Source organism: Spermophilus citellus (assembly GCF_964194105.1).
Source record: "Spermophilus citellus genome assembly, chromosome: 13".
Taxonomy (NCBI): domain Eukaryota; kingdom Metazoa; phylum Chordata; class Mammalia; order Rodentia; family Sciuridae; genus Spermophilus; species Spermophilus citellus.
The window spans coordinates 35,542,752-35,686,930 of record NC_138193.1 but is presented as its reverse complement, the minus strand read 5'-3'; positions in this window follow the sequence as shown (position 1 = coordinate 35,686,930).

Here is a 144,179-nt window from a genome sequence, read left to right as displayed (position 1 = left end):
TACTTTTTCACCCAAACTGGATGATACTTTCAGGTAATGATCAGTACACTAAGGCGACTTGGTTCCCAAAATTTCGTTCTTCTATGTTGAAGCATTCGTTTCCAGTAACAGTTTGAATTTTTAGGTTTCACTCTGTTTTCTCCTATATTGATAGATGTATTTGGAACTCTAAATCCAACACGGTTTGTGCTAGCTTCTTGAAACTTGACACAATAAAGTAGTTTCACGTTCTATATCTATGTTTTGTTTCCTCTTGATGTAGCCCTAAGCTGTGACTGGCGAGAAACACTTTCATGGAAAGGGGTTGCCAAGCTTCCAAAAATTACGAATCTCCAGAAATCTCAGCAAATATTTTTTCAACCAAACTGGATGATACTTTCAGGTAATGATCAGTACACTAAGGCGACTTGGTTCCCCAAATTTAGTTCTTCTATGTTGAAGCATTCGTTTCCAGTAACAGTTTGAATTTTTAGGTTTCACTCTGTTTTCTCCTATATTGATAGATGTATTTGGAACTCTAATTCCAACACAGTTTCTGCTAGCTTCTTGAAACTTGACAAAATAAAGTAGTTTTACATTCTGTCTCTATGTTTTGTTTCCTCTTGATGTAGCCCTAAGCAGTGACTGGCGAGAAACACTTTCATGGAAAGGGGTTGCCAAGCTTCCAAAAATTACGAATCTCCAGAAATCTCAGCAAATACTTTTTCACCCAAACTGGATGATACTTTCAGGTAATGATCAGTACACTAAGGCGACTTGGTTCCCCAAATTTAGTTCTTCTATGTTGAAGCGTTCGTTTCCAGTAACAGTTTGAATTTTTAGGTTTCACTCTGTTTTCTCCTATATTGATAGATGTATTTGGAACTCTAATTCCAACACGGTTTCTGCTAGCTTCTTGAAACTTGACAAAATAAAGTAGTTTTACATTCTGTCTCTATGTTTTGTTTCCTCTTGATGTAGCCCTAAGCAGTGACTGGCGAGAAACACTTTCATGGAAAGGGGTTGCCAAGCTTCCAAAAATTACGAATCTCCAGAAATCTCAGCAAATACTTTTTCACCCAAACTGGATGATATTTTCAGGTAATGATCAGTACACTAAGGCGACTTGGTTTCCCAAATTTCGTTCTTCTATGTTGAAGCGTTCGTTTCCAGTAACAGTTTGAATTTTTAAGTTTCACTCTGTTTACTCCTATATTGATAGATGTATTTGGAACTCTAAATCCAACACGGTTTGTGCTAGCTTCTTGAAACTTGACATAGTACAGTAGTTTCACGTTCTATCTCTACGTATTGTTTCCTCTTGATGTAGCCCTAAGCAGTGACTGGCGAGAAACACTTTCATGGAAAGGGGTTGCCAGGCTTCCAAAAATTATGAATCTCCAGAAATCTCAGCAAATACTTTTTCACCCAAACTGGATGATACTTTCAGGTAATGATCAGTACACTAAGGCGACTTGGTTCCCAAAATTTCGTTCTTCTATGTTGAAGCATTCGTTTCCAGTAACAGTTTGAATTTTTAGGTTTCACTCTGTTTTCTCCTATATTGATAGATGTATTTGGAACTCTAAATCCAACACGGTTTGTGCTAGCTTCTTGAAACTTGACACAATAAAGTAGTTTCACGTTCTATCTCTATGTTTTGTTTCCTCTTGATGTAGCCCTAAGCAGTGACTGGCGAGAAACACTTTCATGGAAAGGGGTTGCCAAGCTTCCAAAAATTACGAATCTCCAGAAATCTCAGCAAATATTTTTTCACCCAAACTGGATGATACTTTCAGGTAATGATCAGTACACTAAGGCGACTTGGTTCCCCAAATTTCATTCTTCTACGTTGAAGCGTTCGTTTCCAGTAACAGTTTGAATTTTTAGGTTTCACTCTGTTTTCTCCTATATTGATAGATGTATTTGGAACTCTAAATCCAACACGGTTTGTGCTAGCTTCTTGAAACTTGACACAATAAAGTAGTTTCACGTTCTATCTCTATGTTTTGTTTCCTCTTGATGTAGCCCTAAGCAGTGACTGGCGAGAAACACTTTCATGGAAAGGGGTTGCCAAGCTTCCAAAAATTACGAATCTCCAGAAATCTCAGCAAATATTTTTTCACCCAAACTGGATGATACTTTCAGGTAATGATCAGTACACTAAGCCCACTTGCTTCAGCAAATTTCGTTCTTCTATGTTGAAGCGTTCGTTTCCAGTAACAGTTTGAAATTTTAGGTTTCTCGCTGTTTACTCCTATATTGATAGATGTATTTGGAACTCTAAATCCAACACTGTTTATGCTAGCTTCTTGAAACTTGACACAGTACAGTAGTTTCACGTTCTATCTCTATGTATTGTTTCCTCTTGATGTAGCCCTAAGCAGTGACTGGCGAGAAACACTTTCATAAAAAGGGGTTGCCAAGCTTATAAAAATTACGAATCTCCAGAAATCTCAGCAAATACTTTTTCACCCAAACTGGATGATACTTTCAGGTAATGATCAGTACAATAAGGCGACTTGGTTTCCCAAATTTCGTTCTTCTATGTTGAAGCGTTCGTTTCCAGTAACAGTTTGAATTTTTAGGTTTCACTCTGTTTACTCCTATATTGATAGATGTATTTGGAACTCTAAATCCAACACGGTTTGTGCTAGCTTCTTGAAACTTGACACAATAAAGTAGTTTCACGTTCTATCTCTATGTTTTGTTTCCTCTTGCTGTAGCCCTAAGCAGTGACTGGTGAGAAAGACTTTCATGGAAAGGGGTTGCCAAGCTTCCAAAAATTACGAATCTCCAGAAATCTCAGCAAATACTTTTTCACCCAAACTGGATGATACTTTCAGGTAATGATCAGTACACTAAGGCGACTTGGTTTCCCAAATTTCGTTCTTCTATATTGAAGCGTTCGTTTCCAGTAACAGTTTGAATTTTTAAGTTTCACTCTGTTTACTCCTATATTGATAGATGTATTTGGAACTCTAAATCCAACACGGTTTGTGCTAGCTTCTTGAAACTTGACACAGTACAGTAGTTTCACGTTCTATCTCTATGTATTGTTTCCTCTTGATGTAGCCCTAAGCAGTGACTGGCGAGAAACACTTTCATGGAAAGGGGTTGCCAAGCTTCCAAAAATTAAGAATCTCCAGAAATCTCAGCAAATACTTTTTCACCCAAACTGGATGATACTTTCAGGTAATGATCAGTACACTAAGGCGACTTGGTTTCCCAAATTTCGTTCTTCTATGTTGAAGCGTTCGTTTCCAGTAACAGTTTGAATTTTTAAGTTTCACTCTGTTTACTCCTATATTGATAGATGTATTTGGAACTCTAAATCCAACACGGTTTGTGCTAGCTTCTTGAAACTTGACATAGTACAGTAGTTTCACGTTCTATCTCTATGTATTGTTTCCTCTTGATGTAGCCCTAAGCAGTGACTGGCGAGAAACACTTTCATGGAAAGGGGTTGCCAAGCTTCCAAAAATTACGAATCTCCAGAAATCTCAGCAAATACTTTTTCACCCAAACTGGATGATACTTTCAGGTAATGATCAGTACACTAAGGCGACTTGGTTCCCAAAATTTCGTTCTTCTATGTTGAAGCATTCGTTTCCAGTAACAGTTTGAATTTTTAGGTTTCACTCTGTTTTCTCCTATATTGATAGATGTATTTGGAACTCTAAATCCAACACGGTTTGTGCTAGCTTCTTGAAACTTGACACAATAAAGTAGTTTCACGTTCTATCTCTATGTTTTGTTTCCTCTTGATGTAGCCCTAAGCTGTGACTGGCGAGAAACACTTTCATGGAAAGGGGTTGCCAAGCTTCCAAAAATTACGAATCTCCAGAAATCTCAGCAAATATTTTTTCAACCAAACTGGATGATACTTTAAGGTAATGATCAGTACACTAAGGCGACTTGGTTCCCCAAATTTCGTTCTTCTATGTTGAAGCATTCGTTTCCAGTAACAGTTTGAATTTTTAGGTTTCACTCTGTTTTCTCCTATATTGATAGATGTATTTGGAACTCTAATTCCAACACAGTTTCTGCTAGCTTCTTGAAACTTGACAAAATAAAGTAGTTTTACATTCTGTCTCTATGTTTTGTTTCCTCTTGATGTAGCCCTAAGCAGTGACTGGCGAGAAACACTTTCATGGAAAGGGGTTGCCAAGCTTCCAAAAATTACGAATCTCCAGAAATCTCAGCAAATACTTTTTCACCCAAACTGGATGATACTTTCAGGTAATGATCAGTACACTAAGGCGACTTGGTTCCCAAAATTTCGTTCTTCTATGTTGAAGCATTCGTTTCCAGTAACAGTTTGAATTTTTAGGTTTCACTCTGTTTTCTCCTATATTGATAGATGTATTTGGAACTCTAAATCCAACACGGTTTGTGCTAGCTTCTTGAAACTTGACACAATAAAGTAGTTTCACGTTCTATCTCTATGTTTTGTTTCCTCTTGCTGTAGCCCTAAGAAGTGACTGGCGAGAAACACTTTCATGGAAAGGCGTTGCCAAGCTTCCAAAAATTACGAATCTCCAGAAATCTCAGCAAATATTTTTTCACCCAAACTGGATGATACTTTCAGGTAATGATCAGTACACTAAGGCGACTTGGTTCCCCACATTTCGTTCTTCTACGTTAAAGCGTTCATTTCCAGTAACAGTTTGAATTTTTAGGTTTCACTCTGTTTTCTCCTATATTGATAGATGTATTTGGAACTCTAAAACCAACACGGTTTGTGCTAGCTTCTTGAAACTTGACACAATAAAGTAGTTTCACGTTCTATCTCTATGTTTTGTTTCCTCTTGATGTAGCCCTAAGCTGTGACTGGCGAGAAACACTTTCATGGAAAGGGGTTGCCAAGCTTCCAAAAATTACGAATCTCCAGAAATCTCAGCAAATATTTTTTCAACCAAACTGGATGATACTTTAAGGTAATGATCAGTACACTAAGGCGACTTGGTTCCCCAAATTTCGTTCTTCTATGTTGAAGCATTCGTTTCCAGTAACAGTTTGAATTTTTAGGTTTCACTCTGTTTTCTCCTATATTGATAGATGTATTTGGAACTCTAATTCCAACACAGTTTCTGCTAGCTTCTTGAAACTTGACAAAATAAAGTAGTTTTACATTCTGTCTCTATGTTTTGTTTCCTCTTGATGTAGCCCTAAGCAGTGACTGGCGAGAAACACTTTCATGGAAAGGGGTTGCCAAGCTTCCAAAAATTACGAATCTCCAGAAATCTCAGCAAATACTTTTTCACCCAAACTGGATGATACTTTCAGGTAATGATCAGTACACTAAGGCGACTTGGTTCCCAAAATTTCGTTCTTCTATGTTGAAGCATTCGTTTCCAGTAACAGTTTGAATTTTTAGGTTTCACTCTGTTTTCTCCTATATTGATAGATGTATTTGGAACTCTAAATCCAACACGGTTTGTGCTAGCTTCTTGAAACTTGACACAATAAAGTAGTTTCACGTTCTATCTCTATGTTTTGTTTCCTCTTGCTGTAGCCCTAAGCAGTGACTGGCGAGAAACACTTTCATGGAAAGGGGTTGCCAAGCTTCCAAAAATTACGAATCACCAGAAATCTCAGCAAATATTTTTTCACCCAAACTGGATGATACTTTCAGGTAATGATCAGTACACTAAGGCGACTTGGTTCCCCACATTTCGTTCTTCTACGTTAAAGCGTTCGTTTCCAGTAACAGTTTGAATTTTTAGGTTTCACTCTGTTTTCTCCTATATTGATAGATGTATTTGGAACTCTAAATCCAACACGGTTTGTGCTAGCTTCTTGAAACTTGACACAATAAAGTAGTTTCACATTCTATCACTATGTTTTGTTTCCTCTTGATGTAGCCCTAAGCAGTGACTGGCGAGAAACACTTTCATGGAAAGGGGTTGCCAAGCTTCCAAAAATTACGAATCTCCAGAAATCTAAGCAAATACTTTTTCACCCAAACTGGATGATACTTTCAGGTAATGATCAGTACACTAAGGCGACTTGGTTTCCCAAATTTCGTTCTTCTATGTTGAAGCGTTCGTTTCCAGTAACAGTTTGAATTTTTAAGTTTCACTCTGTTTACCCCTATATTGATAGATGCATTTGGAACTCTAAATCCAACACGGTTTATGCTAGCTTCTTGAAACTTGACACAGTACAGTAGTTTCACGTTCTATCTCTATGTATTGTTTCCTCTTGATGTAGCCCTAAGCAGTGACTGGCGAGAAACACTTTCATGGAAAGGGGTTGCCAAGCTTCCAAAAATTACGAATCTCCAGAAATCTCAGCAAATATTTTTCACCCAAACTGGATGATATTTTCAGGTAATGATCAGTACACTAAGGCGACTTGGTTCCCAAAATTTCGTTCTTCTATGTTGAAGTGTTCGTTTCCAGTAACAGTTTGAATTTTTAGGTTTCACTCTGTTTTCTCCTATATTGATAGATGTATTTGGAACTCTAAATCCAACACGGTTTGTGCTAGCTTCTTGAAACTTAACACAGTAAATTAGTTTCACCTTCAATCTCTATGTTTTGTTTCCTCTTGATGTAGCCCTAAGCTGTGACTGGCGAGAAACACTTTCATGGAAAGGGGTTGCCAAGCTTCCAAAAATTACGAATCTCCAGAAATCTCAGCAAATACTTTTTCACCCAAACTGGATGATACTTTCAGGTAATGATCAGTACACTAAGGCGACTTGGTTCCCAAAATTTCGTTCTTCTATGTTGAAGCATTCGTTTCCAGTAACAGTTTGAATTTTTAGGTTTTACTCTGTTTTCTCCTATATTGATAGATGTATTTGGAACTCTAATTCCAACACGGTTTCTGCTAGCTTCTTGAAACTTGACAAAATAAAGTAGTTTTACATTCTGTCTCTATGTTTTGTTTCCTCTTGATGTAGCCCTAAGCAGTGACTGGCGAGAAACACTTTCATGGAAAGGGGTTGCCAAGCTTCCAAAAATTACGAATCTCCAGAAATCTCAGCAAATACTTTTTCACCCAAACTGGATGATACTTTCAGGTAATGATCAGTACACTAAGGCGACTTGGTTCCCAAAATTTCGTTCTTCTATGTTGAAGCATTCGTTTCCAGTAACAGTTTGAATTTTTAGGTTTCACTCGGTTTTCTCCTATATTGATAGATGTATTTGGAACTCTAAATCCAACACGGTTTGTGCTAGCTTCTTGAAACTTGACACAATAATGTAGTTTCACGTTCTATCTCTATGTTTTGTTTCCTCTTGCTGTAGCACTAAGCAGTGACTGGCGAGAAACACTTTCATGGAAAGGGGTTGCCAAGCTTCCAAAAATTACGAATCTCCAGAAATCTCAGCAAATATTTTTTCACCCAAACTGGATGATACTTTCAGGTAATGATCAGTACACTAAGGCGACTTGGTTCCCCACATTTCGTTCTTCTACGTTAAAGCGTTCGTTTCCAGTAACAGTTTGAATTTTTAGGTTTCACTCTGTTTTCTCCTATATTGATAGATGTATTTGGAACTCTAAATCCAAAACGGTTTGTGCTAGCTTCTTGAAACTTGACACAATAAAGGAGTTTCACGTTCTATCACTATGTTTTGTTTCCTCTTGATGTAGCCCTAAGCAGTGACTGGCGAGAAACACTTTCATGGAAAGGGGTTGCCAAGCTTCCAAAAATTACGAATCTCCAGAAATCTCAGCAAATATTTTTTCACCCAAACTGGATGATACTTTCAGGTAATGATCAGTACACTAAGGCGACTTGGTTCCCCACATTTCGTTCTTCTACGTTGAAGCGTTCGTTTCCAGTAACAGTTTGAAATTTTAGGTTTCACTCTGTTTTCTCCTATATTGATAGATGTATTTGGAACTCTAAATCCAACACGGTTTGTGCTAGCTTCTTGAAACTTGACACAATAAAGTAGTTTCACGTTCTATCTCTATGTTTTGTTTCCTCTTGCTGTAGCCCTAAGCAGTGACTGGCGAGAAACACTTTCATGGAAAGGGGTTGCCAAGCTTCCAAAAATTACGAATCTCCAGAAATCTCAGCAAATATTTTTTCACCCAAACTGGATGATATTTTCAGGTAATGATCAGTACACTAAGGCGACTTGGTTCCCCACATGTCTTTCTTCTACGTTGAAGCGTTCGTTTCCAGTAACAGTTTGAATTTTTAGGTTTCACTCTGTTTTCTCCTATATTGATAGATGTATTTGGAACTCTAAATCCAACACGGTTTGTGCTAGCTTCTTGAAACTTGACACAATAAAGTAGTTTCACGTTCTATCTCTATGTTTTGTTTCCTCTTGATGTAGCCCTAAGCAGTGACTGGCGAGAAACACTTTCATGGAAAGGGGTTGCCAAGCTTCCAAAAATTACGAATCTCCAGAAATCTCAGCAAATACTTTTTCACCCAAACTGGATGATATTTTCAGGTAATAATCAGTACACTAAGGCGACTTGGTTCCCAAAATTTCGTTCTTCTATGTTGAAGCATTCGTTTCCAGTAACAGTTTGAATTTTTAGGTTTCACTCTGTTTACTCCTATATTGATAGATGTATTTGGAACTCTAAATCCAACACGGTTTGTGCTAGCTTCTTGAAACTTGACACAATAAAGTAGTTTCACGTTCTATCTCTGTTTTTTTTCCTCTTGCTGTAGCCCTAAGCAGTGACTGGTGAGAAACACTTTCATGGAAAGGGGTTGCCAAGCTTCCAAAAATTACGAATCTCCAGAAGTCTCAGCAAATATTTTTTCACCCAAACTGGATGATACTTTCAGGTAATGATCAGTACACTAAGGCGACTTGGTTCCCCACATTTCGTTCTTCTACGTTGAAGCGTTCGTTTCCAGTAACAGTTTGAATTTTTAGGTTTCACTCTGTTTTCTCCTATATTGATAGATGTATTTGGAACTCTAAATCCAACACGGTTTGTGCTAGCTTCTTGAAACTTGACACAATAAAGTAGTTTCACGTTCTATCTCTATGTTTTGTTTCCTCTTGCTGTAGCCCTAAGCAGTGACTGGCGAGAAACACTTTCATGGAAAGGGGTTGCCAAGCTTCCAAAAATTACGAATCTCCAGAAATCTCAGCAAATACTTTTTCACCCAAACTGGATGATACTTTCAGGTAATGATCAGTACACTAAGGCGACTTGGTTCCCAAAATTTCGTTCTTCTATGTTGAAGCATTCGTTTCCAGTAACAGTTTGAATTTTTAGGTTTCACTCTGTTTTCTCCTATATTGATAGATGTATTTGGAAATCTAAATCCAACACGGTTTGTGCTAGCTTCTTGAAACTTGACACAATAAAGTAGTTTCATGTTCTATCTCTATGTTTTGTTTCCTCTTGCTGTAGCCCTAAGAAGTGACTGGCGAGAAACACTTTCATGGAAAGGGGTTGCCAAGCTTCCAAAAATTACGAATCTCCAGAAATCTCAGCAAATATTTTTTCACCCAAACTGGATGATACTTTCAGGTAATGATCAGTACACTAAGGCGACTTGGTTCCCCACATTTCGTTCTTCTACGTTAAAGCGTTCGTTTCCAGTAACAGTTTGAATTTTTAGGTTTCACTCTGTTTTCTCCTATATTGATAGATGTATTTGGAACTCTAAATCCAACACGGTTTGTGCTAGCTTCTTGAAACTTGACACAATAAAGTAGTTTCACGTTCTATCTCTATGTTTTGTTTCCTCTTGCTGTAGCCCTAAGCAGTGACTGGCGAGAAACTCTTTCATGGAAAGGGGTTGCCAACCTTCCAAAAATTAAGAATCTCTAGAAATCTCAGCAAATACTTTTTCACCCAAACTGGATGATACTTTCAGGTAATGATCAGTACACTAAGGCGACCTGGTTCCCAAAATTTCGTTCTTCTATGTTGAAGCATTCGTTTCCAGTAACAGTTTGAATTTTTAGGTTTCACTCTGTTTTCTCCTATATTGATAGATGTATTTGGAACTCTAAATCCAACACGGTTTGTGCTAGCTTCTTGAAACTTGACACAATAAAGTAGTTTCACATTCTATCTCTATGTTTTGTTTCCTCTTGCTGTAGCCCTAAGCAGTGACTGGCGAAAAACACTTTCATGGAAAGGTGTTGCCAAGCTTCCAAAAATTACGAATCTCCAGAAATCTCAGCAAATATTTTTTCACCCAAACTGGATGATACTTTCAGGTAATGATCAGTACACTAAGGCGACTTGGTTTCCCAAATTTCGTTCTTCTATGTTGAAGCGTTCGTTTCCAGTAACAGTTTGAATTTTTAGGTTTCACTCTGTTTACTCGTATATTGATAGATATATTTGGAACTCTAAATACAACACGGTTTCTGCTAGCTTCTTGAAACTTGACACAATAAATTAGTTTCTCGTTCTATCTCTATGTTTTGTTTCCTCTTGATGTAGCCCTAAGCAGTGACTGGCGAGAAACACTTTCATTGAAAGGGGTTGCCAAGCTTCCAAAAATTACGAATCTCCAGAAATCTCAGCAAATACTTTTTCACCCAAACTGGATGATACTTTCAGGTAATGATCAGTACACTAAGGCGACTTGGTTTCCCAAATTTCGTTCTTCTATGTTGAAGCGTTCGTTTCCAGTAACAGTTTGAATTTTTAGGTTTCACTCTGTTTACTCGTATATTGATAGATGTATTTGGAACTCTAAATCCAACACGGTTTGTGCTAGCTTCTTGAAACTTGACACAATAAATTAGTTTCTCGTTCTATCTCTATGTTTTGTTTCCTCTTGATGTAGCCCTAAGCAGTGACTGGCGAGAAACACTTTCATGGAAAGGGGTTGCCAAGCTTCCAAAAATCACGAATCTCCAGAAATCTCAGCAAATACTTTTTCACCCAAACTGGATGATACTTTCAGGTAATGATCAGTACACTAAGGCGACTTGGTTCCCCACATTTCGTTCTTCTACGTTGAAGCGTTCGTTTCCAGTAACAGTTTGAATTTTTAGGTTTCACTCTGTTTTCTCCTATATTGATAGATGTATTTGGAACTCTAAATCCAACACGGTTTGTGCTAGCTTCTTGAAACTTGACACAATAAAGTAGTTTCACGTTCTATCTCTATGTTTTGTTTCCTCTTGATGTAGCCCTAAGCAGTGACTGGCGAGAAACACTTTCATGGAAAGGGGTTGCCATGCTTCCAAAAATTACGAATCTCCAGAAATCTCAGCAAATACATTTTCACCCAAACTGGATGATACTTTCAGGTAATGATCAGTACACTAAGGCGACTTGGTTCCCCACATTTCGTTCTTCTATGTTGAAGCGTTCGTTTCCAGTAACAGTTTGAATTTTTAAGTTTCACTCTGTTTACCCCTATATTGATAGATGTATTTGGAACTCTAAATCCAACACGGTTTATGCTAGCTTCTTGAAACTTGACACAGTAGAGTAGTTTCACGTTCTATCTCTATGTATTGTTTCCTCTCGATGTAGCCCTAAGCAGTGACTGGCGAGAAACACTTTCATGGAAAGGGGTTGCCAAGCTTCCAAAAATTACGAATTTCTAGAAATCTCAGCAAATACTTTTTCACCCAAACTGGATGATACTTTCAGGTAATGATCAGTACACTAAGGCGACCTGGTTCCCAAAATTTCGTTCTTCTATGTTGAAGCATTCGTTTCCAGTAACAGTTTGAATTTTTAGGTTTCACTCTGTTTTCTCCTATATTGAAAGATGTATTTGGAACTCTAATTCCAACACGGTTTCTGCTAGCTTCTTGAAACTTGACAAAATAAAGTAGTTTTACATTCTGTCTCTACGTTTTGTTTCCTCTTGATGTAGCCCTAAGCAGTGACTGGCGAGAAACACTTTCATGGAAAGGGGTTGCCAAGCTTCCAAAAATTACGAATCTCCAGAAATCTCAGCAAATACTTTATCACCAAAACTGGATGATACTTTCAGGTAATGATCAGTACACTAAGGCGACTTGGTTCCCAAAATTTCGTTCTTCTATGTTGAAGCATTCGTTTCCAGTAACAGTTTGAATTTTTAGGTTTCACTCTGTTTTCTCCTATATTGATAGATGTATTTGGAACTCTAAATCCAACACGGTTTGTGCTAGCTTCTTGAAACTTGACACAATAAAGTAGTTTCACGTTCTATCTCTATGTTTTGTTTCCTCTTGATGTAGCCCTAAGCAGTGACTGGCGAGAAACACTTTCATGGAAAAGGGTTGCCAAGCTTCCAAAAATTACGAATCTCCAGAAATCTCAGTAAATATTTTTTCACCCAAACTGGATGATACTTTCAGGTAATGATCAGTACACTAAGGCGACTTGGTTCCCCAAATTTCATTCTTCTACGTTGAAGCGTTCGTTTCCAGTAACAGTTTGAATTTTTAGGTTTCACTCTGTTTTCTCCTATATTGATAGATGTATTTGGAACTCTAAATCCAACACGGTTTGTGCTAGCTTCTTGAAACTTGACACAATAAATTAGTTTCACGTTCTATCTCTATGTTTTGTTTCCTCTTGATGTAGCCCTAAGCAGTGACTGGCGAGAAACACTTTCATGGAAAGGGGTTGCCAAGCTTCCAAAAATTACGAATCTCCAGAAATCTCAGCAAATACTTTTTCACCCAAACTGGATGATTCTTTCAGGTAATGATCAGTAAACTAAGGCGACTTGGTTCCCAAAATTTCGTTCTTCTATGTTGAAGCATTCGTTTCCAGTAACAGTTTGAATTTTTAGGTTTCACTCTGTTTACTCCTATATTGATAGATGTATTTGGAACTCTAAATCCAACACGGTTTGTGCTAGCTTCTTGAAACTTGACACAATAAAGTAGTTTCACGTTCTATCTCTATGTTTTGTTTCCTCTTGCTGTAGCCCTAAGCAGTGACTGGCAAGAAACACTTTCATGGAAAGGGGTTGCCAAGCTTCCAAAAATTACGAATCTCCAGAAATCTCAGCAAATATTTTTTCACCCAAACTGGATGATACTTTCAGGTAATGATCAGTACACTAAGGCGACTTGGTTCCCCACATTTCGTTCTTCTACGTTGAAGCGTTCGTTTCCAGTAAGAGTTTGAATTTTTAGGTTTCACTCTGTTTTCTCCTATATTGATAGATGTATTTGGAACTCTAAATCCAACACGGTTTGTGCTAGCTTCTTGAAACTTGACACAATAAAGTAGTTTCACGTTCTATCTCTATGTTTTGTTTCCTCTTGCTGTAGCCCTAAGAAGTGACTGGCGAGAAACACTTTCATGGAAAGGCGTTGCCAAGCTTCCAAAAATTACGAATCTCCAGAAATCTCAGCAAATATTTTTTCACCCAAACTGGATGATACTTTCAGGTAATGATCAGTACACTAAGGCGACTTGGTTCCCCACATTTCGTTCTTCTACGTTAAAGCGTTCGTTTCCAGTAACAGTTTGAATTTTTAGGTTTCACTCTGTTTTCTCCTATATTGATAGATGTATTTGGAACTCTAAATCCAACACGGTTTGTGCTAGCTTCTTGAAACTTGACACAATAAAGTAGTTTCACGTTCTATCTCTATGTTTTGTTTCCTCTTGATGTAGCCCTAAGCAGTGACTGGCGAGAAACACTTTCATGGAAAGGGGTTGCCAAGCTTCCAAAAATTACGAATCTCCAGAAATCTCAGCAAATACTTTTTCACCCAAACTGGATGATACTTTCAGGTAATGATCAGTACACTAAGGCGACTTGGTTTCCCAAATTTCGTTCTTCTATGTTGAAGCGTTCGTTTCCAGTAACAGTTTGAATTTTTAAGTTTCACTCTGTTTACTCCTATATTGATAGATGTATTTGGAACTCTAAATCCAACACGGTTTATGCTAGCTTCTTGAAACTTGACACAGTACAGTAGTTTCACGTTCTCTCTCTATGTTTTGTTTCCTCTTGTTGTAGCCCTAAGCAGTGACTGGCGAGAAACACTTTCATGGAAAGGGGTTGCCAAGCTTCCAAAAATTACGAATCCCCAGAAATCTCAGCAAATACTTTTTCACCCTAACTGGATGATACTTTCTGGTAATGATCAGTACACTAAGCCGACTTGGTTCCCAAAATTTCGTTCTTCTATGTTGAAGCATTCGTTTCCAGTAACAGTTTGAATTTTTAGGTTTCACTCTGTTTTCTCCTATATTGATAGATGTATTTGGAACTCTAAATCCAACACGGTTTGTGCTAGCTTCTTGAAACTTGACACGATAAAGTAGTTTCACGTTCTATCTCTATGTTTAGCTTCCTCTTGCTGTAGCCCTAAGCAGTGACTGGCGAGAAACACTTTCATGGAAAGGGGTTGCCAAGCTTCCAAAAAGTACGAATCTCCAGAAGTCTCAGCAAATATTTTTTCACCCAAACTGGATGATACTTTCAGGTAATGATCAGTACACTAAGGCGACTTGGTTCCCCACATTTCGTTCTTCTACGTTGAAGCGTTCGTTTCCAGTAACAGTTTGAATTTTTAGGTTTCACTCTGTTTTCTCCTATATTGATAGATGTATTTGGAACTCTAAATCCAACACGGTTTGTGCTAGCTTCTTGAAACTTGACACAATAAAGTAGTTTCACGTTCTATCTCTATGTTTTGTTTCCTCTTGCTGTAGCCCTAAGCAGTGACTGGCGAGAAACACTTTCATGGAAAGGGGTTGCCAAGCTTCCAAAAATTACGAATCTCCAGAAATCTCAGCAAATACTTTTTCACCCAAACTGGATGATACTTTCAGGTAATGATCAGTACACTAAGGCGACTTGGTTCCCAAAATTTCGTTCTTCTATGTTGAAGCATTCGTTTCCAGTAACAGTTTGAATTTTTAGGTTTCACTCTGTTTTCTCCTATATTGATAGATGTATTTGGAAATCTAAATCCAACACGGTTTGTGCTAGCTTCTTGAAACTTGACACAATAAAGTAGTTTCATGTTCTATCTCTATGTTTTGTTTCCTCTTGCTGTAGCCCTAAGAAGTGACTGGCGAGAAACACTTTCATGGAAAGGGGTTGCCAAGCTTCCAAAAATTACGAATCTCCAGAAATCTCAGCAAATATTTTTTCACCCAAACTGGATGATACTTTCAGGTAATGATCAGTACACTAAGGCGACTTGGTTCCCCACATTTCGTTCTTCTACGTTAAAGCGTTCGTTTCCAGTAACAGTTTGAATTTTTAGGTTTCACTCTGTTTTCTCCTATATTGATAGATGTATTTGGAACTCTAAATCCAACACGGTTTGTGCTAGCTTCTTGAAACTTGACACAATAAAGTAGTTTCACGTTCTATCTCTATGTTTTGTTTCCTCTTGCTGTAGCCCTAAGCAGTGACTGGCGAGAAACTCTTTCATGGAAAGGGGTTGCCAACCTTCCAAAAATTAAGAATCTCTAGAAATCTCAGCAAATACTTTTTCACCCAAACTGGATGATACTTTCAGGTAATGATCAGTACACTAAGGCGACCTGGTTCCCAAAATTTCGTTCTTCTATGTTGAAGCATTCGTTTCCAGTAACAGTTTGAATTTTTAGGTTTCACTCTGTTTTCTCCTATATTGATAGATGTATTTGGAACTCTAAATCCAACACGGTTTGTGCTAGCTTCTTGAAACTTGACACAATAAAGTAGTTTCACATTCTATCTCTATGTTTTGTTTCCTCTTGCTGTAGCCCTAAGCAGTGACTGGCGAAAAACACTTTCATGGAAAGGTGTTGCCAAGCTTCCAAAAATTACGAATCTCCAGAAATCTCAGCAAATATTTTTTCACCCAAACTGGATGATACTTTCAGGTAATGATCAGTACACTAAGGCGACTTGGTTTCCCAAATTTCGTTCTTCTATGTTGAAGCGTTCGTTTCCAGTAACAGTTTGAATTTTTAGGTTTCACTCTGTTTACTCGTATATTGATAGATGTATTTGGAACTCTAAATACAACACGGTTTCTGCTAGCTTCTTGAAACTTGACACAATAAATTAGTTTCTCGTTCTATCTCTATGTTTTGTTTCCTCTTGATGTAGCCCTAAGCAGTGACTGGCGAGAAACACTTTCATTGAAAGGGGTTGCCAAGCTTCCAAAAATTACGAATCTCCAGAAATCTCAGCAAATACTTTTTCACCCAAACTGGATGATACTTTCAGGTAATGATCAGTACACTAAGGCGACTTGGTTTCCCAAATTTCGTTCTTCTATGTTGAAGCGTTCGTTTCCAGTAACAGTTTGAATTTTTAGGTTTCACTCTGTTTACTCGTATATTGATAGATGTATTTGGAACTCTAAATCCAACACGGTTTGTGCTAGCTTCTTGAAACTTGACACAATAAATTAGTTTCTCGTTCTATCTCTATGTTTTGTTTCCTCTTGATGTAGCCCTAAGCAGTGACTGGCGAGAAACACTTTCATGGAAAGGGGTTGCCAAGCTTCCAAAAATCACGAATCTCCAGAAATCTCAGCAAATACTTTTTCACCCAAACTGGATGATACTTTCAGGTAATGATCAGTACACTAAGGCGACTTGGTTCCCCACATTTCGTTCTTCTACGTTGAAGCGTTCGTTTCCAGTAACAGTTTGAATTTTTAGGTTTCACTCTGTTTTCTCCTATATTGATAGATGTATTTGGAACTCTAAATCCAACACGGTTTGTGCTAGCTTCTTGAAACTTGACACAATAAAGTAGTTTCACGTTCTATCTCTATGTTTTGTTTCCTCTTGATGTAGCCCTAAGCAGTGACTGGCGAGAAACACTTTCATGGAAAGGGGTTGCCATGCTTCCACAAATTACGAATCTCCAGAAATCTCAGCAAATACTTTTTCACCCAAACTGGATGATACTTTCAGGTAATGATCAGTACACTAAGGCGACTTGGTTTCCCAAATTTCGTTCTTCTATGTTGAAAAGTTCGTTTCCAGTAACAGTTTGAATTTTTAAGTTTCACTCTGTTTACCCCTATATTGATAGATGTATTTGGAACTCTAAATCCAACACGGTTTATGCTAGCTTCTTGAAACTTGACACAGTACAGTAGTTTCACGTTCTATCTCTATGTATTGTTTCCTCTCGATGTAGCCCTAAGCAGTGACTGGCGAGAAACACTTTCATGGAAAGGGGTTGCCAAGCTTCCAAAAATTACGAATTTCTAGAAATCTCAGCAAATACTTTTTCACCCAAACTGGATGATACTTTCAGGTAATGATCAGTACACTAAGGCGACCTGGTTCCCAAAATTTCGTTCTTCTATGTTGAAGCATTCGTTTCCAGTAACAGTTTGAATTTTTAGGTTTCACTCTGTTTTCTCCTATATTGATAGATGTATTTGGAACTCTAATTCCAACACGGTTTGTGCTAGCTTCTTGAAACTTGACACAATAAATTAGATTCTCGTTCTATCTCTATGTTTTGTTTCCTCTTGATGTAGCCCTAAGCAGTGACTGGCGAGAAACACTTTCATGGAAAGGGGTTGCCAAGCTTCCAAAAATCACGAATCTCCAGAAATCTCAGCAAATACTTTTTCACCCAAACTGGATGATACTTTCAGGTAATGATCAGTACACTAAGGCGACTTGGTTCCCCACATTTCGTTCTTCTACGTTAAAGCGTTCGTTTCCAGTAACAGTTTGAATTTTTAGGTTTCACTCTGTTTTCTCCTATATTGATAGATGTATTTGGAACTCTAAATCCAACACGGTTTGTGCTAGCTTCTTGAAACTTGACACAATAAAGTAGTTTCACGTTCAATCTCTATGTTTTGTTTCCTCTTGCTGTAGCCCTAAGCAGTGACTGGCGAGAAACACTTTCATGGAAAGGTGTTGCCAAGCTTCCAAAAATTACGAATCTCCAGAAATCTCAGCAAATATTTTTTCACCCAAACTGGATGATACTTTCAGGTAATGATCAGTACACTAAGGCGACTTGGTTTCCCAAATTTCGTTCTTCTATGTTGAAGCGTTCGTTTCCAGTAACAGTTTGAATTTTTAGGTTTCACTCTGTTTACTCGTATATTGATAGATGTATTTGGAACTCTAAATACAACACGGTTTGTGCTAGCTTCTTGAAACTTGACACAATAAATTAGTTTCTCGTTCTATCTCTATGTTTTGTTTCCTCTTGATGTAGCCCTAAGCAGTGACTGGCGAGAAACACTTTCATGGAAAGGGGTTGCCAAGCTTCCAAAAATCACGAATCTCCAGAAATCTCAGCAAATATTTTTTCACCCAAACTGGATGATACTTTCAGGTAATGATCAGTACACTAAGGCGACTTGGTTCCCCAAATTTAGTTCTATGTTGAAGCATTCGTTTCCAGTAACAGTTTGAATTTTTAGGTTTCACTCTGTTTTCTCCTATATTGATAGATGTATTTGGAACTCTAATTCCAACACGGTTTCTGCTAGCTTCTTGAAACTTGACAAAATAAAGTAGTTTTACATTCTGTCTCTACGTTTTGTTTCCTCTTGATGTAGCCCTAAGCAGTGACTGGCGAGAAACACTTTCATGGAAAAGGGTTGCCAAGCTTCCAAAAATTACGAATCTCCAGAAATCTCAGTAAATATTTTTTCACCCAAACTGGATGATACTTTCAGGTAATGATCAGTACACTAAGGCGACTTGGTTCCCCAAATTTCATTCTTCTACGTTGAAGCGTTCGTTTCCAGTAACAGTTTGAATTTTAAGTTTCACTCTGTTTTCTCCTATATTGATAGATGTATTTGGAACTCTAAATCCAACACGGTTTGTGCTAGCTTCTTGAAACTTGACACAATAAATTAGTTTCACGTTCTATCTCTATGTTTTGTTTCCTCTTGATGTAGCCCTAAGCAGTGACTGGCGAGAAACACTTTCATGGAAAGGGGTTGCCAAGCTTCCAAAAATTACGAATCTCCAGAAATCTCAGCAAATACTTTTTCACCCAAACTGGATGATTCTTTCAGGTAATGATCAGTAAACTAAGGCGACTTGGTTCCCAAAATTTCGTTCTTCTATGTTGAAGCATTCGTTTCCAGTAACAGTTTGAATTTTTAGGTTTTACTCTGTTTACTCCTATATTGATAGATGTATTTGGAACTCTAAATCCAACACGGTTTGTGCTAGCTTCTTGAAACTTGACACAATAAAGTAGTTTCACGTTCTATCTCTATGTTTTGTTTCCTCTTGCTGTAGCCCTAAGCAGTGACTGGCAAGAAACACTTTCATGGAAAGGGGTTGCCAAGCTTCCAAAAATTACGAATCTCCAGAAATCTCAGCAAATATTTTTTCACCCAAACTGGATGATACTTTCAGGTAATGATCAGTACACTAAGGCGACTTGGTTCCCCACATTTCGTTCTTCTACGTTGAAGCGTTCGTTTCCAGTAAGAGTTTGAATTTTTAGGTTTCACTCTGTTTTCTCCTATATTGATAGATGTATTTGGAACTCTAAATCCAACACGGTTTGTGCTAGCTTCTTGAAACTTGACACAATAAAGTAGTTTCACGTTCTATCTCTATGTTTTGTTTCCTCTTGCTGTAGCCCTAAGAAGTGACTGTCGAGAAACACTTTCATGGAAAGGCGTTGCCAAGCTTCCAAAAATTACGAATCTCCAGAAATCTCAGCAAATATTTTTTCACCCAAACTGGATGATACTTTCAGGTAATGATCAGTACACTAAGGCGACTTGGTTCCCCACATTTCGTTCTTCTACGTTAAAGCGTTCGTTTCCAGTAACAGTTTGAATTTTTAGGTTTCACTCTGTTTTCTCCTATATTGATAGATGTATTTGGAACTCTAAATCCAACACGGTTTGTGCTAGCTTCTTGAAACTTGACACAATAAAGTAGTTTCACGTTCTATCTCTATGTTTTGTTTCCTCTTGATGTAGCCCTAAGCAGTGACTGGCGAGAAACACTTTCATGGAAAGGGGTTGCCAAGCTTCCAAAAATTACGAATCTCCAGAAATCTCAGCAAATACTTTTTCACCCAAACTGGATGATACTTTCAGGTAATGATCAGTACACTAAGGCGACTTGGTTTCCCAAATTTCGTTCTTCTATGTTGAAGCGTTCGTTTCCAGTAACAGTTTGAATTTTTAAGTTTCACTCTGTTTACTCCTATATTGATAGATGTATTTGGAACTCTAAATCCAACACGGTTTATGCTAGCTTCTTGAAACTTGACACAGTACAGTAGTTTCACGTTCTCTCTCTATGTTTTGTTTCCTCTTGTTGTAGCCCTAAGCAGTGACTGGCGAGAAACACTTTCATGGAAAGGGGTTGCCAAGCTTCCAAAAATTACGAATCCCCAGAAATCTCAGCAAATACTTTTTCACCCTAACTGGATGATACTTTCTGGTAATGATCAGTACACTAAGCCGACTTGGTTCCCAAAATTTCGTTCTTCTATGTTGAAGCATTCGTTTCCAGTAACAGTTTGAATTTTTAGGTTTCACTCTGTTTTCTCCTATATTGATAGATGTATTTGGAACTCTAAATCCAACACGGTTTGTGCTAGCTTCTTGAAACTTGACACAATAAAGTAGTTTCACGTTCTATCTCTATGTTTAGCTTCCTCTTGCTGTAGCCCTAAGCAGTGACTGGCGAGAAACACTTTCATGGAAAGGGGTTGCCAAGCTTCCAAAAATTACGAATCTCCAGAAATCTCAGCAAATATTTTTTCACCCAAACTGGATGATACTTTCAGGTAATGATCAGTACACTAAGGCGACTTGGTTCCCCACATGTCGTTATTCTACGTTGAAGCGTTCGTTTCCAGTAACAGTTTGAATTTTTAGGTTTCACTCTGTTTTCTCCTATATTGATAGATGTATTTGGAACTCTAAATCCAACACGGTTTGTGCTAGCTTCTTGAAACTTGACACAATAAAGTAGTTTCACATTCTATCTCTATGTTTTGTTTCCTCATGATGTAGCCCTAAGCAGTGACTGGCGAGAAACACTTTCATGGAAAGGGGTTGCCAAGCTTCCAAAAATTACGAATCTCCAGAAATCTCAGCAAATACTTTTTCACCCAAACTGGATGATATCTTCAGGTAATGATCTGTACACTAAGGCGACTTGGTTCCCAAAATTTCGTTCTTCTATGTTGAAGCATTCGTTTCCAGTAACAGTTTGAATTTTTAGGTTTCACTCTGTTTACTCCTATATTGATAGATGTATTTGGAACTCTAAATCCAACACGGTTTGTGCTAGCTTCTTGAAACTTGACACAATAAAGTAGTTTCACGTTCTATCTCTATGTTTTGTTTCCTCTTGCTGTAGCCCTAAGCAGTGACTGGCGAGAAACACTTTCATGGAAAGGGGTTGCCAAGCTTCCAAAAATTACGAATCTCCAGAAATCTCAGCAAATATTTTTTCACCCAAACTGGATGATACTTTCAGGTAATGATCAGTACACTAAGGCGACTTGGTTCCCAACATTTCGTTCTTCTATGTTGAAGCGTTCCTTTCCAGTAACAGTTTGAATTTTTATGTTTCACTCTGTTTTCTCCTATATTGATAGATGTATTTGGAACTCTAAATCCAACACGGATTCTGCTAGCTTCTTGAAACTTGACACAATAAAGTAGTTTCACGTTCTATCTCTATGTTTTGTTTCCTCTTGCTGTAGCCCTAAGCAGTGACTGGCGAGAAACACTTTCATGGAAAGGGGTTGCCAAGCTTCCAAAAATCACGAATCTCCAGAAATCTCAGCAAATACTTTTTCACCCAAACTGGATGATACTTTCAGGTAATGATCAGTACACTAAGGCGACTTGGTTCCCCACATTTCGTTCTTCTACGTTAAAGCGTTCGTTTCCAGTAACAGTTTGAATTTTTAGGTTTCACTCTGTTTTCTCCTATATTGATAGATGTATTTGGAACTCTAAATCCAACATGGTTTGTGCTAGCTTCTTGAAACTTGACACAATAAAGTAGTTTCACGTTCAATCTCTATGTTTTGTTTCCTCTTGCTGTAGCCCTAAGCAGTGACTGGCGAGAAACACTTTCATGGAAAGGTGTTGCCAAGCTTCCAAAAATTACGAATCTCCAGAAATCTCAGCAAATATTTTTTCACCCAAACTGGATGATACTTTCAGGTAATGATCAGTACACTAAGGCGACTTGGTTTCCCAAATTTCGTTCTTCTATGTTGAAGCGTTCGTTTCCAGTAACAGTTTGAATTTTTAGGTTTCACTCTGTTTACTCGTATATTGATAGATGTATTTGGAACTCTAAATACAACACGGTTTGTGCTAGCTTCTTGAAACTTGACACAATAAATTAGTTTCTCGTTCTATCTCTATGTTTTGTTTCCTCTTGATGTAGCCCTAAGCAGTGACTGGCGAGAAACACTTTCATGGAAAGGGGTTGCCAAGCTTCCAAAAATCACGAATCTCCAGAAATCTCAGCAAATATTTTTTCACCCAAACTGGATGATACTTTCAGGTAATGATCAGTACACTAAGGCGACTTCGTTCCCCAAATTTAGTTCTATGTTGAAGCATTCGTTTCCAGTAACAGTTTGAATTTTTAGGTTTCACTCTGTTTTCTCCTATATTGATAGATGTATTTGGAACTCTAATTCCAACACGGTTTCTGCTAGCTTCTTGAAACTTGACAAAATAAAGTAGTTTTACATTCTGTCTCTACGTTTTGTTTCCTCTTGATGTAGCCCTAAGCAGTGACTGGCGAGAAACACTTTCATGGAAAGGGGTTGCCAAGCTTCCAAAAATTACGAATCTCCAGAAATCTCAGCAAATACTTTATCACCAAAACTGGATGATACTTTCAGGTAATGATCAGTACACTAAGGCGACTTGGTTCCCAAAATTTCGTTCTTCTATGTTGAAGCATTCGTTTCCAGTAACAGTTTGAATTTTTAGGTTTCACTCTGTTTTCTCCTATATTGATAGATGTATTTGGAACTCTAAATCCAACACGGTTTGTGCTAGCTTCTTGAAACTTGACACAATAAAGTAGTTTCACGTTCTATCTCTATGTTTTGTTTCCTCTTGATGTAGCCCTAAGCAGTGACTGGCGAGAAACACTTTCATGGAAAAGGGTTGCCAAGCTTCCAAAAATTACGAATCTCCAGAAATCTCAGTAAATATTTTTTCACCCAAACTGGATGATACTTTCAGGTAATGATCAGTACACTAAGGCGACTTGGTTCCCCAAATTTCATTCTTCTACGTTGAAGCGTTCGTTTCCAGTAACAGTTTGAATTTTTAGGTTTCACTCTGTTTTCTCCTATATTGATAGATGTATTTGGAACTCTAAATCCAACACGGTTTGTGCTAGCTTCTTGAAACTTGACACAATAAATTAGTTTCACGTTCTATCTCTATGTTTTGTTTCCTCTTGATGTAGCCCTAAGCAGTGACTGGCGAGAAACATTTTCATGGAAAGGGGTTGCCAAGCTTCCAAAAATTACGAATCTCCAGAAATCTCAGCAAATACTTTTTCACCCAAACTGGATGATTCTTTCAGGTAATGATCAGTAAACTAAGGCGACTTGGTTCCCAAAATTTCGTTCTTCTATGTTGAAGCATTCGTTTCCAGTAACAGTTTGAATTTTTAGGTTTTACTCTGTTTACTCCTATATTGATAGATGTATTTGGAACTCTAAATCCAACACGGTTTGTGCTAGCTTCTTGAAACTTGACACAATAAAGTAGTTTCACGTTCTATCTCTATGTTTTGTTTCCTCTTGCTGTAGCCCTAAGCAGTGACTGGCAAGAAACACTTTCATGGAAAGGGGTTGCCAAGCTTCCAAAAATTACGAATCTCCAGAAATCTCAGCAAATATTTTTTCACCCAAACTGGATGATACTTTCAGGTAATGATCAGTACACTAAGGCGACTTGGTTCCCCACATTTCGTTCTTCTACGTTGAAGCGTTCGTTTCCAGTAAGAGTTTGAATTTTTAGGTTTCACTCTGTTTTCTCCTATATTGATAGATGTATTTGGAACTCTAAATCCAACACGGTTTGTGCTAGCTTCTTGAAACTTGACACAATAAAGTAGTTTCACGTTCTATCTCTATGTTTTGTTTCCTCTTGCTGTAGCCCTAAGAAGTGACTGGCGAGAAACACTTTCATGGAAAGGCGTTGCCAAGCTTCCAAAAATTACGAATCTCCAGAAATCTCAGCAAATATTTTTTCACCCAAACTGGATGATACTTTCAGGTAATGATCAGTACACTAAGGCGACTTGGTTCCCCACATTTCGTTCTTCTACGTTAAAGCGTTCGTTTCCAGTAACAGTTTGAATTTTTAGGTTTCACTCTGTTTTCTCCTATATTGATAGATGTATTTGGAACTCTAAATCCAACACGGTTTGTGCTAGCTTCTTGAAACTTGACACAATAAAGTAGTTTCACGTTCTATCTCTATGTTTTGTTTCCTCTTGATGTAGCCCTAAGCAGTGACTGGCGAGAAACACTTTCATGGAAAGGGGTTGCCAAGCTTCCAAAAATTACGAATCTCCAGAAATCTCAGCAAATACTTTTTCACCCAAACTGGATGATACTTTCAGGTAATGATCAGTACACTAAGGCGACTTGGTTTCCCAAATTTCGTTCTTCTATGTTGAAGCGTTCGTTTCCAGTAACAGTTTGAATTTTTAAGTTTCACTCTGTTTACTCCTATATTGATAGATGTATTTGGAACTCTAAATCCAACACGGTTTATGCTAGCTTCTTGAAACTTGACACAGTACAGTAGTTTCACGTTCTCTCTCTATGTTTTGTTTCCTCTTGTTGTAGCCCTAAGCAGTGACTGGCGAGAAACACTTTCATGGAAAGGGGTTGCCAAGCTTCCAAAAATTACGAATCCCCAGAAATCTCAGCAAATACTTTTTCACCCTAACTGGATGATACTTTCTGGTAATGATCAGTACACTAAGCCGACTTGGTTCCCAAAATTTCGTTCTTCTATGTTGAAGCATTCGTTTCCAGTAACAGTTTGAATTTTTAGGTTTCACTCTGTTTTCTCCTATATTGATAGATGTATTTGGAACTCTAAATCCAACACGGTTTGTGCTAGCTTCTTGAAACTTGACACAATAAAGTAGTTTCACGTTCTATCTCTATGTTTAGCTTCCTCTTGCTGTAGCCCTAAGCAGTGACTGGCGAGAAACACTTTCATGGAAAGGGGTTGCCAAGCTTCCAAAAATTACGAATCTCCAGAAATCTCAGCAAATATTTTTTCACCCAAACTGGATGATACTTTCAGGTAATGATCAGTACACTAAGGCGACTTGGTTCCCCACATGTCGTTATTCTACGTTGAAGCGTTCGTTTCCAGTAACAGTTTGAATTTTTAGGTTTCACTCTGTTTTCTCCTATATTGATAGATGTATTTGGAACTCTAAATCCAACACGGTTTGTGCTAGCTTCTTGAAACTTGACACAATAAAGTAGTTTCACGTTCTATCTCTATGTTTTGTTTCCTCTTGATGTAGCCCTAAGCAGTGACTGGCGAGAAACACTTTCATGGAAAGGGGTTGCCAAGCTTCCAAAAATTACGAATCTCCAGAAATCTCAGCAAATACTTTTTCACCCAAACTGGATGATATCTTCAGGTAATGATCAGTACACTAAGGCGACTTGGTTCCCCAAATTTAGTTCTATGTTGAAGCATTCGTTTCCAGTAACAGTTTGAATTTTTAGGTTTCACTCTGTTTTCTCCTATATTGATAGATGTATTTGGAACTCTAATTCCAACACGGTTTCTGCTAGCTTCTTGAAACTTGACAAAATAAAGTAGTTTTACATTCTGTCTCTACGTTTTGTTTCCTCTTGATGTAGCCCTAAGCAGTGACTGGCGAGAAACACTTTCATGGAAAGGGGTTGCCAAGCTTCCAAAAATTACGAATCTCCAGAAATCTCAGCAAATACTTTATCACCAAAACTGGATGATACTTTCAGGTAATGATCAGTACACTAAGGCGACTTGGTTCCCAAAATTTCGTTCTTCTAAGTTGAAGCATTCGTTTCCAGTAACAGTTTGAATTTTTAGGTTTCACTCTGTTTTCTCCTATATTGATAGATGTATTTGGAACTCTAAATCCAACACGGTTTGTGCTAGCTTCTTGAAACTTGACACAATAAAGTAGTTTCACGTTCTATCTCTATGTTTTGTTTCCTCTTGATGTAGCCCTAAGCAGTGACTGGCGAGAAACACTTTCATGGAAAAGGGTTGCCAAGCTTCCAAAAATTACGAATCTCCAGAAATCTCAGTAAATATTTTTTCACCCAAACTGGATGATACTTTCAGGTAATGATCAGTACACTAAGGCGACTTGGTTCCCCAAATTTCATTCTTCTACGTTGAAGCGTTCGTTTCCAGTAACAGTTTGAATTTTTAGGTTTCACTCTGTTTTCTCCTATATTGATAGATGTATTTGGAACTCTAAATCCAACACGGTTTGTGCTAGCTTCTTGAAACTTGACACAATAAATTAGTTTCACGTTCTATCTCTATGTTTTGTTTCCTCTTGATGTAGCCCTAAGCAGTGACTGGCGAGAAACATTTTCATGGAAAGGGGTTGCCAAGCTTCCAAAAATTACGAATCTCCAGAAATCTCAGCAAATACTTTTTCACCCAAACTGGATGATTCTTTCAGGTAATGATCAGTAAACTAAGGCGACTTGGTTCCCAAAATTTCGTTCTTCTATGTTGAAGCATTCGTTTCCAGTAACAGTTTGAATTTTTAGGTTTTACTCTGTTTACTCCTATATTGATAGATGTATTTGGAACTCTAAATCCAACACGGTTTGTGCTAGCTTCTTGAAACTTGACACAATAAAGTAGTTTCACGTTCTATCTCTATGTTTTGTTTCCTCTTGCTGTAGCCCTAAGCAGTGACTGGCAAGAAACACTTTCATGGAAAGGGGTTGCCAAGCTTCCAAAAATTACGAATCTCCAGAAATCTCAGCAAATATTTTTTCACCCAAACTGGATGATACTTTCAGGTAATGATCAGTACACTAAGGCGACTTGGTTCCCCACATTTCGTTCTTCTACGTTGAAGCGTTCGTTTCCAGTAAGAGTTTGAATTTTTAGGTTTCACTCTGTTTTCTCCTATATTGATAGATGTATTTGGAACTCTAAATCCAACACGGTTTGTGCTAGCTTCTTGAAACTTGACACAATAAAGTAGTTTCACGTTCTATCTCTATGTTTTGTTTCCTCTTGCTGTAGCCCTAAGAAGTGACTGGCGAGAAACACTTTCATGGAAAGGCGTTGCCAAGCTTCCAAAAATTACGAATCTCCAGAAATCTCAGCAAATATTTTTTCACCCAAACTGGATGATACTTTCAGGTAATGATCAGTACACTAAGGCGACTTGGTTCCCCACATTTCGTTCTTCTACGTTAAAGCGTTCGTTTCCAGTAACAGTTTGAATTTTTAGGTTTCACTCTGTTTTCTCCTATATTGATAGATGTATTTGGAACTCTAAATCCAACACGGTTTGTGCTAGCTTCTTGAAACTTGACACAATAAAGTAGTTTCACGTTCTATCTCTATGTTTTGTTTCCTCTTGATGTAGCCCTAAGCAGTGACTGGCGAGAAACACTTTCATGGAAAGGGGTTGCCAAGCTTCCAAAAATTACGAATCTCCAGAAATCTCAGCAAATACTTTTTCACCCAAACTGGATGATACTTTCAGGTAATGATCAGTACACTAAGGCGACTTGGTTTCCCAAATTTCGTTCTTCTATGTTGAAGCGTTCGTTTCCAGTAACAGTTTGAATTTTTAAGTTTCACTCTGTTTACTCCTATATTGATAGATGTATTTGGAACTCTAAATCCAACACGGTTTATGCTAGCTTCTTGAAACTTGACACAGTACAGTAGTTTCACGTTCTCTCTCTATGTTTTGTTTCCTCTTGTTGTAGCCCTAAGCAGTGACTGGCGAGAAACACTTTCATGGAAAGGGGTTGCCAAGCTTCCAAAAATTACGAATCCCCAGAAATCTCAGCAAATACTTTTTCACCCTAACTGGATGATACTTTCTGGTAATGATCAGTACACTAAGCCGACTTGGTTCCCAAAATTTCGTTCTTCTATGTTGAAGCATTCGTTTCCAGTAACAGTTTGAATTTTTAGGTTTCACTCTGTTTTCTCCTATATTGATAGATGTATTTGGAACTCTAAATCCAACACGGTTTGTGCTAGCTTCTTGAAACTTGACACAATAAAGTAGTTTCACGTTCTATCTCTATGTTTAGCTTCCTCTTGCTGTAGCCCTAAGCAGTGACTGGCGAGAAACACTTTCATGGAAAGGGGTTGCCAAGCTTCCAAAAATTACGAATCTCCAGAAATCTCAGCAAATATTTTTTCACCCAAACTGGATGATACTTTCAGGTAATGATCAGTACACTAAGGCGACTTGGTTCCCCACATGTCGTTATTCTACGTTGAAGCGTTCGTTTCCAGTAACAGTTTGAATTTTTAGGTTTCACTCTGTTTTCTCCTATATTGATAGATGTATTTGGAACTCTAAATCCAACACGGTTTGTGCTAGCTTCTTGAAACTTGACACAATAAAGTAGTTTCACGTTCTATCTCTATGTTTTGTTTCCTCTTGATGTAGCCCTAAGCAGTGACTGGCGAGAAACACTTTCATGGAAAGGGGTTGCCAAGCTTCCAAAAATTACGAATCTCCAGAAATCTCAGCAAATACTTTTTCACCCAAACTGGATGATATCTTCAGGTAATGATCTGTACACTAAGGCGACTTGGTTCCCAAAATTTCGTTCTTCTATGTTGAACCATTCGTTTCCAGTAACAGTTTGAATTTTTAGGTTTCACTCTGTTTACTCCTATATTGATAGATGTATTTGGAACTCTAAATCCAACACGGTTTGTGCTAGCTTCTTGAAACTTGACACAATAAAGTAGTTTCACGTTCTATCTCTATGTTTTGTTTCCTCTTGCTGTAGCCCTAAGCAGTGACTGGCGAGAAACACTTTCATGGAAAGGGGTTGCCAAGCTTCCAAAAATTACGAATCTCCAGAAATCTCAGCAAATATTTTTTCACCCAAACTGGATGATACTTTCAGGTAATGATCAGTACACTAAGGCGACTTGGTTCCCAACATTTCGTTCTTCTATGTTGAAGCGTTCCTTTCCAGTAACAGTTTGAATTTTTAGGTTTCACTCTGTTTTCTCCTATATTGATAGATGTATTTGGAACTCTAAATCCAACACGGTTTGTGCTAGCTTCTTGAAACTTGACACAATAAAGTAGTTTCACGTTCTATCTCTATGTTTTGTTTCCTCTTGCTGTAGCCCTAAGCAGTGACTGGCGAGAAACACTTTCATGGAAAGGGGTTGCCAAGCTTCCAAAAATTACGAATCTCCAGAAATCTCAGCAAATACTTTTTCACCCAAACTGGATGATACTTTCAGGAAATGATCAGTACACTAAGGCGACTTGGTTCCCCACATTTCCTTCTTCTACGTTAAAGCGTTCGTTTCCAGTAACAGTTTGAATTTTTAGGTTTCACTCTGTTTTCTCCTATATTGATAGATGTATTTGGAACTCTAAATCCAACACGGTTTGTGCTAGCTTCTTGAAACTTGACACAATAAAGTAGTTTCACGTTCTATCTCTATGTTTTGTTTCCTCTTGATGTAGCCCTAAGCAGTGACTGGCGAGAAACACTTTCATGGAAAGGGGTTGCAAGCTTCCAAAAATTACGAATCTCCAGAAATCTCAGCAAATACTTTTTCACCCAAACTGGATGATACTTTCAGGTAATGATCAGTACACTAAGGCGACTTGGTTTCCCAAATTTCGTTCTTCTATGTTGAAGCGTTCGTTTCCAGTAACAGTTTGAATTTTTAGGTTTCACTCTGTTTACTCCTATATTGATAGATGTATTTGGAACTCTAAATCCAACACGGTTTGTGCTAGCTTCTTGAAAGTTGACACAGTAAATTAGTTTCTCCTTCTATCTCTATGTTTTGTTTCCTCTTGATGTAGCCCTAAGCAGTGACTGGCGAGAAACACTTTCATTGAAAGGGGTTGCCAAGCTTCCAAAAATTACGAATCTCCAGAAATCTCAGCAAATATTTTTTCACCCAAACTGGATGATACTTTCAGGTAATGATCAGTACACTAAGGCGACTTGGTTCCCCAAATTTAGTTCTATGTTGAAGCATTCGTTTCCAGTAACAGTTTGAATTTTTAGGTTTCACTCTGTTTTCTCCTATATTGATAGATGTATTTGGAACTCTAATTCCAACACGGTTTCTGCTAGCTTCCTGAAACTTGACAAAATAAAGTAGTTTTACATTCTGTCTCTATGTTTTGTTTCCTCTTGATGTAGCCCTAAGCAGTGACTGGCGAGAAACACTTTCATGGAAAGGGGTTGCCAAGCTTCCAAAAATTACGAATCTCCAGAAATCTCAGCAAATACTTTTTCACCCAAACTGGATGATATCTTCAGGTAATGATCTGTACACTAAGGCGACTTGGTTCCCAAAATTTCGTTCTTCTATGTTGAAGCATTCGTTTCCAGTAACAGTTTGAATTTTTAGGTTTCACTCTGTTTACTCCTATATTGATAGATGTATTTGGAACTCTAAATCCAACACGGTTTGTGCTAGCTTCTTGAAACTTGACACAATAATGTAGTTTCACGTTCTATCTCTATGTTTTGTTTCCTCTTGCTGTAGCCCTAAGCAGTGACTGGCGAGAAACACTTTCATGGAAAGGGGTTGCCAAGCTTCCAAAAATTACGAATCTCCAGAAATCTCAGCAAATACTTTTTCACCCAAACTGGATGATACTTTCAGGTAATGATCAGTACACTAAGGCGACTTGGTTCCCAAAATTTCGTTTTTCTATGTTGAAGCATTCGTTTCCAGTAACAGTTTGAATTTTTAGGTTTCACTCTGTTTTCTCCTATATTGATAGATGTATTTGGAACTCTAAATCCAACACGGTTTGTGCTAGCTTCTTGAAACTTGACATAATAAAGTAGTTTCACGTTCTATCTCTATGTTTTGTTTCCTCTTGCTGTAGCCCTAAGAAGTGACTGGCGAGAAACACTTTCATGGAAAGGGGTTGCCAAGCTTCCAAAAATTACGAATCTCCAGAAATCTCAGCAAATATTTTTTCACCCAAACTGGATGATACTTTCAGGTAATGATCAGTACACTAAGGCGACTTGATTCCCCACATTTCGTTCTTCTACGTTAAAGCGTTCGTTTCCAGTAACAGTTTGAATTTTTAGGTTTCACTCTGTTTACTCGTATATTGATAGATGTATTTGGAACTCTAAATCCAACACGGTTTGTGCTAGCTTCTTGAAACTTGACACAATAAATTAGTTTCTCGTTCTATCTCTACGTTTTGTTTCCTCTTGATGTAGCCCTAAGCAGTGACTGGCGAGAAACACTTTCATGGAAAGGGGTTGCCAAGGTTCCAAAAATCACGATTCTCCAGAAATCTCAGCAAATATTTTTTCACCCAAACTGGATGATACTTTCAGGTAATGATCAGTACACTAAGGCGACTTGGTTTCCCAAATTTCGTTCTTCTATGTTGAAGCGTTCGTTTCCAGTAACAGTTTGAATTTTTAGGTTTCACTCTGTTTACTCCTATATTGATAGATGTATTTGGAACTCTAAATCCAACACGGTTTGTGCTAGCTTCTTGAAAGTTGACACAGTAAATTAGTTTCACCTTCTATCTCTATGTTTTGTTTCCTCTTGATGTAGCCCTAAGCAGTGACTGGCGAGAAACACTTTCATTGAAAGGGGTTGCCAAGCTTCCAAAAATTACGAATCTCCAGAAATAACAGCAAATATTTTTTCACCCAAACTGGATGATACATTCAGGTAATGATCAGTACACTAAGGCGACTTGGTTCCCCAAATTTAGTTCTATGTTGAAGCATTCGTTTCCAGTAACAGTTTGAATTTTTAGGTTTCACTCTGTTTTCTCCTATATTGATAGATGTATTTGGAACTCTAATTCCAACACGGTTTCTGCTAGCTTCTTGAAACTTGACACAATAAAGTAGTTTCACGTTCTATCTCTATGTTTTGTTTCCTCTTGATGTAGCCCTAAGCAGTGACTGGCGAGAAACACTTTCATGGAAAGGGGTTGCCAAGCTTCCAAAAATTACGAATCTCCAGAAATCTCAGCAAATACTTTTTCACCCAAACTGGATGATACTTTCAGGTAATGATCAGTACACTAAGGCGACTTGGTTTCCCAAATTTCGTTCTTCTATGTTGAAGCGTTCGTTTCCAGTAACAGTTTGAATTTTTAAGTTTCACTCTGTTTACTCCTATATTGATAGATGTATTTGGAACTCTAAATCCAACACGGTTTATGCTAGCTTCTTGAAACTTGACACAGTACAGTAGTTTCACGTTCTCTCTCTATGTTTTGTTTCCTCTTGTTGTAGCCCTAAGCAGTGACTGGCGAGAAACACTTTCATGGAAAGGGGTTGCCAAGCTTCCAAAAATTACGAATCCCCAGAAATCTCAGCAAATACTTTTTCACCCTAACTGGATGATACTTTCTGGTAATGATCAGTACACTAAGCCGACTTGGTTCCCAAAATTTCGTTCTTCTATGTTGAAGCATTCGTTTCCAGTAACAGTTTGAATTTTTAGGTTTCACTCTGTTTTCTCCTATATTGATAGATGTATTTGGAACTCTAAATCCAACACGGTTTGTGCTAGCTTCTTGAAACTTGACACAATAAAGTAGTTTCACGTTCTATCTCTATGTTTAGCTTCCTCTTGCTGTAGCCCTAAGCAGTGACTGGCGAGAAACACTTTCATGGAAAGGGGTTGCCAAGCTTCCAAAAATTACGAATCTCCAGAAATCTCAGCAAATATTTTTTCACCCAAACTGGATGATACTTTCAGGTAATGATCAGTACACTAAGGCGACTTGGTTCCCCACATGTCGTTATTCTACGTTGAAGCGTTCGTTTCCAGTAACAGTTTGAATTTTTAGGTTTCACTCTGTTTTCTCCTATATTGATAGATGTATTTGGAACTCTAAATCCAACACGGTTTGTGCTAGCTTCTTGAAACTTGACACAATAAAGTAGTTTCACATTCTATCTCTATGTTTTGTTTCCTCTTGATGTAGCCCTAAGCAGTGACTGGCGAGAAACACTTTCATGGAAAGGGGTTGCCAAGCTTCCAAAAATTACGAATCTCCAGAAATCTCAGCAAATACTTTTTCACCCAAACTGGATGATATCTTCAGGTAATGATCTGTACACTAAGGCGACTTGGTTCCCAAAATTTCGTTCTTCTATGTTGAAGCATTCGTTTCCAGTAACAGTTTGAATTTTTAGGTTTCACTCTGTTTACTCCTATATTGATAGATGTATTTGGAACTCTAAATCCAACACGGTTTGTGCTAGCTTCTTGAAACTTGACACAATAAAGTAGTTTCACGTTCTATCTCTATGTTTTGTTTCCTCTTGCTGTAGCCCTAAGCAGTGACTGGCGAGAAACACTTTCATGGAAAGGGGTTGCCAAGCTTCCAAAAATTACGAATCTCCAGAAATCTCAGCAAATATTTTTTCACCCAAACTGGATGATACTTTCAGGTAATGATCAGTACACTAAGGCGACTTGGTTCCCAACATTTCGTTCTTCTATGTTGAAGCGTTCCTTTCCAGTAACAGTTTGAATTTTTATGTTTCACTCTGTTTTCTCCTATATTGATAGATGTATTTGGAACTCTAAATCCAACACGGTTTCTGCTAGCTTCTTGAAACTTGACACAATAAAGTAGTTTCACGTTCTATCTCTATGTTTTGTTTCCTCTTGCTGTAGCCCTAAGCAGTGACTGGCGAGAAACACTTTCATGGAAAGGGGTTGCCAAGCTTCCAAAAATCACGAATCTCCAGAAATCTCAGCAAATACTTTTTCACCCAAACTGGATGATACTTTCAGGTAATGATCAGTACACTAAGGCGACTTGGTTCCCCACATTTCGTTCTTCTACGTTAAAGCGTTCGTTTCCAGTAACAGTTTGAATTTTTAGGTTTCACTCTGTTTTCTCCTATATTGATAGATGTATTTGGAACTCTAAATCCAACATGGTTTGTGCTAGCTTCTTGAAACTTGACACAATAAAGTAGTTTCACGTTCAATCTCTATGTTTTGTTTCCTCTTGCTGTAGCCCTAAGCAGTGACTGGCGAGAAACACTTTCATGGAAAGGTGTTGCCAAGCTTCCAAAAATTACGAATCTCCAGAAATCTCAGCAAATATTTTTTCACCCAAACTGGATGATACTTTCAGGTAATGATCAGTACACTAAGGCGACTTGGTTTCCCAAATTTCGTTCTTCTATGTTGAAGCGTTCGTTTCCAGTAACAGTTTGAATTTTTAGGTTTCACTCTGTTTACTCGTATATTGATAGATGTATTTGGAACTCTAAATACAACACGGTTTGTGCTAGCTTCTTGAAACTTGACACAATAAATTAGTTTCTCGTTCTATCTCTATGTTTTGTTTCCTCTTGATGTAGCCCTAAGCAGTGACTGGCGAGAAACACTTTCATGGAAAGGGGTTGCCAAGCTTCCAAAAATCACGAATCTCCAGAAATCTCAGCAAATATTTTTTCACCCAAACTGGATGATACTTTCAGGTAATGATCAGTACACTAAGGCGACTTCGTTCCCCAAATTTAGTTCTATGTTGAAGCATTCGTTTCCAGTAACAGTTTGAATTTTTAGGTTTCACTCTGTTTTCTCCTATATTGATAGATGTATTTGGAACTCTAATTCCAACACGGTTTCTGCTAGCTTCTTGAAACTTGACAAAATAAAGTAGTTTTACATTCTGTCTCTACATTTTGTTTCCTCTTGATGTAGCCCTAAGCAGTGACTGGCGAGAAACACTTTCATGGAAAGGGGTTGCCAAGCTTCCAAAAATTACGAATCTCCAGAAATCTCAGCAAATACTTTATCACCAAAACTGGATGATACTTTCAGGTAATGATCAGTACACTAAGGCGACTTGGTTCCCAAAATTTCGTTCTTCTATGTTGAAGCATTCGTTTCCAGTAACAGTTTGAATTTTTAGGTTTCACTCTGTTTTCTCCTATATTGATAGATGTATTTGGAACTCTAAATCCAACACGGTTTGTGCTAGCTTCTTGAAACTTGACACAATAAAGTAGTTTCACGTTCTATCTCTATGTTTTGTTTCCTCTTGATGTAGCCCTAAGCAGTGACTGGCGAGAAACACTTTCATGGAAAAGGGTTGCCAAGCTTCCAAAAATTACGAATCTCCAGAAATCTCAGTAAATATTTTTTCACCCAAACTGGATGATACTTTCAGGTAATGATCAGTACACTAAGGCGACTTGGTTCCCCAAATTTCATTCTTCTACGTTGAAGCGTTCGTTTCCAGTAACAGTTTGAATTTTTAGGTTTCACTCTGTTTTCTCCTATATTGATAGATGTATTTGGAACTCTAAATCCAACACGGTTTGTGCTAGCTTCTTGAAACTTGACACAATAAATTAGTTTCACGTTCTATCTCTATGTTTTGTTTCCTCTTGATGTAGCCCTAAGCAGTGACTGGCGAGAAACATTTTCATGGAAAGGGGTTGCCAAGCTTCCAAAAATTACGAATCTCCAGAAATCTCAGCAAATACTTTTTCACCCAAACTGGATGATTCTTTCAGGTAATGATCAGTAAACTAAGGCGACTTGGTTCCCAAAATTTCGTTCTTCTATGTTGAAGCATTCGTTTCCAGTAACAGTTTGAATTTTTAGGTTTTACTCTGTTTACTCCTATATTGATAGATGTATTTGGAACTCTAAATCCAACACGGTTTGTGCTAGCTTCTTGAAACTTGACACAATAAAGTAGTTTCACGTTCTATCTCTATGTTTTGTTTCCTCTTGCTGTAGCCCTAAGCAGTGACTGGCAAGAAACACTTTCATGGAAAGGGGTTGCCAAGCTTCCAAAAATTACGAATCTCCAGAAATCTCAGCAAATATTTTTTCACCCAAACTGGATGATACTTTCAGGTAATGATCAGTACACTAAGGCGACTTGGTTCCCCACATTTCGTTCTTCTACGTTGAAGCGTTCGTTTCCAGTAAGAGTTTGAATTTTTAGGTTTCACTCTGTTTTCTCCTATATTGATAGATGTATTTGGAACTCTAAATCCAACACGGTTTGTGCTAGCTTCTTGAAACTTGACACAATAAAGTAGTTTCACGTTCTATCTCTATGTTTTGTTTCCTCTTGCTGTAGCCCTAAGAAGTGACTGGCGAGAAACACTTTCATGGAAAGGCGTTGCCAAGCTTCCAAAAATTACGAATCTCCAGAAATCTCAGCAAATATTTTTTCACCCAAACTGGATGATACTTTCAGGTAATGATCAGTACACTAAGGCGACTTGGTTCCCCACATTTCGTTCTTCTACGTTAAAGCGTTCGTTTCCAGTAACAGTTTGAATTTTTAGGTTTCACTCTGTTTTCTCCTATATTGATAGATGTATTTGGAACTCTAAATCCAACACGGTTTGTGCTAGCTTCTTGAAACTTGACACAATAAAGTAGTTTCACGTTCTATCTCTATGTTTTGTTTCCTCTTGATGTAGCCCTAAGCAGTGACTGGCGAGAAACACTTTCATGGAAAGGGGTTGCCAAGCTTCCAAAAATTACGAATCTCCAGAAATCTCAGCAAATACTTTTTCACCCAAACTGGATGATACTTTCAGGTAATGATCAGTACACTAAGGCGACTTGGTTTCCCAAATTTCGTTCTTCTATGTTGAAGCGTTCGTTTCCAGTAACAGTTTGAATTTTTAAGTTTCACTCTGTTTACTCCTATATTGATAGATGTATTTGGAACTCTAAATCCAACACGGTTTATGCTAGCTTCTTGAAACTTGACACAGTACAGTAGTTTCACGTTCTCTCTCTATGTTTTGTTTCCTCTTGTTGTAGCCCTAAGCAGTGACTGGCGAGAAACACTTTCATGGAAAGGGGTTGCCAAGCTTCCAAAAATTACGAATCCCCAGAAATCTCAGCAAATACTTTTTCACCCTAACTGGATGATACTTTCTGGTAATGATCAGTACACTAAGCCGACTTGGTTCCCAAAATTTCGTTCTTCTATGTTGAAGCATTCGTTTCCAGTAACAGTTTGAATTTTTAGGTTTCACTCTGTTTTCTCCTATATTGATAGATGTATTTGGAACTCTAAATCCAACACGGTTTGTGCTAGCTTCTTGAAACTTGACACAATAAAGTAGTTTCACGTTCTATCTCTATGTTTAGCTTCCTCTTGCTGTAGCCCTAAGCAGTGACTGGCGAGAAACACTTTCATGGAAAGGGGTTGCCAAGCTTCCAAAAATTACGAATCTCCAGAAATCTCAGCAAATATTTTTTCACCCAAACTGGATGATACTTTCAGGTAATGATCAGTACACTAAGGCGACTTGGTTCCCCACATGTCGTTATTCTACGTTGAAGCGTTCGTTTCCAGTAACAGTTTGAATTTTTAGGTTTCACTCTGTTTTCTCCTATATTGATAGATGTATTTGGAACTCTAAATCCAACACGGTTTGTGCTAGCTTCTTGAAACTTGACACAATAAAGTAGTTTCACGTTCTATCTCTATGTTTTGTTTCCTCTTGATGTAGCCCTAAGCAGTGACTGGCGAGAAACACTTTCATGGAAAGGGGTTGCCAAGCTTCCAAAAATTACGAATCTCCAGAAATCTCAGCAAATACTTTTTCACCCAAACTGGATGATATCTTCAGGTAATGATCAGTACACTAAGGCGACTTGGTTCCCCAAATTTAGTTCTATGTTGAAGCATTCGTTTCCAGTAACAGTTTGAATTTTTAGGTTTCACTCTGTTTTCTCCTATATTGATAGATGTATTTGGAACTCTAATTCCAACACGGTTTCTGCTAGCTTCTTGAAACTTGACAAAATAAAGTAGTTTTACATTCTGTCTCTACGTTTTGTTTCCTCTTGATGTAGCCCTAAGCAGTGACTGGCGAGAAACACTTTCATGGAAAGGGGTTGCCAAGCTTCCAAAAATTACGAATCTCCAGAAATCTCAGCAAATACTTTATCACCAAAACTGGATGATACTTTCAGGTAATGATCAGTACACTAAGGCGACTTGGTTCCCAAAATTTCGTTCTTCTAAGTTGAAGCATTCGTTTCCAGTAACAGTTTGAATTTTTAGGTTTCACTCTGTTTTCTCCTATATTGATAGATGTATTTGGAACTCTAAATCCAACACGGTTTGTGCTAGCTTCTTGAAACTTGACACAATAAAGTAGTTTCACGTTCTATCTCTATGTTTTGTTTCCTCTTGATGTAGCCCTAAGCAGTGACTGGCGAGAAACACTTTCATGGAAAAGGGTTGCCAAGCTTCCAAAAATTACGAATCTCCAGAAATCTCAGTAAATATTTTTTCACCCAAACTGGATGATACTTTCAGGTAATGATCAGTACACTAAGGCGACTTGGTTCCCCAAATTTCATTCTTCTACGTTGAAGCGTTCGTTTCCATTAACAGTTTGAATTTTTAGGTTTCACTCTGTTTTCTCCTATATTGATAGATGTATTTGGAACTCTAAATCCAACACGGTTTGTGCTAGCTTCTTGAAACTTGACACAATAAATTAGTTTCACGTTCTATCTCTATGTTTTGTTTCCTCTTGATGTAGCCCTAAGCAGTGACTGGCGAGAAACATTTTCATGGAAAGGGGTTGCCAAGCTTCCAAAAATTACGAATCTCCAGAAATCTCAGCAAATACTTTTTCACCCAAACTGGATGATTCTTTCAGGTAATGATCAGTAAACTAAGGCGACTTGGTTCCCAAAATTTCGTTCTTCTATGTTGAAGCATTCGTTTCCAGTAACAGTTTGAATTTTTAGGTTTTACTCTGTTTACTCCTATATTGATAGATGTATTTGGAACTCTAAATCCAACACGGTTTGTGCTAGCTTCTTGAAACTTGACACAATAAAGTAGTTTCACGTTCTATCTCTATGTTTTGTTTCCTCTTGCTGTAGCCCTAAGCAGTGACTGGCAAGAAACACTTTCATGGAAAGGGGTTGCCAAGCTTCCAAAAATTACGAATCTCCAGAAATCTCAGCAAATATTTTTTCACCCAAACTGGATGATACTTTCAGGTAATGATCAGTACACTAAGGCGACTTGGTTCCCCACATTTCGTTCTTCTACGTTGAAGCGTTCGTTTCCAGTAAGAGTTTGAATTTTTAGGTTTCACTCTGTTTTCTCCTATATTGATAGATGTATTTGGAACTCTAAATCCAACACGGTTTGTGCTAGCTTCTTGAAACTTGACACAATAAAGTAGTTTCACGTTCTATCTCTATGTTTTGTTTCCTCTTGCTGTAGCCCTAAGAAGTGACTGGCGAGAAACACTTTCATGGAAAGGCGTTGCCAAGCTTCCAAAAATTACGAATCTCCAGAAATCTCAGCAAATATTTTTTCACCCAAACTGGATGATACTTTCAGGTAATGATCAGTACACTAAGGCGACTTGGTTCCCCACATTTCGTTCTTCTACGTTAAAGCGTTCGTTTCCAGTAACAGTTTGAATTTTTAGGTTTCACTCTGTTTTCTCCTATATTGATAGATGTATTTGGAACTCTAAATCCAACACGGTTTGTGCTAGCTTCTTGAAACTTGACACAATAAAGTAGTTTCACGTTCTATCTCTATGTTTTGTTTCCTCTTGATGTAGCCCTAAGCAGTGACTGGCGAGAAACACTTTCATGGAAAGGGGTTGCCAAGCTTCCAAAAATTACGAATCTCCAGAAATCTCAGCAAATACTTTTTCACCCAAACTGGATGATACTTTCAGGTAATGATCAGTACACTAAGGCGACTTGGTTTCCCAAATTTCGTTCTTCTATGTTGAAGCGTTCGTTTCCAGTAACAGTTTGAATTTTTAAGTTTCACTCTGTTTACTCCTATATTGATAGATGTATTTGGAACTCTAAATCCAACACGGTTTATGCTAGCTTCTTGAAACTTGACACAGTACAGTAGTTTCACGTTCTCTCTCTATGTTTTGTTTCCTCTTGTTGTAGCCCTAAGCAGTGACTGGCGAGAAACACTTTCATGGAAAGGGGTTGCCAAGCTTCCAAAAATTACGAATCCCCAGAAATCTCAGCAAATACTTTTTCACCCTAACTGGATGATACTTTCTGGTAATGATCAGTACACTAAGCCGACTTGGTTCCCAAAATTTCGTTCTTCTATGTTGAAGCATTCGTTTCCAGTAACAGTTTGAATTTTTAGGTTTCACTCTGTTTTCTCCTATATTGATAGATGTATTTGGAACTCTAAATCCAACACGGTTTGTGCTAGCTTCTTGAAACTTGACACAATAAAGTAGTTTCACGTTCTATCTCTATGTTTAGCTTCCTCTTGCTGTAGCCCTAAGCAGTGACTGGCGAGAAACACTTTCATGGAAAGGGGTTGCCAAGCTTCCAAAAATTACGAATCTCCAGAAATCTCAGCAAATATTTTTTCACCCAAACTGGATGATACTTTCAGGTAATGATCAGTACACTAAGGCGACTTGGTTCCCCACATGTCGTTATTCTACGTTGAAGCGTTCGTTTCCAGTAACAGTTTGAATTTTTAGGTTTCACTCTGTTTTCTCCTATATTGATAGATGTATTTGGAACTCTAAATCCAACACGGTTTGTGCTAGCTTCTTGAAACTTGACACAATAAAGTAGTTTCACGTTCTATCTCTATGTTTTGTTTCCTCTTGATGTAGCCCTAAGCAGTGACTGGCGAGAAACACTTTCATGGAAAGGGGTTGCCAAGCTTCCAAAAATTACGAATCTCCAGAAATCTCAGCAAATACTTTTTCACCCAAACTGGATGATATCTTCAGGTAATGATCTGTACACTAAGGCGACTTGGTTCCCAAAATTTCGTTCTTCTATGTTGAACCATTCGTTTCCAGTAACAGTTTGAATTTTTAGGTTTCACTCTGTTTACTCCTATATTGATAGATGTATTTGGAACTCTAAATCCAACACGGTTTGTGCTAGCTTCTTGAAACTTGACACAATAAAGTAGTTTCACGTTCTATCTCTATGTTTTGTTTCCTCTTGCTGTAGCCCTAAGCAGTGACTGGCGAGAAACACTTTCATGGAAAGGGGTTGCCAAGCTTCCAAAAATTACGAATCTCCAGAAATCTCAGCAAATATTTTTTCACCCAAACTGGATGATACTTTCAGGTAATGATCAGTACACTAAGGCGACTTGGTTCCCAACATTTCGTTCTTCTATGTTGAAGCGTTCCTTTCCAGTAACAGTTTGAATTTTTAGGTTTCACTCTGTTTTCTCCTATATTGATAGATGTATTTGGAACTCTAAATCCAACACGGTTTGTGCTAGCTTCTTGAAACTTGACACAATAAAGTAGTTTCACGTTCTATCTCTATGTTTTGTTTCCTCTTGCTGTAGCCCTAAGCAGTGACTGGCGAGAAACACTTTCATGGAAAGGGGTTGCCAAGCTTCCAAAAATTACGAATCTCCAGAAATCTCAGCAAATACTTTTTCACCCAAACTGGATGATACTTTCAGGAAATGATCAGTACACTAAGGCGACTTGGTTCCCCACATTTCCTTCTTCTACGTTAAAGCGTTCGTTTCCAGTAACAGTTTGAATTTTTAGGTTTCACTCTGTTTTCTCCTATATTGATAGATGTATTTGGAACTCTAAATCCAACACGGTTTGTGCTAGCTTCTTGAAACTTGACACAATAAAGTAGTTTCACGTTCTATCTCTATGTTTTGTTTCCTCTTGATGTAGCCCTAAGCAGTGACTGGCGAGAAACACTTTCATGGAAAGGGGTTGCAAGCTTCCAAAAATTACGAATCTCCAGAAATCTCAGCAAATACTTTTTCACCCAAACTGGATGATACTTTCAGGTAATGATCAGTACACTAAGGCGACTTGGTTTCCCAAATTTCGTTCTTCTATGTTGAAGCGTTCGTTTCCAGTAACAGTTTGAATTTTTAGGTTTCACTCTGTTTACTCCTATATTGATAGATGTATTTGGAACTCTAAATCCAACACGGTTTGTGCTAGCTTCTTGAAAGTTGACACAGTAAATTAGTTTCTCCTTCTATCTCTATGTTTTGTTTCCTCTTGATGTAGCCCTAAGCAGTGACTGGCGAGAAACACTTTCATTGAAAGGGGTTGCCAAGCTTCCAAAAATTACGAATCTCCAGAAATCTCAGCAAATATTTTTTCACCCAAACTGGATGATACTTTCAGGTAATGATCAGTACACTAAGGCGACTTGGTTCCCCAAATTTAGTTCTATGTTGAAGCATTCGTTTCCAGTAACAGTTTGAATTTTTAGGTTTCACTCTGTTTTCTCCTATATTGATAGATGTATTTGGAACTCTAATTCCAACACGGTTTCTGCTAGCTTCCTGAAACTTGACAAAATAAAGTAGTTTTACATTCTGTCTCTATGTTTTGTTTCCTCTTGATGTAGCCCTAAGCAGTGACTGGCGAGAAACACTTTCATGGAAAGGGGTTGCCAAGCTTCCAAAAATTACGAATCTCCAGAAATCTCAGCAAATACTTTTTCACCCAAACTGGATGATATCTTCAGGTAATGATCTGTACACTAAGGCGACTTGGTTCCCAAAATTTCGTTCTTCTATGTTGAAGCATTCGTTTCCAGTAACAGTTTGAATTTTTAGGTTTCACTCTGTTTACTCCTATATTGATAGATGTATTTGGAACTCTAAATCCAACACGGTTTGTGCTAGCTTCTTGAAACTTGACACAATAATGTAGTTTCACGTTCTATCTCTATGTTTTGTTTCCTCTTGCTGTAGCCCTAAGCAGTGACTGGCGAGAAACACTTTCATGGAAAGGGGTTGCCAAGCTTCCAAAAATTACGAATCTCCAGAAATCTCAGCAAATACTTTTTCACCCAAACTGGATGATACTTTCAGGTAATGATCAGTACACTAAGGCGACTTGGTTCCCAAAATTTCGTTTTTCTATGTTGAAGCATTCGTTTCCAGTAACAGTTTGAATTTTTAGGTTTCACTCTGTTTTCTCCTATATTGATAGATGTATTTGGAACTCTAAATCCAACACGGTTTGTGCTAGCTTCTTGAAACTTGACATAATAAAGTAGTTTCACGTTCTATCTCTATGTTTTGTTTCCTCTTGCTGTAGCCCTAAGAAGTGACTGGCGAGAAACACTTTCATGGAAAGGGGTTGCCAAGCTTCCAAAAATTACGAATCTCCAGAAATCTCAGCAAATATTTTTTCACCCAAACTGGATGATACTTTCAGGTAATGATCAGTACACTAAGGCGACTTGATTCCCCACATTTCGTTCTTCTACGTTAAAGCGTTCGTTTCCAGTAACAGTTTGAATTTTTAGGTTTCACTCTGTTTACTCGTATATTGATAGATGTATTTGGAACTCTAAATCCAACACGGTTTGTGCTAGCTTCTTGAAACTTGACACAATAAATTAGTTTCTCGTTCTATCTCTACGTTTTGTTTCCTCTTGATGTAGCCCTAAGCAGTGACTGGCGAGAAACACTTTCATGGAAAGGGGTTGCCAAGGTTCCAAAAATCACGATTCTCCAGAAATCTCAGCAAATATTTTTTCACCCAAACTGGATGATACTTTCAGGTAATGATCAGTACACTAAGGCGACTTGGTTTCCCAAATTTCGTTCTTCTATGTTGAAGCGTTCGTTTCCAGTAACAGTTTGAATTTTTAGGTTTCACTCTGTTTACTCCTATATTGATAGATGTATTTGGAACTCTAAATCCAACACGGTTTGTGCTAGCTTCTTGAAAGTTGACACAGTAAATTAGTTTCACCTTCTATCTCTATGTTTTGTTTCCTCTTGATGTAGCCCTAAGCAGTGACTGGCGAGAAACACTTTCATTGAAAGGGGTTGCCAAGCTTCCAAAAATTACGAATCTCCAGAAATAACAGCAAATATTTTTTCACCCAAACTGGATGATACATTCAGGTAATGATCAGTACACTAAGGCGACTTGGTTCCCCAAATTTAGTTCTATGTTGAAGCATTCGTTTCCAGTAACAGTTTGAATTTTTAGGTTTCACTCTGTTTTCTCCTATATTGATAGATGTATTTGGAACTCTAATTCCAACACGGTTTCTGCTAGCTTCTTGAAACTTGACAAAATAAAGTAGTTTTACATTCTGTCTCTATGTTTTGTTTCCTCTTGATGTAGCCCTAAGCAGTGACTGGCGAGAAACACTTTCATGGAAAGGGGTTGCCAAGCTTCCAAAAATTACGAATCTCCAGAAATCTCAGCAAATACTTTTTCACCCAAACTGGATGATACTTTCAGGTAATGATCAGTACACTAAGGCGACTTGGTTCCCAAAATTTCGTTCGTCTATGTTGAAGCATTCGTTTCCAGTAACAGTTTGAATTTTTAGGTTTCACTCTGTTTTCTCCTATATTGATAGATGTATTTGGAACTCTAAATCCAACACGGTTTGTGCTAGCTTCTTGAAACTTGACACAATAAAGTAGTTTCACGTTCTATCTCTATGTTTTGTTTCCTCTTGCTGTAGCCCTAAGAAGTGACTGGCGAGAAACACTTTCATGGAAAGGGGTTGCCAAGCTTCCAAAAATTAAGAATCTCCAGAAATCTCAGCAAATATTTTTTCACCCAAACTGGATGATACTTTCAGGTAATGATCAGTAGACTAAGGCGACTTGGTTTCCCAAATTTCGTTCTTCTATGTTGAAGCGTTCGTTTCCAGTAACAGTTTGAATTTTTAGGTTTCACTCTGTTTACTCCTATATTGATAGATGTATTTGGAACTCTAAATCCAACACGGTTTGTACTAGCTTCTTGAAACTTGACACAATAAAGTAGTTTCACGTTCTCTCTCTATGTTTTGTTTCCTCTTGATGTAGCCCTAAGCAGTGACTGGCGAGAAACACTTTCATGGAAAGGGGTTGCCAAGCTTCCAAAAATTACGAATCTCCAGAAATCTCAGCAAATACTTTTTCACCCAAACTGGATGATACTTTCAGGTAATGATCAGTACACTAAGGCGACTTGGTTTCCCAAATTTCGTTCTTCTATGTTGAAGCGTTCGTTTCCAGTAACAGTTTGAATTTTTAGGTTTCACTCTTTTTACTCCTATATTGATAGATGTATTTGGAACTCTAAATCCAACACGGTTTGTGCTAGCTTCTTGAAACTTGACACAGTAAATTAGTTTCACCTTCTATCTCTATGTTTTGTTTCCTCTTGCTGTAGCCCTAAGCAGTGACTGGCGAGAAACACTTTCATGGAAAGGGGTTGCCAAGCTTCCAAAAATTACGAATCTCCAGAAATCTCAGCAAATACTTTTTCACCCAAACTGGATGATACTTTCAGGTAATGATCAGTACACTAAGGCGACTTGGTTCCCAAAATTTCGTTCTTCTATGTTGAAGCATTCGTTTCCAGTAACAGTTTGAATTTTTAGGTTTCACTCTGTTTTCTCCTATATTGATAGATGTATTTGGAAATCTAAATCCAACACGGTTTGTGCTAGCTTCTTGAAACTTGACACAATAAAGTAGTTCCACGTTCTATCTCTATGTTTTGTTTCCTCTTGCTGTAGCCCTAAGAAGTGACTGGCGAGAAACACTTTCATGGAAAGGGGTTGCCAAGCTTCCAAAAATTTACGAATCTCCAGAAATCTCAGCAAATATTTTTTCACCCAAACTGGATGATACTTTCAGGTAATGATCAGTACACTAAGGCGACTTGGTTCCCCACATTTCGTTCTTCTACGTTAAAGCGTTCGTTTCCAGTAACAGTTTGAATTTTTAGGTTTCACTCTGTTTTCTCCTATATTGATAGATGTATTTGGAACTCTAAATCCAACACGGTTTGTGCTAGCTTCTTGAAACTTGACACAATAAAGTAGTTTCACGTTCTATCTCTATGTTTTGTTTCCTCTTGCTGTAGCCCTAAGAAGTGACTGGCGAGAAACACTTTCATGGAAAGGGGTTGCCAAGCTTCCAAAAATTACGAATCTCCAGAAATCTCAGCAAATACTTTTTCACCCAAACTGGATGATACTTTCAGGTAATGATCAGTACACTAAGGCGACTTGGTTCCCCACATTTCGTTCTTCTACGTTAAAGCGTTCGTTTCCAGTAACAGTTTGAATTTTTAGGTTTCTCTCTGTTTTCTCCTATATTGATAGATGTATTTGGAACTCTAAATCCAACACGGTTTGTGCTAGCTTCTTGAAACTTGACACAATAAAGTAGTTTCACGTTCTATCTCTATGTTTTGTTTCCTCTTGCTGTAGCCCTAAGAAGTGACTGGCGAGAAACACTTTCATGGAAAGGGGTTGCCAAGCTTCCAAAAATTACGAATCTCCAGAAATCTCAGCAAATACTTTTTCACCCAAACTGGATGATACTTTCAGGTAATGATCAGTACACTAAGGCGACTTGGTTCCCAAAATTTCGTTCTTCTATGTTGAAGCATTCGTTTCCAGTAACAGTTTGAATTTTTAGGTTTCACTCTGTTTTCTCCTATATTGATAGATGTATTTGGAACTCTAAATCCAACACGGTTTGTGCTAGCTTCTTGAAACTTGACACAATAAAGTAGTTTCACGTTCTATCTCTATGTTTTGTTTCCTCTTGATGTAGCCCTAAGCAGTGACTGGCGAGAAACACTTTCATGGAAAGGGGTTGCCAAGCTTCCAAAAATTACGAATCTCCAGAAATCTCAGCAAATACTTTTTCACCCAAACTGGATGATACTTTCAGGTAATGATCAGTACACTAAGGCGACTTGGTTCCCAAAATTTCGTTCGTCTATGTTGAAGCATTCGTTTCCAGTAACAGTTTGAATTTTTAGGTTTCACTCTGTTTTCTCCTATATTGATAGATGTATTTGGAACTCTAAATCCAACACGGTTTGTGCTAGCTTCTTGAAACTTGACACAATAAAGTAGTTTCACGTTCTATCTCTATGTTTTGTTTCCTCTTGCTGTAGCCCTAAGAAGTGACTGGCGAGAAACACTTTCATGGAAAGGGGTTGCCAAGCTTCCAAAAATTAAGAATCTCCAGAAATCTCAGCAAATATTTTTTCACCCAAACTGGATGATACTTTCAGGTAATGATCAGTACACTAAGGCGACTTGGTTTCCCAAATTTCGTTCTTCTATGTTGAAGCGTTCGTTTCCAGTAACAGTTTGAATTTTTAGGTTTCACTCTGTTTACTCCTATATTGATAGATGTATTTGGAACTCTAAATCCAACACGGTTTGTACTAGCTTCTTGAAACTTGACACAATAAAGTAGTTTCACGTTCTCTCTCTATGTTTTGTTTCCTCTTGATGTAGCCCTAAGAAGTGACTGGCGAGAAACACTTTCATGGAAAGGGGTTGCCAAGCTTCCAAAAATTACGAATCTCCAGAAATCTCAGCAAATATTTTTTCACCCAAACTGGATGATACTTTCAGGTAATGATCAGTACACTAAGGCGACTTGATTCCCCACATTTCGTTCTTCTACGTTAAAGCGTTCGTTTCCAGTAACAGTTTGAATTTTTAGGTTTCACTCTGTTTACTCGTATATTGATAGATGTATTTGGAACTCTAAATCCAACACGGTTTGTGCTAGCTTCTTGAAACTTGACACAATAAATTAGTTTCTCGTTCTATCTCTACGTTTTGTTTCCTCTTGATGTAGCCCTAAGCAGTGACTGGCGAGAAACACTTTCATGGAAAGGGGTTGCCAAGGTTCCAAAAATCACGATTCTCCAGAAATCTCAGCAAATATTTTTTCACCCAAACTGGATGATACTTTCAGGTAATGATCAGTACACTAAGGCGACTTGGTTTCCCAAATTTCGTTCTTCTATGTTGAAGCGTTCGTTTCCAGTAACAGTTTGAATTTTTAGGTTTCACTCTGTTTACTCCTATATTGATAGATGTATTTGGAACTCTAAATCCAACACGGTTTGTGCTAGCTTCTTGAAAGTTGACACAGTAAATTAGTTTCACCTTCTATCTCTATGTTTTGTTTCCTCTTGATGTAGCCCTAAGCAGTGACTGGCGAGAAACACTTTCATTGAAAGGGGTTGCCAAGCTTCCAAAAATTACGAATCTCCAGAAATAACAGCAAATATTTTTTCACCCAAACTGGATGATACTTTCAGGTAATGATCAGTACACTAAGGCGACTTGGTTCCCCAAATTTAGTTCTATGTTGAAGAATTCGTTTCCAGTAACAGTTTGAATTTTTAGGTTTCACTCTGTTTTCTCCTATATTGATAGATGTATTTGGAACTCTAATTCCAACACGGTTTCTGCTAGCTTCTTGAAACTTGACAAAATAAAGTAGTTTTACATTCTGTCTCTATGTTTTGTTTCCTCTTGATGTAGCCCTAAGCAGTGACTGGCGAGAAACACTTTCATGGAAAGGGGTTGCCAAGCTTCCAAAAATTACGAATCTCCAGAAATCTCAGCAAATACTTTTTCACCCAAACTGGATGATACTTTCAGGTAATGATCAGTACACTAAGGCGACTTGGTTCCCAAAATTTCGTTCGTCTATGTTGAAGCATTCGTTTCCAGTAACAGTTTGAATTTTTAGGTTTCACTCTGTTTTCTCCTATATTGATAGATGTATTTGGAACTCTAAATCCAACACGGTTTGTGCTAGCTTCTTGAAACTTGACACAATAAAGTAGTTTCACGTTCTATCTCTATGTTTTGTTTCCTCTTGCTGTAGCCCTAAGAAGTGACTGGCGAGAAACACTTTCATGGAAAGGGGTTGCCAAGCTTCCAAAAATTAAGAATCTCCAGAAATCTCAGCAAATATTTTTTCACCCAAACTGGATGATACTTTCAGGTAATGATCAGTAGACTAAGGCGACTTGGTTTCCCAAATTTCGTTCTTCTATGTTGAAGCGTTCGTTTCCAGTAACAGTTTGAATTTTTAGGTTTCACTCTGTTTACTCCTATATTGATAGATGTATTTGGAACTCTAAATCCAACACGGTTTGTACTAGCTTCTTGAAACTTGACACAATAAAGTAGTTTCACGTTCTCTCTCTATGTTTTGTTTCCTCTTGATGTAGCCCTAAGCAGTGACTGGCGAGAAACACTTTCATGGAAAGGGGTTGCCAAGCTTCCAAAAATTACGAATCTCCAGAAATCTCAGCAAATACTTTTTCACCCAAACTGGATGATACTTTCAGGTAATGATCAGTACACTAAGGCGACTTGGTTTCCCAAATTTCGTTCTTCTATGTTGAAGCGTTCGTTTCCAGTAACAGTTTGAATTTTTAGGTTTCACTCTTTTTACTCCTATATTGATAGATGTATTTGGAACTCTAATTCCAACACGGTATCTGCTAGCTTCTTGAAACTTGACAAAATAAAGTAGTTTTACATTCTGTCCCTATGTTTTGTTTCCTCTTGATGTAGCCCTAAGCAGTGACTGGCGAGAAACACTTTCATGGAAAGCGGTTGCCAAGCTTCCAAAAATTACGAATCTCCAGAAATCTCAGCAAATACTTTTTCACCCAAACTGGTTGATACTTTCAGGTAATGATCAGTACACTAAGGCGACTTGGTTCCCAAAATTTCGTTCTTCTATGTTGAAGCATTCGTTTCCAGTAACAGTTTGAATTTTTAGGTTTCACTCTGTTTTCTCCTATATTGATAGATGTATTTGGAAATCTAAATCCAACACGGTTTGTGCTAGCTTCTTGAAACTTGACACAATAAAGTAGTTCCACGTTCTATCTCTATGTTTTGTTTCCTCTTGCTGTAGCCCTAAGAAGTGACTGGCGAGAAACACTTTCATGGAAAGGGGTTGCCAAGCTTCCAAAAATTTACGAATCTCCAGAAATCTCAGCAAATATTTTTTCACCCAAACTGGATGATACTTTCAGGTAATGATCAGTACACTAAGGCGACTTGGTTCCCCACATTTCGTTCTTCTACGTTAAAGCGTTCGTTTCCAGTAACAGTTTGAATTTTTAGGTTTCACTCTGTTTTCTCCTATATTGATAGATGTATTTGGAACTCTAAATCCAACACGGTTTGTGCTAGCTTCTTGAAACTTGACACAATAAAGTAGTTTCACGTTCTATCTCTATGTTTTGTTTCCTCTTGCTGTAGCCCTAAGAAGTGACTGGCGAGAAACACTTTCATGGAAAGGGGTTGCCAAGCTTCCAAAAATTACGAATCTCCAGAAATCTCAGCAAATACTTTTTCACCCAAACTGGATGATACTTTCACGTAATGATCAGTACACTAAGGCGACTTGGTTCCCCACATTTCGTTCTTCTACGTTAAAGCGTTCGTTTCCAGTAACAGTTTGAATTTTTAGGTTTCTCTCTGTTTTCTCCTATATTGATAGATGTATTTGGAACTCTAAATCCAACACGGTTTGTGCTAGCTTCTTGAAACTTGACACAATAAAGTAGTTTCACGTTCTATCTCTATGTTTTGTTTCCTCTTGCTGTAGCCCTAAGAAGTGACTGGCGAGAAACACTTTCATGGAAAGGGGTTGCCAAGCTTCCAAAAATTACGAATCTCCAGAAATCTCAGCAAATACTTTTTCACCCAAACTGGATGATACTTTCAGGTAATGATCAGTACACTAAGGCGACTTGGTTCCCCACATTTCGTTCTTCTACGTTAAAGCGTTCGTTTCCAGTAACAGTTTGAATTTTTAGGTTTCTCTCTGTTTTCTCCTATATTGATAGATGTATTTGGAACTCTAAATCCAACACGGTTTGTGCTAGCTTCTTGAAACTTGACACAATAAAGTAGTTTCACGTTCTATCTCTATGTTTTGTTTCCTCTTGCTGTAGCCCTAAGAAGTGACTGGCGAGAAACACTTTCATGGAAAGGGGTTGCCAAGCTTCCAAAAATTACGAATCTCCAGAAATCTCAGCAAATACTTTTTCACCCAAACTGGATGATACTTTCAGGTAATGATCAGTACACTAAGGCGACTTGGTTCCCAAAATTTCGTTCTTCTATGTTGAAGCATTCGTTTCCAGTAACAGTTTGAATTTTTAGGTTTCACTCTGTTTTCTCCTATATTGATAGATGTATTTGCAACTCTAAATCCAACACGGTTTGTGCTAGCTTCTTGAAACTTGACACAATAAAGTAGTTTCACGTTCTATCTCTATGTTTTGTTTCCTCTTGATGTAGCCCTAAGCAGTGACTGGCGAGAAACACTTTCATGGAAAGGGGTTGCCAAGCTTCCAAAAATTACGAATCTCCAGAAATCTCAGCAAATACTTTTTCACCCAAACTGGATGATATCTTCAGGTAATGATCTGTACACTAAGGCGACTTGGTTCCCAAAATTTCGTTCTTCTATGTTGAAGCATTCGTTTCCAGTAACAGTTTGAATTTTTAGGTTTCACTCTGTTTACTCCTATATTGATAGATGTATTTGGAACTCTAAATCCAACACGGTTTGTGCTAGCTTCTTGAAACTTGACACAATAAAGTAGTTTCACGTTCTATCTCTATGTTTTGTTTCCTCTTGCTGTAGCCCTAAGCAGTGACTGGCGAGAAACACTTTCATGGAAAGGGGTTGCCAAGCTTCCAAAAATTACGAATCTCCAGAAATCTCAGCAAATATTTTTTCACCCAAACTGGATGATACTTTCAGGTAATGATCAGTACACTAAGGCGACTTGGTTCCCAACATTTCGTTCTTCTATGTTGAAGCGTTCCTTTCCAGTAACAGTTTGAATTTTTAGGTTTCACTCTGTTTTCTCCTATATTGATAGATGTATTTGGAACTCTAAATCCAACACGGTTTGTGCTAGCTTCTTGAAACTTGACACAATAAAGTAGTTTCACGTTCTATCTCTATGTTTTGTTTCCTCTTGATGTAGCCCTAAGCAGTGACTGGCGAGAAACACTTTCATGGAAAGGGGTTGCCAAGCTTCCAAAAATTACGAATCTCCAGAAATCTCAGCAAATACTTTTTCACCCAAACTGGATGATACTTTCAGGTAATGATCAGTACACTAAGCCCACTTGCTTCAGCAAATTTCCTTCTTCTATGTTGAAGCGTTCGTTTCCAGTAACAGTTTGAATTTTTAGGTTTCACGCTGTTTACTCCTATATTGATAGATGTATTTGGAACTCTAAATCCAACACGGTTTGTGCTAGCTTCTTGAAGCTTGACACAATAAAGTAGTTTCACGTTCTATCTCTATGTTTTGTTTCCTCTTGCTGTAGCCCTAAGCAGTGACTGGCGAGAAACACTTTCATGGAAAGGGGTTGCCAAGCTTCCAAAAATTACGAATCTCCAGAAATCTCAGCAAATATTTTTCACCCAAACTGGATGATACTTTCAGGTAATGATCAGTACACTAAGGCGACTTGGTTCCCCACATTTCGTTCTTCTACGTTAAAGCGTTCGTTTCCAGTAACAGTTTGAATTTTTAGGTTTCACTCTGTTTTCTCCTATATTGATAGATGTATTTGGAACTCTAAATCCAACACGGTTTGTGCTAGCTTCTTGAAACTTGACACAATAAAGTAGTTTCACGTTCTATCTCTATGTTTTGTTTCCTCTTGATGTAGCCCTAAGCAGTGACTGGCGAGAAACACTTTCATGGAAAGGGGTTGCAAGCTTCCAAAAATTACGAATCTCCAGAAATCTCAGCAAATACTTTTTCACCCAAACTGGATGATACTTTCAGGTAATGATCAGTACACTAAGGCGACTTGGTTTCCCAAATTTCGTTCTTCTATGTTGAAGCGTTCGTTTCCAGTAACAGTTTGAATTTTTAGGTTTCACTCTGTTTACTCCTATATTGATAGATGTATTTGGAACTCTAAATCCAACACGGTTTGTGCTAGCTTCTTGAAAGTTGACACAGTAAATTAGTTTCTCCTTCTATCTCTATGTTTTGTTTCCTCTTGATGTAGCCCTAGCAGTGACTGGCGAGAAACACTTTCATTGAAAGGGGTTGCCAAGCTTCCAAAAATTACGAATCTCCAGAAATCTCAGCAAATATTTTTTCACCCAAACTGGATGATACTTTCAGGTAATGATCAGTACACTAAGGCGACTTGGTTCCCCAAATTTAGTTCTATGTTGAAGCATTCGTTTCCAGTAACAGTTTGAATTTTTAGGTTTCACTCTGTTTTCTCCTATATTGATAGATGTATTTGGAACTCTAATTCCAACACGGTTTCTGCTAGCTTCCTGAAACTTGACAAAATAAAGTAGTTTTACATTCTGTCTCTATGTTTTGTTTCCTCTTGATGTAGCCCTAAGCAGTGACTGGCGAGAAACACTTTCATGGAAAGGGGTTGCCAAGCTTCCAAAAATTACGAATCTCCAGAAATCTCAGCAAATACTTTTTCACCCAAACTGGATGATATCTTCAGGTAATGATCTGTACACTAAGGCGACTTGGTTCCCAAAATTTCGTTCTTCTATGTTGAAGCATTCGTTTCCAGTAACAGTTTGAATTTTTAGGTTTCACTCTGTTTACTCCTATATTGATAGATGTATTTGGAACTCTAAATCCAACACGGTTTGTGCTAGCTTCTTGAAACTTGACACAATAAAGTAGTTTCACGTTCTATCTCTATGTTTTGTTTCCTCTTGCTGTAGCCCTAAGCAGTGACTGGCGAGAAATACTTTCATGGAAAGGGGTTGCCAAGCTTCCAAAAATTACGAATCTCCAGAAATCTCAGCAAATACTTTTTCACCCAAACTGGATGATACTTTCAGGTAATGATCAGTACACTAAGGCGACTTGGTTCCCAAAATTTCGTTCTTCTATGTTGAAGCATTCGTTTCCAGTAACAGTTTGAATTTTTAGGTTTCACTCTGTTTTCTCCTATATTGATAGATGTATTTGGAACTCTAAATCCAACACGGTTTGTGCTAGCTTCTTGAAACTTGACACAATAAAGTAGTTTCACGTTCTATCTCTATGTTTTGTTTCCTCTTGCTGTAGCCCTAAGAAGTGACTGGCGAGAAACACTTTCATGGAAAGGGGTTGCCAAGCTTCCAAAAATTACGAATCTCCAGAAATCTCAGCAAATATTTTTTCACCCAAACTGGATGATACTTTCAGGTAATGATCAGTACACTAAGGCGACTTGATTCCCCACATTTCGTTCTTCTACGTTAAAGCGTTCGTTTCCAGTAACAGTTTGAATTTTTAGGTTTCACTCTGTTTACTCGTATATTGATAGATGTATTTGGAACTCTAAATCCAACACGGTTTGTGCTAGCTTCTTGAAACTTGACACAATAAATTAGTTTCTCGTTCTATCTCTATGTTTTGTTTCCTCTTGATGTAGCCCTAAGCAGTGACTGGCGAGAAACACTTTCATGGAAAGGGGTTGCCAAGCTTCCAAAAATCACGATTCTCCAGAAATCTCAGCAAATATTTTTTCACCCAAACTGGATGATACTTTCAGGTAATGATCAGTACACTAAGGCGACTTGGTTTCCCAAATTTCGTTCTTCTATGTTGAAGCGTTCGTTTCCAGTAACAGTTTGAATTTTTAGGTTTCACTCTGTTTACTCCTATATTGATAGATGTATTTGGAACTCTAAATCCAACACGGTTTGTGCTAGCTTCTTGAAAGTTGACACAGTAAATTAGTTTCACCTTCTATCTCTATGTTTTGTTTCCTCTTGATGTAGCCCTAAGCAGTGACTGGCGAGAAACACTTTCATTGAAAGGGGTTGCCAAGCTTCCAAAAATTACGAATCTCCAGAAATCACTGCAAATATTTTTTCACCCAAACTGGATGATACTTTCAGGTAATGATCAGTACACTAAGGCGACTTGGTTCCCCACATTTCGTTCTTCTATGTTGAAGCATTCGTTTCCAGTAACAGTTTGAATTTTTAGGTTTCACTCTGTTTTCTCCTATATTGATAGATGTATTTGGAACTCTAATTCCAACACGGTTTCTGCTAGCTTCTTGAAACTTGACAAAATAAAGTAGTTTTACATTCTGTCTCTATGTTTTGTTTCCTCTTGATGTAGCCCTAAGCAGTGACTGGCGAGAAACACTTTCATGGAAAGGGGTTGCCAAGCTTCCAAAAATTACGAATCTCCAGAAATCTCAGCAAATACTTTTTCACCCAAACTGGATGATACTTTCAGGTAATGATCAGTACACTAAGGCGACTTGGTTTCCCAAATTTCGTTCTTCTATGTTGAAGCGTTCGTTTCCAGTAACAGTTTGAATTTTTAGGTTTCACTCTTTTTACTCCTATATTGATAGATGTATTTGGAACTCTAAATCCAACACGGTTTGTGCTAGCTTCTTGAAACTTGACACAGTAAATTAGTTTCACCTTCTATCTCTATGTTTTGTTTCCTCTTGCTGTAGCCCTAAGCAGTGACTGGCGAGAAACACTTTCATGGAAAGGGGTTGCCAAGCTTCCAAAAATTACGAATCTCCAGAAATCTCAGCAAATACTTTTTCACCCAAACTGGATGATACTTTCAGGTAATGATCAGTACACTAAGCCGACTTGGTTCCCCAAATTTTGTTCTTCTATGTTGAAGCATTCGTTTCCAGTAACAGTTTGAATTTTTAGGTTTCACTCTGTTTTCTCCTATATTGATAGATGTATTTGGAACTCTAATTCCAACACGGTTTCTGCTAGCTTCTTGAAACTTGACAAAATAAAGTAGTTTTACATTCTGTCCCTATGTTTTGTTTCCTCTTGATGTAGCCCTAAGCAGTGACTGGCGAGAAACACTTTCATGGAAAGCGGTTGCCAAGCTTCCAAAAATTACGAATCTCCAGAAATCTCAGCAAATACTTTTTCACCCAAACTGGATGATACTTTCAGGTAATGATCAGTACACTAAGGCGACTTGGTTCCCCACATTTCGTTCTTCTACGTTAAAGCGTTCGTTTCCAGTAACAGTTTGAATTTTTAGGTTTCTCTCTGTTTTCTCCTATATTGATAGATGTATTTGGAACTCTAAATCCAACACGGTTTGTGCTAGCTTCTTGAAACTTGACACAATAAAGTAGTTTCACGTTCTATCTCTATGTTTTGTTTCCTCTTGCTGTAGCCCTAAGAAGTGACTGGCGAGAAACACTTTCATGGAAAGGGGTTGCCAAGCTTCCAAAAATTACGAATCTCCAGAAATCTCAGCAAATACTTTTTCACCCAAACTGGATGATACTTTCAGGTAATGATCAGTACACTAAGGCGACTTGGTTCCCCACATTTCGTTCTTCTACGTTAAAGCGTTCGTTTCCAGTAACAGTTTGAATTTTTAGGTTTCACTCTGTTTTCTCCTATATTGATAGATGTATTTGGAACTCTAAATCCAACACGGTTTGTGCTAGCTTCTTGAAACTTGACACAATAAAGTAGTTTCACGTTCTATCTCTATGTTTTGTTTCCTCTTGATGTAGCCCTAAGCAGTGACTGGCGAGAAACACTTTCATGGAAAGGGGTTGCAAGCTTCCAAAAATTACGAATCTCCAGAAATCTCAGCAAATACTTTTTCACCCAAACTGGATGATACTTTCAGGTAATGATCAGTACACTAAGGCGACTTGGTTTCCCAAATTTCGTTCTTCTATGTTGAAGCGTTCGTTTCCAGTAACAGTTTGAATTTTTAGGTTTCACTCTGTTTACTCCTATATTGATAGATGTATTTGGAACTCTAAATCCAACACGGTTTGTGCTAGCTTCTTGAAACTTGACACAGTAAATTAGTTTCACCTTCTATCTCTATGTTTTGTTTCCTCTTGCTGTAGCCCTAAGCAGTGACTGGCGAGAAACACTTTCATGGAAAGGGGTTGCCAAGCTTCCAAAAATTACGAATCTCCAGAAATCTCAGCAAATACTTTTTCACCCAAACTGGATGATACTTTCAGGTAATGATCAGTACACTAAGCCGACTTGGTTCCCCAAATTTTGTTCTTCTATGTTGAAGCATTCGTTTCCAGTAACAGTTTGAATTTTTAGGTTTCACTCTGTTTTCTCCTATATTGATAGATGTATTTGGAACTCTAATACCAACACGGTTTCTGCTAGCTTCTTGAAACTTGACACAGTACAGTAGTTTCACGTTCTATCTGTATGTATTGTTTCCTCTTGATGTAGCCCTAAGCAGTGACTGGCGAGAAACACTTTCATGGAAATGGGTTGCCAAGCTTCCAAAAATTACGAATCTCCAGAAATCTCAGCAAATACTTTTTCACCCAAACTGGATGATACTTTCAGGTAATGATCAGTACACTAAGGCGACTTGGTTCCCCACATTTCGTTCTTCTACGTTAAAGCGTTCGTTTCCAGTAACAGTTTGAATTTTTAGGTTTCACTCTGTTTTCTCCTATATTGATAGATGTATTTGGAACTCTAAATCCAACACGGTTTGTGCTAGCTTCTTGAAACTTGACACAATAAAGTAGTTTCACGTTCTATCTCTATGTTTTGTTTCCTCTTGATGTAGCCCTAAGCAGTGACTGGCGAGAAACACTTTCATGGAAAGGGGTTGCCAAGCTTCCAAAAATTACGAATCTCCAGAAATCTCAGCAAATATTTTTTCACCCAAACTGGATGATACTTTCAGGTAATGATCAGTACACTAAGGCGACTTGGTTTGCCAAATTTCGTTCTTCTATGTTGAAGCGTTCGTTTCCAGTAACAGTTTGAATTTTTAAGTTTCACTCTGTTTACTCCTATATTGATAGATGTATTTGGAACTCTAAATCCAACACAGTTTATGCTAGCTTCTTGAAACTTGACACAGTACAGTAGTTTCACGTTCTATCTGTATGTATTGTTTCCTCTTGATGTAGCCCTAAGCAGTGACTGGCGAGAAACACTTTCATGGAAATGGGTTGCCAAGCTTCCAAAAATTACGAATCTCCAGAAATCTCAGCAAATACTTTTTCACCCAAACTGGATGATACTTTCAGGTAATGATCAGTACACTAAGGCGACTTGGTTCCCCACATTTCGTTCTTCTACGTTAAAGCGTTCGTTTCCAGTAACAGTTTGAATTTTTAGGTTTCACTCTGTTTTCTCCTATATTGATAGATGTATTTGGAACTCTAAATCCAACACGGTTTGTGCTAGCTTCTTGAAACTTGACACAATAAAGTAGTTTCACGTTCTATCTCTATGTTTTGTTTCCCTTGATGTAGCCCTAAGCAGTGACTGGCGAGAAACACTTTCATGGAAAAGGGTTGCCAAGCTTCCAAAAATTACGAATCTCCAGAAATCACAGCAAATATTTTTTCACCCAAACTGGATGATACTTTCAGGTAATGATCAGTACACTAAGGCGACTTGGTTCCCCAAATTTTATTCTTCTACATTGAAGCGTTCGTTTCCAGTAACAGTTTGAATTTTTAGGTTTCACTCTGTTTTCTCCTATATTGATATATGTATTTGGAACTCTAAATCCAACACGGTTTGTGCTAGCTTCTTGAAACTTGACACAATAAAGTAGTTTCACGTTCTATCTCTATGTTTTGTTTCCTCTTGATGTAGCCCTAAGCAGTGACTGGCGAGAAACACTTTCATGGAAAGGGGTTGCCAAGCTTCCAAAAATTACGAAACTCCAGAAATCTCAGCAAATACTTTTTCACCCAAACTGGATGATACTTTCAGGTAATGATCAGTACACTAAGGCGACTTGGTTCCCAAAATTTCGTTCTTCTATGTTGAAGCATTCGTTTCCAGTAACAGTTTGAATTTTTAGGTTTCACTCTGTTTTCTCCTATATTGATAGATGTATTTGGAAATCTAAATCCAACACGGTTTGTGCTAGCTTCTTGAAACTTGACACAATAAAGTAGTTTCACGTTCTATCTCTATGTTTTGTTTCCTCTTGCTGTAGCCCTAAGAAGTGACTGGCGAGAAACACTTTCATGGAAAGGGGTTGCCAAGCTTCCAAAAATTACGAATCTCCAGAAATCTCAGCAAATATTTTTTCACCCAAACTGGATGATACTTTCAGGTAATGATCAGTACACTAAGGCGACTTGGTTCCCCACATTTCGTTCTTCTACGTTAAAGCGTTCGTTTCCAGTAACAGTTTGAATTTTTAGGTTTCACTCTGTTTTCTCCTATATTGATAGATGTATTTGGAACTCTAAATCCAACACGGTTTGTGCTAGCTTCTTGAAACTTGACACAGTACAGTAGTTTCACGTTCTATCTCTATGTATTGTTTCCTCTTGATGTAGCCCTAAGCAGTGACTGGCGAGAAACACTTTCATGGAAAGGGGTTGCCAAGCTTCCAAAAATTACGAATCTCCAGAAATCTCAGCAAATACTTTTTCACCCAAACTGGATGATACTTTCTGGTAATGATCAGTACACTAAGCCGACTTGGTTCCCAAAATTTCGTTCTTCTATGTTGAAGCATTCGTTTCCAGTAACAGTTTGAATTTTTAGGTTTCACTCTGTTTTCTCCTATATTGATAGATATATTTGGAACTCTAAATCCAACACGGTTTGTGCTAGCTTCTTGAAACTTGACACAATAAAGTAGTTTCACGTTCTATCTCTATGTTTTGTTTCCTCTTGATGTAGCCCTAAGCAGTGACTGGCGAGAAACACTTTCATGGAAAGGGGTTGCCAAGCTTCCAAAAATTACGAATCTCCAGAAATCTCAGCAAATACTTTTTCACCCAAACTGGATGATACTTTCAGGTAATGTTCAGTACACTAAGGCGACTTGGTTCCCCAAATTTCATTCTTCTACGTTGAAGCGTTCGTTTCCAGTAACAGTTTGAATTTTTAGGTTTCACTCTGTTTTCTCCTATATTGATAGATGTATTTGGAACTCTAAATCCAACACGGTTTGTGCTAGCTTCTTGAAACTTGACACAATAAAGTAGTTTCACGTTCTATCTCTATGTTTTGTTTCCTCTTGATGTAGCCCTAAGCAGTGACTGGCGAGAAACACTTTCATGGAAAGGGGTTGCCAAGCTTCCAAAAATTACGAAACTCCAGAAATCTCAGCAAATACTTTTTCACCCAAACTGGATGATACTTTCAGGTAATGATCAGTACACGAAGGCGACTTGGTTTCCCAAATTTCGTTCTTCTATGTTGAAGCGTTCATTTCCAATAACAGTTTGAATTTTTAGGTTTCACTCTGTTTACTCCTATATTGATAGATGTATTTGGAACTCTAAATCCAACACGGTTTGTGCTAGCTTCTTGAAACTTGACACAGTAAATTAGTTTCACGTTCTATCTCTATGTTTTGTTTCCTCTTGATGTAGCCCTAAGCAGTGACTGGCGAGAAACACTTTCATGGAAAAGGGTTGCCAAGCTTCCAAAAATTACGAATCTCCAGAAATCTCAGCAAATATTTTTTCACCCAAACTGGATGATACTTTCAGGTAATGATCAGTACACTAAGGCGACTTGGTTCCCCAAATTTAGTTCTTCTATGTTGAAGCATTCGTTTCCAGTAACAGTTTGAATTTTTAGGTTTCACTCTGTTTTCTCCTATATTGATAGATGTATTTGGAACTCTAATTCCAACACGGTTTCTGCTAGCTTCTTGAAACTTGACAAAATAAAGTAGTTTTACATTCTGTCTCTATGTTTTGTTTCCTCTTGATGTAGCCCTAAGCAGTGACTGGCGAGAAACACTTTCATGGAAAGGGGTTGCCAAGCTTCCAAAAATTACGAATCTCCAGAAATCTCAGCAAATACTTTTTCACCCAAACTGGATGATTCTTTCAGGTAATGATCAGTAAACTAAGGCGACTTGGTTCCCAAAATTTCGTTCTTCTATGTTTAAGCATTCGTTTCCAGTAACAGTTTGAATTTTTAGGTTTCACTCTGTTTACTCCTATATTGATAGATGTATTTGGAACTCTAAATCCAACACGGTTTGCGCTAGCTTCTTGAAACTTGACACAATAAAGTAGTTTCACGTTCTATCTCTATGTTTTGTTTCCTCTTGCTGTAGCCCTAAGCAGTGACTGGCGAGAAACACTTTCATGGAAAGGGGTTGCCAAGCTTCCAAAAATTACGAATCTCCAGAAATCTCAGCAAATATTTTTTCACCCAAAGTGGATGGATGATACTTTCAGGTAATGATCAGTACACTATGGCGACTTGGTTCCCCACATTTCGTTCTTCTACGTTGAAGCGTTCGTTTCCAGTAAGAGTTTGAATTTTTAGGTTTCACTCTGTTTTCTCCTATATTGATAGATGTATTTGGAACTCTAAATCCAACACGGTTTGTGCGAGCTTCTTGAAACTTGACACAATAAAGTAGTTTCACGTTCTATCTCTATGTTTTGTTTCCTCTTGCTGTAGCCCTAAGAAGTGACTGGCGAGAAACACTTTCATGGAAACGCGTTGCCAAGCTTCCAAAAATTACGAATCTCCAGAAATCTCAGCAAATATTTTTTTCACCCAAACTGGATGATACTTTCAGGTAATGATCAGTACACGAAGGCGACTTGGTTCCCCACATTTCGTTCTTCTGCGTTAAAGCGTTCGTTTCCAGTAACAGTTTGAATTTTTAGGTTTCACTCTGTTTTCTCCTATATTGATAGATATATTTGGAACTCTAAATCCAACACGGTTTGTGCTAGCTTCTTGAAACTTGACACAATAAAGTAGTTTCACGTTCTATCTCTATGTTTTGTTTCCTCTTGATGTAGCCCTAAGCAGTGACTGGCGAGAAACACTTTCATGGAAAGGGGTTGCCAAGCTTCCAAAAATTACGAATCTCCAGAAATCTCAGCAAATACTTTTTCACCCAAACTGGATGATACTTTCAGGTAATGATCAGTACACTAAGGCGACTTGGTTTCCCAAATTTCGTTCTTCTATGTTGAAGCGTTCGTTTCCAGTAACAGTTTGAATTTTTAAGTTTCACTCTGTTTACTCCTATATTGATAGATGTATTTGGAACTCTAAATCCAACACAGTTTATGCTAGCTTCTTGAAACTTGACACAATAAAGTAGTTTCACGTTCTATCTCTATGTTTTGTTTCCTCTTGATGTAGCCCTAAGCAGTGACTGGCGAGAAACACTTTCATGGAAAGGGGTTGCAAGCTTCCAAAAATTACGAATCTCCAGAAATCTCAGCAAATACTTTTTCACCCAAACTGGATGATACTTTCAGGTAATGATCAGTACACTAAGGCGACTTGGTTTCCCAAATTTCGTTCTTCTATGTTGAAGCGTTCGTTTCCAGTAACAGTTTGAATTTTTAGGTTTCACTCTGTTTACTCCTATATTGATAGATGTATTTGGAACTCTAAATCCAACACGGTTTGTGCTAGCTTCTTGAAACTTGACACAATAAAGTAGTTTCACGTTCTCTCTCTATGTTTTGTTTCCTCTTGATGTAGCCCTAAGCAGTGACTGGCGAGAAACACTTTCATGGAAAGGGGTTGCCAAGCTTCCAAAAATTACGAATCTCCAGAAATCTCAGCAAATACTTTTTCACCCAAACTGGATGATACTTTCAGGTAATGATCAGTACACTAAGGCGACTTGGTTTCCCAAATTTCGTTCTTCTATGTTGAAGCGTTCGTTTCCAGTAACAGTTTGAATTTTTAGGTTTCACTCTTTTTACTCCTATATTGATAGATGTATTTGGAACTCTAAATCCAACACGGTTTGTGCTAGCTTCTTGAAACTTGACACAGTAAATTAGTTTCACCTTCTATCTCTATGTTTTGTTTCCTCTTGCTGTAGCCCTAAGCAGTGACTGGCGAGAAACACTTTCATGGAAAGGGGTTGCCAAGCTTCCAAAAATTATGAATCTCCAGAAATCTCAGCAAATACTTTTTCACCCAAACTGGATGATACTTTCAGGTAATGATCAGTACACTAAGCCGACTTGGTTCCCCAAATTTTGTTCTTCTATGTTGAAGCATTCGTTTCCAGTAACAGTTTGAATTTTTAGGTTTCACTCTGTTTTCTCCTATATTGATAGATGTATTTGGAACTCTAATTCCAACACGGTTTCTGCTAGCTTCTTGAAACTTGACAAAATAACGTAGTTTTACATTCTGTCTCTATGTTTTGTTTCCTCTTGATGTAGCCCTAAGCAGTGACTGGCGAGAAACACTTTCATGGAAAGGGGTTGCCAAGCTTCCAAAAATTACGAATCTCCAGAAATCTCAGCAAATACTTTTTCACCCAAACTGGATGATACTTTCAGGTAATGATCAGTACACTAAGGCGACTTGGTTCCCAAAATTTCGTTCTTCTATGTTGAAGCATTCGTTTCCAGTAACAGTTTGAATTTTTAGGTTTCACTCTGTTTTCTCCTATATTGATAGATGTATTTGGAAATCTAAATCCAACACGGTTTGTGCTAGCTTCTTGAAACTTGACACAATAAAGTAGTTTCATGTTCTATCTCTATGTTTTGTTTCCTCTTGCTGTAGCCCTAAGAAGTGACTGGCGAGAAACACTTTCATGGAAAGGGGTTGCCAAGCTTCCAAAAATTACGAATCTCCAGAAATCTCAGCAAATATTTTTTCACCCAAACTGGATGATACTTTCAGGTAATGATCAGTACACTAAGGCGACTTGGTTCCCCACATTTCGTTCTTCTACGTTAAAGCGTTCGTTTCCAGTAACAGTTTGAATTTTTAGGTTTCACTCTGTTTTCTCCTATATTGATAGATGTATTTGGAACTCTAAATCCAACACGGTTTGTGCTAGCTTCTTGAAACTTGACACAATAAAGTAGTTTCACGTTCTATCTCTATGTTTTGTTTCCTCTTGATGTAGCCCTAAGCAGTGACTGGCGAGAAACACTTTCATGGAAAGGGGTTGCCAAGCTTCCAAAAATTACGAATCTCCAGAAATCTCAGCAAATACTTTTTCACCCAAACTGGATGATACTTTCAGGTAATGATCAGTACACTAAGGCGACTTGGTTCCCAAAATTTCGTTCTTCTATGTTGAAGCATTCGTTTCCAGTAACAGTTTGAATTTTTAGGTTTCACTCTGTTTTCTCCTATATTGATAGATGTATTTGGAACTCTAAATCCAACACGGTTTGTGCTAGCTTCTTGAAACTTGACACAATAAAGTAGTTTCACGTTCTATCTCTATGTTTTGTTTCCTCTTGCTGTAGCCCTAAGAAGTGACTGGCGAGAAACACTTTCATGGAAAGGGGTTGCCAAGCTTCCAAAAATTACGAATCTCCAGAAATCTCAGCAAATATTTTTTCACCCAAACTGGATGATACTTTCAGGTAATGATCAGTACACTAAGGCGACTTGATTCCCCACATTTCGTTCTTCTACGTTAAAGCGTTCGTTTCCAGTAACAGTTTGAATTTTTAGGTTTCACTCTGTTTACTCGTATATTGATAGATGTATTTGGAACTCTAAATCCAACACGGTTTGTGCTAGCTTCTTGAAACTTGACACAATAAATTAGTTTCTCGTTCTATCTCTATGTTTTGTTTCCTCTTGATGTAGCCCTAAGCAGTGACTGGCGAGAAACACTTTCATGGAAAGGGGTTGCCAAGCTTCCAAAAATCACGATTCTCCAGAAATCTCAGCAAATATTTTTTCACCCAAACTGGATGATACTTTCAGGTAATGATCAGTACACTAAGGCGACTTGGTTTCCCAAATTTCGTTCTTCTATGTTGAAGCGTTCGTTTCCAGTAACAGTTTGAATTTTTAGGTTTCACTCTGTTTACTCCTATATTGATAGATGTATTTGGAACTCTAAATCCAACACGGTTTGTGCTAGCTTCTTGAAAGTTGACACAGTAAATTAGTTTCACCTTCTATCTCTATGTTTTGTTTCCTCTTGATGTAGCCCTAAGCAGTGACTGGCGAGAAACACTTTCATTGAAAGGGGTTGCCAAGCTTCCAAAAATTACGAATCTCCAGAAATCACTGCAAATATTTTTTCACCCAAACTGGATGATACTTTCAGGTAATGATCAGTACACTAAGGCGACTTGGTTCCCCACATTTCGTTCTTCTATGTTGAAGCATTCGTTTCCAGTAACAGTTTGAATTTTTAGGTTTCACTCTGTTTTCTCCTATATTGATAGATGTATTTGGAACTCTAATTCCAACACGGTTTCTGCTAGCTTCTTGAAACTTGACAAAATAAAGTAGTTTTACATTCTGTCTCTATGTTTTGTTTCCTCTTGATGTAGCCCTAAGCAGTGACTGGCGAGAAACACTTTCATGGAAAGGGGTTGCCAAGCTTCCAAAAATTACGAATCTCCAGAAATCTCAGCAAATACTTTTTCACCCAAACTGGATGATACTTTCAGGTAATGATCAGTACACTAAGCCCACTTGCTTCAGCAAATTTCCTTCTTCTATGTTGAAGCGTTCGTTTCCAGTAACAGTTTGAATTTTTAGGTTTCACGCTGTTTACTCCTATATTGATAGATGTATTTGGAACTCTAAATCCAACACGGTTTGTGCTAGCTTCTTGAAGCTTGACACAATAAAGTAGTTTCACGTTCTATCTCTATGTTTTGTTTCCTCTTGCTGTAGCCCTAAGCAGTGACTGGCGAGAAACACTTTCATGGAAAGGGGTTGCCAAGCTTCCAAAAATTACGAATCTCCAGAAATCTCAGCAAATATTTTTCACCCAAACTGGATGATACTTTCAGGTAATGATCAGTACACTAAGGCGACTTGGTTCCCCACATTTCGTTCTTCTACGTTAAAGCGTTCGTTTCCAGTAACAGTTTGAATTTTTAGGTTTCACTCTGTTTTCTCCTATATTGATAGATGTATTTGGAACTCTAAATCCAACACGGTTTGTGCTAGCTTCTTGAAACTTGACACAATAAAGTAGTTTCACGTTCTATCTCTATGTTTTGTTTCCTCTTGATGTAGCCCTAAGCAGTGACTGGCGAGAAACACTTTCATGGAAAGGGGTTGCAAGCTTCCAAAAATTACGAATCTCCAGAAATCTCAGCAAATACTTTTTCACCCAAACTGGATGATACTTTCAGGTAATGATCAGTACACTAAGGCGACTTGGTTTCCCAAATTTCGTTCTTCTATGTTGAAGCGTTCGTTTCCAGTAACAGTTTGAATTTTTAGGTTTCACTCTGTTTACTCCTATATTGATAGATGTATTTGGAACTCTAAATCCAACACGGTTTGTGCTAGCTTCTTGAAAGTTGACACAGTAAATTAGTTTCTCCTTCTATCTCTATGTTTTGTTTCCTCTTGATGTAGCCCTAGCAGTGACTGGCGAGAAACACTTTCATTGAAAGGTGGTTGCCAAGCTTCCAAAAATTACGAATCTCCAGAAATCTCAGCAAATATTTTTTCACCCAAACTGGATGATACTTTCAGGTAATGATCAGTACACTAAGGCGACTTGGTTCCCCAAATTTAGTTCTATGTTGAAGCATTCGTTTCCAGTAACAGTTTGAATTTTTAGGTTTCACTCTGTTTTCTCCTATATTGATAGATGTATTTGGAACTCTAATTCCAACACGGTTTCTGCTAGCTTCCTGAAACTTGACAAAATAAAGTAGTTTTACATTCTGTCTCTATGTTTTGTTTCCTCTTGATGTAGCCCTAAGCAGTGACTGGCGAGAAACACTTTCATGGAAAGGGGTTGCCAAGCTTCCAAAAATTACGAATCTCCAGAAATCTCAGCAAATACTTTTTCACCCAAACTGGATGCTATCTTCAGGTAATGATCTGTACACTAAGGCGACTTGGTTCCCAAAATTTCGTTCTTCTATGTTGAAGCATTCGTTTCCAGTAACAGTTTGAATTTTTAGGTTTCACTCTGTTTACTCCTATATTGATAGATGTATTTGGAACTCTAAATCCAACACGGTTTGTGCTAGCTTCTTGAAACTTGACACAATAAAGTAGTTTCACGTTCTATCTCTATGTTTTGTTTCCTCTTGCTGTAGCCCTAAGCAGTGACTGGCGAGAAATACTTTCATGGAAAGGGGTTGCCAAGCTTCCAAAAATTACGAATCTCCAGAAATCTCAGCAAATACTTTTTCACCCAAACTGGATGATACTTTCAGGTAATGATCAGTACACTAAGGCGACTTGGTTCCCAAAATTTCGTTCTTCTATGTTGAAGCATTCGTTTCCAGTAACAGTTTGAATTTTTAGGTTTCACTCTGTTTTCTCCTATATTGATAGATGTATTTGGAACTCTAAATCCAACACGGTTTGTGCTAGCTTCTTGAAACTTGACACAATAAAGTAGTTTCACGTTCTATCTCTATGTTTTGTTTCCTCTTGCTGTAGCCCTAAGAAGTGACTGGCGAGAAACACTTTCATGGAAAGGGGTTGCCAAGCTTCCAAAAATTACGAATCTCCAGAAATCTCAGCAAATATTTTTTCACCCAAACTGGATGATACTTTCAGGTAATGATCAGTACACTAAGGCGACTTGATTCCCCACATTTCGTTCTTCTACGTTAAAGCGTTCGTTTCCAGTAACAGTTTGAATTTTTAGGTTTCACTCTGTTTACTCGTATATTGATAGATGTATTTGGAACTCTAAATCCAACACGGTTTGTGCTAGCTTCTTGAAACTTGACACAATAAATTAGTTTCTCGTTCTATCTCTATGTTTTGTTTCCTCTTGATGTAGCCCTAAGCAGTGACTGGCGAGAAACACTTTCATGGAAAGGGGTTGCCAAGCTTCCAAAAATCACGATTCTCCAGAAATCTCAGCAAATACTTTTTCACCCAAACTGGATGATACTTTCAGGTAATGATCAGTACACTAAGCCGACTTGGTTCCCCAAATTTTGTTCTTCTATGTTGAAGCATTCGTTTCCAGTAACAGTTTGAATTTTTAGGTTTCACTCTGTTTTCTCCTATATTGATAGATGTATTTGGAACTCTAATTCCAACACGGTTTCTGCTAGCTTCTTGAAACTTGACAAAATAAAGTAGTTTTACATTCTGTCCCTATGTTTTGTTTCCTCTTGATGTAGCCCTAAGCAGTGACTGGCGAGAAACACTTTCATGGAAAGCGGTTGCCAAGCTTCCAAAAATTACGAATCTCCAGAAATCTCAGCAAATACTTTTTCACCCAAACTGGATGATACTTTCAGGTAATGATCAGTACACTAAGGCGACTTGGTTCCCCACATTTCGTTCTTCTACGTTAAAGCGTTCGTTTCCAGTAACAGTTTGAATTTTTAGGTTTCTCTCTGTTTTCTCCTATATTGATAGATGTATTTGGAACTCTAAATCCAACACGGTTTGTGCTAGCTTCTTGAAACTTGACACAATAAAGTAGTTTCACGTTCTATCTCTATGTTTTGTTTCCTCTTGCTGTAGCCCTAAGAAGTGACTGGCGAGAAACACTTTCATGGAAAGGGGTTGCCAAGCTTCCAAAAATTACGAATCTCCAGAAATCTCAGCAAATACTTTTTCACCCAAACTGGATGATACTTTCAGGAAATGATCAGTACACTAAGGCGACTTGGTTCCCCACATTTCCTTCTTCTACGTTAAAGCGTTCGTTTCCAGTAACAGTTTGAATTTTTAGGTTTCACTCTGTTTTCTCCTATATTGATAGATGTATTTGGAACTCTAAATCCAACACGGTTTGTGCTAGCTTCTTGAAACTTGACACAATAAAGTAGTTTCACGTTCTATCTCTATGTTTTGTTTCCTCTTGATGTAGCCCTAAGCAGTGACTGGCGAGAAACACTTTCATGGAAAGGGGTTGCAAGCTTCCAAAAATTACGAATCTCCAGAAATCTCAGCAAATACTTTTTCACCCAAACTGGATGATACTTTCAGGTAATGATCAGTACACTAAGGCGACTTGGTTTCCCAAATTTCGTTCTTCTATGTTGAAGCGTTCGTTTCCAGTAACAGTTTGAATTTTTAGGTTTCACTCTGTTTACTCCTATATTGATAGATGTATTTGGAACTCTAAATCCAACACGGTTTGTGCTAGCTTCTTGAAACTTGACACAGTAAATTAGTTTCACCTTCTATCTCTATGTTTTGTTTCCTCTTGCTGTAGCCCTAAGCAGTGACTGGCGAGAAACACTTTCATGGAAAGGGGTTGCCAAGCTTCCAAAAATTACGAATCTCCAGAAATCTCAGCAAATACTTTTTCACCCAAACTGGATGATACTTTCAGGTAATGATCAGTACACTAAGCCGACTTGGTTCCCCAAATTTTGTTCTTCTATGTTGAAGCATTCGTTTCCAGTAACAGTTTGAATTTTTAGGTTTCACTCTGTTTTCTCCTATATTGATAGATGTATTTGGAACTCTAATACCAACACGGTTTCTGCTAGCTTCTTGAAACTTGACACAGTACAGTAGTTTCACGTTCTATCTGTATGTATTGTTTCCTCTTGATGTAGCCCTAAGCAGTGACTGGCGAGAAACACTTTCATGGAAATGGGTTGCCAAGCTTCCAAAAATTACGAATCTCCAGAAATCTCAGCAAATACTTTTTCACCCAAACTGGATGATACTTTCAGGTAATGATCAGTACACTAAGGCGACTTGGTTCCCCACATTTCGTTCTTCTACGTTAAAGCGTTCGTTTCCAGTAACAGTTTGAATTTTTAGGTTTCACTCTGTTTTCTCCTATATTGATAGATGTATTTGGAACTCTAAATCCAACACGGTTTGTGCTAGCTTCTTGAAACTTGACACAATAAAGTAGTTTCACGTTCTATCTCTATGTTTTGTTTCCTCTTGATGTAGCCCTAAGCAGTGACTGGCGAGAAACACTTTCATGGAAAGGGGTTGCCAAGCTTCCAAAAATTACGAATCTCCAGAAATCTCAGCAAATATTTTTTCACCCAAACTGGATGATACTTTCAGGTAATGATCAGTACACTAAGGCGACTTGGTTTCCCAAATTTCGTTCTTCTATGTTGAAGCGTTCGTTTCCAGTAACAGTTTGAATTTTTATGTTTCACTCTGTTTACTCCTATATTGATAGATGTATTTGGAACTCTAAATCCAACACAGTTTATGCTAGCTTCTTGAAACTTGACACAGTACAGTAGTTTCACGTTCTATCTGTATGTATTGTTTCCTCTTGATGTAGCCCTAAGCAGTGACTGGCGAGAAACACTTTCATGGAAATGGGTTGCCAAGCTTCCAAAAATTACGAATCTCCAGAAATCTCAGCAAATTCTTTTTCACCCAAACTGGATGATACTTTCAGGTAATGATCAGTACACTAAGGCGACTTGGTTCCCCACATTTCGTTCTTCTACGTTAAAGCGTTCGTTTCCAGTAACAGTTTGAATTTTTAGGTTTCACTCTGTTTTCTCCTATATTGATAGATGTATTTGGAACTCTAAATCCAACACGGTTTGTGCTAGCTTCTTGAAACTTGACACAATAAAGTAGTTTCACGTTCTATCTCTATGTTTTGTTTCCCTTGATGTAGCCCTAAGCAGTGACTGGCGAGAAACATTTTCATGGAAAAGGGTTGCCAAGCTTCCAAAAATTACGAATCTCCAGAAATCACAGCAAATATTTTTTCACCCAAACTGGATGATACTTTCAGGTAATGATCAGTACACTAAGGCGACTTGGTTCCCCAAATTTTATTCTTCTACATTGAAGCGTTCGTTTCCAGTAACAGTTTGAATTTTTAGGTTTCACTCTGTTTTCTCCTATATTGATATATGTATTTGGAACTCTAAATCCAACACGGTTTGTGCTAGCTTCTTGAAACTTGACACAATAAAGTAGTTTCACGTTCTATCTCTATGTTTTGTTTCCTCTTGATGTAGCCCTAAGCAGTGACTGGCGAGAAACACTTTCATGGAAAGGGGTTGCCAAGCTTCCAAAAATTACGAAACTCCAGAAATCTCAGCAAATACTTTTTCACCCAAACTGGATGATACTTTCAGGTAATGATCAGTACACTAAGGCGACTTGGTTCCCAAAATTTCGTTCTTCTATGTTGAAGCATTCGTTTCCAGTAACAGTTTGAATTTTTAGGTTTCACTCTGTTTTCTCCTATATTGATAGATGTATTTGGAAATCTAAATCCAACACGGTTTGTGCTAGCTTCTTGAAACTTGACACAATAAAGTAGTTTCACGTTCTATCTCTATGTTTTGTTTCCTCTTGCTGTAGCCCTAAGAAGTGACTGGCGAGAAACACTTTCATGGAAAGGGGTTGCCAAGCTTCCAAAAATTACGAATCTCCAGAAATCTCAGCAAATATTTTTTCACCCAAACTGGATGATACTTTCAGGTAATGATCAGTACACTAAGGCGACTTGGTTCCCCACATTTCGTTCTTCTACGTTAAAGCGTTCGTTTCCAGTAACAGTTTGAATTTTTAGGTTTCACTCTGTTTTCTCCTATATTGATAGATGTATTTGGAACTCTAAATCCAACACGGTTTGTGCTAGCTTCTTGAAACTTGACACAGTACAGTAGTTTCACGTTCTATCTCTATGTATTGTTTCCTCTTGATGTAGCCCTAAGCAGTGACTGGCGAGAAACACTTTCATGGAAAGGGGTTGCCAAGCTTCCAAAAATTACGAATCTCCAGAAATCTCAGCAAATACTTTTTCACCCAAACTGGATGATACTTTCTGGTAATGATCAGTACACTAAGCCGACTTGGTTCCCAAAATTTCGTTCTTCTATGTTGAAGCATTCGTTTCCAGTAACAGTTTGAATTTTTAGGTTTCACTCTGTTTTCTCCTATATTGATAGATATATTTGGAACTCTAAATCCAACACGGTTTGTGCTAGCTTCTTGAAACTTGACACAATAAAGTAGTTTCACGTTCTATCTCTATGTTTTGTTTCCTCTTGATGTAGCCCTAAGCAGTGACTGGCGAGAAACACTTTCATGGAAAGGGGTTGCCAAGCTTCCAAAAATTACGAATCTCCAGAAATCTCAGCAAATACTTTTTCACCCAAACTGGATGATACTTTCAGGTAATGTTCAGTACACTAAGGCGACTTGGTTCCCCAAATTTCATTCTTCTACGTTGAAGCGTTCGTTTCCAGTAACAGTTTGAATTTTTAGGTTTCACTCTGTTTTCTCCTATATTGATAGATGTATTTGGAACTCTAAATCCAACACGGTTTGTGCTAGCTTCTTGAAACTTGACACAATAAAGTAGTTTCACGTTCTATCTCTATGTTTTGTTTCCTCTTGATGTAGCCCTAAGCAGTGACTGGCGAGAAACACTTTCATGGAAAGGGGTTGCCAAGCTTCCAAAAATTACGAAACTCCAGAAATCTCAGCAAATACTTTTTCACCCAAACTGGATGATACTTTCAGGTAATGATCAGTACACTAAGGCGACTTGGTTTCCCAAATTTCGTTCTTCTATGTTGAAGCGTTCATTTCCAATAACAGTTTGAATTTTTAGGTTTCACTCTGTTTACTCCTATATTGATAGATGTATTTGGAACTCTAAATCCAACACGGTTTGTGCTAGCTTCTTGAAACTTGACACAGTAAATTAGTTTCACGTTCTATCTCTATGTTTTGTTTCCTCTTGATGTAGCCCTAAGCAGTGACTGGCGAGAAACACTTTCATGGAAAAGGGTTGCCAAGCTTCCAAAAATTACGAATCTCCAGAAATCTCAGCAAATATTTTTTCACCCAAACTGGATGATACTTTCAGGTAATGATCAGTACACTAAGGCGACTTGGTTCCCCAAATTTAGTTCTTCTATGTTGAAGCATTCGTTTCCAGTAACAGTTTGAATTTTTAGGTTTCACTCTGTTTTCTCCTATATTGATAGATGTATTTGGAACTCTAATTCCAACACGGTTTCTGCTAGCTTCTTGAAACTTGACAAAATAAAGTAGTTTTACATTCTGTCTCTATGTTTTGTTTCCTCTTGATGTAGCCCTAAGCAGTGACTGGCGAGAAACACTTTCATGGAAAGGGGTTGCCAAGCTTCCAAAAATTACGAATCTCCAGAAATCTCAGCAAATACTTTTTCACCCAAACTGGATGATTCTTTCAGGTAATGATCAGTAAACTAAGGCGACTTGGTTCCCAAAATTTCGTTCTTCTATGTTTAAGCATTCGTTTCCAGTAACAGTTTGAATTTTTAGGTTTCACTCTGTTTATTCCTATATTGATAGATGTATTTGGAACTCTAAATCCAACACGGTTTGCGCTAGCTTCTTGAAACTTGACACAATAAAGTAGTTTCACGTTCTATCTCTATGTTTTGTTTCCTCTTGCTGTAGCCCTAAGCAGTGACTGGCGAGAAACACTTTCATGGAAAGGGGTTGCCAAGCTTCCAAAAATTACGAATCTCCAGAAATCTCAGCAAATATTTTTTCACCCAAAGTGGATGGATGATACTTTCAGGTAATGATCAGTACACTATGGCGACTTGGTTCCCCACATTTCGTTCTTCTACGTTGAAGCGTTCGTTTCCAGTAAGAGTTTGAATTTTTAGGTTTCACTCTGTTTTCTCCTATATTGATAGATGTATTTGGAACTCTAAATCCAACACGGTTTGTGCGAGCTTCTTGAAACTTGACACAATAAAGTAGTTTCACTTTCTATCTCTATGTTTTGTTTCCTCTTGCTGTAGCCCTAAGAAGTGACTGGCGAGAAACACTTTCATGGAAACGCGTTGCCAAGCTTCCAAAAATTACGAATCTCCAGAAATCTCAGCAAATATTTTTTTCACCCAAACTGGATGATACTTTCAGGTAATGATCAATACACGAAGGCGACTTGGTTCCCCACATTTCGTTCTTCTGCGTTAAAGCGTTCGTTTCCAGTAACAGTTTGAATTTTTAGGTTTCACTCTGTTTTCTCCTATATTGATAGATATATTTGGAACTCTAAATCCAACACGGTTTGTGCTAGCTTCTTGAAACTTGACACAATAAAGTAGTTTCACGTTCTATCTCTATGTTTTGTTTCCTCTTGATGTAGCCCTAAGCAGTGACTGGCGAGAAACACTTTCATGGAAAGGGGTTGCCAAGCTTCCAAAAATTACGAATCTCCAGAAATCTCAGCAAATACTTTTTCACCCAAACTGGATGATACTTTCAGGTAATGATCAGTACACTAAGGCGACTTGGTTTCCCAAATTTCGTTCTTCTATGTTGAAGCGTTCGTTTCCAGTAACAGTTTGAATTTTTAAGTTTCACTCTGTTTACTCCTATATTGATAGATGTATTTGGAACTATAAATCCAACACAGTTTATGCTAGCTTCTTGAAACTTGACACAATAAAGTAGTTTCACGTTCTATCTCTATGTTTTGTTTCCTCTTGATGTAGCCCTAAGCAGTGACTGGCGAGAAACACTTTCATGGAAAGGGGTTGCAAGCTTCCAAAAATTACGAATCTCCAGAAATCTCAGCAAATACTTTTTCACCCAAACTGGATGATACTTTCAGGTAATGATCAGTACACTAAGGCGACTTGGTTTCCCAAATTTCGTTCTTCTATGTTGAAGCGTTCGTTTCCAGTAACAGTTTGAATTTTTAGGTTTCACTCTGTTTACTCCTATATTGATAGATGTATTTGGAACTCTAAATCCAACACGGTTTGTGCTAGCTTCTTGAAACTTGACACAATAAAGTAGTTTCACGTTCTCTCTCTATGTTTTGTTTCCTCTTGATGTAGCCCTAAGCAGTGACTGGCGAGAAACACTTTCATGGAAAGGGGTTGCCAAGCTTCCAAAAATTACGAATCTCCAGAAATCTCAGCAAATACTTTTTCACCCAAACTGGATGATACTTTCAGGTAATGATCAGTACACTAAGGCGACTTGGTTTCCCAAATTTCGTTCTTCTATGTTGAAGCGTTCGTTTCCAGTAACAGTTTGAATTTTTAGGTTTCACTCTTTTTACTCCTATATTGATAGATGTATTTGGAACTCTAAATCCAACACGGTTTGTGCTAGCTTCTTGAAACTTGACACAGTAAATTAGTTTCACCTTCTATCTCTATGTTTTGTTTCCTCTTGCTGTAGCCCTAAGCAGTGACTGGCGAGAAACACTTTCATGGAAAGGGGTTGCCAAGCTTCCAAAAATTATGAATCTCCAGAAATCTCAGCAAATACTTTTTCACCCAAACTGGATGATACTTTCAGGTAATGATCAGTACACTAAGCCGACTTGGTTCCCCAAATTTTGTTCTTCTATGTTGAAGCATTCGTTTCCAGTAACAGTTTGAATTTTTAGGTTTCACTCTGTTTTCTCCTATATTGATAGATGTATTTGGAACTCTAATTCCAACACGGTTTCTGCTAGCTTCTTGAAACTTGACAAAATAAAGTAGTTTTACATTCTGTCTCTATGTTTTGTTTCCTCTTGATGTAGCCCTAAGCAGTGACTGGCGAGAAACACTTTCATGGAAAGGGGTTGCCAAGCTTCCAAAAATTACGAATCTCCAGAAATCTCAGCAAATACTTTTTCACCCAAACTGGATGATACTTTCAGGTAATGATCAGTACACTAAGGCGACTTGGTTCCCAAAATTTCGTTCTTCTATGTTGAAGCATTCGTTTCCAGTAACAGTTTGAATTTTTAGGTTTCACTCTGTTTTCTCCTATATTGATAGATGTATTTGGAAATCTAAATCCAACACGGTTTGTGCTAGCTTCTTGAAACTTGACACAATAAAGTAGTTTCACGTTCTATCTCTATGTTTTGTTTCCTCTTGCTGTAGCCCTAAGAAGTGACTGGCGAGAAACACTTTCATGGAAAGGGGTTGCCAAGCTTCCAAAAATTACGAATCTCCAGAAATCTCAGCAAATATTTTTTCACCCAAACTGGATGATACTTTCAGGTAATGATCAGTACACTAAGGCGACTTGGTTCCCCACATTTCGTTCTTCTACGTTAAAGCGTTCGTTTCCAGTAACAGTTTGAATTTTTAGGTTTCACTCTGTTTTCTCCTATATTGATAGATGTATTTGGAACTCTAAATCCAACACGGTTTGTGCTAGCTTCTTGAAACTTGACACAATAAAGTAGTTTCACGTTCTATCTCTATGTTTTGTTTCCTCTTGATGTAGCCCTAAGCAGTGACTGGCGAGAAACACTTTCATGGAAAGGGGTTGCAAGCTTCCAAAAATTACGAATCTCCAGAAATCTCAGCAAATACTTTTTCACCCAAACTGGATGATACTTTCAGGTAATGATCAGTACACTAAGGCGACTTGGTTTCCCAAATTTCGTTCTTCTATGTTGAAGCGTTCGTTTCCAGTAACAGTTTGAATTTTTAGGTTTCACTCTGTTTACTCCTATATTGATAGATGTATTTGGAACTCTAAATCCAACACGGTTTGTGCTAGCTTCTTGAAACTTGACACAGTAAATTAGTTTCACCTTCTATCTCTATGTTTTGTTTCCTCTTGCTGTAGCCCTAAGCAGTGACTGGCGAGAAACACTTTCATGGAAAGGGGTTGCCAAGCTTCCAAAAATTACGAATCTCCAGAAATCTCAGCAAATACTTTTTCACCCAAACTGGATGATACTTTCAGGTAATGATCAGTACACTAAGCCGACTTGGTTCCCCAAATTTTGTTCTTCTATGTTGAAGCATTCGTTTCCAGTAACAGTTTGAATTTTTAGGTTTCACTCTGTTTTCTCCTATATTGATAGATGTATTTGGAACTCTAATACCAACACGGTTTCTGCTAGCTTCTTGAAACTTGACAAAATAAAGTAGTTTTACATTCTGTCTCTATGTTTTGTTTCCTCTTGATGTAGCCCTAAGCAGTGACTGGCGAGAAACACTTTCATGGAAAGGGGTTGCCAAGCTTCCAAAAATTACGAATCTCCAGAAATCTCAGCAAATACTTTTTCACCCAAACTGGATGATACTTTCAGGTAATGATCAGTACACTAAGGCGACTTGGTTCCCAAAATTTCGTTCTTCTATGTTGAAGCATTCGTTTCCAGTAACAGTTTGAATTTTTAGGTTTCACTCTGTTTTCTCCTATATTGATAGATGTATTTGGAAATCTAAATCCAACACGGTTTGTGCTAGCTTCTTGAAACTTGACACAATAAAGTAGTTTCACGTTCTATCTCTATGTTTTGTTTCCTCTTGCTGTAGCCCTAAGAAGTGACTGGCGAGAAACACTTTCATGGAAAGGGGTTGCCAAGCTTCCAAAAATTACGAATCTCCAGAAATCTCAGCAAATATTTTTTCACCCAAACTGGATGATACTTTCAGGTAATGATCAGTACACTAAGGCGACTTGGTTCCCCACATTTCGTTCTTCTATGTTGAAGCGTTCGTTTCCAGTAACAGTTTGAATTTTTAAGTTTCACTCTGTTTACTCCTATATTGATAGATGTATTTGGAACTCTAAATCCAACACAGTTTATGCTAGCTTCTTGAAACTTGACACAGTACAGTAGTTTCACGTTCTATCTGTATGTATTGTTTCCTCTTGATGTAGCCCTAAGCAGTGACTGGCGAGAAACACTTTCATGGAAATGGGTTGCCAAGCTTCCAAAAATTACAAATCTCCAGAAATCTCAGCAAATACTTTTTCACCCAAACTGGATGATACTTTCAGGTAATGATCAGTACACTAAGGCGACTTGGTTCCCCACATTTCGTTCTTCTACGTTAAAGCGTTCGTTTCCAGTAACAGTTTGAATTTTTAGGTTTCACTCTGTTTTCTCCTATATTGATAGATGTATTTGGAACTCTAAATCCAACACGGTTTGTGCTAGCTTCTTGAAACTTGACACAATAAAGTAGTTTCACGTTCTATCTCTATGTTTTGTTTCCTCTTGATGTAGCCCTAAGCAGTGACTGGCGAGAAACACTTTCATGGAAAGGGGTTGCCAAGCTTCCAAAAATTACGAATCTCCAGAAATCTCAGCAAATATTTTTTCACCCAAACTGGATGATACTTTCAGGTAATGATCAGTACACTAAGGCGACTTGGTTTCCCAAATTTCGTTCTTCTATGTTGAAGCGTTCGTTTCCAGTAACAGTTTGAATTTTTAAGTTTCACTCTGTTTACTCCTATATTGATAGATGTATTTGGAACTCTAAATCCAACACAGTTTATGCTAGCTTCTTGAAACTTGACACAGTACAGTAGTTTCACGTTCTATCTGTATGTATTGTTTCCTCTTGATGTAGCCCTAAGCAGTGACTGGCGAGAAACACTTTCATGGAAATGGGTTGCCAAGCTTCCAAAAATTACGAATCTCCAGAAATCTCAGCAAATACTTTTTCACCCAAACTGGATGATACTTTCAGGTAATGATCAGTACACTAAGGCGACTTGGTTCCCCACATTTCGTTCTTCTACGTTAAAGCGTTCGTTTCCAGTAACAGTTTGAATTTTTAGGTTTCACTCTGTTTTCTCCTATATTGATAGATGTATTTGGAACTCTAAATCCAACACGGTTTGTGCTAGCTTCTTGAAACTTGACACAATAAAGTAGTTTCACGTTCTATCTCTATGTTTTGTTTCCTCTTGATGTAGCCCTAAGCAGTGACTGGCGAGAAACACTTTCATGGAAAGGGGTTGCAAGCTTCCAAAAATTACGAATCTCCAGAAATCTCAGCAAATACTTTTTCACCCAAACTGGATGATACTTTCAGGTAATGATCAGTACACTAAGGCGACTTGGTTTCCCAAATTTCGTTCTTCTATGTTGAAGCGTTCGTTTCCAGTAACAGTTTGAATTTTTAGGTTTCACTCTGTTTACTCCTATATTGATAGATGTATTTGGAACTCTAAATCCAACACGGTTTGTGCTAGCTTCTTGAAACTTGACACAGTAAATTAGTTTCACCTTCTATCTCTATGTTTTGTTTCCTCTTGCTGTAGCCCTAAGCAGTGACTGGCGAGAAACACTTTCATGGAAAGGGGTTGCCAAGCTTCCAAAAATTACGAATCTCCAGAAATCTCAGCAAATACTTTTTCACCCAAACTGGATGATACTTTCAGGTAATGATCAGTACACTAAGCCGACTTGGTTCCCCAAATTTTGTTCTTCTATGTTGAAGCATTCGTTTCCAGTAACAGTTTGAATTTTTAGGTTTCACTCTGTTTTCTCCTATATTGATAGATGTATTTGGAACTCTAATACCAACACGGTTTCTGCTAGCTTCTTGAAACTTGACAAAATAAAGTAGTTTTACATTCTGTCTCTATGTTTTGTTTCCTCTTGATGTAGCCCTAAGCAGTGACTGGCGAGAAACACTTTCATGGAAAGGGGTTGCCAAGCTTCCAAAAATTACGAATCTCCAGAAATCTCAGCAAATACTTTTTCACCCAAACTGGATGATACTTTCAGGTAATGATCAGTACACTAAGGCGACTTGGTTCCCAAAATTTCGTTCTTCTATGTTGAAGCATTCGTTTCCAGTAACAGTTTGAATTTTTAGGTTTCACTCTGTTTTCTCCTATATTGATAGATGTATTTGGAAATCTAAATCCAACACGGTTTGTGCTAGCTTCTTGAAACTTGACACAATAAAGTAGTTTCACGTTCTATCTCTATGTTTTGTTTCCTCTTGCTGTAGCCCTAAGAAGTGACTGGCGAGAAACACTTTCATGGAAAGGGGTTGCCAAGCTTCCAAAAATTACGAATCTCCAGAAATCTCAGCAAATATTTTTTCACCCAAACTGGATGATACTTTCAGGTAATGATCAGTACACTAAGGCGACTTGGTTCCCCACATTTCGTTCTTCTATGTTGAAGCGTTCGTTTCCAGTAACAGTTTGAATTTTTAAGTTTCACTCTGTTTACTCCTATATTGATAGATGTATTTGGAACTCTAAATCCAACACAGTTTATGCTAGCTTCTTGAAACTTGACACAGTACAGTAGTTTCACGTTCTATCTGTATGTATTGTTTCCTCTTGATGTAGCCCTAAGCAGTGACTGGCGAGAAACACTTTCATGGAAATGGGTTGCCAAGCTTCCAAAAATTACAAATCTCCAGAAATCTCAGCAAATACTTTTTCACCCAAACTGGATGATACTTTCAGGTAATGATCAGTACACTAAGGCGACTTGGTTCCCCACATTTCGTTCTTCTACGTTAAAGCGTTCGTTTCCAGTAACAGTTTGAATTTTTAGGTTTCACTCTGTTTTCTCCTATATTGATAGATGTATTTGGAACTCTAAATCCAACACGGTTTGTGCTAGCTTCTTGAAACTTGACACAATAAAGTAGTTTCACGTTCTATCTCTATGTTTTGTTTCCTCTTGATGTAGCCCTAAGCAGTGACTGGCGAGAAACACTTTCATGGAAAGGGGTTGCCAAGCTTCCAAAAATTACGAATCTCCAGAAATCTCAGCAAATATTTTTTCACCCAAACTGGATGATACTTTCAGGTAATGATCAGTACACTAAGGCGACTTGGTTTCCCAAATTTCGTTCTTCTATGTTGAAGCGTTCGTTTCCAGTAACAGTTTGAATTTTTAAGTTTCACTCTGTTTACTCCTATATTGATAGATGTATTTGGAACTCTAAATCCAACACAGTTTATGCTAGCTTCTTGAAACTTGACACAGTACAGTAGTTTCACGTTCTATCTGTATGTATTGTTTCCTCTTGATGTAGCCCTAAGCAGTGACTGGCGAGAAACACTTTCATGGAAATGGGTTGCCAAGCTTCCAAAAATTACGAATCTCCAGAAATCTCAGCAAATACTTTTTCACCCAAACTGGATGATACTTTCAGGTAATGATCAGTACACTAAGGCGACTTGGTTCCCCACATTTCGTTCTTCTACGTTAAAGCGTTCGTTTCCAGTAACAGTTTGAATTTTTAGGTTTCACTCTGTTTTCTCCTATATTGATAGATGTATTTGGAACTCTAAATCCAACACGGTTTGTGCTAGCTTCTTGAAACTTGACACAATAAAGTAGTTTCACGTTCTATCTCTATGTTTTGTTTCCCTTGATGTAGCCCTAAGCAGTGACTGGCGAGAACCACTTTCATGGAAAAGGGTTGCCAAGCTTCCAAAAATTACGAATCTCCAGAAATCACAGCAAATATTTTTTCACCCAAACTGGATGATACTTTCAGGTAATGATCAGTACACTAAGGCGACTTGGTTCCCCAAATTTTATTCTTCTACATTGAAGCGTTCATTTCCAGTAACAGTTTGAATTTTTAGGTTTCACTCTGTTTTCTCCTATATTGATATATGTATTTGGAACTCTAAATCCAACACGGTTTGTGCTAGCTTCTTGAAACTTGACACAATAAAGTAGTTTCACGTTCTATCTCTATGTTTTGTTTCCTCTTGATGTAGCCCTAAGCAGTGACTGGCGAGAAACACTTTCATGGAAAGGGGTTGCCAAGCTTCCAAAAATTACGAAACTCCAGAAATCTCAGCAAATACTTTTTCACCCAAACTGGATGATACTTTCAGGTAATGATCAGTACACTAAGGCGACTTGGTTCCCAAAATTTCGTTCTTCTATGTTGAAGCATTCGTTTCCAGTAACAGTTTGAATTTTTAGGTTTCACTCTGTTTTCTCCTATATTGATAGATGTATTTGGAAATCTAAATCCAACACGGTTTGTGCGAGCTTCTTGAAACTTGACACAATAAAGTAGTTTCACGTTCTATCTCTATGTTTTGTTTCCTCTTGCTGTAGCCCTAAGAAGTGACTGGCGAGAAACACTTTCATGGAAAGGGGTTGCCAAGCTTCCAAAAATTACGAATCTCCAGAAATCTCAGCAAATATTTTTTCACCCAAACTGGATGATACTTTCAGGTAATGATCAGTACACTAAGGCGACTTGGTTCCCCACATTTCGTTCTTTTACGTTAAAGCGTTCGTTTCCAGTAACAGTTTGAATTTTTAGGTTTCACTCTGTTTTCTCCTATATTGATAGATGTATTTGGAACTCTAAATCCAACACGGTTTGTGCTAGCTTCTTGAAACTTGACACAGTACAGTAGTTTCACGTTCTATCTCTATGTATTGTTTCCTCTTGATGTAGCCCTAAGCAGTGACTGGCGAGAAACACTTTCATGGAAAGGGGTTGCCAAGCTTCCAAAAATTACGAATCTCCAGAAATCTCAGCAAATACTTTTTCACCCAAACTGGATGATACTTTCTGGTAATGATCAGTACACTAAGCCGACTTGGTTCCCAAAATTTCGTTCTTCTATGTTGAAGCATTCGTTTCCAGTAACAGTTTGAATTTTTAGGTTTCACTCTGTTTTCTCCTATATTGATAGATATATTTGGAACTCTAAATCCAACACGGTTTGTGCTAGCTTCTTGAAACTTGACACAATAAAGTAGTTTCACGTTCTATCTCTATGTTTTGTTTCCTCTTGATGTAGCCCTAAGCAGTGACTGGCGAGAAACACTTTCATGGAAAGGGGTTGCCAAGCTTCCAAAAATTACGAATCTCCAGAAATCTCAGCAAATACTTTTTCACCCAAACTGGATGATACTTTCAGGTAATGATCAGTACACTAAGGCGACTTGGTTTCCCAAATTTCGTTCTTCTATGTTGAAGCGTTCGTTTCCAGTAACAGTTTGAATTTTTAAGTTTCACTCTGTTTACTCCTATATTGATAGATGTATTTGGAACTCTAAATCCAACACAGTTTATGCTAGCTTCTTGAAACTTGACACAGTACAGTAGTTTCACGTTCTATCTCTATGTATTGTTTCCTCTTGATGTAGCCCTAAGCAGTGACTGGCGAGAAACACTTTCATGGAAAGGGGTTGCCAAGCTTCCAAAAATTACGAATCTCCAGAAATCTCAGCAAATACTTTTTCACCCAAACTGGATGATACTTTCTGGTAATGATCAGTACACTAAGCCGACATGGTTCCCAACATTTCGTTCTTCTATGTTGAAGCATTCGTTTCCAGTAACAGTTTGAATTTTTAGGTTTCACTCTGTTTTCTCCTATATTGATAGATGTATTTGGAACTCTAAATCCAACACGGTTTGTGCTAGCTTCTTGAAACTTGACACAATAAAGTAGTTTCACGTTCTATCTCTATGTTTTGTTTCCTCTTGATGTAGCCCTAAGCAGTGACTGGCGAGAAACACTTTCATGGAAAGGGGTTGCAAGCTTCCAAAAATTACGAATCTCCAGAAATCTCAGCAAATACTTTTTCACCCAAACTGGATGATACTTTCAGGTAATGATCAGTACACTAAGGCGACTTGGTTTCCCAAATTTCGTTCTTCTATGTTGAAGCGTTCGTTTCCAGTAACAGTTTGAATTTTTAGGTTTCACTCTGTTTACTCCTATATTGATAGATGTATTTGGAACTCTAAATCCAACACGGTTTGTGCTAGCTTCTTGAAACTTGACACAATAAAGTAGTTTCACGTTCTCTCTCTATGTTTTGTTTCCTCTTGATGTAGCCCTAAGCAGTGACTGGCGAGAAACACTTTCATGGAAAGGGGTTGCCAAGCTTCCAAAAATTACGAATCTCCAGAAATCTCAGCAAATACTTTTTCACCCAAACTGGATGATACTTTCAGGTAATGATCAGTACACTAAGGCGACTTGGTTTCCCAAATTTCGTTCTTCTATGTTGAAGCGTTCGTTTCCAGTAACAGTTTGAATTTTTAGGTTTCACTCTTTTTACTCCTATATTGATAGATGTATTTGGAACTCTAAATCCAACACGGTTTGTGCTAGCTTCTTGAAACTTGACACAGTAAATTAGTTTCACCTTCTATCTCTATGTTTTGTTTCCTCTTGCTGTAGCCCTAAGCAGTGACTGGCGAGAAACACTTTCATGGAAAGGGGTTGCCAAGCTTCCAAAAATTACGAATCTCCAGAAATCTCAGCAAATACTTTTTCACCCAAACTGGATGATACTTTCAGGTAATGATCAGTACACTAAGCCGACTTGGTTCCCCAAATTTTGTTCTTCTATGTTGAAGCATTCGTTTCCAGTAACAGTTTGAATTTTTAGGTTTCACTCTGTTTTCTCCTATATTGATAGATGTATTTGGAACTCTAATACCAACACGGTTTCTGCTAGCTTCTTGAAACTTGACAAAATAAAGTAGTTTTACATTCTGTCTCTATGTTTTGTTTCCTCTTGATGTAGCCCTAAGCAGTGACTGGCGAGAAACACTTTCATGGAAAGGGGTTGCCAAGCTTCCAAAAATTACGAATCTCCAGAAATCTCAGCAAATACTTTTTCACCCAAACTGGATGATACTTTCAGGTAATGATCAGTACACTAAGGCGACTTGGTTCCCAAAATTTCGTTCTTCTATGTTGAAGCATTCGTTTCCAGTAACAGTTTGAATTTTTAGGTTTCACTCTGTTTTCTCCTATATTGATAGATGTATTTGGAAATCTAAATCCAACACGGTTTGTGCTAGCTTCTTGAAACTTGACACAATAAAGTAGTTTCACGTTCTATCTCTATGTTTTGTTTCCTCTTGCTGTAGCCCTAAGAAGTGACTGGCGAGAAACACTTTCATGGAAAGGGGTTGCCAAGCTTCCAAAAATTACGAATCTCCAGAAATCTCAGCAAATATTTTTTCACCCAAACTGGATGATACTTTCAGGTAATGATCAGTACACTAAGGCGACTTGGTTCCCCACGTTTCGTTCTTCTATGTTGAAGCATTCGTTTCCAGTAACAGTTTGAATTTTTAGGTTTCACTCTGTTTTCTCCTATATTGATAGATGTATTTGGAACTCTAATTCCAACACGGTTTCTGCTAGCTTCTTGAAACTTGACAAAATAAAGTAGTTTTACATTCTGTCTCTATGTTTTGTTTCCTCTTGATGTAGCCCTAAGCAGTGACTGGCGAGAAACACTTTCATGGAAAGGGGTTGCCAAGCTTCCAAAAATTACGAATCTCCAGAAATCTCAGCAAATACTTTTTCACCCAAACTGGATGATACTTTCAGGTAATGATCAGTACACTAAGGCGACTTGGTTCCCAAAATTTCGTTCTTCTATGTTGAAGCATTCGTTTCCAGTAACAGTTTGAATTTTTAGGTTTCACTCTGTTTTCTCCTATATTGATAGATGTATTTGGAAATCTAAATCCAACACGGTTTGTGCTAGCTTCTTGAAACTTGACACAATAAAGTAGTTTCATGTTCTATCTCTATGTTTTGTTTCCTCTTGCTGTAGCCCTAAGAAGTGACTGGCGAGAAACACTTTCATGGAAAGGGGTTGCCAAGCTTCCAAAAATTACGAATCTCCAGAAATCTCAGCAAATATTTTTTCACCCAAACTGGATGATACTTTCAGGTAATGATCAGTACACTAAGGCGACTTGGTTCCCCACATTTCGTTCTTCTACGTTAAAGCGTTCGTTTCCAGTAACAGTTTGAATTTTTAGGTTTCACTCTGTTTTCTCCTATATTGATAGATGTATTTGGAACTCTAAATCCAACACAGTTTATGCTAGCTTTTTGAAACTTGACACAGTACAGTAGTTTCACGTTCTATCTGTATGTATTGTTTCCTCTTGATGTAGCCCTAAGCAGTGACTGGCGAGAAACACTTTCATGGAAATGGGTTGCCAAGCTTCCAAAAATTACGAATCTCCAGAAATCTCAGCAAATACTTTTTCACCCAAACTGGATGATACTTTCAGGTAATGATCAGTACACTAAGGCGACTTGGTTCCCAAAATTTCGTTCTTCTATGTTGAAGCATTCGTTTCCAGTAACAGTTTGAATTTTTAGGTTTCACTCTGTTTTCTCCTATATTGATAGATGTATTTGGAACTCTAAATCCAACACGGTTTGTGCTAGCTTCTTGAAACTTGACACAATAAAGTAGTTTCACGTTCTATCTCTATGTTTTGTTTCCCTTGATGTAGCCCTAAGCAGTCACTGGCGAGAAACACTTTCATGGAAAAGGGTTGCCAAGCTTCCAAAAATTACGAATCTCCAGAAATCACAGCAAATATTTTTTCACCCAAACTGGATGATACTTTCAGGTAATGATCAGTACACTAAGGCGACTTGGTTCCCCAAATTTTATTCTTCTACGTTGAAGCGTTCGTTTCCAGTAACAGTTTGAATTTTTAGGTTTCACTCTGTTTTCTCCTATATTGATATATGTATTTGGAACTCTAAATCCAACACGGTTTGTGCTAGCTTCTTGAAACTTGACACAATAAAGTAGTTTCACGTTCTATCTCTATGTTTTGTTTCCTCTTGATGTAGCCCTAAGCAGTGACTGGCGAGAAACACTTTCATGGAAAGGGGTTGCCAAGCTTCCAAAAATTACGAAACTCCAGAAATCTCAGCAAATACTTTTTCACCCAAACTGGATGATACTTTCAGGTAATGATCAGTACACTAAGGCGACTTGGTTCCCAAAATTTCGTTCTTCTATGTTGAAGCATTCGTTTCCAGTAACAGTTTGAATTTTTAGGTTTCACTCTGTTTTCTCCTATATTGATAGATGTATTTGGAAATCTAAATCCAACACGGTTTGTGCTAGCTTCTTGAAACTTGACACAATAAAGTAGTTTCACGTTCTATCTCTATGTTTTGTTTCCTCTTGCTGTAGCCCTAAGAAGTGACTGGCGAGAAACACTTTCATGGAAAGGGGTTGCCAAGCTTCCAAAAATTACGAATCTCCAGAAATCTCAGCAAATATTTTTTCACCCAAACTGGATGATACTTTCAGGTAATGATCAGTACACTAAGGCGACTTGGTTCCCCACATTTCGTTCTTCTACGTTAAAGCGTTCGTTTCCAGTAACAGTTTGAATTTTTAGGTTTCACTCTGTTTTCTCCTATATTGATAGATGTATTTGGAACTCTAAATCCAACACGGTTTGTGCTAGCTTCTTGAAACTTGACACAATAAAGTAGTTTCACGTTCTATCTCTATGTTTTGTTTCCTCTTGATGTAGCCCTAAGCAGTGACTGGCGAGAAACACTTTCATGGAAAGGGGTTGCCAAGCTTCCAAAAATTACGAATCTCCAGAAATCTCAGCAAATACTTTTTCACCCAAACTGGATGATACTTTCAGGTAATGATCAGTACACTAAGGCGACTTGGTTTCCCAAATTTCGTTCTTCTATGTTGAAGCGTTCGTTTCCAGTAACAGTTTGAATTTTTAAGTTTCACTCTGTTTACTCCTATATTGATAGATGTATTTGGAACTCTAAATCCAACACAGTTTATGCTAGCTTTTTGAAACTTGACACAGTACAGTAGTTTCACGTTCTATCTGTATGTATTGTTTCCTCTTGATGTAGCCCTAAGCAGTGACTGGCGAGAAACACTTTCATGGAAATGGGTTGCCAAGCTTCCAAAAATTACGAATCTCCAGAAATCTCAGCAAATACTTTTTCACCCAAACTGGATGATACTTTCAGGTAATGATCAGTACACTAAGGCGACTTGGTTCCCAAAATTTCGTTCTTCTATGTTGAAGCATTCGTTTCCAGTAACAGTTTGAATTTTTAGGTTTCACTCTGTTTTCTCCTATATTGATAGATGTATTTGGAACTCTAAATCCAACACGGTTTGTGCTAGCTTCTTGAAACTTGACACAATAAAGTAGTTTCACGTTCTATCTCTATGTTTTGTTTCCCTTGATGTAGCCCTAAGCAGTGACTGGCGAGAAACACTTTCATGGAAAAGGGTTGCCAAGCTTCCAAAAATTACGAATCTCCAGAAATCACAGCAAATATTTTTTCACCCAAACTGGATGATACTTTCAGGTAATGATCAGTACACTAAGGCGACTTGGTTCCCCAAATTTTATTCTTCTACGTTGAAGCGTTCGTTTCCAGTAACAGTTTGAATTTTTAGGTTTCACTCTGTTTTCTCCTATATTGATATATGTATTTGGAACTCTAAATCCAACACGGTTTGTGCTAGCTTCTTGAAACTTGACACAATAAAGTAGTTTCACGTTCTATCTCTATGTTTTGTTTCCTCTTGATGTAGCCCTAAGCAGTGACTGGCGAGAAACACTTTCATGGAAAGGGGTTGCCAAGCTTCCAAAAATTACGAAACTCCAGAAATCTCAGCAAATACTTTTTCACCCAAACTGGATGATACTTTCAGGTAATGATCAGTACACTAAGGCGACTTGGTTCCCAAAATTTCGTTCTTCTATGTTGAAGCATTCGTTTCCAGTAACAGTTTGAATTTTTAGGTTTCACTCTGTTTTCTCCTATATTGATAGATGTATTTGGAAATCTAAATCCAACACGGTTTGTGCTAGCTTCTTGAAACTTGACACAATAAAGTAGTTTCACGTTCTATCTCTATGTTTTGTTTCCTCTTGCTGTAGCCCTAAGAAGTGACTGGCGAGAAACACTTTCATGGAAAGGGGTTGCCAAGCTTCCAAAAATTACGAATCTCCAGAAATCTCAGCAAATATTTTTTCACCCAAACTGGATGATACTTTCAGGTAATGATCAGTACACTAAGGCGACTTGGTTCCCCACATTTCGTTCTTCTACGTTAAAGCGTTCGTTTCCAGTAACAGTTTGAATTTTTAGGTTTCACTCTGTTTTCTCCTATATTGATAGATGTATTTGGAACTCTAAATCCAACACGGTTTGTGCTAGCTTCTTGAAACTTGACACAATAAAGTAGTTTCACGTTCTATCTCTATGTTTTGTTTCCTCTTGATGTAGCCCTAAGCAGTGACTGGCGAGAAACACTTTCATGGAAAGGGGTTGCCAAGCTTCCAAAAATTACGAATCTCCAGAAATCTCAGCAAATACTTTTTCACCCAAACTGGATGATACTTTCAGGTAATGATCAGTACACTAAGGCGACTTGGTTTCCCAAATTTCGTTCTTCTATGTTGAAGCGTTCGTTTCCAGTAACAGTTTGAATTTTTAAGTTTCACTCTGTTTACTCCTATATTGATAGATGTATTTGGAACTCTAAATCCAACACAGTTTATGCTAGCTTCTTGAAACTTGACACAGTACAGTAGTTTCACGTTCTATCTCTATGTATTGTTTCCTCTTGATGTAGCCCTAAGCAGTGACTGGCGAGAAACACTTTCATGGAAAGGGGTTGCCAAGCTTCCAAAAATTACGAATCTCCAGAAATCTCAGCAAATACTTTTTCACCCAAACTGGATGATACTTTCTGGTAATGATCAGTACACTAAGCCGACTTGGTTCCCAACATTTCGTTCTTCTATGTTGAAGCATTCGTTTCCAGTAACAGTTTGAATTTTTAGGTTTCACTCTGTTTTCTCCTATATTGATAGATATATTTGGAACTCTAAATCCAACACGGTTTGTGCTAGCTTCTTGAAACTTGACACAATAAAGTAGTTTCACGTTCTATCTCTATGTTTTGTTTCCTCTTGATGTAGCCCTAAGCAGTGACTGGCGAGAAACACTTTCATGGAAAGGGGTTGCCAAGCTTCCAAAAATTACGAATCTCCAGAAATCTCAGCAAATACTTTTTCACCCAAACTGGATGATACTTTCAGGTAATGTTCAGTACACTAAGGCGACTTGGTTCCCCAAATTTCATTCTTCTACGTTGAAGCGTTCGTTTCCAGTAACAGTTTGAATTTTTAGGTTTCACTCTGTTTTCTCCTATATTGATAGATGTATTTGGAACTCTAAATCCAACACGGTTTGTGCTAGCTTCTTGAAACTTGACACAATAAAGTAGTTTCACGTTCTATCTCTATGTTTTGTTTCCTCTTGATGTAGCCCTAAGCAGTGACTGGGGAGAAACACTTTCATGGAAAGGGGTTGCCAAGCTTCCAAAAATTACGAAACTCCAGAAATCTCAGCAAATACTTTTTCACCCAAACTGGATGATACTTTCAGGTAATGATCAGTACACTAAGGCGACTTGGTTTCCCAAATTTCGTTCTTCTATGTTGAAGCGTTCATTTCCAATAACAGTTTGAATTTTTAGGTTTCACTCTGTTTACTCCTATATTGATAGATGTATTTGGAACTCTAAATCCAACACGGTTTGTGCTAGCTTCTTGAAACTTGACACAGTAAATTAGTTTCACGTTCTATCTCTATGTTTTGTTTCCTCTTGATGTAGCCCTAAGCAGTGACTGGCGAGAAACACTTTCATGGAAAAGGGTTGCCAAGCTTCCAAAAATTACGAATCTCCAGAAATCTCAGCAAATATTTTTTCACCCAAACTGGATGATACTTTCAGGTAATGATCAGTACACTAAGGCGACTTGGTTCCCCAAATTTAGTTCTTCTATGTTGAAGCATTCGTTTCCAGTAACAGTTTGAATTTTTAGGTTTCACTCTGTTTTCTCCTATATTGATAGATGTATTTGGAACTCTAATTCCAACACGGTTTCTGCTAGCTTCTTGAAACTTGACAAAATAAAGTAGTTTTACATTCTGTCTCTATGTTTTGTTTCCTCTTGATGTAGCCCTAAGCAGTGACTGGCGAGAAACACTTTCATGGAAAGGGGTTGCCAAGCTTCCAAAAATTACGAATCTCCAGAAATCTCAGCAAATACTTTTTCACCCAAACTGGATGATTCTTTCAGGTAATGATCAGTAAACTAAGGCGACTTGGTTCCCAAAATTTCGTTCTTCTATGTTTAAGCATTCGTTTCCAGTAACAGTTTGAATTTTTAGGTTTCACTCTGTTTACTCCTATATTGATAGATGTATTTGGAACTCTAAATCCAACACGGTTTGCGCTAGCTTCTTGAAACTTGACACAATAAAGTAGTTTCACGTTCTATCTCTATGTTTTGTTTCCTCTTGCTGTAGCCCTAAGCAGTGACTGGCGAGAAACACTTTCATGGAAAGGGGTTGCCAAGCTTCCAAAAATTACGAATCTCCAGAAATCTCAGCAAATATTTTTTTCACCCAAAGTGGATGATACTTTCAGGTAATGATCAGTACACTATGGCGACTTGGTTCCCCACATTTCGTTCTTCTACGTTGAAGCGTTCGTTTCCAGTAAGAGTTTGAATTTTTAGGTTTCACTCTGTTTTCTCCTATATTGATAGATGTATTTGGAACTCTAAATCCAACACGGTTTGTGCGAGCTTCTTGAAACTTGACACAATAAAGTAGTTTCACGTTCTATCTCTATGTTTTGTTTCCTCTTGCTGTAGCCCTAAGAAGTGACTGGCGAGAAACACTTTCATGGAAAGGGGTTGCCAAGCTTCCAAAAATTACGAATCTCCAGAAATCTCAGCAAATATTTTTTTCACCCAAACTGGATGATACTTTCAGGTAATGATCAGTACACGAAGGCGACTTGGTTCCCCACATTTCGTTCTTCTGCGTTAAAGCGTTCGTTTCCAGTAACAGTTTGAATTTTTAGGTTTCACTCTGTTTTCTCCTATATTGATAGATATATTTGGAACTCTAAATCCAACACGGTTTGTGCTAGCTTCTTGAAACTTGACACAATAAAGTAGTTTCACGTTCTATCTCTATGTTTTGTTTCCTCTTGATGTAGCCCTAAGCAGTGACTGGCGAGAAACACTTTCATGGAAAGGGGTTGGCAAGCTTCCAAAAATTACGAATCTCCAGAAATCTCAGCAAATACTTTTTCACCCAAACTGGATGATACTTTCAGGTAATGATCAGTACACTAAGGCGACTTGGTTTCCCAAATTTCGTTCTTCTATGTTGAAGCGTTCGTTTCCAGTAACAGTTTGAATTTTTAAGTTTCACTCTGTTTACTCCTATATTGATAGATGTATTTGGAACTCTAAATCCAACACAGTTTATGCTAGCTTCTTGAAACTTGACACAGTACAGTAGTTTCACGTTCTATCTCTATGTATTGTTTCCTCTTGATGTAGCCCTAAGCAGTGACTGGCGAGAAACACTTTCATGGAAAGGGGTTGCCAAGCTTCCAAAAATTACGAATCTCCAGAAATCTCAGCAAATACTTTTTCACCCAAACTGGATGATACTTTCTGGTAATGATCAGTACACTAAGCCGACTTGGTTCCCAACATTTCGTTCTTCTATGTTGAAGCATTCGTTTCCAGTAACAGTTTGAATTTTTAGGTTTCACTCTGTTTTCTCCTATATTGATAGATGTATTTGGAACTCTAAATCCAACACGGTTTGTGCTAGCTTCTTGAAACTTGACACAATAAAGTAGTTTCACGTTCTATCTCTATGTTTTGTTTCCTCTTGATGTAGCCCTAAGCAGTGACTGGCGAGAAACACTTTCATGGAAAAGGGTTGCCAAGCTTCCAAAAATTACGAATCTCCAGAAATCTCAGCAAATACTTTTTCACCCAAACTGGATGATACTTTCAGGTAATGATCAGTACACTAAGGCAACTTGGTTCCCCAAATTTCATTCTTCTACGTTGAAGCATTCGTTTCCAGTAACAGTTTGAATTTTTAGGTTTCACTCTGTTTTCTCCTATATTGATAGATGTATTTGGAAATCTAAATCCAACACGGTTTGTGCTAGCTTCTTGAAACTTGACACAATAAAGTAGTTTCACGTTCTATCTCTATGTTTTGTTTCCTCTTGATGTAGCCCTAAGCAGTGACTGGCGAGAAACACTTTCATGGAAAGGGGTTGCCAAGCTTCCAAATTTACGAAACTCCAGAAATCTCAGCAAATACTTTTTCACCCAAACTGGATGATACTTTCAGGTAATGATCAGTACACTAAGGCGACTTGGTTTCCCAAATTTCGTTCTTCTATGTTGAAGCGTTCATTTCCAATAACAGTTTGAATTTTTAGGTTTCACTCTGTTTACTCCTATATTGATAGATGTATTTGGAACTCTAAATTAAACACGGTTTGTGCTAGCTTCTTGAAACTTGACACAGTAAATTAGTTTCACGTTCTATCTCTATGTTTTGTTTCCTCTTGATGTAGCCCTAAGCAGTGACTGGCGAGAAACACTTTCATGGAAAAGGGTTGCCAAGCTTCCAAAAATTACGAATCTCCAGAAATCTCTGCAAATATTTTTTCACCCAAACTGGATGATACTTTCAGGTAATGATCAGTACACTAAGGCGACTTGGTTCCCCACATTTCATTCTTCTATGTTGAAGCATTCGTTTCCAGTAACAGTTTGAATTTTTAGGTTTCACTCTGTTTTCTCCTATATTGATAGATGTATTTGGAACTCTAAATCCAACACGGTTTGTGCTAGCTTCTTGAAACTTGACACAATAAAGTAGTTTCACGTTCTATCTCTATGTTTTGTTTCCTCTTGCTGTAGCCCTAAGAAGTGACTGGCGAGAAACACTTTCATGGAAAGGCGTTGCCAAGCTTCCAAAAATTACGAATCTCCAGAAATCTCAGCAAATATTTTTTCACCCAAACTGGATGATACTTTCAGGTAATGATCAGTACACTAAGGCGACTTGGTTCCCCACATTTCATTCTTCTATGTTGAAGCATTCGTTTCCAGTAACAGTTTGAATTTTTAGGTTTCACTCTGTTTTCTCCTATATTGATAGATATATTTGGAACTCTAAATCCAACACGGTTTGTGCTAGCTTCTTGAAACTTGACACAATAAAGTAGTTTCACGTTCTATCTCTATGTTTTGTTTCCTCTTGATGTAGCCCTAAGCAGTGACTGGCGAGAAACACTTTCATGGAAAGGGGTTGCCAAGCTTCCAAAAATTACGAATCTCCAGAAATCTCAGCAAATACTTTTTCACCCAAACTGGATGATACTTTCAGGTAATGATCAGTACACTAAGGCGACTTGGTTTCCCAAATTTCGTTCTTCTATGTTGAAGCGTTCGTTTCCAGTAACAGTTTGAATTTTTAAGTTTCACTCTGTTTACTCCTATATTGATAGATGTATTTGGAACTCTAAATCCAACACAGTTTATGCTAGCTTCTTGAAACTTGACACAATAAAGTAGTTTCACGTTCTATCTCTATGTTTTGTTTCCTCTTGATGTAGCCCTAAGCAGTGACTGGCGAGAAACACTTTCATGGAAAGGGGTTGCAAGCTTCCAAAAATTACGAATCTCCAGAAATCTCAGCAAATACTTTTTCACCCAAACTGGATGATACTTTCAGGTAATGATCAGTACACTAAGGCGACTTGGTTTCCCAAATTTCGTTCTTCTATGTTGAAGCGTTCGTTTCCAGTAACAGTTTGAATTTTTAGGTTTCACTCTGTTTACTCCTATATTGATAGATATATTTGGAACTCTAAATCCAACACGGTTTGTGCTAGCTTCTTGAAACTTGACACAATAAAGTAGTTTCACGTTCTATCTCTATGTTTTGTTTCCTCTTGATGTAGCCCTAAGCAGTGACTGGCGAGAAACACTTTCATGGAAAGGGGTTGCCAAGCTTCCAAAAATTACGAATCTCCAGAAATCTCAGCAAATACTTTTTCACCCTAACTGGATGATACTTTCAGGTAATGATCAGTACACTAAGGCGACTTGGTTTCCCAAATTTCGTTCTTCTATGTTGAAGCGTTCGTTTCCAGTAACAGTTTGAATTTTTAAGTTTCACTCTGTTTACTCCTATATTGATAGATGTATTTGGAACTCTAAATCCAACACAGTTTATGCTAGCTTCTTGAAACTTGACACAGTACAGTAGTTTCACGTTCTATCTCTATGTATTGTTTCCTCTTGATGTAGCCCTAAGCAGTGACTGGCGAGAAACACTTTCATGGAAAGGGGTTGCCAAGCTTCCAAAAATTACGAATCTCCAGAAATCTCAGCAAATACTTTTTCACCCAAACTGGATGATACTTTCTGGTAATGATCAGTACACTAAGCCGACTTGGTTCCCAACATTTCGTTCTTCTATGTTGAAGCATTCGTTTCCAGTAACAGTTTGAATTTTTAGGTTTCACTCTGTTTTCTCCTATATTGATAGATGTATTTGGAACTCTAAATCCAACACGGTTTGTGCTAGCTTCTTGAAACTTGACACAATAAAGTAGTTTCACGTTCTATCTCTATGTTTTGTTTCCTCTTGATGTAGCCCTAAGCAGTGACTGGCGAGAAACACTTTCATGGAAAGGGGTTGCAAGCTTCCAAAAATTACGAATCTCCAGAAATCTCAGCAAATACTTTTTCACCCAAACTGGATGATACTTTCAGGTAATGATCAGTACACTAAGGCGACTTGGTTTCCCAAATTTCGTTCTTCTATGTTGAAGCGTTCGTTTCCAGTAACAGTTTGAATTTTTAGGTTTCACTCTGTTTACTCCTATATTGATAGATGTATTTGGAACTCTAAATCCAACACGGTTTGTGCTAGCTTCTTGAAACTTGACACAATAAAGTAGTTTCACGTTCTCTCTCTATGTTTTGTTTCCTCTTGATGTAGCCCTAAGCAGTGACTGGCGAGAAACACTTTCATGGAAAGGGGTTGCCAAGCTTCCAAAAATTACGAATCTCCAGAAATCTCAGCAAATACTTTTTCACCCAAACTGGATGATACTTTCAGGTAATGATCAGTACACTAAGGCGACTTGGTTTCCCAAATTTCGTTCTTCTATGTTGAAGCGTTCGTTTCCAGTAACAGTTTGAATTTTTAGGTTTCACTCTTTTTACTCCTATATTGATAGATGTATTTGGAACTCTAAATCCAACACGGTTTGTGCTAGCTTCTTGAAACTTGACACAGTAAATTAGTTTCACCTTCTATCTCTATGTTTTGTTTCCTCTTGCTGTAGCCCTAAGCAGTGACTGGCGAGAAACACTTTCATGGAAAGGGGTTGCCAAGCTTCCAAAAATTACGAATCTCCAGAAATCTCAGCAAATACTTTTTCACCCAAACTGGATGATACTTTCAGGTAATGATCAGTACACTAAGCCGACTTGGTTCCCCAAATTTTGTTCTTCTATGTTGAAGCATTCGTTTCCAGTAACAGTTTGAATTTTTAGGTTTCACTCTGTTTTCTCCTATATTGATAGATGTATTTGGAACTCTAATACCAACACGGTTTCTGCTAGCTTCTTGAAACTTGACAAAATAAAGTAGTTTTACATTCTGTCTCTATGTTTTGTTTCCTCTTGATGTAGCCCTAAGCAGTGACTGGCGAGAAACACTTTCATGGAAAGGGGTTGCCAAGCTTCCAAAAATTACGAATCTCCAGAAATCTCAGCAAATACTTTTTCACCCAAACTGGATGATACTTTCAGGTAATGATCAGTACACTAAGGCGACTTGGTTCCCAAAATTTCGTTCTTCTATGTTGAAGCATTCGTTTCCAGTAACAGTTTGAATTTTTAGGTTTCACTCTGTTTTCTCCTATATTGATAGATGTATTTGGAAATCTAAATCCAACACGGTTTGTGCTAGCTTCTTGAAACTTGACACAATAAAGTAGTTTCACGTTCTATCTCTATGTTTTGTTTCCTCTTGCTGTAGCCCTAAGAAGTGACTGGCGAGAAACACTTTCATGGAAAGGGGTTGCCAAGCTTCCAAAAATTACGAATCTCCAGAAATCTCAGCAAATATTTTTTCACCCAAACTGGATGATACTTTCAGGTAATGATCAGTACACTAAGGCGACTTGGTTCCCCACGTTTCGTTCTTCTATGTTGAAGCATTCGTTTCCAGTAACAGTTTGAATTTTTAGGTTTCACTCTGTTTTCTCCTATATTGATAGATGTATTTGGAACTCTAATTCCAACACGGTTTCTGCTAGCTTCTTGAAACTTGACAAAATAAAGTAGTTTTACATTCTGTCTCTATGTTTTGTTTCCTCTTGATGTAGCCCTAAGCAGTGACTGGCGAGAAACACTTTCATGGAAAGGGGTTGCCAAGCTTCCAAAAATTACGAATCTCCAGAAATCTCAGCAAATACTTTTTCACCCAAACTGGATGATACTTTCAGGTAATGATCAGTACACTAAGGCGACTTGGTTCCCAAAATTTCGTTCTTCTATGTTGAAGCATTCGTTTCCAGTAACAGTTTGAATTTTTAGGTTTCACTCTGTTTTCTCCTATATTGATAGATGTATTTGGAAATCTAAATCCAACACGGTTTGTGCTAGCTTCTTGAAACTTGACACAATAAAGTAGTTTCATGTTCTATCTCTATGTTTTGTTTCCTCTTGCTGTAGCCCTAAGAAGTGACTGGCGAGAAACACTTTCATGGAAAGGGGTTGCCAAGCTTCCAAAAATTACGAATCTCCAGAAATCTCAGCAAATATTTTTTCACCCAAACTGGATGATACTTTCAGGTAATGATCAGTACACTAAGGCGACTTGGTTCCCCACATTTCGTTCTTCTACGTTAAAGCGTTCGTTTCCAGTAACAGTTTGAATTTTTAGGTTTCACTCTGTTTTCTCCTATATTGATAGATGTATTTGGAACTCTAAATCCAACATGGTTTGTGCTAGCTTCTTGAAACTTGACACAATAAAGTAGTTTCACGTTCTATCTCTATGTTTTGTTTCCTCTTGATGTAGCCCTAAGCAGTGACTGGCGAGAAACACTTTCATGGAAAGGGGTTGCCAAGCTTCCAAAAATTACGAATCTCCAGAAATCTCAGCAAATACTTTTTCACCCAAACTGGATGATACTTTCAGGTAATGATCAGTACACTAAGGCGACTTGGTTTCCCAAATTTCGTTCTTCTATGTTGAAGCGTTCGTTTCCAGTAACAGTTTGAATTTTTAGGTTTCACTCTGTTTACTCCTATATTGATAGATGTATTTGGAACTCTAAATCCAACACAGTTTATGCTAGCTTTTTGAAACTTGACACAGTACAGTAGTTTCACGTTCTATCTGTATGTATTGTTTCCTCTTGATGTAGCCCTAAGCAGTGACTGGCGAGAAACACTTTCATGGAAATGGGTTGCCAAGCTTCCAAAAATTACGAATCTCCAGAAATCTCAGCAAATACTTTTTCACCCAAACTGGATGATACTTTCAGGTAATGATCAGTACACTAAGGCGACTTGGTTCCCAAAATTTCGTTCTTCTATGTTGAAGCATTCGTTTCCAGTAACAGTTTGAATTTTTAGGTTTCACTCTGTTTTCTCCTATATTGATAGATGTATTTGGAACTCTAAATCCAACACGGTTTGTGCTAGCTTCTTGAAACTTGACACAATAAAGTAGTTTCACGTTCTATCTCTATGTTTTGTTTCCCTTGATGTAGCCCTAAGCAGTCACTGGCGAGAAACACTTTCATGGAAAAGGGTTGCCAAGCTTCCAAAAATTACGAATCTCCAGAAATCACAGCAAATATTTTTTCACCCAAACTGGATGATACTTTCAGGTAATGATCAGTACACTAAGGCGACTTGGTTCCCCAAATTTTATTCTTCTAAGTTGAAGCGTTCGTTTCCAGTAACAGTTTGAATTTTTAGGTTTCACTCTGTTTTCTCCTATATTGATATATGTATTTGGAACTCTAAATCCAACACGGTTTGTGCTAGCTTCTTGAAACTTGACACAATAAAGTAGTTTCACGTTCTATCTCTATGTTTTGTTTCCTCTTGATGTAGCCCTAAGCAGTGACTGGCGAGAAACACTTTCATGGAAAGGGGTTGCCAAGCTTCCAAAAATTACGAAACTCCAGAAATCTCAGCAAATACTTTTTCACCCAAACTGGATGATACTTTCAGGTAATGATCAGTACACTAAGGCGACTTGGTTCCCAAAATTTCGTTCTTCTATGTTCAAGCATTCGTTTCCAGTAACAGTTTGAATTTTTAGGTTTCACTCTGTTTTCTCCTATATTGATAGATGTATTTGGAAATCTAAATCCAACACGGTTTGTGCTAGCTTCTTGAAACTTGACACAATAAAGTAGTTTCACGTTCTATCTCTATGTTTTGTTTCCTCTTGCTGTAGCCCTAAGAAGTGACTGGCGAGAAACACTTTCATGGAAAGGGGTTGCCAAGCTTCCAAAAATTACGAATCTCCAGAAATCTCAGCAAATATTTTTTCACCCAAACTGGATGATACTTTCAGGTAATGATCAGTACACTAAGGCGACTTGGTTCCCCACATTTCGTTCTTCTACGTTAAAGCGTTCGTTTCCAGTAACAGTTTGAATTTTTAGGTTTCACTCTGTTTTCTCCTATATTGATAGATGTATTTGGAACTCTAAATCCAACACGGTTTGTGCTAGCTTCTTGAAACTTGACACAATAAAGTAGTTTCACGTTCTATCTCTATGTTTTGTTTCCTCTTGCTGTAGCCCTAAGCAGTGACTGGCGAGAAACACTTTCATGGAAAGGGGTTGCCAAGCTTCCAAAAATTACGAATCTCCAGAAATCTCAGCAAATACTTTTTCACCCAAACTGGATGATACTTTCAGGTAATGATCAGTACACTAAGGCGACTTGGTTTCCCAAATTTCGTTCTTCTATGTTGAAGCGTTCGTTTCCAGTAACAGTTTGAATTTTTAAGTTTCACTCTGTTTACTCCTATATTGATAGATGTATTTGGAACTCTAAATCCAACACAGTTTATGCTAGCTTCTTGAAACTTGACACAGTACAGTAGTTTCACGTTCTATCTCTATGTATTGTTTCCTCTTGATGTAGCCCTAAGCAGTGACTGGCGAGAAACACTTTCTTGGAAAGGGGTTGCCAAGCTTCCAAAAATTACGAATCTCCAGAAATCTCAGCAAATACTTTTTCACCCAAACTGGATGATACTTTCTGGTAATGATCAGTACACTAAGCCGACTTGGTTCCCAACATTTCGTTCTTCTATGTTGAAGCATTCGTTTCCAGTAACAGTTTGAATTTTTAGGTTTCACTCTGTTTTCTCCTATATTGATAGATATATTTGGAACTCTAAATCCAACACGGTTTGTGCTAGCTTCTTGAAACTTGACACAATAAAGTAGTTTCACGTTCTATCTCTATGTTTTGTTTCCTCTTGATGTAGCCCTAAGCAGTGACTGGCGAGAAACACTTTCATGGAAAGGGGTTGCCAAGCTTCCAAAAATTACGAATCTCCAGAAATCTCAGCAAATACTTTTTCACCCAAACTGGATGATACTTTCAGGTAATGTTCAGTACACTAAGGCGACTTGGTTCCCCAAATTTCATTCTTCTACGTTGAAGCGTTCGTTTCCAGTAACAGTTTGAATTTTTAGGTTTCACTCTGTTTTCTCCTATATTGATAGATGTATTTGGAACTCTAAATCCAACACGGTTTGTGCTAGCTTCTTGAAACTTGACACAATAAAGTAGTTTCACGTTCTATCTCTATGTTTTGTTTCCTCTTGATGTAGCCCTAAGCAGTGACTGGGGAGAAACACTTTCATGGAAAGGGGTTGCCAAGCTTCCAAAAATTACGAAACTCCAGAAATCTCAGCAAATACTTTTTCACCCAAACTGGATGATACTTTCAGGTAATGATCAGTACACTAAGGCGACTTGGTTTCCCAAATTTCGTTCTTCTATGTTGAAGCGTTCATTTCCAATAACAGTTTGAATTTTTAGGTTTCACTCTGTTTACTCCTATATTGATAGATGTATTTGGAACTCTAAATCCAACACGGTTTGTGCTAGCTTCTTGAAACTTGACACAGTAAATTAGTTTCACGTTCTATCTCTATGTTTTGTTTCCTCTTGATGTAGCCCTAAGCAGTGACTGGCGAGAAACACTTTCATGGAAAAGGGTTGCCAAGCTTCCAAAAATTACGAATCTCCATAAATCTCAGCAAATATTTTTTCACCCAAACTGGATGATACTTTCAGGTAATGATCAGTACACTAAGGCGACTTGGTTCCCCAAATTTAGTTCTTCTATGTTGAAGCATTCGTTTCCAGTAACAGTTTGAATTTTTAGGTTTCACTCTGTTTTCTCCTATATTGATAGATGTATTTGGAACTCTAATTCCAACACGGTTTCTGCTAGCTTCTTGAAACTTGACAAAATAAAGTAGTTTTACATTCTGTCTCTATGTTTTGTTTCCTCTTGATGTAGCCCTAAGCAGTGACTGGCGAGAAACACTTTCATGGAAAGGGGTTGCCAAGCTTCCAAAAATTACGAATCTCCAGAAATCTCAGCAAATACTTTTTCACCCAAACTGGATGATTCTTTCAGGTAATGATCAGTAAACTAAGGCGACTTGGTTCCCAAAATTTCGTTCTTCTATGTTTAAGCATTCGTTTCCAGTAACAGTTTGAATTTTTAGGTTTCACTCTGTTTACTCCTATATTGATAGATGTATTTGGAACTCTAAATCCAACACGGTTTGCGCTAGCTTCTTGAAACTTGACACAATAAAGTAGTTTCACGTTCTATCTCTATGTTTTGTTTCCTCTTGCTGTAGCCCTAAGCAGTGACTGGCGAGAAACACTTTCATGGAAAGGGGTTGCCAAGCTTCCAAAAATTACGAATCTCCAGAAATCTCAGCAAATATTTTTTTCACCCAAAGTGGATGATACTTTCAGGTAATGATCAGTACACTATGGCGACTTGGTTCCCCACATTTCGTTCTTCTACGTTGAAGCGTTCGTTTCCAGTAAGAGTTTGAATTTTTAGGTTTCACTCTGTTTTCTCCTATATTGATAGATGTATTTGGAACTCTAAATCCAACACGGTTTGTGCGAGCTTCTTGAAACTTGACACAATAAAGTAGTTTCACGTTCTATCTCTATGTTTTGTTTCCTCTTGCTGTAGCCCTAAGAAGTGACTGGCGAGAAACACTTTCATGGAAAGGGGTTGCCAAGCTTCCAAAAATTACGAATCTCCAGAAATCTCAGCAAATACTTTTTCACCCAAACTGGATGATACTTTCTGGTAATGATCAGTACACTAAGCCGACTTGGTTCCCAAAATTTCGTTCTTCTATGTTTTAGCATTCGTTTCCAGTAACAGTTTGAATTTTTAGGTTTCACTCTGTTTTCTCCTATATTGATAGATGTATTTGGAACTCTAAATCCAACACGGTTTGTGCTAGCTTCTTGAAACTTGACACAATAAAGTAGTTTCACGTTCTATCTCTATGTTTTGTTTCCTCTTGATGTAGCCCTAAGCAGTGACTGGCGAGAAACACTTTCATGGAAAAGGGTTGCCAAGCTTCCAAAAATTACGAATCTCCAGAAATCTCAGCAAATACTTTTTCACCCAAACTGGATGATACTTTCAGGTAATGATCAGTACACTAAGGTGACTTGGTTTCCCAAATTTCGTTCTTCTATGTTGAAGCGTTCGTTTCCAGTAACAGTTTGAATTTTTAGGTTTCACTTTGTTTTCTCCTATATTGATAGATGTATTTGGAACTCTAAATCCAACACGGTTTGTGCTAGCTTCTTGAAACTTGACACAATAAAGTAGTTTCACGTTCTATCTCTATGTTTTGTTTCCTCTTGATGTAGCCCTAAGCAATGACTGGCGAGAAACACTTTCATGGAAAGGGGTTGCCAAGCTTCCAAATTTACGAAACTCCAGAAATCTCAGCAAATACTTTTTCACCCAAACTGGATGATACTTTCAGGTAATGATCAGTACACTAAGGCGACTTGGTTTCCCAAATTTAGTTCTTCTATGTTGAAGCGTTCATTTCCAATAACAGTTTGAATTTTTAGGTTTCACTCTGTTTACTCCTATATTGATAGATGTATTTGGAACTCTAAATCCAACACGGTTTGTGCTAGCTTCTTGAAACTTGACACAGTAAATTAGTTTCACGTTCTATCTCTATGTTTTGTTTCCTCTTGCTGTAGCCCTAAGCAGTGACTGGCGAGAAACACTTTCATGGAAAGGGGTTGCCAAGCTTCCAAAAATTACGAATCTCCAGAAATCTCAGCAAATATTTTTTCACCCAAACTGGATGATACTTTCAGGTAATGATCAGTACACTAAGGCGACTTGGTTCCCCACATTTCGTTCTTCTATGTTGAAGCATTCGTTTCCAGTAACAGTTTGAATTTTTAGGTTTCACTCTGTTTTCTCCTATATTGATAGATGTATTTGGAACTCTAAATCCAACACGGTTTGTGCTAGCTTCTTGAAACTTGACACAATAAATTAGTTTCACGTTCTATCTCTATGTTTTGTTTCCTCTTGCTGTAGCCCTAAGAAGTGACTGGCGAGAAACACTTTCATGGAAAGGCGTTGCCAAGCTTCCAAAAATTACGAATCTCCAGAAATCTCAGCAAATATTTTTTCACCCAAACTGGATGATACTTTCAGGTAATGATCAGTACACTAAGGCGACTTGGTTCCCCACATTTCGTTCTTCTACGTTAAAGCGTTCATTTCCAGTAACAGTTTGAATTTTTAGGTTTCACTCTGTTTTCTCCTATATTGATAGATGTATTTGGAACTCTAAATCCAACACGGTTTGTGCTAGCTTCTTGAAACTTGACACAATAAAGTAGTTTCACGTTCTATCTCTATGTTTTCTTTCCTCTTGATGTAGCCCTAAGCATTGACTGGCGAGAAACACTTTCATGGAAAGGGGTTGCCAAGCTTCCAAAAATTACGAATCTCCAGAAATCTCAGCAAATACTTTTTCACCCAAACTGGATGATACTTTCAGGTAATGATCAGTACACTAAGGCGACTTGGTTTCCCAAATTTCGTTCTTCTATGTTGAAGCGTTCGTTTCCAGTAACAGTTTGAATTTTTAAGTTTCACTCTGTTTACTCCAGTATTGATAGATGTATTTGGAACTCTAAATCCAACACAGTTTATGCTAGCTTCTTGAAACTTGACACAGTACAGTAGTTTCACGTTCTATCTCTTTGTATTGTTTCCTCTTGATGTAGCCCTAAGCAGGACTGGCGAGAAACACTTTCATGGAAAGGGGTTGCCAAGCTTCCAAAAATTACGAATCTCCAGAAATCTCAGCAAATACTTTTTCACCCAAACTGGATGATACTTTCTGGTAATGATCAGTACACTAAGCCGACTTGGTACCCAACATTTCGTTCTTCTATGTTGAAGCATTCGTTTCCAGTAACAGTTTGAATTTTTAGGTTTCACTCTGTTTTCTCCTATATTGATAGATGTATTTGGAACTCTAAATCCAACACGGTTTGTGCTAGCTTCTTGAAACTTGACACAATGAAGTAGTTTCACGTTCTATCTCTATGTTTTGTTTCCTCTTGATGTAGCCCTAAGCAGTGACTGGCGAGAAACACTTTCATGGAAAGGGGTTGCCAAGCTTCCAAAAATTACGAATCTCCAGAAATCTCAGCAAATACTTTTTCACCCAAACTGGATGATACTTTCAGGTAATGATCAGTACACTAAGGCGACTTGGTTCCCCAAATTTCATTCTTCTACGTTGAAGCGTTCGTTTCCAGTAACAGTTTGAATTTTTAGGTTTCACTCTGTTTTCTCCTATATTGATAGATGTATTTGGAACTCTAAATCCAACACGGTTTGTGCGAGCTTCTTGAAACTTGACACAATAAAGTAGTTTCACGTTCTATCTCTATGTTTTGTTTCCTCTTGCTGTAGCCCTAAGAAGTGACTGGCGAGAAACACTTTCATGGAAAGGCGTTGCCAAGCTTCCAAAAATTACGAATCTCCAGAAATCTCAGCAAATATTTTTTCACCCAAACTGGATGATACTTTCAGGTAATGATCAGTACACTAAGGCGACTTGGTTCCCCACATTTCGTTCTTCTGCGTTAAAGCGTTCGTTTCCAGTAACAGTTTGAATTTTTAGGTTTCACTCTGTTTTCTCCTATATTGATAGATGTATTTGGAACTCTAAATCCAACACGGTTTGTGCTAGCTTCTTGAAACTTGACACAATAAAGTAGTTTCACGTTCTATCTCTATGTTTTGTTTCCTCTTGATGTAGCCCTAAGCAGTGACTGGCGAGAAACACTTTCATGGAAAGGGGTTGCCAAGCTTCCAAAAATTACGAATCTCCAGAAATCTCAGCAAATACTTTTTCACCCAAACTGGATGATACTTTCAGGTAATGATCAGTACACTAAGGCGACTTGGTTTCCCAAATTTCGTTCTTCTATGTTGAAGCGTTCGTTTCCAGTAACAGTTTGAATTTTTAAGTTTCACTCTGTTTACTCCTATATTGATAGATGTATTTGGAACTCTAAATCCAACACAGTTTATGCTAGCTTCTTGAAACTTGACACAGTACAGTAGTTTCACGTTCTATCTGTATGTATTGTTTCCTCTTGATGTAGCCCTAAGCAGTGACTGGCGAGAAACACTTTCATGGAAAGGGGTTGCCAAGCTTCCAAAAATTACGAATCTCCAGAAATCTCAGCAAATACTTTTTCACCCAAACTGGATGATACTTTCTGGTAATGATCAGTACACTAAGCCGACTTGGTTCCCAACATTTCGTTCTTCTATGTTGAAGCATTCGTTTCCAGTAACAGTTTGAATTTTTAGGTTTCACTCTGTTTTCTCCTATATTGATAGATGTATTTGGAACTCTAAATCCAACACGGTTTGTGCTAGCTTCTTGAAACTTGACACAATAAAGTAGTTTCACGTTCTATCTCTATGTTTTGTTTCCTCTTGATGTAGCCCTAAGCAGTGACTGGCGAGAAACACTTTCATGGAAAAGGGTTGCCAAGCTTCCAAAAATTACGAATCTCCAGAAATCTCAGCAAATACTTTTTCACCCAAACTGGATGATACTTTCAGGTAATGATCAGTACACTAAGGCAACTTGGTTCCCCAAATTTCATTCTTCTACGTTGAAGCGTTCGTTTCCAGTAACAGTTTGAATTTTTAGGTTTCACTCTGTTTTCTCCTATATTGATAGATGTATTTGGAACTCTAAATCCAACACGGTTTGTGCTAGCTTCTTGAAACTTGACACAATAAAGTAGTTTCACGTTCTATCTCTATGTTTTGTTTCCTCTTGATGTAGCCCTAAGCAGTGACTGGCGAGAAACACTTTCATGGAAAGGGGTTGCCAAGCTTCCAAATTTACGAAACTCCAGAAATCTCAGCAAATACTTTTTCACCCAAACTGGATGATACTTTCAGGTAATGATCAGTACACTAAGGCGACTTGGTTTCCCAAATTTCGTTCTTCTATGTTGAAGCGTTCATTTCCAATAACAGTTTGAATTTTTAGGTTTCACTCTGTTTACTCCTATATTGATAGATGTATTTGGAACTCTAAATCCAACACGGTTTGTGCTAGCTTTTTGAAACTTGACACAGTAAATTAGTTTCACGTTCTATCTCTATGTTTTGTTTCCTCTTGATGTAGCCCTAAGCAGTGACTGGCGAGAAACACTTTCATGGAAAAGGGTTGCCAAGCTTCCAAAAATTACGAATCTCCAGAAATCTCTGCAAATATTTTTTCACCCAAACTGGATGATACTTTCAGGTAATGATCAGTACACTAAGGCGACTTGGTTCCCCACATTTCGTTCTTCTATGTTGAAGCATTCGTTTCCAGTAACAGTTTGAATTTTTAGGTTTCACTCTGTTTTCTCCTATATTGATAGATGTATTTGGAACTCTAAATCCAACACGGTTTGTGCTAGCTTCTTGAAACTTGACACAATAAAGTAGTTTCACGTTCTATCTCTATGTTTTGTTTCCTCTTGCTGTAGCCCTAAGAAGTGACTGGCGAGAAACACTTTCATGGAAAGGCGTTGCCAAGCTTCCAAAAATTACGAATCTCCAGAAATCTCAGCAAATATTTTTTCACCCAAACTGGATGATACTTTCAGGTAATGATCAGTACACTAAGGCGACTTGGTTCCCCACATTTCGTTCTTCTACGTTAAAGCGTTCATTTCCAGTAACAGTTTGAATTTTTAGGTTTCACTCTGTTTTCTCCTATATTGATAGATGTATTTGGAACTCTAAATCCAACACGGTTTGTGCTAGCTTCTTGAAACTTGACACAATAAAGTAGTTTCACGTTCTATCTCTATGTTTTGTTTCCTTTTGATGTAGCCCTAAGCAGTGACTGGCGAGAAACACTTTCATGGAAAGGGGTTGCCAAGCTTCCAAAAATTACGAATCTCCAGAAATCTCAGCAAATACTTTTTCACCCAAACTGGATGATACTTTCTGGTAATGATCAGTACACTAAGCTGACTTGGTTCCCAAAATTTCGTTCTTCTATGTTGAAGCATTCGTTTCCAGTAACAGTTTGAATTTTTAGGTTTCACTCTGTTTTCTCCTATATTGATAGATGTATTTGGAACTCTAAATCCAACACGGTTTGTGCTAGCTTCTTGAAACTTGACACAATAAAGTAGTTTCACGTTCTATCTCTATGTTTTGTTTCCTCTTGATGTAGCCCTAAGCAGTGACTGGCGAGAAACACTTTCATGGAAAAGGGTTGCCAAGCTTCCAAAAATTACGAATCTCCAGAAATCTCAGCAAATACTTTTTCACCCAAACTGGATGATACTTTCAGGTAATGATCAGTACACTAAGGCGACTTGGTTTCCCAAATTTCGTTCTTCTATGTTGAAGCGTTCGTTTCCAGTAACAGTTTGAATTTTTAGGTTTCACTCTGTTTTCTCCTATATTGATAGATGTATTTGGAACTCTAAATCCAACACGGTTTGTGCTAGCTTCTTGAAACTTGACACAGTACAGTAGTTTCACGTTCTATCTCTATGTTTTGTTTCCTCTTGATGTAGCCCTAAGCAATGACTGGCGAGAAACACTTTCATGGAAAGGGGTTGCCAAGCTTCCAAATTTACGAAACTCCAGAAATCTCAGCAAATACTTTTTCACCCAAACTGGATGATACTTTCAGGTAATGATCAGTACACTAAGGCGACTTGGTTTCCCAAATTTCGTTCTTCTATGTTGAAGCGTTCATTTCCAATAACAGTTTGAATTTTTAGGTTTCACTCTGTTTACTCCTATATTGATAGATGTATTTGGAACTCTAAATCCAACACAGTTTGTGCTAGCTTGTTGAAACTTGACACAGTAAATTAGTTTCACGTTCTATCTCTATGTTTTGTTTCCTCTTGCTGTAGCCCTAAGCAGTGACTGGCGAGAAACACTTTCATGGAAAGGGGTTGCCAAGCTTCCAAAAATTACGAATCTCCAGAAATCTCAGCAAATATTTTTTCACCCAAACTGGATGATACTTTCAGGTAATGATCAGTACACTAAGGCGACTTGGTTCCCCACATTTCGTTCTTCTATGTTGAAGCATTCGTTTCCAGTAACAGTTTGAATTTTTAGGTTTCACTCTGTTTTCTCCTATATTGATAGATGTATTTGGAACTCTAAATCCAACACGGTTTGTGCTAGCTTCTTGAAACTTGACTCAATAAAGTAGTTTCACGTTCTATCTCTATGTTTTGTTTCCTCTTGCTGTAGCCCTAAGAAGTGACTGGCGAGAAACACTTTCATAGAAAGGCGTTGCCAAGCTTCCAAAAATTACGAATCTCCAGAAATCTCAGCAAATATTTTTTCACCCAAACTGGATGATACTTTCAGGTAATGATCAGTACACTAAGCCGACTTGGTTCCCCACATTTCGTTCTTCTACGTTAAAGCATTCATTTCCAGTAACAGTTTGAATTTTTAGGTTTCACTCTGTTTTCTCCTATATTGATAGATGTATTTGGAACTCTAAATCCAACACGGTTTGTGCTAGCTTCTTGAAACTTGACACAATAAAGTAGTTTCACGTTCTATCTCTATGTTTTCTTTCCTCTTGATGTAGCCCTAAGCATTGACTGGCGAGAAACACTTTCATGGAAAGGGGTTGCCAAGCTTCCAAAAATTACGAATCTCCAGAAATCTCAGCAAATACTTTTTCACCCAAACTGAATGATACTTTCAGGTAATGATCAGTACACTAAGGCGACTTGGTTTCCCAAATTTCGTTCTTCTATGTTGAAGCGTACGTTTCCAGTAACAGTTTGAATTTTTAAGTTTCACTCTGTTTACTCCAGTATTGATAGATGTATTTGGAACTCTAAATCCAACACAGTTTATGCTAGCTTCTTGAAACTTGACACAGTACAGTAGTTTCACGTTCTATCTCTATGTATTGTTTCCTCTTGATGTAGCCCTAAGCAGTGACTGGCGAGAAACACTTTCATGGAAAGGGGTTGCCAAGCTTCCAAAAATTACGAATCTCCAGAAATCTCAGCAAATATTTTTTCACCCAAACTGGATGATACTTTCAGGTAATGATCAGTACACTAAGGCGACTTGGTTCCCCACATTTCGTTCTTCTACGTTAAAGCGTTCATTTCCAGTAACAGTTTGAATTTTTAGGTTTCACTCTGTTTTCTCCTATATTGATAGATGTATTTGGAACTCTAAATCCAACACGGTTTGTGCTAGCTTCTTGAAACTTGACACAATAAAGTAGTTTCACGTTCTATCTCTATGTTTTCTTTCCTCTTGATGTAGCCCTAAGCATTGACTGGCGAGAAACACTTTCATGGAAAGGGGTTGCCAAGCTTCCAAAAATTACGAATCTCCAGAAATCTCAGCAAATACTTTTTCACCCAAACTGGATGATACTTTCAGGTAATGATCAGTACACTAAGGCGACTTGGTTTCCCAAATTTCGTTTTCTATGTTGAAGCGTTCGTTTCCAGTAACAGTTTGAATTTTTAAGTTTCACTCTGTTTACTCCAGTATTGATAGATGTATTTGGAACTCTAAATCCAACACAGTTTATGCTACCTTCTTGAAACTTGACACAGTACAGTAGTTTCACGTTCTATCTCTATGTTTTCTTTCCTCTTGATGTAGCCCTAAGCAGTGACTGGCGAGAAACACTTTCATGGAAAGGGGTTGCCAAGCTTCCAAAAATTACGAATCTCCAGAAATCTCAGCAAACACTTTTTCACCCAAACTGGATGATACTTTCAGGTAATGATCAGTACACTAAGGCGACTTGGTTCCCCAAATTTAGTTCTTCTATGTTGAAGCATTCGTTTCCAGTAACAGTTTGAATTTTTAGGTTTCACTCTGTTTACTCCTATATTGATAGATGTATTTGGAACTCTAAATCCAACACGGTTTGTGCTAGCTTCTTGAAACTTGACACAGTAAATTAGTTTCACGTTCTATCTCTATGTTTTGTTTCCTCTTGATGTAGCCCTAAGCAGTGACTGGCGAGAAACACTTTCATGGAAAAGGGTTGCCAAGCTTCCAAAAATTACGAATCTCCAGAAATCTCAGCAAATATTTTTTCACCCAAACTGGATGATACTTTCAGGTAATGATCAGTACACTAAGGCGACTTGGTTCCCCAAATTTAGTTCTTCTATGTTGAAGCATTCGTTTCCAGTAACAGTTTGAATTTTTAGGTTTCACTCTGTTTTCTCCTATATTGATAGATGTATTTGGAACTCTAATTCCAACACGGTTTCTGCTAGCTTCTTGAAACTTGACAAAATAAAGTAGTTTTACATTCTGTCTCTATGTTTTGTTTCCTCTTGATGTAGCCCTAAGCAGTGACTGGCGAGAAACACTTTCATGGAAAGGGGTTGCCAAGCTTCCAAAAATTACGAATCTCCAGAAATCTCAGCAAATACTTTTTCACCCAAACTGGATGATTCTTTCAGGTAATGATCAGTACACTAAGGCGACTTGGTTTCCCAAATTTCGTTCTTCTATGTTGAAGCGTTCATTTCCAATAACAGTTTGAATTTTTAGGTTTCACTCTGTTTACTCCTATATTGATAGATGTATTTGGAACTCTAAATCCAACACGGTTTGTGCTAGCTTCTTGAAACTTGACACAGTAAATTAGTTTCACGTTCTATCTCTATGTTTTGTTTCCTCTTGCTGTAGCCCTAAGCAGTGACTGGCGAGAAACACTTTCATGGAAAGGGGTTGCCAAGCTTCCAAAAATTACGAATCTCCAGAAATCTCAGCAAATATTTTTTCACCCAAACTGGATGATACTTTCAGGTAATGATCAGTACACTAAGGCGACTTGGTTCCCCACATTTCGTTCTTCTATGTTGAAGCATTCGTTTCCAGTAACAGTTTGAATTTTTAGGTTTCACTCTGTTTTCTCCTATATTGATAGATGTATTTGGAACTCTAAATCCAACACGGTTTGTGCTAGCTTCTTGAAACTTGACACAATAAATTAGTTTCACGTTCTATCTCTATGTTTTGTTTCCTCTTGCTGTAGCCCTAAGAAGTGACTGGCGAGAAACACTTTCATGGAAAGGCGTTGCCAAGCTTCCAAAAATTACGAATCTCCAGAAATCTCAGCAAATATTTTTTCACCCAAACTGGATGATACTTTCAGGTAATGATCAGTACACTAAGGCGACTTGGTTCCCCACATTTCGTTCTTCTACGTTAAAGCGTTCATTTCCAGTAACAGTTTGAATTTTTAGGTTTCACTCTGTTTTCTCCTATATTGATAGATGTATTTGGAACTCTAAATCCAACACGGTTTGTGCTAGCTTCTTGAAACTTGACACAATAAAGTAGTTTCACGTTCTATCTCTATGTTTTCTTTCCTCTTGATGTAGCCCTAAGCATTGACTGGCCTGAAACACTTTCATGGAAAGGGGTTGCCAAGCTTCCAAAAATTACGAATCTCCAGAAATCTCAGCAAATACTTTTTCACCCAAACTGGATGATACTTTCAGGTAATGATCAGTACACTAAGGCGACTTGGTTCCCCACATTTCGTTCTTCTACGTTAAAGCGTTCATTTCCAGTAACAGTTTGAATTTTTAGGTTTCACTCTGTTTTCTCCTATATTGATAGATGTATTTGGAACTCTAAATCCAACACAGTTTATGCTAGCTTCTTGAAACTTGACACAGTACAGTAGTTTCACGTTCTATCTCTTTGTATTGTTTCCTCTTGATGTAGCCCTAAGCAGTGACTGGCGAGAAACACTTTCATGGAAAGGGGTTGCCAAGCTTCCAAAAATTACGAATCTCCAGAAATCTCAGCAAATACTTTTTCACCCAAACTGGATGATACTTTCAGGTAATGATCAGTACACTAAGGCGACTTGGTTCCCCAAATTTCATTCTTCTACGTTGAAGCGTTCGTTTCCAGTAACAGTTTGAATTTTTAGGTTTCACTCTGTTTTCTCCTATATTGATAGATGTATTTGGAACTCTAAATCCAACACGGTTTGTGCGAGCTTCTTGAAACTTGACACAATAAAGTAGTTTCACGTTCTATCTCTATGTTTTGTTTCCTCTTGCTGTAGCCCTAAGAAGTGACTGGCGAGAAACACTTTCATGGAAAGGCGTTGCCAAGCTTCCAAAAATTACGAATCTCCAGAAATCTCAGCAAATATTTTTTCACCCAAACTGGATGATACTTTCAGGTAATGATCAGTACACTAAGGCGACTTGGTTCCCCACATTTCGTTCTTCTGCGTTAAAGCGTTCGTTTCCAGTAACAGTTTGAATTTTTAGGTTTCACTCTGTTTTCTCCTATATTGATAGATATATTTGGAACTCTAAATCCAACACGGTTTGTGCTAGCTTCTTGAAACTTGACACAATAAAGTAGTTTCACGTTCTATCTCTATGTTTTGTTTCCTCTTGATGTAGCCCTAAGCAGTGACTGGCGAGAAACACTTTCATGGAAAGGGGTTGCCAAGCTTCCAAAAATTACGAATCTCCAGAAATCTCAGCAAATACTTTTTCACCCAAACTGGATGATACTTTCAGGTAATGATCAGTACACTAAGGCGACTTGGTTTCCCAAATTTCGTTCTTCTATGTTGAAGCGTTCGTTTCCAGTAACAGTTTGAATTTTTAAGTTTCACTCTGTTTACTCCTATATTGATAGATGTATTTGGAACTCTAAATCCAACACAGTTTATGCTAGCTTCTTGAAACTTGACACAGTACAGTAGTTTCACGTTCTATCTGTATGTATTGTTTCCTCTTGATGTAGCCCTAAGCAGTGACTGGCGAGAAACACTTTCATGGAAAGGGGTTGCCAAGCTTCCAAAAATTACGAATCTCCAGAAATCTCAGCAAATACTTTTTCACCCAAACTGGATGATACTTTCTGGTAATGATCAGTACACTAAGCCGACTTGGTTCCCAACATTTCGTTCTTCTATGTTGAAGCATTCGTTTCCAGTAACAGTTTGAATTTTTAGGTTTCACTCTGTTTTCTCCTATATTGATAGATGTATTTGGAACTCTAAATCCAACACGGTTTGTGCTAGCTTCTTGAAACTTGACACAATAAAGTAGTTTCACGTTCTATCTCTATGTTTTGTTTCCTCTTGATGTAGCCCTAAGCAGTGACTGGCGAGAAACACTTTCATGGAAAAGGGTTGCCAAGCTTCCAAAAATTACGAATCTCCAGAAATCTCAGCAAATACTTTTTCACCCAAACTGGATGATACTTTCAGGTAATGATCAGTACACTAAGGCAACTTGGTTCCCCAAATTTCGTTCTTCTATGTTGAAGCGTTCATTTCCAATAACAGTTTGAATTTTTAGGTTTCACTCTGTTTACTCCTATATTGATAGATGTATTTGGAACTCTAAATCCAACACGGTTTGTGCTAGCTTTTTGAAACTTGACACAGTAAATTAGTTTCACGTTCTATCTCTATGTTTTGTTTCCTCTTGATGTAGCCCTAAGCAGTGACTGGCGAGAAACACTTTCATGGAAAAGGGTTGCCAAGCTTCCAAAAATTACGAATCTCCAGAAATCTCTGCAAATATTTTTTCACCCAAACTGGATGATACTTTCAGGTAATGATCAGTACACTAAGGCGACTTGGTTCCCCACATTTCGTTCTTCTATGTTGAAGCATTCGTTTCCAGTAACAGTTTGAATTTTTAGGTTTCACTCTGTTTTCTCCTATATTGATAGATGTATTTGGAACTCTAAATCCAACACGGTTTGTGCTAGCTTCTTGAAACTTGACACAATAAAGTAGTTTCACGTTCTATCTCTATGTTTTGTTTCCTCTTGCTGTAGCCCTAAGAAGTGACTGGCGAGAAACACTTTCATGGAAAGGCGTTGCCAAGCTTCCAAAAATTACGAATCTCCAGAAATCTCAGCAAATATTTTTTCACCCAAACTGGATGATACTTTCAGGTAATGATCAGTACACTAAGGCGACTTGGTTCCCCACATTTCGTTCTTCTACGTTAAAGCGTTCATTTCCAGTAACAGTTTGAATTTTTAGGTTTCACTCTGTTTTCTCCTATATTGATAGATGTATTTGGAACTCTAAATCCAACACGGTTTGTGCTAGCTTCTTGAAACTTGACACAATAAAGTAGTTTCACGTTCTATCTCTATGTTTTGTTTCCTTTTGATGTAGCCCTAAGCAGTGACTGGCGAGAAACACTTTCATGGAAAGGGGTTGCCAAGCTTCCAAAAATTACGAATCTCCAGAAATCTCAGCAAATACTTTTTCACCCAAACTGGATGATACTTTCTGGTAATGATCAGTACACTAAGCTGACTTGGTTCCCAAAATTTCGTTCTTCTATGTTGAAGCATTCGTTTCCAGTAACAGTTTGAATTTTTAGGTTTCACTCTGTTTTCTCCTATATTGATAGATGTATTTGGAACTCTAAATCCAACACGGTTTGTGCTAGCTTCTTGAAACTTGACACAATAAAGTAGTTTCACATTCTATCTCTATGTTTTGTTTCCTCTTGATGTAGCCCTAAGCAGTGACTGGCGAGAAACACTTTCATGGAAAAGGGTTGCCAAGCTTCCAAAAATTACGAATCTCCAGAAATCTCAGCAAATACTTTTTCACCCAAACTGGATGATACTTTCAGGTAATGATCAGTACACTAAGGCGACTTGGTTTCCCAAATTTCGTTCTTCTATGTTGAAGCGTTCGTTTCCAGTAACAGTTTGAATTTTTAGGTTTCACTCTGTTTTCTCCTATATTGATAGATGTATTTGGAACTCTAAATCCAACACGGTTTGTGCTAGCTTCTTGAAACTTGACACAGTACAGTAGTTTCACGTTCTATCTCTATGTTTTGTTTCCTCTTGATGTAGCCCTAAGCAATGACTGGCGAGAAACACTTTCATGGAAAGGGGTTGCCAAGCTTCCAAATTTACGAAACTCCAGAAATCTCAGCAAATACTTTTTCACCCAAACTGGATGATACTTTCAGGTAATGATCAGTACACTAAGGCGACTTGGTTTCCCAAATTTCGTTCTTCTATGTTGAAGCGTTCATTTCCAATAACAGTTTGAATTTTTAGGTTTCACTCTGTTTACTCCTATATTGATAGATGTATTTGGAACTCTAAATCCAACACAGTTTGTGCTAGCTTGTTGAAACTTGACACAGTAAATTAGTTTCACGTTCTATCTCTATGTTTTGTTTCCTCTTGCTGTAGCCCTAAGCAGTGACTGGCGAGAAACACTTTCATGGAAAGGGGTTGCCAAGCTTCCAAAAATTACGAATCTCCAGAAATCTCAGCAAATATTTTTTCACCCAAACTGGATGATACTTTCAGGTAATGATCAGTACACTAAGGCGACTTGGTTCCCCACATTTCGTTCTTCTATGTTGAAGCATTCGTTTCCAGTAACAGTTTGAATTTTTAGGTTTCACTCTGTTTTCTCCTATATTGATAGATGTATTTGGAACTCTAAATCCAACACGGTTTGTGCTAGCTTCTTGAAACTTGACTCAATAAAGTAGTTTCACGTTCTATCTCTATGTTTTGTTTCCTCTTGCTGTAGCCCTAAGAAGTGACTGGCGAGAAACACTTTCATAGAAAGGCGTTGCCAAGCTTCCAAAAATTACGAATCTCCAGAAATCTCAGCAAATATTTTTTCACCCAAACTGGATGATACTTTCAGGTAATGATCAGTACACTAAGCCGACTTGGTTCCCCACATTTCGTTCTTCTACGTTAAAGCGTTCATTTCCAGTAACAGTTTGAATTTTTAGGTTTCACTCTGTTTTCTCCTATATTGATAGATGTATTTGGAACTCTAAATCCAACACGGTTTGTGCTAGCTTCTTGAAACTTGACACAATAAAGTAGTTTCACGTTCTATCTCTATGTTTTTTTTCCTCTTGATGTAGCCCTAAGCATTGACTGGCGAGAAACACTTTCATGGAAAGGGGTTGCCAAGCTTCCAAAAATTACGAATCTCCAGAAATCTCAGCAAATACTTTTTCACCCAAACTGAATGATACTTTCAGGTAATGATCAGTACACTAAGGCGACTTGGTTTCCCAAATTTCGTTCTTCTATGTTGAAGCGTTCGTTTCCAGTAACAGTTTGAATTTTTAAGTTTCACTCTGTTTACTCCAGTATTGATAGATGTATTTGGAACTCTAAATCCAACACAGTTTATGCTAGCTTCTTGAAACTTGACACAGTACAGTAGTTTCACGTTCTATCTCTATGTATTGTTTCCTCTTGATGTAGCCCTAAGCAGTGACTGGCGAGAAACACTTTCATGGAAAGGGGTTGCCAAGCTTCCAAAAATTACGAATCTCCAGAAATCTCAGCAAATATTTTTTCACCCAAACTGGATGATACTTTCAGGTAATGATCAGTACACTAAGGCGACTTGGTTCCCCACATTTCGTTCTTCTACGTTAAAGCGTTCATTTCCAGTAACAGTTTGAATTTTTAGGTTTCACTCTGTTTTCTCCTATATTGATAGATGTATTTGGAACTCTAAATCCAACACGGTTTGTGCTAGCTTCTTGAAACTTGACACAATAAAGTAGTTTCACGTTCTATCTCTATGTTTTCTTTCCTCTTGATGTAGCCCTAAGCATTGACTGGCGAGAAACACTTTCATGGAAAGGGGTTGCCAAGCTTCCAAAAATTACGAATCTCCAGAAATCTCAGCAAATACTTTTTCACCCAAACTGGATGATACTTTCAGGTAATGATCAGTACACTAAGGCGACTTGGTTTCCCAAATTTCGTTCTTCTATGTTGAAGCGTTCGTTTCCAGTAACAGTTTGAATTTTTAAGTTTCACTCTGTTTACTCCAGTATTGATAGATGTATTTGGAACTCTAAATCCAACACAGTTTATGCTACCTTCTTGAAACTTGACACAGTACAGTAGTTTCACGTTCTATCTCTATGTTTTCTTTCCTCTTGATGTAGCCCTAAGCAGTGACTGGCGAGAAACACTTTCATGGAAAGGGGTTGCCAAGCTTCCAAAAATTACGAATCTCCAGAAATCTCAGCAAACACTTTTTCACCCAAACTGGATGATACTTTCAGGTAATGATCAGTACACTAAGGCGACTTGGTTCCCCAAATTTAGTTCTTCTATGTTGAAGCATTCGTTTCCAGTAACAGTTTGAATTTTTAGGTTTCACTCTGTTTACTCCTATATTGATAGATGTATTTGGAACTCTAAATCCAACACGGTTTGTGCTAGCTTCTTGAAACTTGACACAGTAAATTAGTTTCACGTTCTATCTCTATGTTTTGTTTCCTCTTGATGTAGCCCTAAGCAGTGACTGGCGAGAAACACTTTCATGGAAAAGGGTTGCCAAGCTTCCAAAAATTACGAATCTCCAGAAATCTCAGCAAATATTTTTTCACCCAAACTGGATGATACTTTCAGGTAATGATCAGTACACTAAGGCGACTTGGTTCCCCAAATTTAGTTCTTCTATGTTGAAGCATTCGTTTCCAGTAACAGTTTGAATTTTTAGGTTTCACTCTGTTTTCTCCTATATTGATAGATGTATTTGGAACTCTAATTCCAACACGGTTTCTGCTAGCTTCTTGAAACTTGACAAAATAAAGTAGTTTTACATTCTGTCTCTATGTTTTGTTTCCTCTTGATGTAGCCCTAAGCAGTGACTGGCGAGAAACACTTTCATGGAAAGGGGTTGCCAAGCTTCCAAAAATTACGAATCTCCAGAAATCTCAGCAAATACTTTTTCACCCAAACTGGATGATTCTTTCAGGTAATGATCAGTAAACTAAGGCGACTTGGTTCCCAAAATTTCGTTCTTCTATGTTGAAGCATTCGTTTCCAGTAACAGTTTGAATTTTTAGGTTTCACTCTGTTTACTCCTATATTGATAGATGTATTTGGAACTCTAAATCCAACACGGTTTGTGCTAGCTTCTTGAAACTTGACACAATAAAGTAGTTTCACGTTCTATCTCTATGTTTTGTTTCCTCTTGCTGTAGCCCTAAGCAGTGACTGGCGAGAAACACTTTCATGGAAAGGGGTTGCCAAGCTTCCAAAAATTACGAATCTCCAGAAATCTCAGCAAATATTTTTTCACCCAAAGTGGATGATACTTTCAGGTAATGATCAGTACACTAAGGCGACTTGGTTCCCCACATTTCGTTCTTCTACGTTGAAGCGTTCGATTCCAGTAAGAGTTTGAATTTTTAGGTTTCACTCTGTTTTCTCCTATATTGATAGATGTATTTGGAACTCTAAATCCAACACGGTTTGTGCGAGCTTCTTGAAACTTGACACAATAAAGTAGTTTCACGTTCTATCTCTATGTTTTGTTTCCTCTTGCTGTAGCCCTAAGAAGTGACTGGCGAAAAACACTTTCATGGAAAGGCGTTGCCAAGCTTCCAAAAATTAAGAATCTCCAGAAATCTCAGCAAATATTTTTTCACCCAAACTGGATGATACTTTCAGGTAATGATCAGTACACTAAGGCGACTTGGTTCCCCACATTTCTTTCTTCTACGTTAAAGCGTTCGTTTCCAGTAACAGTTTGAATTTTTAGGTTTCACTCTGTTTTCTCCTATATTGATAGATGTATTTGGAACTCTAAATCCAACACGGTTTGTGCTAGCTTCTTGAAACTTGACACAATAAAGTAGTTTCACGTTCTATCTCTATGTTTTGTTTCCTCTTAATGTAGCCCTAAGCAGTGACTGGCGAGAAACACTTTCATGGAAAGGGGTTGCCAAGCTTCCAAAAATTACGAATCTCCAGAAATCTCAGCAAATACTTTTTCACCCAAACTGGATGATACTTTCAGGTAATGATCAGTACACTAAGGCGACTTGGTTTCCCAAATTTCGTTCTTCTATGTTGAAGCGTTCGTTTCCAGTAACAGTTTGAATTTTTAAGTTTCACTCTGTTTACTCCTATATTGATAGATGTATTTGGAACTCTAAATCCAACACGGTTTGTGCTAGCTTCTTGAAACTTGACACAATAAAGTAGTTTCACGTTCTATCTCTATGTTTTGTTTCCTCTTGATGTAGCCCTAAGCAGTGACTGGCGAGAAACACTTTCATGGAAAGGGGTTGCCAAGCTTCCAAAAATTACGAAACTCCTGAAATCTCAGCAAATACTTTTTCACCCAAACTGGATGATACTTTCAGGTAATGATCAGTACACTAAGGCGACTTGGTTTCCCAAATTTCGTTCTTCTATGTTGAAGCGTTCATTCCAATAACAGTTTGAATTTTTAGGTTTCACTCTGTTTACTCCTATATTGATAGATGTATTTGGAACTCTAAATCCAACACGGTTTGTGCTAGCTTCTTGAAACTTGACACAGTAAATTAGTTTCACGTTCTATCTCTATGTTTTGTTTCCTCTTGATGTAGCCCTAAGCAGTGACTGGCGAGAAACACTTTCATGGAAAAGGGTTGCCAAGCTTCCAAAAATTATGAATCTCCAGAAATCTCAGCAAATATTTTTTCACCCAAACTGGATGATACTTTCAGGTAATGATCAGTACACTAAGGCGACTTGGTTCCCCAAATTTAGTTCTTCTATGTTGAAGCATTCGTTTCCAGTAACAGTTTGAATTTTTAGGTTTCACTCTGTTTTCTCCTATATTGATAGATGTATTTGGAACTCTAATTCCAACACGGTTTCTGCTAGCTTCTTGAAACTTGACAAAATAAAGTAGTTTTACATTCTGTCTCTATGTTTTGTTTCCTCTTGATGTAGCCCTAAGCAGTGACTGGCGAGAAACACTTTCATGGAAAGGGGTTGCCAAGCTTCCAAAAATTACGAATCTCCAGAAATCTCAGCAAATACTTTTTCACCCAAACTGGATGATTCTTTCAGGCAATGATCAGTAAACTAAGGCGACTTGGTTCCCAAAATTTCGTTCTTCTATGTTGAAGCATTCGTTTCCAGTAACAGTTTGAATTTTTAGGTTTCACTCTGTTTTCTCCTATATTGATAGATGTATTTGGAACTCTAAATCCAACACGGTTTGTGCTAGCTTCTTGAAACTTGACACAATAAAGTAGTTTCACGTTCTATCTCTATGTTTTGTTTCCTCTTGCTGTAGCCCTAAGCAGTGACTGGCGAGAAACACTTTCATGGAAAGGGGTTGCCAAGCTTCCAAAAATTACGAATCTCCAGAAATCTCAGCAAATATTTTTTCACCCAAAGTGGATGATACTTTCAGGTCATGATCAGTACACTATGGCGACTTGGTTCCCCACATTTCGTTTTTCTACGTTGAAGCGTTCGTTTCCAGTAAGAGTTTGAATTTTTAGGTTTCACTCTGTTTTCTCCTATATTGATAGATGTATTTGGAACTCTAAATCCAACACGGTTTGTGCGAGCTTCTTGAAACTTGACACAATAAAGTAGTTTCACGTTCTATCTCTATGTTTTGTTTCCTCTTGCTGTAGCCCTAAGAAGTGACTGGCGAGAAACACTTTCATGGAAAGGCGTTGCCAAGCTTCCAAAAATTACGAATCTCCAGAAATCTCAGCAAATATTTTTTCACCCAAACTGGATGATACTTTAAGGTAATGATCAGTACACTAGGCGACTTGGTTCCCCACATTTCGTTCTTCTGCGTTAAAGCGTTCGTTTCCAGTAACAGTTTGAATTTTTAGGTTTCACTCTGTTTTCTCCTATATTGATAGATATATTTGGAACTCTAAATCCAACACGGTTTGTGCTAGCTTCTTGAAACTTGACACAATAAAGTAGTTTCACGTTCTATCTCTATGTTTTGTTTCCTCTTGATGTAGCCCTAAGCAGTGACTGGCGAGAAACACTTTCATGGAAAGGGGTTGCCAAGCTTCCAAAAATTACGAATCTCCAGAAATCTCAGCAAATACTTTTTCACCCAAACTGGATGATACTTTCAGGTAATGATCAGTACACTAAGGCGACTTGGTTTCCCAAATTTCGTTCTTCTATGTTGAAGCGTTCGTTTCCAGTAACAGTTTGAATTTTTAAGTTTCACTCTGTTTACTCCTATATTGATAGATGTATTTGGAACTCTAAATCCAACACAGTTTATGCTAGCTTCTTGAAACTTGACACAGTACAGTAGTTTCACGTTCTATCTCTATGTATTGTTTCCTCTTGATGTAGCCCTAAGCAGTGACTGGCGAGAAACACTTTCATGGAAAGGGGTTGCCAAGCTTCCAAAAATTACGAATCTCCAGAAATCTCAGCAAATACTTTTTCACCCAAACTGGATGATACTTTCTGGTAATGATCAGTACACTAAGGCGACTTGGTTCCCAAAATTTCGTTCTTCTATGTTGAAGCATTCGTTTCCAGTAACAGTTTGAATTTTTAGGTTTCACTCTGTTTTCTCCTATATTGATAGATGTATTTGGAACTCTAAATCCAACACGGTTTGTGCTAGCTTCTTGAAACTTGACTCAATAAAGTAGTTTCACGTTCTATCTCTATGTTTTGTTTCCTCTTGCTGTAGCCCTAAGAAGTGACTGGCGAGAAACACTTTCATAGAAAGGCGTTGCCAAGCTTCCAAAAATTACGAATCTCCAGAAATCTCAGCAAATATTTTTTCACCCAAACTGGATGATACTTTCAGGTAATGATCAGTACACTAAGCCGACTTGGTTCCCCACATTTCGTTCTTCTACGTTAAAGCGTTCATTTCCAGTAACAGTTTGAATTTTTAGGTTTCACTCTGTTTTCTCCTATATTGATAGATGTATTTGGAACTCTAAATCCAACACGGTTTGTGCTAGCTTCTTGAAACTTGACACAATAAAGTAGTTTCACGTTCTATCTCTATGTTTTTTTTCCTCTTGATGTAGCCCTAAGCATTGACTGGCGAGAAACACTTTCATGGAAAGGGGTTGCCAAGCTTCCAAAAATTACGAATCTCCAGAAATCTCAGCAAATACTTTTTCACCCAAACTGAATGATACTTTCAGGTAATGATCAGTACACTAAGGCGACTTGGTTTCCCAAATTTCGTTCTTCTATGTTGAAGCGTTCGTTTCCAGTAACAGTTTGAATTTTTAAGTTTCACTCTGTTTACTCCAGTATTGATAGATGTATTTGGAACTCTAAATCCAACACAGTTTATGCTAGCTTCTTGAAACTTGACACAGTACAGTAGTTTCACGTTCTATCTCTATGTATTGTTTCCTCTTGATGTAGCCCTAAGCAGTGACTGGCGAGAAACACTTTCATGGAAAGGGGTTGCCAAGCTTCCAAAAATTACGAATCTCCAGAAATCTCAGCAAATATTTTTTCACCCAAACTGGATGATACTTTCAGGTAATGATCAGTACACTAAGGCGACTTGGTTCCCCACATTTCGTTCTTCTACGTTAAAGCGTTCATTTCCAGTAACAGTTTGAATTTTTAGGTTTCACTCTGTTTTCTCCTATATTGATAGATGTATTTGGAACTCTAAATCCAACACGGTTTGTGCTAGCTTCTTGAAACTTGACACAATAAAGTAGTTTCACGTTCTATCTCTATGTTTTCTTTCCTCTTGATGTAGCCCTAAGCATTGACTGGCGAGAAACACTTTCATGGAAAGGGGTTGCCAAGCTTCCAAAAATTACGAATCTCCAGAAATCTCAGCAAATACTTTTTCACCCAAACTGGATGATACTTTCAGGTAATGATCAGTACACTAAGGCGACTTGGTTTCCCAAATTTCGTTCTTCTATGTTGAAGCGTTCGTTTCCAGTAACAGTTTGAATTTTTAAGTTTCACTCTGTTTACTCCAGTATTGATAGATGTATTTGGAACTCTAAATCCAACACAGTTTATGCTACCTTCTTGAAACTTGACACAGTACAGTAGTTTCACGTTCTATCTCTATGTTTTGTTTCCTCTTGATGTAGCCCTAAGCAGTGACTGGCGAGAAACACTTTCATGGAAAGGGGTTGCCAAGCTTCCAAAAATTACGAATCTCCAGAAATCTCAGCAAACACTTTTTCACCCAAACTGGATGATACTTTCAGGTAATGATCAGTACACTAAGGCGACTTGGTTCCCCAAATTTAGTTCTTCTATGTTGAAGCATTCGTTTCCAGTAACAGTTTGAATTTTTAGGTTTCACTCTGTTTACTCCTATATTGATAGATGTATTTGGAACTCTAAATCCAACACGGTTTGTGCTAGCTTCTTGAAACTTGACACAGTAAATTAGTTTCACGTTCTATCTCTATGTTTTGTTTCCTCTTGATGTAGCCCTAAGCAGTGACTGGCGAGAAACACTTTCATGGAAAAGGGTTGCCAAGCTTCCAAAAATTACGAATCTCCAGAAATCTCAGCAAATATTTTTTCACCCAAACTGGATGATACTTTCAGGTAATGATCAGTACACTAAGGCGACTTGGTTCCCCAAATTTAGTTCTTCTATGTTGAAGCATTCGTTTCCAGTAACAGTTTGAATTTTTAGGTTTCACTCTGTTTTCTCCTATATTGATAGATGTATTTGGAACTCTAATTCCAACACGGTTTCTGCTAGCTTCTTGAAACTTGACAAAATAAAGTAGTTTTACATTCTGTCTCTATGTTTTGTTTCCTCTTGATGTAGCCCTAAGCAGTGACTGGCGAGAAACACTTTCATGGAAAGGGGTTGCCAAGCTTCCAAAAATTACGAATCTCCAGAAATCTCAGCAAATACTTTTTCACCCAAACTGGATGATTCTTTCAGGCAATGATCAGTAAACTAAGGTGACTTGGTTCCCAAAATTTCGTTCTTCTATGTTGAAGCATTCGTTTCCAGTAACAGTTTGAATTTTTAGGTTTCACTCTGTTTTCTCCTATATTGATAGATGTATTTGGAACTCTAAATCCAACACGGTTTGTGCTAGCTTCTTGAAACTTGACACAATAAAGTAGTTTCACGTTCTATCTCTATGTTTTGTTTCCTCTTGCTGTAGCCCTAAGCAGTGACTGGCGAGAAACACTTTCATGGAAAGGGGTTGCCAAGCTTCCAAAAATTACGAATCTCCAGAAATCTCAGCAAATATTTTTTCACCCAAAGTGGATGATACTTTCAGGTCATGATCAGTACACTATGGCGACTTGGTTCCCCACATTTCGTTTTTCTACGTTGAAGCGTTCGTTTCCAGTAAGAGTTTGAATTTTTAGGTTTCACTCTGTTTTCTCCTATATTGATAGATGTATTTGGAACTCTAAATCCAACACGGTTTGTGCGAGCTTCTTGAAACTTGACACAATAAAGTAGTTTCACGTTCTATCTCTATGTTTTGTTTCCTCTTGCTGTAGCCCTAAGAAGTGACTGGCGAGAAACACTTTCATGGAAAGGCGTTGCCAAGCTTCCAAAAATTACGAATCTCCAGAAATCTCAGCAAATATTTTTTCACCCAAACTGGATGATACTTTAAGGTAATGATCAGTACACTAGGCGACTTGGTTCCCCACATTTCGTTCTTCTGCGTTAAAGCGTTCGTTTCCAGTAACAGTTTGAATTTTTAGGTTTCACTCTGTTTTCTCCTATATTGATAGATATATTTGGAACTCTAAATCCAACACGGTTTGTGCTAGCTTCTTGAAACTTGACACAATAAAGTAGTTTCACGTTCTATCTCTATGTTTTGTTTCCTCTTGATGTAGCCCTAAGCAGTGACTGGCGAGAAACACTTTCATGGAAAGGGGTTGCCAAGCTTCCAAAAATTACGAATCTCCAGAAATCTCAGCAAATACTTTTTCACCCAAACTGGATGATACTTTCAGGTAATGATCAGTACACTAAGGCGACTTGGTTTCCCAAATTTCGTTCTTCTATGTTGAAGCGTTCGTTTCCAGTAACAGTTTGAATTTTTAAGTTTCACTCTGTTTACTCCTATATTGATAGATGTATTTGGAACTCTAAATCCAACACAGTTTATGCTAGCTTCTTGAAACTTGACACAGTACAGTAGTTTCACGTTCTATCTCTATGTATTGTTTCCTCTTGATGTAGCCCTAAGCAGTGACTGGCGAGAAACACTTTCATGGAAAGGGGTTGCCAAGCTTCCAAAAATTACGAATCTCCAGAAATCTCAGCAAATACTTTTTCACCCAAACTGGATGATACTTTCTGGTAATGATCAGTACACTAAGGCGACTTGGTTCCCAAAATTTCGTTCTTCTATGTTGAAGCATTCGTTTCCAGTAACAGTTTGAATTTTTAGGTTTCACTCTGTTTTCTCCTATATTGATAGATGTATTTGGAACTCTAAATCCAACACGGTTTGTGCTAGCTTCTTGAAACTTGACTCAATAAAGTAGTTTCACGTTCTATCTCTATGTTTTGTTTCCTCTTGCTGTAGCCCTAAGAAGTGACTGGCGAGAAACACTTTCATAGAAAGGCGTTGCCAAGCTTCCAAAAATTACGAATCTCCAGAAATCTCAGCAAATATTTTTTCACCCAAACTGGATGATACTTTCAGGTAATGATCAGTACACTAAGCCGACTTGGTTCCCCACATTTCGTTCTTCTACGTTAAAGCGTTCATTTCCAGTAACAGTTTGAATTTTTAGGTTTCACTCTGTTTTCTCCTATATTGATAGATGTATTTGGAACTCTAAATCCAACACGGTTTGTGCTAGCTTCTTGAAACTTGACACAATAAAGTAGTTTCACGTTCTATCTCTATGTTTTTTTTCCTCTTGATGTAGCCCTAAGCATTGACTGGCGAGAAACACTTTCATGGAAAGGGGTTGCCAAGCTTCCAAAAATTACGAATCTCCAGAAATCTCAGCAAATACTTTTTCACCCAAACTGAATGATACTTTCAGGTAATGATCAGTACACTAAGGCGACTTGGTTTCCCAAATTTCGTTCTTCTATGTTGAAGCGTTCGTTTCCAGTAACAGTTTGAATTTTTAAGTTTCACTCTGTTTACTCCAGTATTGATAGATGTATTTGGAACTCTAAATCCAACACAGTTTATGCTAGCTTCTTGAAACTTGACACAGTACAGTAGTTTCACGTTCTATCTCTATGTATTGTTTCCTCTTGATGTAGCCCTAAGCAGTGACTGGCGAGAAACACTTTCATGGAAAGGGGTTGCCAAGCTTCCAAAAATTACGAATCTCCAGAAATCTCAGCAAATATTTTTTCACCCAAACTGGATGATACTTTCAGGTAATGATCAGTACACTAAGGCGACTTGGTTCCCCACATTTCGTTCTTCTACGTTAAAGCGTTCATTTCCAGTAACAGTTTGAATTTTTAGGTTTCACTCTGTTTTCTCCTATATTGATAGATGTATTTGGAACTCTAAATCCAACACGGTTTGTGCTAGCTTCTTGAAACTTGACACAATAAAGTAGTTTCACGTTCTATCTCTATGTTTTCTTTCCTCTTGATGTAGCCCTAAGCATTGACTGGCGAGAAACACTTTCATGGAAAGGGGTTGCCAAGCTTCCAAAAATTACGAATCTCCAGAAATCTCAGCAAATACTTTTTCACCCAAACTGGATGATACTTTCAGGTAATGATCAGTACACTAAGGCGACTTGGTTTCCCAAATTTCGTTCTTCTATGTTGAAGCGTTCGTTTCCAGTAACAGTTTGAATTTTTAAGTTTCACTCTGTTTACTCCAGTATTGATAGATGTATTTGGAACTCTAAATCCAACACAGTTTATGCTACCTTCTTGAAACTTGACACAGTACAGTAGTTTCACGTTCTATCTCTATGTTTTCTTTCCTCTTGATGTAGCCCTAAGCAGTGACTGGCGAGAAACACTTTCATGGAAAGGGGTTGCCAAGCTTCCAAAAATTACGAATCTCCAGAAATCTCAGCAAACACTTTTTCACCCAAACTGGATGATACTTTCAGGTAATGATCAGTACACTAAGGCGACTTGGTTCCCCAAATTTAGTTCTTCTATGTTGAAGCATTCGTTTCCAGTAACAGTTTGAATTTTTAGGTTTCACTCTGTTTACTCCTATATTGATAGATGTATTTGGAACTCTAAATCCAACACGGTTTGTGCTAGCTTCTTGAAACTTGACACAGTAAATTAGTTTCACGTTCTATCTCTATGTTTTGTTTCCTCTTGATGTAGCCCTAAGCAGTGACTGGCGAGAAACACTTTCATGGAAAAGGGTTGCCAAGCTTCCAAAAATTACGAATCTCCAGAAATCTCAGCAAATATTTTTTCACCCAAACTGGATGATACTTTCAGGTAATGATCAGTACACTAAGGCGACTTGGTTCCCCAAATTTAGTTCTTCTATGTTGAAGCATTCGTTTCCAGTAACAGTTTGAATTTTTAGGTTTCACTCTGTTTTCTCCTATATTGATAGATGTATTTGGAACTCTAATTCCAACACGGTTTCTGCTAGCTTCTTGAAACTTGACAAAATAAAGTAGTTTTACATTCTGTCTCTATGTTTTGTTTCCTCTTGATGTAGCCCTAAGCAGTGACTGGCGAGAAACACTTTCATGGAAAGGGGTTGCCAAGCTTCCAAAAATTACGAATCTCCAGAAATCTCAGCAAATACTTTTTCACCCAAACTGGATGATTCTTTCAGGTAATGATCAGTAAACTAAGGCGACTTGGTTCCCAAAATTTCGTTCTTCTATGTTGAAGCATTCGTTTCCAGTAACAGTTTGAATTTTTAGGTTTCACTCTGTTTACTCCTATATTGATAGATGTATTTGGAACTCTAAATCCAACACGGTTTGTGCTAGCTTCTTGAAACTTGACACAATAAAGTAGTTTCACGTTCTATCTCTATGTTTTGTTTCCTCTTGCTGTAGCCCTAAGCAGTGACTGGCGAGAAACACTTTCATGGAAAGGGGTTGCCAAGCTTCCAAAAATTACGAATCTCCAGAAATCTCAGCAAATATTTTTTCACCCAAAGTGGATGATACTTTCAGGTAATGATCAGTACACTAAGGCGACTTGGTTCCCCACATTTCGTTCTTCTACGTTGAAGCGTTCGATTCCAGTAAGAGTTTGAATTTTTAGGTTTCACTCTGTTTTCTCCTATATTGATAGATGTATTTGGAACTCTAAATCCAACACGGTTTGTGCGAGCTTCTTGAAACTTGACACAATAAAGTAGTTTCACGTTCTATCTCTATGTTTTGTTTCCTCTTGCTGTAGCCCTAAGAAGTGACTGGCGAAAAACACTTTCATGGAAAGGCGTTGCCAAGCTTCCAAAAATTAAGAATCTCCAGAAATCTCAGCAAATATTTTTTCACCCAAACTGGATGATACTTTCAGGTAATGATCAGTACACTAAGGCGACTTGGTTCCCCACATTTCTTTCTTCTACGTTAAAGCGTTCGTTTCCAGTAACAGTTTGAATTTTTAGGTTTCACTCTGTTTTCTCCTATATTGATAGATGTATTTGGAACTCTAAATCCAACACGGTTTGTGCTAGCTTCTTGAAACTTGACACAATAAAGTAGTTTCACGTTCTATCTCTATGTTTTGTTTCCTCTTGATGTAGCCCTAAGCAGTGACTGGCGAGAAACACTTTCATGGAAAGGGGTTGCCAAGCTTCCAAAAATTACGAATCTCCAGAAATCTCAGCAAATACTTTTTCACCCAAACTGGATGATACTTTCAGGTAATGATCAGTACACTAAGGCGACTTGGTTTCCCAAATTTCGTTCTTCTATGTTGAAGCGTTCGTTTCCAGTAACAGTTTGAATTTTTAAGTTTCACTCTGTTTACTCCTATATTGATAGATGTATTTGGAACTCTAAATCCAACACGGTTTGTGCTAGCTTCTTGAAACTTGACACAATAAAGTAGTTTCACGTTCTATCTCTATGTTTTGTTTCCTCTTGATGTAGCCCTAAGCAGTGACTGGCGAGAAACACTTTCATGGAAAGGGGTTGCCAAGCTTCCAAAAATTACGAATCTCCAGAAATCTCAGCAAATACTTTTTCACCCAAACTGGATGATACTTTCAGGTAATGATCAGTACACTAAGGCGACTTGGTTTCCCAAATTTCGTTCTTCTATGTTGAAGCGTTCATTCCAATAACAGTTTGAATTTTTAGGTTTCACTCTGTTTACTCCTATATTGATAGATGTATTTGGAACTCTAAATCCAACACGGTTTGTGCTAGCTTCTTGAAACTTGACACAGTAAATTAGTTTCACGTTCTATCTCTATGTTTTGTTTCCTCTTGATGTAGCCCTAAGCAGTGACTGGCGAGAAACACTTTCATGGAAAAGGGTTGCCAAGCTTCCAAAAATTATGAATCTCCAGAAATCTCAGCAAATATTTTTTCACCCAAACTGGATGATACTTTCAGGTAATGATCAGTACACTAAGGCGACTTGGTTCCCCAAATTTAGTTCTTCTATGTTGAAGCATTCGTTTCCAGTAACAGTTTGAATTTTTAGGTTTCACTCTGTTTTCTCCTATATTGATAGATGTATTTGGAACTCTAATTCCAACACGGTTTCTGCTAGCTTCTTGAAACTTGACAAAATAAAGTAGTTTTACATTCTGTCTCTATGTTTTGTTTCCTCTTGATGTAGCCCTAAGCAGTGACTGGCGAGAAACACTTTCATGGAAAGGGGTTGCCAAGCTTCCAAAAATTACGAATCTCCAGAAATCTCAGCAAATACTTTTTCACCCAAACTGGATGATTCTTTCAGGCAATGATCAGTAAACTAAGGCGACTTGGTTCCCAAAATTTCGTTCTTCTATGTTGAAGCATTCGTTTCCAGTAACAGTTTGAATTTTTAGGTTTCACTCTGTTTTCTCCTATATTGATAGATGTATTTGGAACTCTAAATCCAACACGGTTTGTGCTAGCTTCTTGAAACTTGACACAATAAAGTAGTTTCACGTTCTATCTCTATGTTTTGTTTCCTCTTGCTGTAGCCCTAAGCAGTGACTGGCGAGAAACACTTTCATGGAAAGGGGTTGCCAAGCTTCCAAAAATTACGAATCTCCAGAAATCTCAGCAAATATTTTTTCACCCAAAGTGGATGATACTTTCAGGTCATGATCAGTACACTATGGCGACTTGGTTCCCCACATTTCGTTTTTCTACGTTGAAGCGTTCGTTTCCAGTAAGAGTTTGAATTTTTAGGTTTCACTCTGTTTTCTCCTATATTGATAGATGTATTTGGAACTCTAAATCCAACACGGTTTGTGCGAGCTTCTTGAAACTTGACACAATAAAGTAGTTTCACGTTCTATCTCTATGTTTTGTTTCCTCTTGCTGTAGCCCTAAGAAGTGACTGGCGAGAAACACTTTCATGGAAAGGCGTTGCCAAGCTTCCAAAAATTACGAATCTCCAGAAATCTCAGCAAATATTTTTTCACCCAAACTGGATGATACTTTAAGGTAATGATCAGTACACTAGGCGACTTGGTTCCCCACATTTCGTTCTTCTGCGTTAAAGCGTTCGTTTCCAGTAACAGTTTGAATTTTTAGGTTTCACTCTGTTTTCTCCTATATTGATAGATATATTTGGAACTCTAAATCCAACACGGTTTGTGCTAGCTTCTTGAAACTTGACACAATAAAGTAGTTTCACGTTCTATCTCTATGTTTTGTTTCCTCTTGATGTAGCCCTAAGCAGTGACTGGCGAGAAACACTTTCATGGAAAGGGGTTGCCAAGCTTCCAAAAATTACGAATCTCCAGAAATCTCAGCAAATACTTTTTCACCCAAACTGGATGATACTTTCAGGTAATGATCAGTACACTAAGGCGACTTGGTTTCCCAAATTTCGTTCTTCTATGTTGAAGCGTTCGTTTCCAGTAACAGTTTGAATTTTTAAGTTTCACTCTGTTTACTCCTATATTGATAGATGTATTTGGAACTCTAAATCCAACACAGTTTATGCTAGCTTCTTGAAACTTGACACAGTACAGTAGTTTCACGTTCTATCTCTATGTATTGTTTCCTCTTGATGTAGCCCTAAGCAGTGACTGGCGAGAAACACTTTCATGGAAAGGGGTTGCCAAGCTTCCAAAAATTACGAATCTCCAGAAATCTCAGCAAATACTTTTTCACCCAAACTGGATGATACTTTCTGGTAATGATCAGTACACTAAGGCGACTTGGTTCCCAAAATTTCGTTCTTCTATGTTGAAGCATTCGTTTCCAGTAACAGTTTGAATTTTTAGGTTTCACTCTGTTTTCTCCTATATTGATAGATGTATTTGGAACTCTAAATCCAACACGGTTTGTGCTAGCTTCTTGAAACTTGACACAATAAAGTAGTTTCACGTTCTCTCTCTATGTTTTATTTCCTCTTGATGTAGCCCTAAGCAGTGACTGGCGAGAAACACTTTCATGGAAAAGGGTTGCCAAGCTTCCAAAAATTACGAATCTCCAGAAATCTCAGCAAATACTTTTTCACCCAAACTGGATGATACTTTCAGGTAATGATCAGTACACTAAGGCGACTTGGTTTCCCAAATTTCGTTCTTCTATGTTGAAGCGTTCATTTCCAATAACAGTTTGAATTTTTAGGTTTCACTCTGTTTACTCCTATATTGATAGATGTATTTGGAACTCTAAATCCATCACGGTTTGTGCTAGCTTCTTGAAACTTGACACAGTAAATTAGTTTCACGTTCTATCTCTATGTTTTGTTTCCTCTTGATGTAGCCCTAAGCAGTGACTGGCGAGAAACACTTTCATGGAAAAGGGTTGCCAAGCTTCCAAAAATTACGAATCTCCAGAAATCACTGCAAATATTTTTTCACCCAAACTGGATGATACTTTCAGGTAATGATCAGTACACTAAGGCGACTTGGTTCCCCACATTTCGTTCTTCTATGTTGAAGCATTCGTTTCCAGTAACAGTTTGAATTTTTAGGTTTCACTCTGTTTTCTCCTATATTGATAGATGTATTTGGAACTCTAAATCCAACACGGTTTGTGCTAGCTTCTTGAAACTTGACACAATAAAGTAGTTTCACGTTCTATCTCTATGTTTTGTTTCCTCTTGCTGTAGCCCTAAGAAGTGACTGGCGAGAAACACTTTCATGGAAAGGCGTTGCCAAGCTTCCAAAAATTACGAATCTCCAGAAATCTCAGCAAATATTTTTTCACCCAAACTGGATGATACTTTCAGGTAATGATCAGTACACTAAGGCGACTTGGTTCCCCACATTTCGTTCTTCTACGTTAAAGCGTTCATTTCCAGTAACAGTTTGAATTTTTAGGTTTCACTCTGTTTTCTCCTATATTGATAGATGTATTTGGAACTCTAAATCCAACACGGTTTGTGCTAGCTTCTTGAAACTTGACACAATAAAGTAGTTTCACGTTCTATCTCTATGTTTTGTTTCCTCTTGATGTAGCCCTAAGCAGTGACTGGCGAGAAACACTTTCATGGAAAGGGGTTGCCAAGCTTCCAAAAATTACGAATCTCCAGAAATCTCAGCAAATACTTTTTCACCCAAACTGGATGATACTTTCTGGTAATGATCAGTACACTAAGGCGACTTGGTTCCCAAAATTTCGTTCTTCTATGTTGAAGCATTCGTTTCCAGTAACAGTTTGAATTTTTAGGTTTCACTCTGTTTTCTCCTATATTGATAGATGTATTTGGAACTCTAAATCCAACACGGTTTGTGCTAGCTTCTTGAAACTTGACACAATAAAGTAGTTTCACGTTCTATCTCTATGTTTTATTTCCTCTTGATGTAGCCCTAAGCAGTGACTGGCGAGAAACACTTTCATGGAAAAGGGTTGCCAAGCTTCCAAAAATTACGAATCTCCAGAAATCTCAGCAAATACTTTTTCACCCAAACTGGATGATACTTTCAGGTAATGATCAGTACACTAAGGCGACTTGGTTTCCCAAATTTCGTTCTTCTATGTTGAAGCGTTCATTTCCAATAACAGTTTGAATTTTTAGGTTTCACTCTGTTTACTCCTATATTGATAGATGTATTTGGAACTCTAAATCCAACACGGTTTGTGCTAGCTTCTTGAATCTTGACACAGTAAATTAGTTTCACGTTCTATCTCTATGTTTTGTTTCCTCTTGATGTAGCCCTAAGCAGTGACTGGCGAGAAACACTTTCATGGAAAAGGGTTGCCAAGCTTCCAAAAATTACGAATCTCCAGAAATCTCTGCAAATATTTTTTCACCCAAACTGGATGATACTTTCAGGTAATGATCAGTACACTAAGGCGACTTGGTTCCCCACATTTCGTTCTTCTATGTTGAAGCATTCGTTTCCAGTAACAGTTTGAATTTTTAGGTTTCACTCTGTTTTCTCCTATATTGATAGATGTATTTGGAACTCTAAATCCAACACGGTTTGTGCTAGCTTCTTGAAACTTGACACAATAAAGTAGTTTCACGTTCTATCTCTATGTTTTGTTTCCTCTTGCTGTAGCCCTAAGAAGTGACTGGCGAGAAACACTTTCATGGAAAGGCGTTGCCAAGCTTCCAAAAATTACGAATCTCCAGAAATCTCAGCAAATACTTTTTCACCCAAACTGGATGATACTTTCAGGTAATGATCAGTACACTAAGGCGACTTGGTTTCCCAAATTTCGTTCTTCTATGTTGAAGCGTTCATTTCCAATAACAGTTTGAATTTTTAGGTTTCACTCTGTTTACTCCTATATTGATAGATGTATTTGGAACTCTAAATCCATCACGGTTTGTGCTAGCTTCTTGAAACTTGACACAGTAAATTAGTTTCACGTTCTATCTCTATGTTTTGTTTCCTCTTGATGTAGCCCTAAGCAGTGACTGGCGAGAAACACTTTCATGGAAAAGGGTTGCCAAGCTTCCAAAAATTACGAATCTCCAGAAATCTCTGCAAATATTTTTTCACCCAAACTGGATGATACTTTCAGGTAATGATCAGTACACTAAGGCGACTTGGTTCCCCACATTTCGTTCTTCTATGTTGAAGCATTCGTTTCCAGTAACAGTTTGAATTTTTAGGTTTCACTCTGTTTTCTCCTATATTGATAGATGTATTTGGAACTCTAAATCCAACACGGTTTGTGCTAGCTTCTTGAAACTTGACACAATAAAGTAGTTTCCCGTTCTATCTCTATGTTTTGTTTCCTCTTGCTGTAGCCCTAAGAAGTGACTGGCGAGAAACACTTTCATGGAAAGGCGTTGCCAAGCTTCCAAAAATTACGAATCTCCAGAAATCTCAGCAAATATTTTTTCACCCAAACTGGATGATACTTTCAGGTAATGATCAGTACACTAAGGCGACTTGGTTCCCCACATTTCGTTCTTCTACGTTAAAGCGTTCATTTCCAGTAACAGTTTGAATTTTTAGGTTTCACTCTGTTTTCTCCTATATTGATAGATGTATTTGGAACTCTAAATCCAACACGGTTTGTGCTAGCTTCTTGAAACTTGACACAATAAAGTAGTTTCACGTTCTATCTCTATGTTTTGTTTCCTCTTGATGTAGCCCTAAGCAGTGACTGGCGAGAAACACTTTCATGGAAAGGGGTTGCCAAGCTTCCAAAAATTACGAATCTCCAGAAATCTCAGCAAATACTTTTTCACCCAAACTGGATGATACTTTCTGGTAATGATCAGTACACTAAGGCGACTTGGTTCCCAAAATTTCGTTCTTCTATGTTGAAGCATTCGTTTCCAGTAACAGTTTGAATTTTTAGGTTTCACTCTGTTTTCTCCTATATTGATAGATGTATTTGGAACTCTAAATCCAACACGGTTTGTGCTAGCTTCTTGAAAGTTGACACAATAAAGTAGTTTCACGTTCTATCTCTATGTTTTATTTCCTCTTGATGTAGCCCTAAGCAGTGACTGGCGAGAAACACTTTCATGGAAAAGGGTTGCCAAGCTTCCAAAAATTACGAATCTCCAGAAATCTCAGCAAATACTTTTTCACCCAAACTGGATGATACTTTCAGGTAATGATCAGTACACTAAGGCGACTTGGTTTCCCAAATTTCGTTCTTCTATGTTGAAGCGTTCATTTCCAATAACAGTTTGAATTTTTAGGTTTCACTCTGTTTACTCCTATATTGATAGATGTATTTGGAACTCTAAATCCAACACGGTTTGTGCTAGCTTCTTGAATCTTGACACAGTAAATTAGTTTCACGTTCTATCTCTATGTTTTGTTTCCTCTTGATGTAGCCCTAAGCAGTGACTGGCGAGAAACACTTTCATGGAAAAGGGTTGCCAAGCTTCCAAAAATTACGAATCTCCAGAAATCTCTGCAAATATTTTTTCACCCAAACTGGATGATACTTTCAGGTAATGATCAGTACACTAAGGCGACTTGGTTCCCCACATTTCGTTCTTCTATGTTGAAGCATTCGTTTCCAGTAACAGTTTGAATTTTTAGGTTTCACTCTGTTTTCTCCTATATTGATAGATGTATTTGGAACTCTAAATCCAACACGGTTTGTGCTAGCTTCTTGAAACTTGACACAATAAAGTAGTTTCACATTCTATCTCTATGTTTTGTTTCCTCTTGCTGTAGCCCTAAGAAGTGACTGGCGAGAAACACTTTCATGGAAAGGCGTTGCCAAGCTTCCAAAAATTACGAATCTCCAGAAATCTCAGCAAATATTTTTTCACCCAAACTGGATGATACTTTCAGGTAATGATCAGTACACTAAGGCGACTTGGTTCCCCACATTTCGTTCTTCTACGTTAAAGCGTTCATTTCCAGTAACAGTTTGAATTTTTAGGTTTCACTCTGTTTTCTCCTATATTGATAGATGTATTTGGAACTCTAAATCCAATACGGTTTGTGCTAGCTTCTTGAAACTTGACACAATAAAGTAGTTTCACGTTCTATCTCTATGTTTTGTTTCCTCTTGATGTAGCCCTAAGCAGTGACTGGCGAGAAACACTTTCATGGAAAGGCGTTGCCAAGCTTCCAAAAATTACGAATCTCCAGAAATCTCAGCAAATACTTTTTCACCCAAACTGGATGATACTTTCTGGTAATGATCAGTACACTAAGCCGACTTGGTTCCCAAAATTTCGTTCTTCTATGTTGAAGCATTCGTTTCCAGTAACAGTTTGAATTTTTAGGTTTCACTCTGTTTTCTCCTATATTGATAGATGTATTTGGAACTCTAAATCCAACACGGTTTGTGCTAGCTTCTTGAAACTTGACACAATAAAGTAGTTTCACGTTCTATCTCTATGTTTTATTTCCTCTTGATGTAGCCCTAAGCAGTGACTGGCGAGAAACACTTTCATGGAAAAGGGTTGCCAAGCTTCCAAAAATTACGAATCTCCAGAAATCTCAGCAAATACTTTTTCACCCAAACTGGATGATACTTTCAGGTAATGATCAGTACACTAAGGCGACTTGGTTTCCCAAATTTCGTTCTTCTATGTTGAAGCGTTCATTTCCAATAACAGTTTGAATTTTTAGGTTTCACTCTGTTTACTCCTATATTGATAGATGTATTTGGAAATCTAAATCCAACACGGTTTGTGCTAGCTTCTTGAATCTTGACACAGTAAATTAGTTTCACGTTCTATCTCTATGTTTTGTTTCCTCTTGATGTAGCCCTAAGCAGTGACTGGCGAGAAACACTTTCATGGAAAAGGGTTGCCAAGCTTCCAAAAATTACGAATCTCCAGAAATCTCTGCAAATATTTTTTCACCCAAACTGGATGATACTTTCAGGTAATGATCAGTACACTAAGGCGACTTGGTTCCCCACATTTCGTTCTTCTATGTTGAAGCATTCGTTTCCAGTAACAGTTTGAATTTTTAGGTTTCACTCTGTTTTCTCCTATATTGATAGATGTATTTGGAACTCTAAATCCAACACGGTTTGTGCTAGCTTCTTGAAACTTGACACAATAAAGTAGTTTCCCGTTCTATCTCTATGTTTTGTTTCCTCTTGCTGTAGCCCTAAGAAGTGACTGGCGAGAAACACTTTCATGGAAATGCGTTGCCAAGCTTCCAAAAATTACGAATCTCCAGAAATCTCAGCAAATATTTTTTCACCCAAACTGGATGATACTTTCAGGTAATGATCAGTACACTAAGGCGACTTGGTTCCCCACATTTCGTTCTTCTACGTTAAAGCGTTCATTTCCAGTAACAGTTTGAATTTTTAGGTTTCACTCTGTTTTCTCCTATATTGATAGATGTATTTGGAACTCTAAATCCAACACGGTTTGTGCTAGCTTCTTGAAACTTGACACAATAAAGTAGTTTCACGTTCTATCTCTATGTTTTGTTTCCTCTTGATGTAGCCCTAAGCAGTGACTGGCGAGAAACACTTTCATGGAAAGGGGTTGCCAAGCTTCCAAAAATTACGAATCTCCAGAAATCTCAGCACATACTTTTTCACCCAAACTGGATGATACTTTCTGGTAATGATCAGTACACTAAGCCGACTTGGTTCCCAAAATTTCGTTCTTCTATGTTGAAGCATTCGTTTCCAGTAACAGTTTGAATTTTTAGGTTTCACTCTGTTTTCTCCTATATTGATAGATGTATTTGGAACTCTAAATCCAACACGGTTTGTGCTAGCTTCTTGAAACTTGACACAATAAAGTAGTTTCACGTTCTATCTCTATGTTTTGTTTCCTCTTGATGTAGCCCTAAGCAGTGACTGGCGAGAAACACTTTCATGGAAAAGGGTTGCCAAGCTTCCAAAAATTACGAATCTCCAGAAATCTCAGCAAATACTTTTTCACCCAAACTGGATGATACTTTCAGGTAATGATCAGTACACTAAGGCGACTTGGTTTCCCAAATTTCGTTCTTCTATGTTGAAGCGTTCGTTTCCAGTAACAGTTTGAATTTTTAGGTTTCACTCTGTTTTCTCCTATATTGATAGATGTATTTGGAACTCTAAATCCAACACGGTTTGTGCTAGCTTCTTGAAACTTGACACAATAAAGTAGTTTCACGTTCTATCTCTATGTTTTGTTTCCTCTTGATGTAGCCCTAAGCAGTGACTGGCGAGAAACACTTTCATGGAAAGGGGTTGCCAAGCTTCCAAATTTACGAAACTCCAGAAATCTCAGCAAATACTTTTTCACCCAAACTGGATGATACTTTCAGGTAATGATCAGTACACTAAGGCGACTTGGTTCCCCACATTTCGTTCTTCTATGTTGAAGCATTCGTTTCCAGTAACAGTTTGAATTTTTAGATTTCACTCTGTTTTCTCCTATATTGATAGATGTATTTGGAACTCTAAATCCAACACGGTTTGTGCTAGCTTCTTGAAACTTGACACAATAAAGTAGTTTCACGTTCTATCTCTATGTTTTGTTTCCTCTTGCTGTAGCCCTAAGAAGTGACTGGCGAGAAACACTTTCATGGAAAGGCGTTGCCAAGCTTCCAAAAATTACGAATCTCCAGAAATCTCAGCAAATACTTTTTCACCCAAACTGGATGATACTTTCAGGTAATGATCAGTACACTAAGGCGACTTGGTTCCCCAAATTTAGTTCTTCTATGTTGAAGCATTCGTTTCCAGTAACAGTTTGAATTTTTAGGTTTCACTCTGTTTACTCCTATATTGATAGATGTATTTGGAACTCTAAATCCAACACGGTTTGTGCTAGCTTCTTGAAACTTGACACAGTAAATTAGTTTCACGTTCTATCTCTATGTTTTATTTCCTCTTGATGTAGCCCTAAGCAGTGACTGGCGAGAAACACTTTCATGGAAAAGGGTTGCCAAGCTTCCAAAAATTACGAATCTCCAGAAATCTCAGCAAATACTTTTTCACCCAAACTGGATGATACTTTCAGGTAATGATCAGTACACTAAGGCGACTTGGTTTCCCAAATTTCGTTCTTCTATGTTGAAGCGTTCATTTCCAATAACAGTTTGAATTTTTAGGTTTCACTCTGTTTACTCCTATATTGATAGATGTATTTGGAAATCTAAATCCAACACGGTTTGTGCTAGCTTCTTGAATCTTGACACAGTAAATTAGTTTCACGTTCTATCTCTATGTTTTATTTCCTCTTGATGTAGCCCTAAGCAGTGACTGGCGAGAAACACTTTCATGGAAAAGGGTTGCCAAGCTTCCAAAAATTACGAATCTCCAGAAATCTCAGCAAATACTTTTTCACCCAAACTGGATGATACTTTCAGGTAATGATCAGTACACTAAGGCGACTTGGTTTCCCAAATTTCGTTCTTCTATGTTGAAGCGTTCATTTCCAATAACAGTTTGAATTTTTAGGTTTCACTCTGTTTACTCCTATATTGATAGATGTATTTGGAAATCTAAATCCAACACGGTTTGTGCTAGCTTCTTGAATCTTGACACAGTAAATTAGTTTCACGTTCTATCTCTATGTTTTGTTTCCTCTTGATGTAGCCCTAAGCAGTGACTGGCGAGAAACACTTTCATGGAAAAGGGTTGCCAAGCTTCCAAAAATTACGAATCTCCAGAAATCTCTGCAAATATTTTTTCACCCAAACTGGATGATACTTTCAGGTAATGATCAGTACACTAAGGCGACTTGGTTCCCCACATTTCGTTCTTCTATGTTGAAGCATTCGTTTCCAGTAACAGTTTGAATTTTTAGGTTTCACTCTGTTTTCTCCTATATTGATAGATGTATTTGGAACTCTAAATCCAACACGGTTTGTGCTAGCTTCTTGAAACTTGACACAATAAAGTAGTTTCCCGTTCTATCTCTATGTTTTGTTTCCTCTTGCTGTAGCCCTAAGAAGTGACTGGCGAGAAACACTTTCATGGAAAGGCGTTGCCAAGCTTCCAAAAATTACGAATCTCCAGAAATCTCAGCAAATATTTTTTCACCCAAACTGGATGATACTTTCAGGTAATGATCAGTACACTAAGGCGACTTGGTTCCCCACATTTCGTTCTTCTACGTTAAAGCGTTCATTTCCAGTAACAGTTTGAATTTTTAGGTTTCACTCTGTTTTCTCCTATATTGATAGATGTATTTGGAACTCTAAATCCAACACGGTTTGTGCTAGCTTCTTGAAACTTGACACAATAAAGTAGTTTCACGTTCTATCTCTATGTTTTGTTTCCTCTTGATGTAGCCCTAAGCAGTGACTTGCGAGAAACACTTTCATGGAAAGGGGTTGCCAAGCTTCCAAAAATTACGAATCTCCAGAAATCTCAGCAAATACTTTTTCACCCAAACTGGATGATACTTTCTGGTAATGATCAGTACACTAAGCCGACTTGGTTCCCAAAATTTCGTTCTTCTATGTTGAAGCATTCGTTTCCAGTAACAGTTTGAATTTTTAGGTTTCACTCTGTTTTCTCCTATATTGATAGATGTATTTGGAACTCTAAATCCAACACGGTTTGTGCTAGCTTCTTGAAACTTGACACAATAAAGTAGTTTCACGTTCTATCTCTATGTTTTGTTTCCTCTTGATGTAGCCCTAAGCAGTGACTGGCGAGAAACACTTTCATGGAAAAGGGTTGCCAAGCTTCCAAAAATTACGAATCTCCAGAAATCTCAGCAAATACTTTTTCACCCAAACTGGATGATACTTTCAGGTAATGATCAGTACACTAAGGCGACTTGGTTTCCCAAATTTCGTTCTTCTATGTTGAAGCGTTCGTTTCCAGTAACAGTTTGAATTTTTAGGTTTCACTCTGTTTTCTCCTATATTGATAGATGTATTTGGAACTCTAAATCCAACACGGTTTGTGCTAGCTTCTTGAAACTTGACACAATAAAGTAGTTTCACGTTCTATCTCTATGTTTTGTTTCCTCTTGATGTAGCCCTAAGCAGTGACTGGCGAGAAACACTTTCATGGAAAGGGGTTGCCAAGCTTCCAAATTTACGAAACTCCAGAAATCTCAGCAAATACTTTTTCACCCAAACTGGATGATACTTTCAGGTAATGATCAGTACACTAAGGCGACTTGGTTCCCCACATTTCGTTCTTCTATGTTGAAGCATTCGTTTCCAGTAACAGTTTGAATTTTTAGATTTCACTCTGTTTTCTCCTATATTGATAGATGTATTTGGAACTCTAAATCCAACACGGTTTGTGCTAGCTTCTTGAAACTTGACACAATAAAGTAGTTTCACGTTCTATCTCTATGTTTTGTTTCCTCTTGCTGTAGCCCTAAGAAGTGACTGGCGAGAAACACTTTCATGGAAAGGCGTTGCCAAGCTTCCAAAAATTACGAATCTCCAGAAATCTCAGCAAATACTTTTTCACCCAAACTGGATGATACTTTCAGGTAATGATCAGTACACTAAGGCGACTTGGTTCCCCAAATTTAGTTCTTCTATGTTGAAGCATTCGTTTCCAGTAACAGTTTGAATTTTTAGGTTTCACTCTGTTTACTCCTATATTGATAGATGTATTTGGAACTCTAAATCCAACACGGTTTGTGCTAGCTTCTTGAAACTTGACACAGTAAATTAGTTTCACGTTCTATCTCTATGTTTTGTTTCCTCTTGATGTAGCCCTAAGCAGTGACTGGCGAGAAACACTTTCATGGAAAAGGGTTGCCAAGCTTCCAAAAATTACGAATCTCCAGAAATCTCAGCAAATATTTTTTCACCCAAACTGGATGATACTTTCAGGTAATGATCAGTACACTAAGGCGACTTGGTTCCCCAAATTTAGTTCTTCTATGTTGAAGCATTCGTTTCCAGTAACAGTTTGAATTTTTAGGTTTCACTCTGTTTTCTCCTATATTGATAGATGTATTTGGAACTCTAATTCCAACACGGTTTCTGCTAGCTTCTTGAAACTTGACAAAATAAAGTAGTTTTACATTCTGTCTCTATGTTTTGTTTCCTCTTGATGTAGCCCTAAGCAGTGACTGGCGAGAAACACTTTCATGGAAAGGGGTTGCCAAGCTTCCAAAAATTACGAATCTCCAGAAATCTCAGCAAATACTTTTTCACCCAAACTGGATGATTCTTTCAGGTAATGATCAGTAAACTAAGGCGACTTGGTTCCCAAAATTTCGTTCTTCTATGTTGAAGCATTCGTTTCCAGTAACAGTTTGAATTTTTAGGTTTCACTCTGTTTACTCCTATATTGATAGATGTATTTGGAACTCTAAATCCAACACGGTTTGTGCTAGCTTCTTGAAACTTGACACAATAAAGTAGTTTCACGTTCTATCTCTATGTTTTGTTTCCTCTTGCTGTAGCCCTAAGCAGTGACTGGCGAGAAACACTTTCATGGAAAGGGGTTGCCAAGCTTCCAAAAATTACGAATCTCCAGAAATCTCAGCAAATATTTTTTCACCCAAAGTGGATGATACTTTCAGGTAATGATCAGTACACTAAGGCGACTTGGTTCCCCACATTTCGTTCTTCTACGTTGAAGCGTTCGTTTCCAGTAAGAGTTTGAATTTTTATGTTTCACTCTGTTTTCTCCTATATTGATAGATGTATTTGGAACTCTAAATCCAACACGGTTTGTGCGAGCTTCTTGAAACTTGACACAATAAAGTAGTTTCACGTTCTATCTCTATGTTTTGTTTCCTCTTGCTGTAGCCCTAAGAAGTGACTGGCGAGAAACACTTTCATGGAAAGGGGTTGCCAAGCTTCCAAAAATTACGAATCTCCAGAAATCTCAGCAAATACTTTTTCACCCAAACTGGATGATACTTTCTGGTAATGATCAGTACACTAAGCCGACTTGGTTCCCAAAATTTCGTTCTTCTATGTTGAAGCATTCGTTTCCAGTAACAGTTTGAATTTTTAGGTTTCACTCTGTTTTCTCCTATATTGATAGATGTATTTGGAACTCTAAATCCAACACGGTTTGTGCTAGCTTCTTGAAACTTGACACAATAAAGTAGTTTCACGTTCTATCTCTATGTTTTGTTTCCTCTTGATGTAGCCCTAAGCAGTGACTGGCGAGAAACACTTTCATGGAAAAGGGTTGCCAAGCTTCCAAAAATTACGAATCTCCAGAAATCTCAGCAAATACTTTTTCACCCAAACTGGATGATACTTTCAGGTAATGATCAGTACACTATGGCGACTTGGTTTCCCAAATTTCGTTCTTCTATGTTGAAGCGTTCGTTTCCAGTAACAGTTTGAATTTTTAGGTTTCACTCTGTTTTCTCCTATATTGATAGATGTATTTGGAACTCTAAATCCAACACGGTTTGTGCTAGCTTCTTGAAACTTGACACAATAAAGTAGTTTCACGTTCTATCTCTATGTTTTGTTTCCTCTTGATGTAGCCCTAAGCAGTGACTGGCGAGAAACACTTTCATGGAAAGGGGTTGCCAAGCTTCCAAATTTACGAAACTCCAGAAATCTCAGCAAATACTTTTTCACCCAAACTGGATGATACTTTCAGGTAATGATCAGTACACTAAGGCGACTTGGTTCCCCACATTTCGTTCTTCTATGTTGAAGCATTCGTTTCCAGTAACAGTTTGAATTTTTAGATTTCACTCTGTTTTCTCCTATATTGATAGATGTATTTGGAATTCTAAATCCAACACGGTTTGTGCTAGCTTCTTGAAACTTGACACAATAAAGTAGTTTCACGTTCTATCTCTATGTTTTGTTTCCTCTTGCTGTAGCCCTAAGAAGTGACTGGCGAGAAACACTTTCATGGAAAGGCGTTGCCAAGCTTCCAAAAATTACGAATCTCCAGAAATCTCAGCAAATACTTTTTCACCCAAACTGGATGATACTTTCAGGTAATGATCAGTACACTAAGGCGACTTGGTTCCCCAAATTTAGTTCTTCTATGTTGAAGCATTCGTTTCCAGTAACAGTTTGAATTTTTAGGTTTCACTCTGTTTACTCCTATATTGATAGATGTATTTGGAACTCTAAATCCAACACGGTTTGTGCTAGCTTCTTGAAACTTGACACAGTAAATTAGTTTCACGTTCTATCTCTATGTTTTGTTTCCTCTTGATGTAGCCCTAAGCAGTGACTGGCGAGAAACACTTTCATGGAAAAGGGTTGCCAAGCTTCCAAAAATTACGAATCTCCAGAAATCTCAGCAAATATTTTTTCACCCAAACTGGATGATACTTTCAGGTAATGATCAGTACACTAAGGCGACTTGGTTCCCCAAATTTAGTTCTTCTATGTTGAAGCATTCGTTTCCAGTAACAGTTTGAATTTTTAGGTTTCACTCTGTTTTCTCCTATATTGATAGATGTATTTGGAACTCTAATTCCAACACGGTTTCTGCTAGCTTCTTGAAACTTGACAAAATAAAGTAGTTTTACATTCTGTCTCTATGTTTTGTTTCCTCTTGATGTAGCCCTAAGCAGTGACTGGCGAGAAACACTTTCATGGAAAGGGGTTGCCAAGCTTCCAAAAATTACGAATCTCCAGAAATCTCAGCAAATACTTTTTCACCCAAACTGGATGATTCTTTCAGGTAATGATCAGTAAACTAAGGCGACTTGGTTCCCAAAATTTCGTTCTTCTATGTTGAAGCATTCGTTTCCA